At 38.3% G+C, this 100,997-nt stretch overlaps 1 protein-coding gene across 8 annotated transcripts; it reads left to right on the top strand.

Annotated features, from left to right (window-relative positions):
- Positions 1-18,649: 18,649 nt before the first annotated feature.
- Positions 18,650-87,357, top strand: OMA1 (OMA1 zinc metallopeptidase). 8 transcript variants are annotated; one of them, XM_023187615.2, is made up of 9 exons: positions 18,650-18,738; positions 26,123-26,639; positions 28,696-28,924; positions 32,496-32,669; positions 32,768-32,875; positions 36,078-36,206; positions 39,167-39,241; positions 68,040-68,189; positions 86,901-87,357. In XM_023187615.2, the coding sequence occupies exons 2-9, from the start codon at positions 26,140-26,142 to the stop codon at positions 87,108-87,110; spliced, it is 1,575 nt and encodes a 524-aa protein (XP_023043383.1). In that variant the 5' UTR covers positions 18,650-18,738; positions 26,123-26,139; the 3' UTR covers positions 87,111-87,357. The 8 variants fall into 8 exon arrangements, 7 of the variants coding, with proteins under 7 accessions (XP_023043383.1, XP_023043378.1, XP_023043410.1 ...); XM_023187610.1 differs by having other exon boundaries at positions 18,693-18,777; XM_023187642.3 differs by lacking the exon at positions 18,650-18,738 and adding an exon at positions 18,913-19,306.
- Positions 87,358-100,997: the final 13,640 nt, after the last annotated feature.

Consider the following 100,997-nt stretch of genomic DNA (forward strand, 5'->3'; position numbering starts at 1 on the left):
GTTCATTGTTGCGTGCCAGAAAAATTTAGGACATGGACACACATGAGGCATTTAGGAGTAAAGGTTTAATAGGTAGAAAAGAAGAGAAAGAGAAACAGCTTCCTGTATGGAGGAAGGGGTCTCCCAGAGGAAAGGACCAGTTGGTGGTGAATCCCCCAAGTTTTATAGTCCAGTTTGAGGAGGCGGTGTCTGATTTACATAGGGCTCATAGATTGGTTCGATCAGGTATGAGGTTTACATAGTGCGCGGGGAAGGCTGGTCACCCCACCCTAATCTTCTTATGCAAAGGAGATTTCCACTTAACCAGAACCATCTTTTCTCCTCCTTTATAGTACATGTGGCTGGCAGACAAGGGAAGATGGAGCTGCCATCTTGAAAATGTCTAGTTTTTAGTTCCTGTCAGCATTCATCCATGCAAGTTCCCGGCTTGCTCTTTGTTAGAAAACGATTTGGGACTGCTTTTCATTAAAAAGAAAAGCCTCGCCGTGGACTCCCATGCCCTTACTTTCTGACTAAGTGATTTCTTCTTAACTCCCGTATCAATCAGACCCCTAGTTTGTGACTTGACTAAGAAAAAGGAATTCTAATATTCCATTTATTTTAAAGATTATGACTGCTGAATGAATAAATGAATGAGTGATGTATGTGGAACTGTGATATACACACCTCCTTGGTTTTTCCCCTAAATTTTCAGTTTAAGCTGGCTAAGCAAGTGTACTATATGGGTATTGTTTATACTGAAATTAAACAAAAGGAATATTTTTTTTTTTTTTTTTTTTTTTTTTTGAGACGGAGTCTTGCTCTGCCGCGCAGGCTGGAGTGCAGTGGCCGGATCTCAGCTCACTGCAAGCTCCACCTCCCGGGTTCACGCCATTCTCCTGTCTCAGCCTCCCGAGTAGCTGGGACTACAGGCGCCCGCCTCGTCGCCCGGCTAGTTTTTTGTATTTTCTATTAGAGACGGGGTTTCACCATATTAGCCAGGATGGTCTCGATCTCCTGACCTCGTGATCCGCCCGTCTCGGCCTCCCAAAGTGCTGGGATTACAGGCTTGAGCCACCGCGCCCGGCCACAAAAGGAATATTTTTGTGTGAGTGTAGTTTTTATTTTATTCGATATGCTTTAAGTTCTGGGATACATGTGCAGAACGTGCAGGTTTGTTACATAGGTATACATGTGTCATGGTGGTTTGCTGCATCCGTTGACCCGTCATCTACATTAGGTATTTCTCCTAATGCTATCCCTCCCCCAGTCTCCCAACTCCTGACAGACCCCAAAGTGTGATGTTCCCCTCCCTGTGTCCATGTGTTCTCATTGTTCAACTCCCACTTATGAGTGAGAACATGCAGTGTTTGGTTTTCTGTTCCTGTGTTAGTTTGCTGAGAATGATGGTCTCCAACTTCATCCATGTCCCTGCAAAGGACATAAACTCATCCTTTTTTATGGCTGCATAGTATTTCATGATGTATATGTACTGCATTCTCTTTATCTAGTCTATCACTGATGGGCATTTGGGTTGGTTTCAAGTCTTTGCTATTGTGAATAGTGCTGCAGTGAACATACATGTGCATATGTCTTTATAGTGGAATGATTTATAATCCTTTTTGTATATACCCAATAATGAGATTGCTGGGTCAAATGGTATTTCTGGTTCTAGGTCCTTGAGGAATCGCCACATTGTGTTTCACAATGGTTGAACTAATTTATACTCCCACCAACAATGTAAAAGCATTCCTATTTCTCCATATCCTCTCCAGCATCTGTTCTTTTCTACTTTTTAATGATTGTCATTCTAACTGGCATGAGATGGTATCTCATTGTGGTTTGGATTTGCATTTCTCTAATGACCAGTGATGATGAGCTTTTTTCCATATGTCTGTTGGCCACATAATTGTCTTCTTTTGAGAAGTGTCTGTTCATATCCTTTGCCCACTTTTTGATGGGATTGTTTTTCATCTTTTAAATTTGTTTAAGTTCCTTGTAGATTCTGTATATTAGCCCTTTATCAGATGGATAGATTGCAAAGTTTTTCTCCCATCTGTCAGTTGCCTGTTCACTCTGATGATAGTTTACTTTGCTGTGCAGAAGCTCTTTAGTTTAATTAGACCCCATTTGTCAATTTTGGCTTTTGTTGCCATTGCTTTTGGTGTTTTAGTCATGAAGTCTTTGCCCATGCCTATTGGGTATTGTATAGGTTTTCTTCTAGGGTTTTTATGGTTTTAGGTCTTACATTTAAGTCTTTAATCCATAATGAGTCAATTTTTGTATAAGGTGTAAGAAAGGGGTCTAGTTTCAGTTTTCCACATATGCTAGCCAGTTTTCCCAACACCATTTATTAAATAAGGAATCCTTTCCCCATTGCTTGTTTTTGTCAGGTTTGTCAAAGATCAGATGGTTGTAGATGTGTAGCATTATTTCTGAGGCCTCTGCTCTGTTCCATTGGTCTATATATCTGTTTTGGTACCAGTACCATGCTGTTTTGGTTACTGTAGCTTTCTAGTATAGTTTGAAGTCAGGGAGCGTGATGCCTCCAGCTTTATTCTTTTTGCTTAGTGGGCTATGCGGGCTCTTTTTTGGTTCCATATGAAATTTAAAGTATGTTTTTCTAATTTTGTGAAGAAAGTCAATGGTAGCTTGATGGGGATGGCATTGAATCTATAAATTACTTTGAGCAGTATGGCTATTTTTCACAATATTGATTCTTCCTATCCATGAGCATGGAATGTTCATCCATTTGTTTGTGTCCTCTCTTATTTCCTTGAGCAGTGGTTTGTAGTTCTCATCGAAGAGGTCCTTCACATTCCTTGTAAGTTGAATTCCTAGGTATTTTATTTTCTTTGTAACAATTGTGAATGGTAGTTCACTCATGATTTGTCTATTATTGGTGTATGGAAATGCTTGTGATTTTTATGCATGGATTGGGAATCTCTTTAGATTTCAATCCAGATCTTCAGAAAATGCTCAAAGAACTGGCAGACTGGGTTCTCTCTTTCTTTAATCAGACTGTTAAATACTGTTGAAGTAATAATCTTCATCCTCCATGTGCATAATTATCTTCTTCAAATTTTTCCCTTTGATCAGTCTGGGGAGTTTTAAAAAAAATTATTACAGTTTCATTTAGAACTCCCTAAGTAAAAGCAATTACTAGCTTTTATGCTAAAAATTAATCAGAACATATTACAATTGTCTAGTAACCATACAAAAACACTTACACTCGCTCATAATTTATTTTACTATAATTTTGAAAATCAAATGAAGATTTAAATCTATGAATGAACAGACACTGGCTACTCACTTCATTCCATCACAATAGAAATGGGAATATAGCAATGAACAGAATATTTTGTTTCTGCTCTCAAAGATCTTAATATTTCAGTGTGGTAGTGGTGGTGGAACAGGGAGAATAAATGGAACAAGTAATTACAATAGTCTGAGATGAGTGTTACGAGGAAATACAGGGCCTTATGAGAACATCCACCAAGGAGAACTGATGTAAGCTGGAGTGGAAATAGGAATCAGTTTAGGGAAGATGTGCTAGAGAAAGTTCTGCTTAAGCTGAGACCTGAGGACAAACAGGAGCTTGTCATGTATAAGAAGAGGAAAGGCAAATGCATTGCAGAGGAAACTAGACGTGCAATAACTGACTGTATTAGCAAGGACTATTCAGCTATGAATGTTAGCAATTCAACTCAAGTAAGTTTATGCAAAAAGAAAATATGGTGATCTGTGTAACTGAAAAGTGAAGGGGCGGTATTAGCTTTAGTCATGGCTGGATTCAAGGGTTCAATTAACGTTGTCAGGACTCTCTTTCCTTCTTAATATCTTTATATATATATACACATTTTTTTTTGAGACGGAGTCTTGCTCTGTCGCCTGGGCTGGAGTGCAGTGGCCGGATCTCAGCTCACTGCAAGCTCCGCCTCCCGGGTTTACGCCATTCTCCTGCCTCAGCCTCCCGAGTAGCTGGAACTACAGGCGCCCGCCACCTCGCTCGGCTAGTTTTTTGTATTTTTTTTTTAGTAGAGACGGGGTTTCACGTGTTAGCCAGGATGGTCTGGATCTCCTGACCTCGTGATCCGCCCGTCTCAGGCCTCCCAAAGTGCTGGGATTACAGGCTTGAGCCACCGCGCCCGGCCTATATTTTTTAAACAGATGTATTAGTTAGGCTTATTCAGAGAAACAGAAGCAATAGGATAGTGAGTGAGTGAGAGAGAGAGAGAGAGAAATTTATTCTGAGGGATTGGCTCACGTGATTATGAAGGCTAAGAAGTCCCACCACCTGCCATCTGCAAGTTGGAGGCCCAGGAAAGCCAATGGTGAGTTTTAGATCAAGCCTGAAAGCCTGAGAACCAGAAGAACTAGGGGTGTAAATCCTAGTCCAAGTCTGAAGGCCCAAGAAGCAGGAGTGCCAATGAGTGAGGGCAGGAGAAGATGGATGTCACAGCTGAAATAGGGAGAGTGAATTCATCCTTCTTCCACTTTCTTCTTTATTGGGTCCCTCGACAGACTAAATAAGGCTCACCCACACTGGTGAGGATTATTTCTTTACTGTCTACCAATTCAAATGCTAATCTCTTCCAGACGCACCCCAGAGGCACACCCAGAAACAATGTTTTACCAGCTATCTGGACATCCCTTAGCCCAGTCAAATCAACCATCATATTAACCATAAAATTAACCATCACAATAAACTATATTTTAGAACAGTTACAGGTTCACAACAAAGTTTCACAAAAGGTACAGAGATTTCCCATATATCCCCTGCCCCTCCACACACAGCCTCCCCCGTTATCAACAGCCTTCACCAGAGTGGTAGACTTTTTACAATTGATAAACCTAAAATGACACATTATTATCATCTAGAGTACATAGTTTACATTAGGGCTCAATCTTGGTGGTGTACATTTAATGGGTTTGGACAAATGTATGACATGTATCTACCACTGCAGTATCATACAGAGTGGTTTCCCAGCCCTAAAATAATTCCTCTGGGCTCTGCCTATTCATTCCTCACTTTCCCCTAACTTGTGGCAACAATTGATCTTTTTATTGTCTCTATAATTTTACCTTTTCTGGAATGTTATATAGTTGGAATTATACAGTATGTCACCTTTTCAGATTGGCTCCTTGATTTTAGTAATATGCATTTATGTTTCTCCCATGCCTTTTTCTTTCAAAACTTTATTTCTTTATTATTTTATTTAGTGATGAGGTCTCATTAGGTTGCCCAGGCTGGACTTGAACTCATGGGCTCAAGTCATCCTCCCACCTCAGCCTCTGAAGCAGCTGGGACTACAGGCATGTGCCACCACATCCAGCCTTTCACATCTTTTCATGGCTTAATAGCTTATTTCTTTTTATTGCTGCATAATATTCCATTGTCTTGATGTAGTGCAGCTTTTTTTATCCACTTACCTACTGAAGGACATCTTTATTGCTTCCAAATTTTGGCATTATGAATAAAACTGCTATAAACACCTGTGTGTAGGTTTTTGTGTGGGCATAAGTTTTGAACTTCTTTGGGTAAGTATCAGGGAGTGCAATTGCTGGATCATTGATAAAAGTAATATGTTTAGTTTGGTAAGAAGCTGTTCTTTCAAAGTGGCTGTACCATGTTTACATTCTTACCAGCAGTGAATGAAAATTCCAGTTGCTTCACAGCCTCACCAGCATTTGATGTTATCAGTGTGCTGCATTTTGGCCATTCTAATAGGTGTGTAGTGGTATCTCGTTGTTGTTTTAATTTGCATTTTCCTGGTGATATATGATGTAGGACATCTTTTTATATGCTTATTTATCATCTGTATTTCTTCTTTGGTGAGATATTTTTCAAGGTATTTGATCCATTTTTAATCATTTTTTTGTGTGTTTATATTGTTGAGTTTTAAGAATTCTTTGTATATTTTGAATGACATTTTAAAAATAGGTATATCTTTTGCAAATACTTTCCCCAGTCTGTCACTTTTCTTTTAACTCTCCTGACAGTATCTTTTTCAGGGCAGAAAATTTTAATTTCAATAAGGTCCATTTTATTAATTGTTTTTTACATGGATCATGCCTTTGGTGTTGCACTTAAAAAGTCATTGCCCGCTGGGTGCAGTGGCTCAGGCCTGTAATCCCAGCACTTTGGGAGGCTGAGGCAGGTGGATCATGAGGTCAGGAGATTGAGACCATCCTAGCTAACATGGTGAAACCCCATCTCTACTAAAAATACAAAAAATTAGCTGTGCGTGGTGGCGGGTGCCTGTAGTCCCAGTTACTCGGGAGGCTGAGGCAGGAGAATGGTGTGAACCCGGGAGGCGGAGTTTGCAGTGAGCTGAGATCGTGCCACTGCACTCCAGCCTGGGTGACAGAGTGAGACTACGTCTAAAAAAAAAAGAAACATTGCCAAACGCAAGATCATCTAGATTTTCTCCGAGGCTGGAGCAACACAGTGAGAAAATCTATTTTTATACTTTTGCATTTTACAATGCAAAATGGAGTTTTATGGTTTTGCATTTTACATTCACATCTGTAATCCATTTTTAGTTATTTTTTGTGAAGAGTGTATAAGGTCTGTGTCTAGATTCATTTTTAAAAAAAATTTTACTTGAAGTTCTAGGGTACATGTGCACAATGTGCAGGTTTGTTACATATGTATACATGTGCCATGTTGGTGTGCTGCACCCATTAACTCGTCATTTAAATAGGTATATCTCCTAATGCTATCCCTTTTTTTTTTGGTATGTGGATATCTAGTTGTTCCACTATGTAGATATGTAGTTGTTCCAGCAGCATTTTTTGAAAAGACTATCTTTTCTCCATTGTATTACCTTTGCTTCTTTGTCAAAGATCAGCTGACTATATTTATGTGGGTCTAATTCTGGACTCCCTTTTCTTTCCCTTTGGTCTATTTGTCTATTCTTTTGCCAATACACGACTGTCTTGATTACTATAGTTTCATAGTAAGTCTGGAAGTCTGGTAGTGTCAGTTCTCTAATTTTGTTCACTTTTAATATTGTCTTGGCTACTCAGGCATTTTGCCTTTAGAATCAGTTTGGCAATATCTACAGAAGAACTTGATGGAGTTTCATTGAAATTACATTGAATCTGTAGGTCAAGTTGGGAAGAACTGACTGACAATATTAAGTCTTCCCATCCATGAATACGGAATCTCTCTTATTTAGTTCTCCTTGATTTCTTTCATTAAAATTGTGTACTTTTTCTCATATAAATCTTATACTTAAAAAGAAAAATTTATATGTAAGTATTTCATTTTGAGTGGTGCTAATATAAATGGCATTGTGTTTTTAATTTCGAATTTCACTTGTTTATTGCTGGCACGTAGGAAAGTAGTTGACTTGCATATTAATCTCGTATCCTGCAACCTTGCTTTAATTGCTTATTAGTTTTGGGAGGGTTGTTTCTTTGTTTTTCTTTTTTTGGTTAATTCTTTTGGATTCTGTCTTTAGATGAACATGTCATCCACAACAAAGACAGTTTTATTTCTTCCTTCCCAATCTATATACCTTACATCTCTTGTTCTCATTGTATTGCATTAGTTTTGTCTTCGAGTACAATGTTGAAAAGCAGTGGTGAGAGGGGACATCCTTGTCTTGTTCCTGATTTTAGTGGGAAAGCATCTAGTTTTTCACCATTAAGTATGATGTTAGCTGTAGGCTTTTTGTAGAGATTCTTTATCAAGTTTAGGAAGTTTCCCTCTGCTCCTAGTTTACTGAGAGGTTTTTGTTTTTATGAATAGATATAGGATTTTGTCAAATGCTTTTTCTGCATGTATTAATATGATCATGTGACTTTCCTTCTTTAGCCTGCTGATGTGATACATTACATTAATTGATTTTTAAGTGTTGACCCATTAATATCTAGAATAATTCCTATTTGATTGTGCTATAAGATTCCTTTTATACATTGTTGTATTAAATATGGTGGCATTTTATTGAGGAATTTTGCATTCATATCTTTTATTTTCCCTTTGTCTGGTTTTGGTATTAAGGTAATGCTGGCTTTATAGAATGAGTTTGGAAGTATTCCTTTGTTTCTATCTTCTGAAGTAGATTGTAGAGAATTAGTATAATTTCTTTCTTAAATGTTTGGTAGAATTCACCATTAAATTCACCTGGGCCTGGGTTTTCTGTTATGGAAGATTATTAATTATTGGATCAGTTTCCTTAATAGATATAAGCTTATTCTGATTATCTGTTTCTTAATATCTTCATCTGCTCTTGGCTTTATTTTATTTTTTCTAAGCCAGCTTTTTCCTCATCACGGCCAAAATGCACATCAGTAGTACTATTATCATATTTGCCTAATTTAAGAGTCACACAGTAGAATTTTTATCTCCTTCAATGATAAAATATGATATTAGTCTAATCGGTCTGTTTTGTCCATGTAGTGGTTTGAAGAGAGTCCCAAAATTTATGTGCATCTGGAAAATCAGAATGGTGATCTTACTTGTTGGGAGGCAGAGGCAGAAGAATCGCTTGACCCCGGGAGGCGGAGGCTGCAGTGGGCTGAGATCGTGCCATTGCATTCCAGCCTGAGAGATAAAGAGAGACTTCATCTCAATAATAATAATAATAATAATAAAATGGTGATCTTATTTGGAAATAGAGCTTTTGCAGATGTTAATTAAGTTAATGATCTTGTGGGCTAAAATCCAAAGACTACTGTCTTTGTAAGAGGAAGAGAGACAGTAAGAAACACAGAGAATAGGGCAATGTGAAGATGGAGGCAGAGATTAGAGTAATGCATCTATGGGCTAAGGGGGCTCACTTATTGTTTTAGTGGTTTCAGCTTGGGATGTGGAGTCAGGCCAACCTGGACTCAGCACAACCACTTACAACTTTTTAGTAGGAGTGACATAAGCACAAAGTGCCCCAGGTATACAGAAGTAGGATAGCTCCCCAGGCCTGGTGCAGATACATCCAAGACTTGCCAGAGTGGATGATTTTGCCCTGTGTTTTGAAGACTGAATTAGCCAGGTGTTGATAGAAAAAGGCATTTGTAGCAGATGCCACCAGTGTCCACTCACATTTCCCTTTATGTTGGTGCCTGGCCTATACTTCTGCACAAACTGGTTCAATTTGCCACTGTCAGAACCTGAAGCTCCTTGCTTGAGTCTTTCTGTGGCCTGTAGGAGCCCACTCTGTGTGCACATGCAGGAGGCCAGAAGTGTCACAGAATTAATTATTACTAGGACAGCCCTCAACAAATGCTATTGGCAGGAATGGTGGGTAAATAGCCCAGCTTCCTCATCCTCACTTGGTAAAACTCTGTGGCCTGTTTTACACGTTCTCCTAGCATTCCTCAGAGGGAAGACACTTCATTGGCCCCTTTTGTAACTAGTTTGTTAATGTATTCTTTATTAGCTTCCTTTCCTTCCCTGTCTCACTTCTCTACTCACCAATGGGTGCTTCCTAGGATCACCTCCCAAATAAGTTACCGTATTGGAATCTTTGTGCGTGTCACATTTGTATCCATGTCTTATACATGCTTCTCTTTTTGTGTGGGATGCTGTCTAATAGGGAGGTCTCCTTGGGAGACACACAGAAAGAGTAGCATGTACAAGAACATGGAAATTTGTGCATGGACAAATTCCAGAGGTTATCCAAATTATTTGGAAATCTGCTACCTGATCTAGTGATCTGACAGATGAAGAGTTACCTGTGCTTATAAATAAATAGATACCATGATGTGATGATCGATGTTTTATTTTGGGAATTGTTTAGGTTGAGAGGAGGAGTAGGGGATTGCCTGTTTTCCCTGGAGCACCAGGTTCTGTAGAGTATCTGGCATATAGTATAGCCTCCATAGTATTATTGAACTTACGGATTTGTTTATTGTATCAAAATTAGTGAATTCAAAATGCCTATAATATAAATTATGGACTTAGGGTGATAATGGCGTGTTAATTTTAACAAATGTACCTCTCTTGGTGGTGGGAGAGGCTGTGCCCATGTAGGGACAGGGAGTAGATGAAAACCCTCTTTCTGCTCAATTTTGCTGTGATCCTAAAATTTCCCTAAAAAATAAATCTTAGTGATTTTGAAACAAAAAGCCCAGTACTTACTAAATAATTCATGCTCAATAGATGTTTGTTGAACAGAATTGAGACTCCATGGAAAGGTAAAGGAATGCCTTTCTTTGAACAGGCATTGCATCACCTGATAGTGATATATGAGGAGGGGAACTGTGCCCCATTGGTGTGTGCTTTAGGAATTTGGAGACTTACTTTAGTTAGAGCTCAAGGTTGTGAGCTGAGTTGTTTGTGAGAGCAAAACGATAGAAATGGTTTAAATGTCCATCAACAGTAATAAATGACGCAAAATCTTTTCCAGAGGACATCTTGTGGTGCTTAAAATGGATTAAATTGATCTACAAGTATTGATAAAGACATTTCTCCAAGGCATGTTGTGCAAGTGATAACCTGGAAGTTACAGAAAATATTCATAGTGTGATACCATTATGTTAAAAAAAAAAGCACTAAAAATATGCCGCATATCTTTGGCTGAGATGAGGACTCAGCAGCAGATGGGGTGAGGTGATTTTTGTTTGTTTGTTTGTTTGTTTGAGACGGAGTCTCGCTCTGTCGCCCAGACTCCTGGAGTGCAGTGGCGCGATCTGGGCTCACTGCAAGCTCCGCCTCCCGGGTTCACGCCATTCTCCTGCCTCAGCCTCCCAAGTAGCTGGGGCTACAGGCACCCGCCACCATGCCTGGCTAAATTTTTTGTATTTTTAGTAGAGGCGGGGTTTCACCATGTTAGCCAGGATGGTCTCAATCTCCTGACCTCGTGATCCACCCGCCTCGGCCTCCCAAAGTGCTGGGATTACAGGGGTGAGCCACTGCACCCGGCTGGTAGGATGATTTTTAAGTCCTTTCCAGCTCTGAGATTCTCTAATCCTAAGAAGTAAAGTTTATAGTTCCATTTAAAAATATACTGCTTTGACCCATATAAGAAAACTGTAAGACTTTACGGAGAGACATAAAAGAAGACCTGGATAAATGGAGATGCACATATTTCCTTGATTGATAGTCAACGTTGCAAAGATATACATCTCACACAAATTAATCCAAGATAAAAAACAACAACAATAGCAGAATTAAAAATCCCAATTCCTTTTCTTTTTTAGGAAGGGAGCCAAAAAAAATTGTTCAAAAATTCATCTTGGAGGTCAAATGTGTAAGAGCCACACAATATTCGAAAATAAAATGTATATTACAAAGTCACAATAAATAGAAAGAATCATGCACTAGCTCCAGAACAGTCAGACCAAGGAAAAAAAAGGAAACTGCAGAAACATATGTAGATATTTACAGGAATTTAGCATATTGTAACAGTGATGCTTTAAGTCAGTCAGGACACATTAAATTAATGGTTGGGATAGCAGTTACTTTGGTGGTCCTATCCATGGAGAGGGCACATGCATGCATCCTTTGTAAAAGCTCCACTGGCCTAATTATTCCAAAAATATTTTAGGTTATTTTTTTTTCCTCCTATTTTATGCTGAAAGAAATTCCTGGTAGATCAAATATTTTAAAAGATTTAAGAAAGAACAAAGTCATTAAAGTACTAGAAGAAAATAATGATAAATATTTAATCTTAATTTTGAGACAGGCAGTAGATACGATCTTGAAGGCAGAAGCCATAATGAAAAGATGGATATTTTTTACTGTATCAAAATTTTAGCAATTAAGTATATTTTTCCCCTGAATCAACAAAGTTGAAAGACAAACTTCAAATGGGGAAAATGTTCGCTACATAAATGACAGACAATTCTTAAATGTATAAAAAAAATTTTAAGTTTATATAATACAAATGAATATATTACAGAAAAATGGGTTAAGGGCATGAACAGGCATTTGCTAAAGAAGAAATCCAAACAGCATATAAGCATGAAAAAGCATTTACATTATTATAAATCAAAGGAATGCACATCAAAACAACAAGAAAGCTTTGATCTCATCAATGTTTTAAATATTTAAAGTAATTTAAATCTTGCTTTTCAAGTGGGTTACATATCCAAATGCCAACAGTGGTTATTTTGGGATAGTGAGATAAAGGGTGATTTTTCTCTTTTTTGTTTTGCTTTTCTATGGTATTAGTATTTCACTTGTGCAATAAAGAAATAATAGTTTGCACTGACACTAAGGCAAGTGCTCACCTGGCATCTTTGAATAATTGATCTCTGGGGAGTGAGCAAGGGCATGCCCATGGTGAGACCTTCCCCCATGGCCCTGCGTGGAGCTTACTGAGCCATATTGAATTGTCCCACCCCCAATTTCAGGAGCTGGGTCCTGGTGGCTGCAGTATAGACAAGAGGGACGAGGCTGGAGACAGGGAGACCAGTCAGGATACTAGATGATAATTTGTAAAAATAACACACTGGAACTTGGTGTGACCATTCTCTTCAAGCAAAAATTAACTTTAAAATAGCAGATTTATTCATGTTACGTGGGAAGAAGGGCTGGGATGACAAGAAAGAAAAAGAAGTGTGGTTGAAGAAAGCGCTGAGCTGATTTTCGTTGGAGTAGAACGTTTCAATGAAGATGCTGAAATTCTCTGTGTTGGAGTGATTTCAAATTCACAATCGGTCATTTCCACACTTTTGGACAGTCATGCCTGGCACATATTCAAGAAAAATGAAGGGCCACTTCAGTCAAGGTGCCACCCATAAATTGCAGCCTTCCAAGTACGTGACCCTCATCAAATCCTGTGGCTATTTCACCAGGTTCTCATCCTGAATCTAGATCATCAGAGGCCTGATTGTTGTCTGTTGAACTTCTGTTTAAACCTGTTATATAAGACAAGCGATGCCTCATAATTCTTCAGAGTCATTCTCTTCTTTAACTCAGTATTCAGCATCCAGCACTTTCTATAGGAGGTGTGAATGAATGTCTTTCTGTGTCATGGCATTTAATATAGTTTTCCACTGGAGAAGACTGAATTGTTTTAGGCTGGGTTCCCTGGAAACAGATTCTGAGATAAATCTTTGTGTGCAGGCTTATAGGGGAGAGATCTCAGGAACAATACTTATTTATTTATTTATTTAGAGACAGAGTCTTGCTCTGTCACCCAGGCTGGAGTGCAGTTGTGTGATCTCGGCTCACTGCAACTTTAGCCTCTCAGCTTCAAGCAATTCTTCTGCTTCAGCTGCCTGAGTAGCTAGGACTATAGGCACAAGCCAGCACACCCATCTAATTGTGTGTGTGTGTGTGTGTGTGTGTGTGTGTGTATTTTTAGTAGAGAAGGGGGCTTCACCATGTTGGGCAGGCTGATCTCGAACTCCTGACCTCAAGTGATCTGCCTGCCTCGGCGTCCCAAGTTGCTGGGATTACAGGTGTGAGCCACTGTGCCTGGCCAAGGAACAACATGTAAAGCGAGTAAGGGAAAGAGGACTGGGTAGAGGGAGAAGTGGAGCTTCCAGTCCCATGGAGGTCTCTGCAGCTTGGATGGCCTTGCAGTGTTATCCTCAATTGAAGCATAGGAGTCAGGACTGTATCCTCCCAAAGTTTGTGGAGTAAGTGCTGTCGCTGGGCAGAGGGCCGATCCCTGGATGAAGCAGGTGTCTCCAGCCGAGGGAGATCTCTAGGGAGGCAGGCAGCTGCCAGAATGAGAACCTCAGTGAATGGCGATCTGCTGGTGCAGCACAGCACCTACTTTCAGTGTTCTATCCAAAGTCGAACTTCAGTGATGCTGTCACAGGACATAGTCTTCAGTGTAACACTTCAAGCAACACTCTTACCATGAATGCTCAGTAAAGAACACCTTCAAAAGCTTCTCACACCTCATTAAGCTGTGCTTAAAATGAAGCCCTTTTCCCAAGGGCATATCCAAAGGAAATTATTCATGTCAATTATTCATCTCAATTCAGATGGGGTAAATAGCTTGGGAAACTGACAAAAGCAAAACTTTAAAGCATAGCAAATCAATATTTGGTTGCTATCAGAAAAAGCAAATCAGAACAATATGGTTCTGAGAATGGAATCTGATCATGTGTCTCAGTCAGTTCAGGTTGCTACTACAAAGTACCATAGACTGACTGGCTTCAGCAACAAACTATTTTTTCTTACAGTTTGGGAGGCTGGAAGTCTGAAATGAAGATGCCAGCATGGTTGGATTTGGTGAGGACCCTCTTCCTGGTGTACGGACAGCTGTCTTGTTATATCCTCACGTGCAGAGACGGAGCTCTCTGATCTCTTTATCTCCTTATAGACTCTAATTTCATTCATGAGAGCTCCACCCCCATGACCTAATTACCTCCTAAAGGCCCCCATTTCCAAATACTGTAATACTGGGAATTTAGGAGTCAACATAAGAGTTTCAGAGGGATACAAACATTCAGTCCATAGCACATTGATTAAAAAATTGCTTAAAGGGCAGCAGTAAGAAGACGTACAGCCAGATCAGAAGACTTATTCAAACTCTAAATCCTCTAGCAGCTGTGATTGTGAAAATGTGCTGCTCAGATCTGCTCTGGGGAGCATGGTTGACTGCCAGGTCCTGCCCCTGACCTTCTGGCTCCCCAACTCCATTTGTAACAAGTGCAAGCTCCCCCTATACTGCTCTTAGCCAATGATCACGCATGGTGTGAACACTAGTGGATGCCCATCTCTGTGAAATATGGAACTCCTCTAGCAGGCAATTTTGGCCCAAGGACTCCTCATTTTCAAAACCTTCTTAGAACTGTGCTACAACCTGAGGTGCTTCTTATCCAGTCTTTCTTCTTTCCCTTTCTCCTTTAACCAGTGTCATTATCTGAGGGCCCTTCATGTCTATTCCTGCTCCTGCTCCATTATCCTTCCCAGGATTTTCCACCCAGTAAATAAGTCTTGCACATCTGATTCCACCTTGGCATCTGCTTTTTAGAGGGCCTGTTGATACAGGTGGATTAGAAGTGGGGTGATTTGAGAAGATGGCAAGATCGGCTTTGAGAGTGGCTCACTAATTGCCCAACTGGCTACAAGAAACTCCATCTTGCGTGGACTGTGGGGTTGTGGATAGTGTCTGGCACAAGATAGTGGCCCACATGTGGATTTCAGTGATGGCGACTTGGTAAACTGACCCAGTGGAGGGCAATGCCATTTGTGTGGGATAGTTAAGGCACTTGAAAGATGGAGGGAGCAATGTCTGAAAGAACAGTGCAGTGGGCTTGTTATTGCTATGTTGTGTTGATGGCCTGCATGAGATAATGAGAAAGAGAGGGTCATTAGTAAACAGTTAAGGCTGAGTGGGAGTCAGAGGTCTCCTTGGTAGGTAACTGACAGGCTCTTATCTCCTGCAGTGGAGGAGTGTGGACAGCAGAGAAACAAAAGAGATTTTCATGATAAGAGTTGCAGAGCCCCAGAGATGTTTAAATGCTTAGCCAAGGCAGGTCTGGGCCCTGGTTGGGAAAATCTGGAACCTTGAAGCACAAAATGGGACATCCTGATAGAATCCCTGAGGATACTGACTCTGCAGCCACCTCTGCAGACCCTGACAGCTTGCAGAGGTGGCTGATCCTTCCCTAGTCAAAGCTAACACTTCCCTCATGTGGGAAGGCAGTGTTAAGCCTCTAGCATAAGGAATAAACAGGTGCCCTCTCAGGAGCTGCCCCATCTCCTCTTAGATATCTGCCAGGGTGATAACTCAGGTTAAATTCCAGCATCACCCAGCTGGGGATGTGTTGGGCCTGGTAAGGTGGGAGGAGGAAGATCGCATAATGTAGGAGCCAAAAGAACTACTTAGCATGTACCAGCAGGAGCCAGGAGAGGACCCCTGGAATTGGATTTCTGAAGGTGCTTGATCAAAGTGGGCAGGAACTGTGGTGGGATTGATAAGGAATCAGAGAGACTGAGGGGTTGAGGAGGATTTATTATTGAGGCTCACTGGCCCAGTTGGATTAACATCCAAAGAACTGAGCCCTGAACAAAGAGTCAAGTTACCTTTTAAGCATTTCATGGGGCTGGGGGAGATCTGTGCAGGGAGAAGCATGTTACAGAAGCAAGAAACAAAGACAGTTATTTAATTAATTGAGACATGCATTACATCATTTCTAACTTTTCAAGGAAAAGCATGTTTTATGGCTTGAGTTTATCTGTCTAGTGACCTTGCAGCTGCACAGCTAGAGAAACAGTGTCTTCACAATGCCTGGGAAAGGGAGAGATAAGGCTCACTAGCCACGGAAAAACAGACAGTTAATTTTTAAAGGACTCCAGCTCTTTCTCTTTCTCAGGGTGAACTGGGTTTTCTTACATAGAACTGAGTTTCTGCTTACACATTCTTTAATTTCTTTTAATTCCTGTTCCACAATAAGCCTGGCTAAATACAAATTCATTGTCTTGGGGCACTTTCTCGGGACTTGGGACTCTAGAAGATGGGGTAAACTCACTGCTAGGTGACTATTAGAAGCTGAGAGAAAGCCATGGTCCATGCAGAGTAAAGCAGGAATGCCCGAATTGCCCTTGGAAATGGTAGAGGAAGGACAGAGGAGCTGAGGGACGTGGACTTGCCTGAATGATTTTTTTTTGTGTAGAGCCCGAAGGCAGACAGAGGGGAATGCTTCATGGGAGGCCCAGAGGACGCATCATCTACTATGGCCATGGGGAATGCACTGGCGTGAGGGGCACTAGAATCACTAAGAAGTTCCTCTGAAGGGAAGGGATGAAGGTAGGAGAGGCTGGGCTTGATAATATCCACTGGGATAACAGGATCTTGAAGTAGTAGAAGCCAGGTGGTGGCTTTAACCATGAGGACCCCAGAGGATGAGATTACTGCAACACCTGGCAAGGGCAGAGGCGCAGCCAAGAGGGCTTGATCCACAGGAGGTTGTGGAGGGCTTTAATAGCATAAGGTCTCCCTAGGGGAAAAACAGATGGGCTGCCAACAATAGTGTTGCTAACATCTACAACTGGAGGAAGACAAGAAGCTATTTACCCTATGCAGGGAGCAGTTGTTTAATAAAAAGCACTGCTCATTGCTCAAGTCTCAGACCTGAGCCTATCTTCACACTGAGACCACCGAATCTGTTGACTTAAGAGGTTGTTGGGTCCCTGAAAAGAAGAATCCTGCAATACTGAAACAAATATTTACTGTAATTAATGATTGCTCTTTGGTCTGTGTCCCGTGGCCATTTTCTTAACTGAATCTATGTTGAGGGAAGAGGAATACTCAGACATTTCACAGGTGTTACCCAGACACCCAAAGTGTGTAACACACATGGCTCCTCTCTAAGTGTGGGGGCTTATGGGGATCAGGTAATAAGCAGAGTCCTGGATCATGTCCAGCTTACAGTGGGTCCAGAAATACATGGACCCATCCAGTGGTCATTTCCTTAGTTCCTGAGTGCATAATTGGGAGTACATATTGGGCAGCTGGAGCAATCTCCACATTGATAAGAAGCTCAAGGTCCTTGGTCTTGAGTTATCATGGTGCGGAAAGCCAATGGGAAGCCTCTGAAGCTGTCCTTCTTTCCAAGTCAAGATAACAAATCAAAACCGGTATTTCATCGGAGGGGATAGTGAGATGATGGTGGAGATTAATGCCATAATTAAAGACCTAAAGTATACAAGGGTGGTTGGTCATCCCTGTCGTATCTCTATTTAACTTGCCAGTCTGGCCCCTTTGGAAATCAGGTGGATCCAGGAGAATGACATAATGGCTCTGCACAGTCCAAAAGGAGCTGGATCACTTGGAAATTCCAGAGCACATCACATCCATCTATTTCACCAATGACATTATGCTAATCAGGTAGGATGAGCAAGAGGTGGCTAGCACGTTGGAAACTTTGGTAAGACACATGCACTCCAAAGGCTGGGAGATAAACCGTACGGAGACTGAAGAACCTCCTACTTGGGGTTTTAGGGATCCAGTGGTCAGGGGTTTTCCAGGATATCCCTTTCAAAGTAAAAGGCAAATCATAAAGTACACATAAGATAAAAGAAACAGTAACTTACAAAATTTCCAAAAGAGATACCTAGAATTGTTCATAGTGTGTATGTCCTTTGAGATGTTTTCATTGTGCACAGAGTATAAACATAATAAACTAATATGGGATCTCACTACTCATCCATCACAATCCAGTATTTTGCTTATTTGTACACTCTTTTTTAAATAGCCTGTCTTTCCTCACTGTGATATAAACTTCACGAAAGACAGGTCTGTCTTGTTCACTGCTACATCCCTGGCACTTAAAATGTAGCTGATGCTCAATAAATATGTCTTGGTGAAATGAATGAAACATACTATACACATAATTTTGGAGCCAGCTACTTTAACTTCCAGACATTTAAGATTATATTTCATCATTCTTAAAATGCATCCCTCCAAAAATCATATGAAAGCACTGTTCCCACACTCCAAAGACTATTTCTATGAATGCAGATTCAGAACCAGGAAGCCTTAGTCTGTTGGCAGCCTTCGAGTCTCTTCCCTTCTGGCCGGTACTGCCCTAGAGACTACAACGGACACATTCTTGGGTGGATCATTCTTTAGAGGACCCAACTCACCAAGGACAGGAGAAAGTTGTCCCCAGGCAAGCAGCCCAGCCCAGGGCCATGTCCCTCCTTAAGCCACACGGGGGCGCCAGAGCGCCGCAGTCCGCGCGGGGCCCGGGGCCGCTGGGAGAAAGACTCTGGGCGGCTGTATTGACTGCCCGGTGTGGGCGGAGCGAAGGGCGCCCAGGCCGGTGTGGCGGGCAGGAAGTGCGGGTGCGCGCCTGCGCATAGGTCGGGTCGGAGGTGTCACAGCTTTCGCTTCTGCTTGAGTCAGTCCTCACGGTGACGCCTTTCCCCAGCTTTTCCGAGTAGGCTCGTGACCAGGGCAGGAGGCAGAGTGCGGGAGTGGGGAGGGGATGGAGCGCAGAGCGCCTGCGGGGGCGCCAGGGCACGGAGTGGGGATCCGTGGGGAAGGGGATACGGGAGAAGGCGTGGGTGGGCGACTAGGCTGCGTGGAGGGGAGGGGCGCGGCGCGGGGGCGGGAGACGGAGGGGATCTGTCTTGGGAGAGCCTGGTTTTCCCTTCGCCTGGCCCGGGGCACGCCGGCTACCGCGTGTGTCTGCCTTGTGGCAGTACTTTCGGGGGCCGCCTGCCCTCCCCCTCAGCCTGCTCTCATTGGAGGCCCCGGTTTCAGAGCGGCGTTTCTCACCCGCGTGGCTTCGGGCGGCTCACCGGGCACCTCCGCCAGAGGGGACCGCCTCCCGCCGCGTCGGGCATCCGTCTCTTTCTCCCCTTCACTCTCCAGGAGAAATTGAACACGTTTTCCAGCCTAACTCGGCAGGGCAAACCAGAACTTTCCCCGTCTAAGCAGTTCCGGGGAGTTATAACAACTTCCTGGTAAACTCGTCTAGAGAACTCACTGTATACTTTGTAAATGTCATCTGTGTGTGGAGCAACAGTTTTATTGTGCCGTGCAATCATCAACAAGAAATTGTAGTCCAGGGAGATGAAAATCCCTTATTTGGCATTCAGGCGTTGATCAAGGCCGTGCAACCCTCGCTAAAAGGATTTAGGTTCATCTCCGTCATTCTCAGCCGGGGTGAAGGGGTGTAGTCTGACATTTGGAAGCTTCAGAACCAAGTCTGCTGCCGTCCAATTCTTTTTTAAAGCCTTCCATCATGTGTGTACTTTGCTTGAATGATTATTTTAAAGTACATGTCCTATTTTTGCCAATCTGACAGCTGTTTCCATAGAAACTAGAGAAGAAATAGTCATTTTCAGCAGGAGTTGTTAAAACTGTCTTCCAGGCTTCAGCAATAAGTGCCAGTGAGTGCTGCACTTGCTCATTCTGAGATGGTACTTAAAGAATTAAGGATCTGAAATGTTCTTAGAGGCTAACAATCCAAATTGTTTAATTTTCCCACATCATTAATTTTGTAATCCTAGAAGTCTGCCAGCTATGTTTGTTGACCCGCCACAGCTCTTTGAAGAGAATGTGTCAGCCCTGATTTTTTTTTTTTCTTATGTGCTCCGTAGTCTAGTGATTGGCTCGTTGAAAATGCATGAATAGATTTCTTCCCTCATTCTTTACCCTTTCTTCAGGATAACCCGGGGATTGCAAAATATCAGGCACTGTTTCTATTCAAAATGACACTTGCTTGTCAGTGATAGAAATGATAATGGTTTTAATTATATACGTGTAGTGTTGGGGCTTTTGCTTATACCTTCTGTGTCAGTAGGATTCTTTTTTAAAATTTTTACACAAGTCATGAGAAATGAGAAGGAGTTTGCTTGTCATGAGCAGAGCTAAGCAGTGTAAGTAGATGTGCATAGACATAGAGATGAGAGCTTTCTTTTTCTGGGGGGTGTAAGTAAATCAGGGAGGTTGGAATTTAGGAATGGGTGAAGGAGGGTTGGGGAAGGTGCCTGGAGAAGTAGTAGAAGGGCCCGGTTCACCATATGAAGGAGTTTATGAAAGCCATGGAAAACCAATGGAAGTCCAGGCTTGGTGGCTCATGACTGTAATCCCAGAACTTCGCAATGCAGTAGGATCAGTTGAGCCCAGGAGTTAAAAATCAGCCTGGGCAACATAGTGACACGCCGTGTCTACCGAAAAACTTTTGAAAATTAACTGGGTTGGCTGGGTGCGGTGGCTCAGGCCTATAATCCCAACACCTTGGGAGACTGAGGTGAGCAGATCACTTGAGGCCAGGAGTTCGAAACCAGCCTGGGCAACTTGGCGAAACCCTATCTCTACTAAAAATACAAAAATTAATCAGGCGTGGTGGCGCACACTTGTAATCCTAGCTCCTGAGGAGACTGAGGCACGAGAATTGCTTGAACCCAAGAGGCGAGGTTGCAGTGAGCCGAGGTGGCACTGCTGCACTCCAGCCTGGACGAAGACAAAGTGAGATCCTGTCGCAAAAAGGAAAGAAAAGAAAAACAATGGAAATTACAGAAATAGTTGCCTGAGTGGAGCCTTAAAAAAGTAATAATACATTCTGTAGAAATTTGAACTGCACAGAAATATATGAAGTGAAAATACTAATAATTCCTCTTAACCACCATCCTGCCATTCAAAGTAATTGTGAATAGTTTGGTGTATCTTTTTTCAGATTTATTTTTGTATATACTATCGCATATTCTCATTACTATTTTTGCAAACTGGGGAGGGATTTTTAAATCTATTTTGTTCTCTGCAGTATCTCTAGCATTCATAATGGTGCCTAGCATTTAGTGGGCACTCATTAAACATTTTCAGAATGAATGAATAATAATACAGTTCAGAGGTCAAAAATACAAAATCTGAATGTTTGGTTAAGGTCGTTAAAATTTTTTAAGTTCATTGCCAACATTTAAAAATTGATAAATTTCACATAAAATCTGAAATTCTGGCTTTCCTTGAAAGTTTTGAATCATTTGGCCACAGCAAGTTCAAATTCCATCATACTGTTTGCACTTCCTTTAGATGGGCATGAATCTGCATTCACATCAATATTGCTTTACCGATATTCACTTGCCTCGACCCTACAAACCTGTGCTGTGCGATACAGTAGACACTAGCCACGTATGGCCATTTAACTTAGTTAAAAATTTCATTCCTCAGGTGCACCAGTCACATTTCAAATGCTCAGTAGCCACATGTAGGGGCTACCTTATTGGACAGTGCAGACATGAACATTTTTATCATTGCAGTAAGGTCTGTTGTGTGGTGCTTCTTTAAACGTTTGAGTTTGCCACCTCTGCTATACAGAAGTTTTTAGGTTGCATTTATTATTGTTTTTAAACTTGTGTATCCCTTTGCCAGAGATTGCTATCTTTTAAATATTTACAGATCACCATGTCATTTTTTAAATGATTACGTGGTATTTACCAGGGTAGGACTGTATGTAAATTGTGGGGGTAGGATTCTGTTGCTGGGGTTTGCATTTTAGAAATAGTGCTTTAGCTGCAGTTCGGGGTCAGACTGGAGTGGGAGGGGTTGGTGGTGAAATAAGGCAGGGAGATTAGGTGTGTAGTGATCAACACCGTAAGACCACAGAGCCCAGGAAAGGCTAGAATGAGATAAGGAGGAGGTGGAATTGACATGACTGATTTAATGTGGGCTGAGATATTTTGGATGCTAAAGTTGCTGTAGAGATAATCCAGTATTTCTGGAACTGATTAAATGTTGAAAAGTAGTAAATTTGGCTTTGCAAAGTGTAGGAGGAACCCTCAGCTAGTTCCAGTAAACAACATGTATAATATTAAAATGCTGTCGATTTACAAAAACAAATGTGCAACTGTTTTATACCATGAAAACGTCTTAGAGATCATTTATTTGTAGAATACAGAAACTTATTGAAGAAAGGGAATTATTTTGGGGATAAAGTCAAAGCTCATGAAGCTCAATTAAGTGTAGGAAGTACAATGTGGTTTCATGGGAAACGGGGAGGTCTTATTCTCTCGTGTTCACTCTGGCTTCGTGGTCTCTCACTTATCTTCTGTCTGCACTTGTATTCCATTGTCTCTTCTGTGGATCCTTTTTTTTTTTTTTTTTTTAAAGCTTTTTGTTTGTAGTTCTTGCTTACATATTGCTTTGTTTGGCCATAGCACCTGCTGTAGACCCAACTTACACATGCCCTTATATTCCTGTGCGGGATACTGTTTTATGTAAAGTCTTTTTAGTGTCAAATGCCTACTCCTAGTTCTGTAGAAAATGGTAGGGGTTGCTAGGGATGAATGTGGCCAACTAGGCCCATCCGCTAAACTGAGGCTGTGAGAGCACATTTGGAAAAGAATTTGTGCTTGGGCAAGTGTCTGAAGCTTATCTACTACAGTAAATCATCAGATATGAGGTCGAGGAAAGAAAGTGGGCTTGTGTTGTTTTTGCAGTTTGACTTCTAGAAGACTTTACATTTAAACCTTAATACACTTTCCCATTGAAAACAGTTCTTTCCATTGTTTTTTCTCTTTCTGATCTGTCTAAATGGCGTGGAAAATAATTGCTGCCTTCCTGAGCTCTTCAGCTACTCATGGATGTCTGTTTAAAAATGCATACAGTATGTATTTTTAATAACTGAATTTTATTATCCCCTTATAGTCTTACTTAGGTTCAATTTTGTCTCCTCAACTAGATTATAACCTCCGTGAGAGCAGGACTATATTCTGTGCTGCATAACTCACATGCCCCCTAGCCACTGAAAACCTTACTAGCTACTCCAATATGAATTTTGAAATGATTTCTAGGCTTAAATTATTTTACCACTTTTCAGCTTGGTTCAAAAAAGTAAAAACAAAGTATCTTGTTAATAATGTCAAACTATTATATATCAGCCTAGACTTTACGAATTTAAAATTGGTAGTATTTCAAAAAGGGTTAACTCAAAGTTAATGTTTTACTTAGCATGCCCTTTATTAACATTATACATTAACAGTGCAAGGGCAGGGTGTATGAATTACATAAAAAATAAATTTGAGTAATTTTCAAATAGTTTGATATAGATATAATACTATTTATTAAAACTGGTAGTCCTGAAGGATCTTTCTAGATAGTATCGTATTAGCTTAGGTTGAGTTTTACATGTTTTTTCCCCCCAACTTTTATATGAAGGTGTTGAAACATGCAGAAAAATTGAGGAAAAATTTAAGGAACACGTATGTAACTATTACTGAGATACAATGATTGCTGATATTTTATGTATTAACTTTATGTCCTTTGTGTGTGTACATTTGCTGTACAATTTGAAAGTGAGTTTTATTTATCATGAACAGATCCTTCAGCAAGTATCTCAGGAATAAAATAGCCACATAACCACAATATTATCACCTAAGAAAATAATAATTACCTAAAACAACTTGAAATTCAATTCATATTTAGATTCCCTCAATCTGGGTTTTTTGTTTGTTTTTGGTTGTTGATTTTTTTTTTTTTAAAGACAGGTTCTCATTGTGTTGCCCAGGCTGGAGTGTAGTGGCACAATTTTGGCTCACTGCAGTCTCCACCTCCCAGGTTCAAGTGATTCTCCTTCCTCAGCCTCCCAATTATAGCTGGGTTTACAGGCAAGCGCTACTCTTTGTAATCCCTTCCCCTGGCCCTTTTTCCTACCACTCTTCAAGCGGTCACTGATCTCTCTGTCATTATGGATTAGTTTGCATTTTTTGCAGTTTATGTTATAGAGATGGAATCAGAGTATGTACTTTTTTGTGTGTTTTTCGTTTTTTTTTTTTTTTTTTTTGAGACAGAGTCTCTCACTCTGTTGCCCAGGCTGGAGTGCAGTGGCGACATCTCAGCTCACTGCAACCTCCGCCTCCCAGGTTCAAGCAGTTCTCATGCTTCAGCCTCCCAAGTAGCTGGGATGATAGGCAAGTGCCACCACACCTGGCTAATTTTTGTATTTTTATTAGATAGGGGTTTCACATTTTTGGCCACGCAGGTCTCGAACTCCTGACCTCAAGTGATCCGCCTGCCTTGGCCTCCCTAAGTGCTGGGATTACACGTCGTGAGCCACCATGCCCAGCCTTTTTTGTGTTTTTTAATGAATTTATACAGTTCATCTAAGATGTCCAGTTTAAGATTTTATCTTTCATTGATTTTAAGAAGTTATGTGCCTTGCAGTTTTTTTCCTTTGTGTAGGGTTTGTTAAACTTTTTGAATTTGTGGTTTTATAGTTTTCATCAAGTTTGGAAAACTTTTGGCCATTATTTCAAGTATTCTTTTTTCTGTCTGCACCTCCCCCGCCACTTTCTGGGGACTTCAGTTAGATGAATATTAGGTCGCTTGAAGTTATTACATACCTCATTGATGCCCTGTGCCTTTTTTTATTATTGTATTTTCTCTCTGCGTTTCATTTTAGATGGTTTCTATTGATACATCTTCAACGTCACAAATCTTTATTTCTATTATGTTAATCTGCTATTGTCTTATTTAGTATGTTTTTCATCTTTTATAGTTTTCCTATGTAAAAATTTAGTGTAAGTCTTTTAAAGAAATATATTATGTATCCCTATGTAACATGCTCATATTTTCCTTTAGCTTCTTAAACTTGTGCATTATAGTTACAATAACTAATATCCTTGTTTATTAATGCTGTTATTTGTTTATTTAGGAGTTAGTTTCCACTGATTGATATTTCTTCTAATTATGGATCACATATCTTGCTTCTTGCATACTTGGTGATTTTTAATGTAAATTGCACCTTGTTAAGTGCTAAATAGTTTTGTGTCCTAATACCTGTTCTTGAGATTTTTGTTTTGTTTTTTGTTTTTGCTGGGATGCAGTTGTTGCTTGGAAGCATTTAATCTTTTTGGGTGTTGCTTTTAATATTTGTTAGGTGGGGTCACAGCAGCTTTCAGCCTAGGACTAATCTTTCTCTAATGTCGAGGCAAAACCCTTCTGAGTGCTTGACGAATGATAAGGTTTTCCACTTTGGTCGGGGGGTGGGGACAGGCACTATACCATGCCATGTGTGAGCCCTGTATATTGTTCTCTCCAGTCTTTTCAGGTGGTCCTTTCCCAGCTCCAGGGGGTTTTCTTACACATATGCCCAGGCAGGATTCAGCTGAATATGGGAGGGGGATTCTCTGCAGAACTCTAGAGTTCTCTGTGCAGCTCTTTTCTTCTCTTGTCCTCTGTCCTGTGAGCTCTAGCAACCTTGGTTTGCTTGACCTCGCAGCCTTATCTCTTTGATTTAGGGGAACCACTGGGCTCCACCTAGGTTTACCCTGTCTGCATTGTGGCCTGGAAGCACTCTTCAGGCAATAAGCTAGGACAGTTGCAGGGCTGTTTCCCATATCTCAGGGATCACTTTTCTTCATTGCCTAATGTCCAGTGCATTTTATATAAGTTAGATTTTACTCTTCCGTATTACATGCTTCCTTCCAGTTATTGCAAACTGATAAAAGTTTTACTATTGTTTTTATCTAATCCACTTTATTGCCCAAATAATTTGCCATTAAAATAAAAATGGCTCTCCCCTAACTAAAAATTAAAAATGAAATGAAAAAAATTCAAGCTTCTAAAGTACACATTGCATAGTAAATGTCATGTTATGTATACTCTGGTTTATCTTGCTGAAAGGCGTTGCTGTAGGAGTGATGAGTTGAAACCCAAGGTAATTTAGCCTGAGATGTGTTAGATGAACAGCTGACACGTCTATTTAATAAGTGTTATATTCCCACTTTGGTAAGTAAATATTTTCCACAGATATTTATAGTTTATTTTTTGTGTTTCAGGTAATCAAGTGAAAAAGATGAGCTTCATCTGTGGATTGCAGTCTGCTGCTAGAAACCATGTTTTCTTCCGATTTAATTCACTGTCTAACTGGAGAAAATGTAACACATTAGCATCAACCTCACAGGGCTGTCATCAAGTACAAGTTAACCATATAGTAAATAAGTATCAGGGACTGGGAGTGAATCAGTGTGATAGATGGACTTTTCTGGCTGGAAACTTTCATTTTTGTAGGACTTTTAACAACAAAAGAACAGGATGCCTCTCAAGTACCAAAAATAAGGAAATTTGGATGATTACCAGCAAATGTACTGCATGGAATGACTCTTTTTCAAGACAGCTACTAATAAAAGAAGTTACAGCAGTTCCTAGTCTGTCAGTATTGCATCCTCTAAGCCCTTCTCCTGTAAGAGCTATTAGGAATTTCCACACTTCTCCACGGTTTCAAGCTGCTCCGGTTCCTCTCTTGTTGATGATTCTTAAACCAGTGCAGAAGTTATTTGCAATCATTGTAGGCAGGTAAAATGCTTTTTTAGAAAAATAAACTTTTGTATTAACTTTTTGCATTAGTATTTTGTGTTAACTTTTAGAAATGAAATTTTTTTATTTATAAAACTGTACTTTTAAAGAAACCTTGTTAGATCCCGTCTCCCCTCATTTAGCTCAAAGTGAAGTTTCTGAACAGTAGGTCCTGCCCAATTTTGTTATGTATGATTTAATAATCCTGAAACAATTTCCTGCTTATTAATTTATGGTATAGAAATATGGTCTCTTTAAAAAGTTATTCTTACATTTTGTATAGGCATTTTTTAAAAAGTCTTATATTTATGATTACAAGATCTTAGGATATATGGATCAGAAGTGTTGGTTATCGCTCACATATGAGAAGAGTACTTACAAACATTTCTTTTCAATTTGTGGAATTTAAAGGCAGCAAATCGTAAAACTGAGGAACTTTACTTATATAAGGGTGGGCCCACTCCTAGTTAACTCTTAAATCATTAATGCTGCTTTTTTTTCTCTTCTGTTCCCAACAAATCTTTGTTTTTTTTCTTGGAGATCCTTTATAATAAACTTTCACAGCTTGATAGTACTTTAACCCTTTTTCTCTTATTTGTTTTATGAAGACTGAAGAAAGCGAATCGCTGTTTCTTCATAAAGCTTTCTTGTGTTTGATGACTGTGAAGTCCCTTCTAGCCTTACTTCCACATGAACCAAACCAGTTTGCTTTTTATAAAAAACCAAGAACTTCTATTTGTAATTTATTGTGTTCTTCATGATTTGGTGTTGGCACCCAGAGGAGATACAGCTGTACTGACTCTTGCTTGAAGTAATATGCTCATCCTAGGTTCTTGGGATGCTCTTTCTGATTTCTAATGTGTTCTCATCCTTTTAAATTATTTATTTTTAACTTTCTTGTTTTCGTTACTATTGTTGATCACCTAAAACTTTTCATTTAGAGTATGTCTTTCATACATTTTAAATAAGTGATAATGTCATGTAAATTTTAAATAGGAAATAGGTGTACTCGATAGTTTGGTTTATGTCCCTTTAAATTGAGACACTTTGTGTAAAGGCATTGGGGTGTGTCACGTCACAAAGAGAACTTTAAGAAGTTATTTTGTAAAATAAATTTTTGTCGAGAATCATGTATATATGGTAAATTTTTGTTGTGGTTTTACAGATCAACTCACAAGGAAAATGTTTGTCCCAGTATTGAAAACATTGCCTGTTGTCAGAAAAGTTTCTGAACACTGCTAAGCAGCAGACAGTATTGTTGCCTGGTAGAAATTGGACCTTCTCAGATGTTATCTACAAAATCTCCCACTTTCTTATGAGTACCTGTGATATTATTATCTCTCCTTTTTCATGTTCTAAAGAGGATAGTGGAGTTTCTGCTACTGAGCACTATTTATTTCCAAAATGAATGCTGAGGCAGTTTTCCTTGTACCTTGTTGAATCACTGGCAAGTTGTGTTGGAGGTCTGAGGAGCAGTGGGAAGAATAGTAGTTCCAGGTATAGATTTATTGTACTGTAACCTCTTACATAATTAATTAGACAGTTATCCCTATTAAGTGGCTAAGTGGTCAGACTCTGGAATGTCATTGACTTCATTGCTTGGTTTTACTCTTATTACCTCGGTGGCCATGGACAAGTTACCTAACAGTTTTCTCTTTTGTGACAGGGTTATTATGAAGATTAAATGAGATGGCATATATATATATATATATATATAGAGAGAGAGAGAGAGAGAGAGAGAGAATTTTGCATATACTAGATAGTAATAAATGTTAACCAGTGGTAGTTATAGTAAACTAGCATCTCATTTAGTATTTATCCTTAAAATAGCTGAAGAAGAAAATTTCGATGAGTATTAGAATTTTTCAGCTGTAACTTTACATCATTGATGATTTCTTTATCATTTAGCTAAGAATTTTATTAATTGGAAACGTGATGTATTCAGCAAAATATACAAATTCAGGTATTTGAGGACATAAAATTCTAGTGTATGCATTTGAGCTTTAGTGATATGTGCTGTAATGATCAGAACTTTGAATTTTTCTTTTTGCTTTAGGGGCATAAGGAAATGGTGGCAGGCACTTCCTCCTAACAAGAAGGAACTATTTAAACAAAGTATAAGGAAGAATAAATGGAAGCTATTCCTTGGTTTGAGTAGTTGTGGATTGCTCTTTGTGGTGTTTTATTTTACTCACCTGGAAGTAAGTCCAATCACAGGAAGGAGCAAGCTACTATTATTGGGGAAAGAGCAGTTCAGACTTTTATCAGAACTGGAATATGAAGCAGTAAGTAGTAAGAATTGTTTTTAATTAGACTGCTTAGTATAACACTCGAAGTAGGAAAGTATCTTAAATATGAAAGATACGTTGTTTTTAAATTTTAGTCTTTGATATGAAATTAGCATTTTTTTTTCCAGAAGGCCTCAGACTTTTCACACTTAGTATTCCTACTGCCTACATTGCTTTTCTTAGCATTCACCCAGCCAACTCCCGCTCAGCACATTTCTCCTTAAATGCCACTTTTCTCTGGAAAACCTTCCGAGATAACCAGACTGGGTTACGCAGGTGACTAGATGAGACCCTAGGAGGTATCCTTCATACCGACTGAATTAGGAACCAGCTCATTTGTACTTGTGCCCATTGCTTGGCTTTACTGGTGTTAGGTCTCCTAGGCTTTTTTTCTCTGCATACCGTACTTTTCCTTCAAAGCACTCATGAGAGTAACATAATTATTTGCATAATTATTTATTCGATAGTCCGTGTCCCTTGTTAGACTAAGCTTCATGGGGTCAGGGATCTTGCCTGTTTTTGTTTATGGTTTTATTTTAAATACACAGTGTGTAAGAGTAGTGCTTAGTATATATCTATTGGATAAATAGATTTATTGTCAGAATTTTTATACTTTGAAAATCAAGTAATATGAGATCATTTTTCTCCAAACATCAGTTTTAGCAATTTATTATATTTTTTGAATCCAAACTGAAGTTGTAATTTAGAAGTCTTACCTCTCTGGAAAGTATAATAACTCGGGTAGTTAAACATTTTATACCCTAGTGAGTTTCTTCGGGACAGAGGCCATCATTTTCTCTCCAGTTCATAGCACATATACATGTTATGTGCCCTGTGGCTTAATTAATATTTGTTGAATTCATGTCCAGTGACCTCACTCGCAGCTTTGGCATGGCTAAATCTTTTTTTTTTTTTGAGACAGAGACACTCTGTCGCCCAGACTGGACTGCAGTGGCGCAATCTCGGCTCACTGCAACCTCCGCCTTCCGGGTTCAAGTTATTCTCAGGCCTCAGCCTCCGGAGTAGCTGGGACTACAGATGTGCACCACCACGCCTGGCTAATTTTTTTGTATTTTTAGTAGAGACGGGGTTTCATCGTGTTGGCCAGGATGGTCTCGAACTCCTGACCTCAGGTGATCCACCTGTCTCAGCCTCCCACAATGCTGAGTTTACAGGTGTGAGCCACTGCACCTGGCATGGTCAAATCTTTTTATTCCAAATGAACTTCTGAGTTTGTCAATGGAAAGTTACTAAGAAAAAAAGAAATAATGTTTTCTTAGTTATAAAAATTTTTCTTAATCCAGGCAAGACCAATCTCTTTTAGTAGAGTATATACAGAGATTTGAGATGTTTCTTAGGCTTTAGTCAGAGGCAGGTTTAAGGAAAGTGTTCTGGAAAGATTGAGACAGGCCTAGTATTAGTGCATCTTTTACCATTCATATTGCTAAGAAATTTTTTAAAATTTATGTATATCTGTGTACATGTATATACATATAGACATAGATGCATTTTTCTTTTTTCTTATTTTAGCTACAAATGTAATATCTGAGTGATAGGGAAATTTAAACGCATGTTCTTACAGGGATATTATAAAGTGCTATAATTACGTTTATTGTTTTATCTACTTCAGAACAGTTAATAAATAGTGGGGGTTTTTGTCTGCTTTAGGCAGTTCACATTGGTGAATTATGCTTTTTAGAAGTCTTTAAAATAAAAACTACTTGTAAGTTCATATTCTATAAAATAATGTCTTTGTAATGCATCTCAAGGAGAAAAGTTACTAACTTGTTGATTCTTTTTTTGTTGTTTTTGTTTTGAGAGTCTCACCTCTGTCACCCAGGCTGGAGTGCATGGAGTAAAGTGGGGCTATCTCGGCTCACTACAGCCTCCACCTCATGGGTTCCAGTGATTCTCCTGCCTTAGCCTCCTGAATAGCTGGGACTACAGGGCCTGCCACCACGCCCGGCTAATTTTTGTATTTTTAGTAGAGAGAGAGTTTCACCATGTTGGCCAGGATGGTCTCAATATCCTGACCTTGTGATCTGCCCACCTCGGCCGCCCAAAGTGCTGGGATTACAGGCGTGAGCCACCACGCCCAGCTACTTTATGAAAGTTAAAGTAATATTTCAGAACATTTTTAATTTTCTCAGTACACTTGAAAGAGCTCTCATGAATATAACTTCAGAAAAAGTGTCTTCTATGATGGCTAGTCTTTTTTTTTTTTTTTTTTTTTTTGTTTTGTAGATTTATTTGGTTTTGTTTATCTTGATTTTTTTTTTCAAAATATATGACTTCTTACATACATCTCTCCTTTCTTGGCTTCGTGGTGTCATACTTTAATTGATTTCCTCTCACTTCTCTGTCTTTATCAGCATGTTTTACTGGTAAGAATATTCAGCTGGTCTGGGTCCCCAAGACTCCAACAGACACTCTTAGAGAAGGATTGCTGATGGATTGATAGTGAAACCATTAGATCATTGAATTCCTCTTATAGAGTTTCTGAGGGTCAGGATCCGGGACTGGCTTAGTGGAGTTGTTCTGAATCAGGGCCTTTGTAAAGTTGTAGTTAACTTGTCCCCAGGGCTGCCATCATCTCAAGGCTCGGGTAGGGCTGGAGAAAATCTGTTTCTCAGCTCACTCACGGTTGTTGCCAGGCCTCCATTCTGTAGGATGCTAGAAAAACTTTCATAAAATGTCATCTGGCTTCTTAATCAGCATCATGTAGAGACAGTGATATGCTCATTAGTTCTGAGATTTCAGTAATTTCCTTTCAATTTGTAAATAAAACACCTTAAAATTAATGAAATATCTATTTTGGTAGTTTAACTTTCTTATTAAGTATAGGGTGTTTTTCTGTTCAATGCTTTGTGAATGTAATTTTCTTTTGTTTTTTACTTAGATGAAACCTTAAGTTCTGTAGGCTTTCTTTCCTTCTTTTCCTTTCTTTTCTTTTTGAGATGGAGTCTCATTCTTTTACCCAGGTTGGAGTTGGAGTGTAGTGGTGAGATCTCAGCTCACTGCAACGTCTGCCTCCCAGGCTCAAGCGGTCCTCCCATTTCAGCCTCCCATGTAGCTGGGAACACAGGTGCATGCCACCACCCCTGGCTAATTTTTTGTGTTTTTGGTAGAGATGGGGCTTCACCATGTTGTCCAGGCTGGTCTTGAACTTCTGAGCTCAGGTGATCCTCCTGCCTTGGCCTCCCCTAGTTCTGGGGTTACAGGTGTGAGCCATCTTGCCTGGCCTAGGCAGTGTTTTCTAAAATGCTTAGGAAAGTAGAAATGATACTTAAGTATTCATTTGTAGTTTAATCGAAAAGAGTGAAATTTTGATGTCAATCTATTCAATCCATAAAAAATCTTAGTATTAGCATTTATTCCTTTGCGAGAAACCACATTGTCTTAGCATGAATAATTCAGATTTGAGAAATTTGAGTGGTTAATATATGCAGATTTTTATATAATTAAAACTTAAAATGTTCAACAATAAATAGCCATATAACTTTCCATGAAGCAGAGTAAGCATTTCGTAGTGCTCTTTTAAAATAAGAAGTAATTTTTAATCTTTCAGTACATGGAAGAATTTAAAAATGATATGCTAACTGAGAAAGATGCCCGATACCTGGCTGTTAAAGAAGTGCTTTGTCGTCTAATTGAATGCAATAAAGATGTTCCAGGGATTTCTCAGATCAATTGGATTATTCATGTGGTTGATTCCCCAATTATTAATGCCTTTGTGCTTCCAGTAAGTAAATGTTCTCAAATGCATTATAGTTGTTAAATTTATTCTCCTTGTTTTTTTATGATGTTCTAATTGCTTATATTATTTTCTTTGTGGTGCAGAATGGACAAATGTTTGTTTTCAGTGGATTGTTAAATAGTGTAACCGATATTGATCAACTTTCTTTCCTTCTGGGCCATGAAATAGCACATGCAGTACTTGGACATGCTGTAAGTACCTAACATGAATGTTCAGGTTTGGAAAAACTGCTTTGAAGTTAACAAGTTAAATCTTTTAAAGAACTGATTTTCTTCAGCTTTTTTTTAAAATGATGGACTTTTAGTTTTGAGTAATTGCCTTGATCTGCTACCTGAAAAAATGTGATTGGCTAATTTTGAGAATTTTTATGGTCTTTAGTATTTGATACTGAATAAGATTTTGTTTAAATACTATTTTTATCACCTGTCTCTTTTGCTAAAAAGTAATTATTCTTAACCCCTAATTATTTCAAATTAAATTTTAAACTTTATTAATATACTTGTAATCTAGTCAGAAAAGTAATTGTAGGAAAGTAATATTACTATTTAAGTGGGTAAATCATCTTTCTTTTTTATTCATTCTCAGAAGATAGCTTGGAGCATCTTTGAAAATTTCTAGAATGATGTGTCATGTATAATTAATGCAGAGTAATGATACCTTGCCATTTTACAGTTTACTGAGCTTTTTAGTATATGTAGCTTCTCATTCATAATTTTAATACCTAATGAGGTATGTATTTATTATTACCATTTTATATAAGAGAAAACTAATGTTTAGATAAACAGTAACATGACTAACCTGACAAAGTAACCGAATTGGGACTTTAACCTGGGTCTTTTGTATGTTAGTACAGTGTTTCTTCCTTTCACCATAGTTACCTGGTTTTTAGCAGCACTTTTCTTATAGGTCATAGAATTAAAGTTGACATATGCTCCTGTAAATACCTGTCTGTTCATCTTGATATGAGTCCAGGAAAAGAACACATCTGTTTCACAGATTTTTAAAAATTGTTATTCATTTAAAAATATGAATGGCTGTTTTGTCTACATTAGAGATAAGTATTTTTTTAATTGTAAACACAAAGGTACATAGTGAAGTGACTGAAATGCTAAATCAGAAATACGAGTTACATTAACTTCAAATGGAAATGATAATGAGTCTAATCCTTCTAAGAGTCATCTCAAATTCTACCTATTCCTTAGAGTATTAATAAAATAGGATGGGCCAAAGTGTTTTTCTGAAGCACCAAAAGTAATTATCTCCTTGATTTCTTCTGAGTTACAGGAAGATTTTAAAAACATTTTTCTTGACGGGTGCAGTGGCTTACACCTGTAATCCCAGCACTTTGGGAGGCTGAGGCAGGAGGATTGCTTGAGCCCAGGAGTTTGAGACTGGCCTGGGCAACATAGACTCTGTCTGTACAGAAAAATTTAAAAACTTAACTGAGCATGGTGGTTCACACTTGTAGTTCCAGCTGCTCTGGAGCCTGAGGCAGAAGGATTGCTTGAGCCTGGGACATCAAGGCTACAGTGAGTCATGATCGCACCACTGCACTCCAGCGTGGGTGGCAGAGTGAGACACTGTCTCAAAGAAAAAAGCTTTTTTTCTTAAATATACGCAAGAGTACATCTAAGCAATGTTACTGTATGCACTCTAATAATCTTTCAAGTAATGGCTTCATAACTTGAAATCATAAAATCATAAAATCAGTTTTGGCCATTTTAGCATTTGAAAGGTGTTACTATTCAGTACATTTGTTTTTCAGGCATCTAGTTCAGTGCCTCATATTCAGTATATTGTCATCTCTATCAGTGCAAGAACAGTAGTAGGTGAGATGTAAAAAGCAAACAGCAGCCTTAAAAATAGAGCATAGTTAGTATGTTTTTGCAGATATCTTAAATATTGTCAGCACGATATTTTCTCTTTGGGGAGTCTCAATTTTGATTTTATCTAGGTTTTTATGTTTTCTTTATTTTACAAATACAGGCGTTTGTGTGTGTATTTCCAGTTTTCTAAGACTGTATAATAGCAATTATATTCTTTAATAATAAGGGCTTTCTCTTCTAGAACGACTTCCTGATTTTGAGTTTCATGTTTTCATGTTAAAATAATTCTATAATTGGGCTGGATGTGGTGGCTCATGCCTGTAATCCCAGAAACTTTGGGAGGCCGAGGTGGGCTGATCACGAGGTCAGGAGTTCAAGACCAGCCTGGTCAACGTGGTGAAACTCCGTCTCTACTAAAAATACAAAAAATAGCTGAGCATGGTGGCAGGCCCCTGTAATCCCAGCTACTCAGGAGACTGAGGCAGGAGAATCATTTGAACCCAGAGGCGGAGGTTGTCATGAGCCGAGACCTCGCCACTGCACTCCAGCTTGGGCGACAGGACAAGACTGTCTCAAAAAAAAAAAAAAAAAAAAAAATCCGTAATTGTTTTTCAAAATACACAGTTGTGTTTTGAGGCAAAGTAATGAGGCAAATATAAGGAGGTAAAGTATGTTTTATGAGGGTACAATATTTGTTAAGGGACAGTATTCTAAGTCATTGTTTTTAGTTTTCAGTCATTTTTCATACATTCAAGTAATGACTGCTATTTTTTCAGTTTCAGCATTACAACATTAATATTTACTAATCAATTTTACTGGCAAACCATGAACAATCTAGTTCATTAAACTTATATTTAGATATTACTACTCAAAACAACTATTTTATGAAAAATCTTTTTTGGTAACTGATATAGGTAAATACAAAAATTCATAGAACCCGATTCTCTCATGATAAATACTAGACTTACAAATTTACAAACTTGTATAAAGGAATAATGTTTCATATATTAGGTCTTGAAGACCAGAATACATTTATTTAAAATAAACTTCCAGTCTTTTTCTGAGTTTTTTCTTGTTTTAAGTGCTTCATATGTTAGTGTTTAGTCCTCATCCAAAAATATTAGTAAAATGAAACATTTATTTGATTTTTTAAAATGATGCAACTGTATTAAAAACGAAAACTGACCAGGTTTGATTTCTGGTCCTTTTAGTAATAGCTGTGCAAATTTGGGCAACTGTTTTAACCTCTATCTCAGTTTCATTATCTATAAATGTAGGGATAATTGTACGTATTTCACAAGATTGTTATGCTTGTTAATGCAAGAAACTGTAGATTAATATCCTGTAATAATAAGTGCCTCAGTAGATACTAGTTAAACGAATGAATAGGTATATAAGTAGATAAAAAAAAGGAAGGGAAAAGCAGACCAGGAAAGAAAAAGCAAAAGAAGAAAAAGAGAACTCTCAGTCTTAGGTGGAGAAGGTCGGGTAATTGTAACACCTGATGAACTAGAAAATGTAAGCATATACTGTCTTGATGTATGAAATGTAATTTTTATTATTACAGGCAGAAAAGGCTGGCATGGTTCACTTTTTGGATTTCCTAGGTATGATTTTCCTCACAATGATTTGGGCCATTTGTCCTCGAGATAGTTTGGCACTTTTGGGCCAGTGGATACAGTCTAAATTGCAGGAGGTAAGTCTGAGACAATAACTTGAATTATCATAGCCTGTGATGAGGATATTTTAATACTACTGTAAAGCAGCAAATTCAGAGATGTTTTCACATTTTACTATGAAATATGGGTACAAATTTTTAGTGTCTTATGTTTTCTCATTTTTAGGGGATATTCTTATATATGAATGTTTAAGTTAAGGAATACTACATCTCTCAAATGATGGGTATGGATAGGTTAGAAGGGCTTGGCAACTTTTGGCTAATATGATTTTTAAAAATACATTTATTGGTTTTACAGAGAGAAAACCCAGCCACTGACCCTTCCTTTCATAGTAACTGAATGACTCCCCCATTCCCCAATTTCAGCCGTCCCTTGGTATACAGGACTTCTTATGGATACCAAAATCTGAGTATGCTCCAATCCTTGATAAAAAATGGCATGGTATTTGCCTGTCACTATGCACATCGTCTCATATACTTTAAATCATCTCTAGATTATTTGGAATTCAATGGAAATGCTATGTAAATTGTTATTTTACTATATATTTTTAATTTTGTTGTAGTTTTTTTAAATTGTTTTTCATAAATATTTTCTGTCCAAATTGGTTGAATCCACCAGATGCATAATCCACAGATACAGATAGCCAACTGTATTTGCATTTTAATGGGGTGGTATTAAAACCTGTGAACTTTAATGGGCACAGAATTGGCTAAAGCTGCTTTACTGCCCTTCCTTCCTTCTCTCTCTGTTAAACTATCATTGCTTTGAAATTATTGAAAGGAAAGTCTTACTAGGTGTTTGTTAACTTTTGATTTTAGTGCTTACGTATAATAATCTCAAAAATGTATTGAGTGCCTCGTTTTGTTCAAAATACTGTACTACTGAAAGTAGGTCTTGCAATCTTTATAACTACTTTGTTAACCATGATTATTTTATTTGACATCTTTCTTTGAATATTTCCTCTTGTCCCGGGAGGTTTGGTTATTTAGGAACAATCTGTTATTTGTTTATTTAATGATTTGTGGAATACCCATCACAGTGCCATCTGGGTGCTGTTTAAATCTAATGTGCGAAATTCTATGAGACAAATTGTTTTTGAGATTGGATAACTAAGTCTGTTATTCAGTATTACCATATCATTTGGCTTCGTTTATATTGAAGTAAAGGTTCTTAAAGAGAGAACAAAAGAATGGTTATTCCTTAGGTTATAGGATCTCATATTTTGAATTTTGTTTCTGTCACTGACCTGCCAGGAAATTAAAAGAATTAATTTAGTTATTTTCTCTATCTATCTGTAGATTGCTTTTTTTGTAATGGAATCAGCAGAGTTGGTCATAAGAAAGATAACATGTAGCTATTTCTTTCTTTAAATATTTGATAAATTCTGCCACTTCACCGTAATTCTTCAATGAAAATAAAGTAGGAACGATTCTATTTGAATTCTTTTTCCCTAAATCAAGGCCCCTCAATAATTCTGGTGACAAGGAGATGTTTTTCTCTAGAAAGTTGCTCACTGTGATTGGAGAACAGAGAGGAATGTTGATAGTGAAGTCATAAGGGTGTGGGAATTGCTGACGTTCATTTGTTGTGAGGACGGAATGATACATTTAAAGCAGGATTTCTCAATCACAGCACTACTGATGCTTTGGACTGGATAATTCTTTGTTGTGGGGGAGTTTTGTCCTGGGCACTGTAGGATGTTTAGTAACATTTCTCACCCCCATCCCCTAGATGTCAGTAGCTCTCCCTTCTCTCAGTTATGACAGTCATAAATATTTCCAAACATTTGTAAATGTCCCTGGAGGACAAAATCACACTCGGTTTAGAATCATTAATTTAAAACACTTAGCACAATACCTGGCACAAATAAGGACTCAATAAATATAAGCTATTATTTTTGTTCAATGAATCCCCTCTGCAGCTCTGTGAGCTTGGCACTGTTACTCATTTCATTTTACATATGATACTCCTGGGTTTAGTGGGGTTAAACAATTAGCTCAGGGTTAACAATAAGTTAATAGTATTTGGACTGGAACTTAAGTTTCTGTCTTTTTAAAGTCAACGTTTTAAATCCTTATGCTATCAAGTAGACTTGAGGGAGGCACATGCAGCCTGCTCATGGAGAGTGAAGGCACTATATGATATACATCATGACCTAAAACTGACTGATTGAAAAGGAAGGAAGTCATTTCTAATGGTCACATACTGTATATCAGATTTATTGTATTATTTCAGGCCATCACAGACATGTGGCTACCTTTGAAAGATTGCTTCCCCAATTAATAGCTCTTTTCTCTAAAGTCCTGCCTATTGATTCATCTCCTACAAAGTTTTAGTACTTACTGAAAATTAGAATTTAACTGGAAAGCATTCACATAAATACAAGTAATTAGGAAAATTAAAGTTACTGTATCTATGTGTGTTTTTTATTGAAGTCAGAAGAAAATTTCATTTTCCCAACTAATCAATACTTAGAAAAGAAAAAGGAAATTAAGATAATTTATCAAAGAAAGAACATTCTGCTATATGGTTAATTTTCTTACTGAAATAAATTGTCTAGTAGTGTCATTGGATATTATATACCTACGTTTTCTTGATTTTCTTTTAAAACTCAAGGTCATAATGTTCCTTGGCCATATTAAAAGCCTTCATCAATAAGCTTTCTTAGTGAATCCTGTACTCAGTAGGTGGAGACTATAATTGGAAAAATAGAATTAAATTCCTCATACTACAGACTGTCAAGAAATTTATAGGCATGACTTCTATTTTTACCATGTTTTTAAAGTATTAATTTCTAATCAGGGAAATAAAGGCTGTGTTTATATTTTATATCATGAAGTTATTTTAATGTTAGTAGGCAGTATAGGAATTTTATCCTAGATACTCCATGAAACTTTAAAAAAAACCTCTCTTTGTTACTCCTTTTGTCATGAAATAAATTGTCTTAATGGAGTTTTTGTGTCCTGTTTCTTCTTAGTATATGTTTAATAGACCATACAGCAGAAAATTGGAGGCTGAAGCTGACAAAATTGGACTACTGCTTGCTGCAAAGGTAAAGTGTTTAGTAGTTGAGAATACATAATGCCCTTCCCAGACTGAAAGATAAATGTGTGTTATTTTAATGAGGCTTGGCATAAGCAGAGAATGAGAGTTGGACTATATTAGCCCTTTACGCAATTTCTGTTAATCTAGAAATTTGAAGATTATGGACCTTGAAAGAATGTATAACTGAAGATACTCAATTCCCTTCTATATTTAAAGCTGTATTTTGCCTTAGACAGAATCCATAAGATTATAGTAATTATCAGGTTCTATTAAAAGAAAGTTCTTGATTAGGAATAATTTTTTGCATGTGTAAATTTTTTTATTATAGACATGAAACATATAAATTGAAATTTTGAAACATTTGGGTATGTAATGTGTCATCCCCTCTGGCCTTTTAACATTTGTCGCCTCTGGAAAGCTAATGCTATCTTTATTTTACTCCAGTACTCCAAAATTTTACCCCTTGCTTCTCTGATCTAAGGAGGCTTTTTGAGTAAACAGGATGATAGGTAGTTGTTTCCTCCACTTGAAGACAGGTTAATCCTGTTGTAGCTATGATCTTGGCTAAGCAAACTGATTTTCCACCATTTAAATAAACAGTAGACGAACAGATATTTAGGTTATTTTTGTTGCAGCAGATGGCTTTTTTTTTTTTTTTTTTTTTTTTTTTGCTAGCCATAGAGAGCAGCTCTGGGCCTTTACTTTTATTTAAGTTGACTTTGTTCCTGTCTACTTAACAGGGCACCTGGCAACTATTTTCAATCACTTGTGATAACTGAGTGTTATTAGTAGCATTTAAGATTAGAAGTAAAACTGCATTTTAAAAAATGAGTGAAAACAATGCCACTTCACATATTAAATTCAAATTGTATTTGATCCTTTGTTATGTTTCTGGTAGTTATTAAAACTATTAATCATCTTATTTGAACCTCATAAGTTTTATGGATTTAATTTTGTAAATCAAAGTATTACTCCTTCACAAAAGCAAAATCAGTTCTTTGAATGTTAAATAAATATGGTTAAGTGAATTATCAGACTGCATACACTAATAAGTTCCCAAATAAGGGGGCTACAGATTGGCTATATCAAGAATTTCCTAATTTTAATGTACTACAGTCTGTCAAATTTTCCCTGTATGTTAAGTGTGTTCTGTGTTCTGGTTAGGAGGTCTTTGTTTATCTCAGTAAGTTATTCCTGCTTTATTTCTAAGGAACTTCACTATTTTTTAAATATATATTATGCGGAAGAGGGCAACATCTTTTCTTTTTCCATATGGATAACTGATAGACTCAGCACTGTTTATTGAAAAAAGTCATCTTTTTTTCACCAGACTTCTGTGTCTCTTTGTCATAAAGGTGGGTGTATATATGAGGTCTCTTTCTAGACACACTATTCTGTTCCATTGGCCTGTTTATGTTTCAGCCAATACCATATTATCACTATAACTTTGTAGTAAGTGTTGATACCTGAAGCTTCTGTCCTCCACTGTTTTTCTGCAGAATTGATTTGACTATCCTTGGACCTTTGCATTTCTATATACATTTTAGAAACAGCTTATTAAACTATACATACATAGAAAAACACATGGAGTTTTGACTGGAATTACATTGCATTTCTACTTAATTTGGGGACACTTGACTAGTGTCTATAGTATTGATTCTTCATGTCTATGAATATGATATATTTTCCCATTTGTTTCGATGTTTAATTTTTCTTGATGTTTTGAAATTTTTTTTATGTAGGAATTACACATCTTTTGTTAGATTTATTGCTAAGTGTTTGATGTCATGATAAATAGTGTTATTGTTAAAGTAAATTGCTTGTATATAAAAAAATACAGTTGATTTTTATAATTGGCCTTGTACCCAACAACCTTTATTTCTTCCCTTCCAATCTGTATACAGTTGACTCTTGAACAGCATGTTTTTGAACTGTGTAGATCCACTTATACACAGGATTTTTTTCAATAGATATATTGGAAAGTTTTTTGGAAATGTGCAGCAATTTGAAAAAACTCCGATGAACCACGTAGCCTAGAAATACTGAAGAAAATTAAGAAAAAGATATGTCATGAATGCATAAAATACATGTGGATATTAGTCTGTGTTATAATTTGCTACCATAAAATACAAATCTTTTATGAAAATTTATCAAAACGTGTGCCTACACAGACCATACATGGTGCCATTTGCAGTTGAGAGAGGTAAACAAATGTAAAAATGCAGTATTAAATCATAACTGCATAGAATTAACTGTGATACCTATTATACTACTCTTATAGTTTTGTATTCACTTCCTGTTGCTATTGCAGTGATCTCAAATGTTGTGAATATCTGCTTAAAACACCATTAGACACTAATCATCTCCATGTGAGCAGCTTTCTCTCCAGTAAATTGAGTATCTTAATAAATGGTCTCTTGCAGTTCTTGCATATTTTTCATTGTGTTTCATACAATACTATAAACACCTTGAATAATACCATGAAACCCGTATGAGTTGCTGCTAGTGATACTGGAAATGTTCCCAAGAAGTAAACTCATGATATTACAAGAAAAAGTTGAGTTGCTTGATATATACTGTAGATTGAGGTCTGTAGCTGTGGTTGCCTGCCATTTCAAAATAAATGAATCCAGAATAAGGACCATTGAAAAAAGGAAAAGAAAATTTGTGAAGCCATAGCTGCAACTATACCAGCAAGCATGAAAACCTTGCACTTTTTGCAAAAGACTTTTATCTTGTATAGAAGACGCACCCTTTATGTGGGTGCAGGATTGCCATAAGAAAGGCATATTTATAGACTCTAATATGATTCAAGAAAAAGCACAAAGTCATTATATTACAACTTAAAAGGAAGATGAAAGATTTAAAGCTGGATAATTTAATGCCAGCAAAGGACGGTTTGATAGTTTCAGAGATTTGGCTTAAAAATGTCAAGATAACAGGAGAAGCAGCTTCTGCTGACCAAGAGACAGCAGATGCATTCCCAAATGCTTAAGAAAATCATTGAGGAGAAAGAACAACTGTCGGGACAGGTTTTTAATGCAGGTGAAACTATGCTATTCTGGAAAAAAGATAATGCCGTAAAGGACACTTACTAGTAAGGAAGAGAAGTGAGCATCAAGATTTAAGGCAGAAGGGATATGCTAACTCTACTATTTTGTGGAAATGGAGTTGGATTTCTGAGTACCTTCCTTATCTATAAAGCTGGTAACCCCTGAGCCTCTAAGGAAAAAGATAATACCAACTGCCACTCTTTTGGTTGTATAGCAAAAAGACCTGCTACACAATGAGAACGCTTTTTCTGGATTGGTTCCATCCATGTTTTGTTCCTAAAGTTAAGAAGTATCTTGCCGATAAGGACTGCCAGTTCTTTTTACATTCTCAATTCCTCTGGCCACCTAGAACCCCATGAGTTCAACACTGAAGGCATCCAGGTGGTCTACTTGCCCCCAAACACAGCATTTCTAGTTGAGTCTCAGATCAGAGGGCCATAAGGACGTTTAAGCCTCATTACAGCAGGGTACTTTAGGGAAAGGTTGTTACTGCTATGGAAGAGGACCCCCATAGAACATCATGAAAGTCTGTAAGGATTATACCACTGAAGGTTCCATCATTGTTATAGAAAAAGCCATCAAGCCTGAAATAGTAAGTTGTTGATGAAGCAGAAGGTCCAGATGTGCGTGACCACACAGAGTCAGTCAAGGAAATGATGAAAAGATTGGTGGATATGGCAAAAAAGGTGGGGAGTGAAGGGTTTCAAGATACGGATCTTAGAGAAATTCCAAGAGCTAAAAGAAACACCTTATCAGAGGAATTAACAGAGGATGACTTGATGGAAATGAGTGCTTCCAAAATGGTGCCAGGTAGAAAAGACATAGTAGTGCCAGAAAACAAATTGACATTAGACAATCTAGCAGAAGGATTCTGATTATTCAAGACTACTTTTGACTTATTTTATGACAGAAATTACAAAGTATTTCCATTAAGTTACACTGATTGTGCCTGCCTCTCCTGTCTCCCGTTCTGCCGCTGCCACCCCTGGAACTGCAAGACCAACTCTCCTCTTCCTTCTCAGTCTATTCAGTGTGAAGACAAGGATGGAGACATTTATGATGATCCACTTCCACTTAATTAATAGTAAATATATTTTCTCTTCCTTATGGTTTTCTTAATAACATTTTCCTTTCTCTAGCTTACTTTATTGTAAGAATACAGTGTATAATACATACAACATACAAAACATGTTCATTTACTGTGTTACTGGCAAGGTCAACAGTAGGCTATTAGTAGTTAGGTTTTGGGGGAGTCAAATGTTATATGTGGATATTTGACTGCACAGAGGGGTCAGTGCCCTTAACCTCCATGGTGTTCAAGGGTCAAATGTACTTTTTAATTTTTGCTTTATTGCAATAGCCAAAAACTTTAGTACGAAGTTGGTGATGGGCAACTTTGTATCTTCCTGATCTTGGGGGCAAGAAAGCATTCAGTATTTCACCATTGTGATATTTGTAGTAAGCTTTTTATCAAATGAAAGAGTTTCTCTTCCATTTCTAGTATCCTAAGATTTAAAAAAATTATGTATGTATATTAAATTTTATCAAATGCATTTTCTGCATTTTTTCTTCAACTTTTAAGTTCTGGGGTACATGTGCAGATGTGCAGGTTTGTAGCATTGATAAACATGTATCACAGTGGTTTGCTGCACAGATCAACTCATCACATAGGTGTTAAGCCCAGGATCCATTAGCTGTTCTTCCTGATGCTCTTCCTCCCCTTGCATTTTCTGCCTGTATTGAGATGATTATATGATTTTTCTCCTTTAATCTGTTAATGCTAGAATTGGTTTAATGCTTAGTTTAGAATGTTTATCTCTATGTTCAAAGGAGATAGTCGCCTAGAATTTTCTTTTCTTGTAATGTCCTATCAGGTTTTAGAATCAAAGTTATGCTGGCCTCATAAAATTGGTCAGGGAAGTGTTCTTCATTTTCTCTTCTCCAGAAGAGTTTTTGTAAGATTAGCTATGTTTAGTTTTTAAACATTTGGAGAATTCCTGGGTAAAGCCATATAGGCCTAAAGATTTATTTGTGAGTTTGTCTTTAATTATGGATTCGGTCTCTTTAATAGATACAGAACTATTCAGATTTTTCTGTTGTTTCAGTTTTTGTAGTTTTTGTAGGAATTTTTGTTTAAATTTTCAAAATGATTGACATAAAGTTGAAAAATACACTCTTATTATATTTTAATGTCTGAAGGATACCTGTATTTTACAGGCATCTTTTAAATGTCCCCTTTGTTAATATTGGTAATCTGTGTCTTGTCTTTTTTTGCTAGATTTTATCACTTTCATCAATCTTTTCAAAACCATCTTTAGGGTTTGCTTATTTTCTCTATTATATTTGTTTTCTGTTATGTAGGTTACCATGTTGTTTTTTTTTCATTATTTTATTCTGCATTCATTTTTTGGGTTTCATATGCAGTTCTTTCCCTAACTTAAGATGAATACTACCATCATTTATTTTAAACTCTTTTTTTTCCTATTACATACATTTAAGGCCGTACATTTTCCTCTGAGAGCATCTTTACTTGTTATGTTGCAAGAGTTGATATGTTATTTTTTCTTCAGTTTAAAATGTATTCCTGTTTTCACTGTGGTTTCTTCTTTGACTCATGGGTTAATTACAAGTATATTGCTTAGTTTTTGAACATTTGATGATTTTAACGTTACCTTTTGTATTCAATTTCTAGCTTAGTTACACTCTGATTGAATAATATACTGAATGATTGGAATCCTTTGAAAATTGTTGGGTCTTGCTTTGTGGCTCAGGGTGTGATCAATTTTGTTAAAATGATGTGCACTTAAAAGTGGATCCTGCCATTGTGGGTGCAGTGTTCTGTGAATGTCAGTTTTGTCAAGTTTGTTAATTTTGTTGTTTCAGATCTTCTATATTCTTGCTGTTTTTTTTTTTTCCTTTTTATTTTGTAGTTATCAAGAGACATTTGGTAATATTTCATTATGATTGTAGATTTTTCTTTTTTTCCTTTTAGTGCTATTAATTTTTGCCTTGTACATCTTAAAAATATCTTTAGTATACATACTTGTTAGATTGTTAGATTTTCCTAGTGGATTGATCCTTTTCTCAGAATAAAATCACTCTGTCTCTAGTAATACTTCTTGCCTGATGTCCACTTTTTCCTTTTACTATTGTTATTTCAGCTTTCTTTCAGTTAGTGCTTGCATGGTAAATCTTTAATATTCTCTTTTTTTTTTTTTGAGACGGAGTCTCGCTCTGTGGCCCAGGCTGGAGTGCAGTGGCGGGATCTCAGCTCACTGCAAGCTCCGCCTCCCGGGTTCACGCCATTCTCCTGCCTCAGCCTCCCGAGTAGCTGGGACTACAGGCGCCCGCCAACACGCCCGGCTAATTTTTTGTATTTTAGTAGAGACGGGGTTTCACCGTGTTAGCCAGGATGGTCTCGATCTCCTGACCTCGTGATCCGCCCGTCTCGGCCTCCCAAAGTGCTGGGATTACAGGCTTGAGCCACCGCGCCCGGCAATATTCTCTTATTTTCAAACTTCCTATGTTCTTACATGTGTAGCTCTTGTAAACAGAACATTGCTGTTGGTTTTATCTTTGCCCTTTTTGGGGAAAAGTTAGTCTATTTGTTTAATTTGCATTTCTTATTTATAATTATTTATATAATGTGGAACATTTTTATGTGTCTATTGGCGCTTCATTTATATTTCTTTGTGAATTCTCTTCTCAGATATTTTTTCCCATTTTCAAATTGAACAAAGAAGTTTATGTTCTTACTCTCGAGTTGTAGGAATTTTTCATATATGAGCTAGGTACAAGTTCTTTGTCAGATATGTGTCTTGCAAATATTTTCTTTCATTCTGTGGCTTGCTCTTTTTTTATTTTTTTCAACTTTTAGGTTCCAGGGTACATGTGCAGGTCTGTTACATGGGTAAATTGTACGTTGCTAAGGTTTGGTGTACAAATGATCCTGTCCCTGAGGTAGTGAGCATAGTACCCAAAAGGTGGTTTTTCAACCCTTGCTCCCCTCCTACCCTCCTCCCTCTAGTAGTCCCCAGTATCTGTTGTTCCCATTTTTGTGTCCATGTGTAGTCAATGTTTAGTTCCCAGTTATGAGTGAGAACATGCAATAGGCTAATCACTTAACCTCTGACTGTCCATGTATCAGAATGTATGTTTTCCACTACCTATCTTGAAGTTCATTAATCTTGTTTCTAGCCGTATTTGTTCTGCATTAAACTCGTATCGAGTTTTAAATTTCAGTTACTTTGTCTTTTCATTCAGAATATCCCTTTAATTCTCTTTTATACATTTCAATTCTCTGGTGAAATTCTCCATTTTGTCATATGTTTCTTTGTTTATATTTTCTTGAATATGTTAATCATATTTTTTAAAAAAATTCATGTTAACTCTAATATCTGTATTATCTCTGGATCCATTTCTGTTGTCTGTTTTTGCCTTTGGTCTTATTTCTTGGCATGGTTGCTTATTTTTGATTGAATGCTGGATATTTCATATAAACAGTTCTGCTGGCTTTGAATGATATGTTTTTTTTTCCATCAGAGGGATTCTCTGTGCTAAGTGGTCACTTAGAGCACAGCAGATCTCTTCACTCATTCAGAGCCTGAGCTGAGTTTGCATAGGCTGGGATGATGAGCTCTACTGTAAGATGATAGTATCGCTATACTATCATCTAGCGATCTAGCTCTTTTCTTTGGGGAACCTTCCCATAGAGTATATATCGGCCTTTTCTCTGTGGTCATTCAAGTGTCTGCAGATGAATCCTGTAAAAACTGGCTGTTGGATATACCCCATTTACCCTGATGTGATTACTATACATTTCATGCCTGTATCAGAATATCTCATGTAACCCATAAATATATAACCTACCAAGTGCCCACAAAAATAAAAAATAAAAAACAAGCAAAAAAACTACTTTGTCATTGATTGAGGATTGGCAGTGGAAAAGGGAGTAGGGTTTTCCCATTAATTGTGGAGACTTTTAAAAATTCTCTTTTATGACCCTTATACCTCAACCTTCCTTTCTTGGATGTCAGATACTAAATCTGGGATCTCTGTAGTGTGGGATAATCAACCAGTTGCCAAAGAAGCGAGCATTAAGTATAGAGATAATGCATGAACTCTGAAACTATACTGCCTGAGTTTGAGAATCTGCTTTGCCAGAGAGAGTACTAGCTGTGTGATTATGATCAAGTTATTTATTATTTTTGCGCCTCAACTTTTCTCATCTGTAGGATAGGAACAGTACTTGGACCTATCTCATACACTTAATACAATTAAAATTCTTAGAGCTTCTGTCTTTTAATCATTCATCTTTTTAAAAAAATTTTCTTATTTTTTTAAATTATTATTATACTTTAAGGTCTAGGGTGCATGTGCACAATGTGCATGTTTGTTACATATGTATACATGTGCCATGTTGGTGCACTGCACCCATTAACTCATCATTTACATTAGGTGTATCTCCTAAGGCTATCCCTCCCCCTCCGGCACCCCACAACAGGCCCCGATGTGTGACGTTCCCCTTCGTGTGTCCATGTGGTCTCATTGTTCAATTCCTATCTATGAGTGAGAACATGTGGTGTTTGGTTTTCTGTCCTTGTGATAGTTTGCTGAGAATGATAGTTTCCAGCTTCATCCATGTCCCTACAAAGGACATTAACTTACCCTTTTTTATGGCTGCATAGTATTCCATGGTGTATATGTGCCACATTTTCTTAATCCAGTCTATCATTGATGGACATTTGGGTTGGTACCAAGTCTTTGCTATTGTGAATAGTGCCACTATAAACATAAGTGTGCATGTGTTTATAATCCTGTTTATAGCAGCAAGATTTATAATCCTTTGGGTATATACCCAGTAATGGGATGGCTGGGTCAAATGGTATTTCTAGTTCTAGATCCTTGAGGAATTGCCACACTGTCTTCCACATGGTTGAACTAGTTTACAGTCCCACCAAAAGTGTAAAAGCGTTCCTATACACCAATAACAGACAAATAGGGCCAAATCATGAGTGAACTCCCATTGACAATTGCTACAAAGAGAATAAAATACCTAGGAATCCAGCTTACAAGGGATGCGAAGTACCTCTTCAAGGAGAACTACAAACCACTGCTCAATGAAATAAAAGAGGCAACCTACAGAATGGGAGAAAATTTTTATAATCTACCCATCCCATAAAGGGCTAATATCCAGAATCTACAAAGAACTTAAATTTACAAGAAAAAAATCAAACAACCCCATCAAAAAGTGGGCAAAGGATATGAACAGACTCTTCTCAAAAGAAGACATTTATGCAGCCAACAGACACATGAAAAAATGCTCATCATCACTGGCCTTCAGAGAAATGCAAATCAAAACCACAATGAGATACCATCTCACACCAGTTAGAATGGTGATCATTAAAAAGTCAGGAAACAGGCTGGGCGTGGTGGCTTACGCCTGTAATTCCAGCACTTTGGGAGGCCAAGACGGGTGGATCACGAGGTCAGGAGATCAAGACCATCCTGGCCAACACAGTGAAACCCCGTCTCTACTAAAAATACAAAAAAAAATTAGCCGGGTATAGTGGCGAGCGCCTTTAGTCCCAGCTACTCGGGAGGCTGAGGCAGGAGAATGGCATGAACCCAGGAGGCAGAGCTTGCAGTGAGCCGAGATCGTGCCACTGCACTCCAGCCCAGGCGACTGAGCGAGACTCTCTTTCAAAAAAAAAGAAAAGAAAAAGTCAGGAAACAACAGGTGCTGGAGAGGATGTGGATAAATCATTTATCTTAAAATGACTGTCTGCTGTCTCCTCTTTATTTCACAAATACATTGTCTCAAACCCAGTATGTTCAATATTAAATTCTTAATTTCTCCCTACATGTGTTTTTCTTCTGGTCTCCCTTCTCCCAATAAATATATATATATATGCATTTCTTATTTATAATTATTTATATAATGTGGAACATTTTTATGTGTCTATTGGTGCTTCATTTATATTCCTTTGTGAATTGTCTTCTCAGATATTTTTCCCATTTTCAAATTGGGCAAAGAAGTTTGTGTTCTTATTCTTGAGTTATAAGAGTTTTTCATATACGTGCTAGTGCAAGTTCTTTGTCAGACAGGGGTGTTGCAAATATTTTCTTTCATTCTGTGGCTGCGTCAGCCTCCTGAGTACCTGGGATTACAGGCATGCGCCACCACGCCTGGCTAATTTTGTATTTTTAGTTGAGATGGGGTTTCTGCATGTTCGTCAGGCTGGTCTCGAACTCCTGACCTCAGATGATCCACCCGCTTTGGCCTCCCAAAGTGCTGGGATTACAGGCATGAGCCACTGCACCTGTCCTGATACTCGCTTTCTTCAGATAAGACTTTAAGAAGACATTGACCAGAATTTTCCTCCAGACTTTTCCCTTTCTCACCTGACCAATCCCCCACTTCGGATTGACATTTAACGTTAATACAATCAAAAGACAGTTTGATCTTACAGACCTAGGTGCTAACTCTTCTCTGATCCATTATGATGATTTTCATTTATTAATTGAATGTAATTAATTTCCAGATTATGGAGACACATAATATCTTCATGCACATTAGAATTCAAGAGACAGTAATTTAATAATTTTAACAAAGTTTGAAGTATTATGAATTGGAGATACAGGAAACATTCATTCTGTGGGAGAATATAGCAGAGATATAACTTGAGGGATCAGGAAAACTTAGTCTTGGGATTAGACTGAGAAAGAAATAGTTAAAATGGAGATCCAAAAGATAAATAGTAATTATCCTGAAGATATTGATAGGTGTAGTGTTTGGCATGGTGTGTTCAAAGGCAAGAGAAACAATGGCTTATTCCAGGAATTGAAAATTTATTATGGTTAAAATGTCAGCAGAGTTCAGGAGCACCAATGGCAACAGATAAAACTGAAGGGTAGGCAGAAACTTCTTTATTAGCAATTTTAAGGATTTTACACCTTGTGTAGCATAGGGGTCAGGACTTTGGGTTCAGTAGTCCAGATGTGTGTTTGAGCTCTTGTCTCCTCCACATGACTGGAGCAAATCACTTAACCTATTCAAATCTGTTTTATAGTCTGAATAGTGAGAATAATAAGTGCACTTCCATCAAAGGGTTATTTTGGGTATCCTGGACTTGATTCTTTTTTTTTTTTTTTTTTTTAATACTGTTATACTTTAAGTTCTAGGGTACATGTGCACAACGTGCAGGTTTCTTACATATGTATACATGTGCCATGTTGGTGTGCTGCACCCATCAACTCATCATTTACATTAGGTATATCTCCTAATGCTATTGCTCCCCCCTCCCCCAACCCCACAACAGGCCCCGTTTTGTGATGTTCCCCTTCCTGTATCCAAGTATTCTCACTGTTTAATTCCCACCTATGAGAGAGAACATGCGGTGTTTGGTTTTTTGTCATTGCGATAGTTTGCTGACAATGATGGTTTCCAGCTTTATCCATGTTCCTACAAAGGACATTAACTCATCCTTTTTAATGGCTGTGTAGTATTCCATGGTGTATATGTGCCACATTTTCTTAATCTAGTCTATCATTGATGGACTTTTGGGTTGGTTCCAAGTCTTTACTGTTGTGAATAGTGCCACTGTAAACATAAGTGTGCTTGTGTTTATAATCCTGTTTATAGCAGCATGATTTATAATCCTTTGGGTATTATAATGGGAGTAATGGGATGGCTGGGTCAAATGGTATTTCTAGTTCTAGATCGTTGAGGAATTGCCACACTGTCTTCCACAATGATTGAACTAGTTTACAGTCCCACCAACAGTGTAAAAGTGTTCCTATTTCTCCACATCTTCTCCAGCACCTGTTGTTTCCTGACTTTTTAATGATCGCCATTCTAACTGGTGTGAGATGGTATCTCATTGTGGTTTTGATTTGCATTTCTCTGATGGCCAGTGATGATGAGCATTTTTTCATGTGTCTGTTGGCTGCATAAATGTCTTCTTTTGAGAAGTGTCTGTTCATATCCTTCATCCACTTTTTGATGGGGTTGTTCTTTTCATGTAAATTTGTTTAAGTTCTTTGTAGAGTCTGGATATTAACCCTTTGTCAGATGCGTAGATTGCAAAATTTTTTTCCCATTCTGTAGGTTGCCTGTTCACTCTGATGGTAGTTTCTTTTGCTATGCAGAAGCTCTTTAGTTTAATTAGATCCCATTTGTCAATTTTGGCTTTTGTTGCCATTGCTTTTGGTGTTTTAGACATGAAGTCCTTGCCCATGCCTATGTCCTGAATGGTATTGCCTAGGTTTTCTTCTAGGGTTTGTATGGCTTTAGGTCTAACATTTAAGTATTTAATCCCTCTTGAATTAATTTTTGTATAAGGTGTAAGGAAGGGATCCAGTTTCAGCTTTCTACTTATGGCTAGCCAGTTTTCCCAGCACCATTTATTAAATAGGGAATCCTTTCCCCATTTCTTGTTTTTGTCAGGTTTGTCAAAGATCAGGTGGTTGTAGATGTGTGGTATTATTTCTGAGGGCTCTGTTCTGTTCCATTGGTCTATATCTCTGTTTTGGTACCAGTGCCATGCTGTTTTGGTTACTGTAGCCTTGTAGTACAGTTTGAAGTCAGGTAGCGTGATGCCTCCAGTTTTGTTCTTTTGGCTTGGGATTAACTTGGCAATGCGGGCTCTTTTTTGGTTCCATGTAAACTTTAAAATACTTTTTTCCAATTCTGTGAAGAAAGTTATTGGTAGCTTAATGGGGCTGGCATTGAATCTATAAATTACCTTGGACAGTATGGCCATTTTCACAATATTGATTCTTCCTATCCATGAGCATGGAGTGTTCTTCCATTTGTTTGTGTCCTCTTTTATTTCATTGAACAGTGGTTTGTAGTTCTCCTTGAGGTCCTTCACATCCCTTGTAAGTTGAATTCCCAGGTGTTTTATTCTCTTTGAAGCAATTGTGAATGGGAGTTCACTCATGATTTGGCCCTCTGTTTGTCTGTTATTGGTGTATAAGAATGCTTGTGATTTTTGCACATTGATTTTATATCCTGAGACTTTGCTGTAGTTGCTTATCAGCTTAAGGAGATTTTGGGTTGAGACAATGGGGTTTTCTAGATATACAGTCATGTCATCTGCAAACAGGGACAATTTCACATCCTCTTTTCCTAATTGAATACCCTTTATTTCTTTCTCCTGCCTGATTGCCCTGGCCAGAACTTCCAACACTGTGTTGAATAGGAGTGGTGAGAGAGGGCATCCCTGTCTTGTGCCAGTTTTCAAAGAGAATGCTTCTAGTTTTTGCCCATTCAGTATGATTTTATCTGTGAGTTTGTCATAAATAGCTCTTATTATTTTGAGGTATGTCCCATCAATACCTAATTTATTGTGAGTTTTTAGCATGAAGGGCTGTTGAATTTTGTCAAAGGCCTTTTCTGCATCTATTGAGATAATCATGTGGTTTTTGTCTTTGGTCCTGTTTATATGCTGGATTATGTTTATTGATTTGCGTATGTTGAACCATCCCAGGGATGAAACCCACTTGATCATGGTGGATAAGCTTTTTGATGTGCTGCCGGATTTGGTTTGCCCATATTTTATTGAGGATTTTTGCATCGATGTTCATCAGGGATATTGGTCTAAAATTCTCTTTTTTTGTTGTGTCTCTGCCAGGCTTTGGTATCAGGATGATGTTGGCCTCGTAAAATGAGTTAGGGAAGATTCCCTCTTTTTCTATTGATTGGAATAGTTTCAGAAGGAATGGTACCAGCTCCTCCTTGTACCTCTGGTTGAATTTGGCTGTGAATCCATCTGATCCTGGACTTTTTTTGGTTGGTGAGCTATTAATTGTTGCCTCAATTTCAGAGCCTGGTATTGGTCTATTCAGAGATTCAGCTTCTTCCTGGTTTAGTCTTGGGAGGGTGTATGTGTCCAGGAATTTATCCATTTTTTTCTAGATTTTCTAGTTTATTTGTGTAGAGGTGTTTATAGTATTATCTGATGGCAGTTTGTATTTCTGTGGGATCGGTGGTGATATCCCCTTTATCATTTTTTTGTTACATCTATTTGATTCTTCTCTCTTTTCTTCTTCATTAGTCTTGCTAGTGGTCTATCAGTTTTGTTGATCTTTTTAAAAAACCAGCTCCTGGATTCATTGATTTTTTTTGAAGGGTTTTTTGTGTCTCTATTTCCTTCAGTTCTGCTCTGATCTTAGTTATTTCTTGCCTTCTCTTAGCTTTTGAATGTGTTTGCTCTTGCTTCTCCAGTGCTTTCCATTGTGATGTTAGGGTGTCAATTTTAGATCTTTCCTCCTTTCTCTTGTGGGTATTTAATGCTATAAATTTCCCTCTACATACTGCCTTAAATGTGTCCCAGAGATTCTGGTATGTTGTGTCTTTGTTCTCATTGGTTTCAAAGAACATCTTTATTTCTGCCTTCATTTCGTTATGTATCCATTAGTCATTCAGGAGCAGGTTGTTCAGTTTCCATGTAGTTGAGTGGTTTTGATTGAGTTTCTTAATCCTGAGTTCTACTTGATTGCACTGTGGTCTGAGAGACAGTTTGTTATAATTTCTATTCTTTTCCATTTGCTGAGGAGTGGTTTGCTTCCAACTCTGTGGTCAATTTTGGAATAAGTGTGATGTGGTGTTTAGAAGAATGTATATTCTGTTGATTTGGGGTGGAGAGTTCCGTAGATGTCTGTTAGGTCTGCTTGGTGCAGAGCTGAGTTCAATTCCTGGGTATCCTTATTAACTTTCTGTCTCATTGAGCTATATCTAATGTTGACAGTGGGGTGTTAAAGTCTCCCGTTATTATTGTGTGGGAGTCTGAGTCTCTTTGTAGGTCTCTTAAGGATTTGCTTCAGGAATCTGGGTGTTCCTGTATTGGGTGCATATATATTTAGCATAGTTAGCTCTTCTTGTTGAAATGATCCCTTTACCATTATGTAATGGCCTTCTTTGTCTCTGTTGATCTTTGTTGGTTTAAAGTCTATTTTATCAGAGACTAGGATTGCAACCCCTGCCTTTTTTTGTTGTCCATTTGCTTGGTAGATCTTCCTCCATCCCTTTATTTGAGCCTATGTGTGTCTCTGCACATGAGCTGGGTCTCCTGAATACAGCAAACTGATGGGTCTTGACTCTTTATCCAATTTCCCAGTCTGTGTCTTTTAATTGGAGCATTTAGCCCATTTATATTTAAGGTTAATATTGTTATGTGTGAATTTGATCCTGTCATTATGATGTTAGCTGGTTATTTTGCTTGTTAGTTGATGCAGTTTCTTCCTAGCATCAATGGTCTTTACAGTTTGGCATGCTTTTGCAGTGACTGGTACCAGTTGTTCGTTTCCATGTTTAGTGCTTCCTTCAGGAGCTCTTACAGGGCAGGCCTTATGGTGACAAAAATCTCTCAACATTTGCTTGTCTGTAAAGGATTTTATTTCTCCTTCACTTATGAAGCTTAGTTTGGCTGGACATGATAATTCTGCCTTGAAATTCTTTTCTTTAAGAATGTTGAATATTGGCCCCCACTCTCTTCTGGCTGGTAGAGTTTCGCTGAGAGATCTGCTGTTAGTCTGATGGGCTTCCCTTTGTGGGTAATCCGACCTTTCTCTCTGGCTGCCCTTAACATTTTTTCCTTCATTTCAACTTTGGTGAATCTACAATTATGTGTCTTGGAATTGCTCTTCTCGAGGAGTATCTTTGTGGTGTTCTCTGTATTTCCCGAATTTGAATGTTGGCCTGCCTTGCTAGCTTGGGGAAGTTCTCCTGGATAATATCCTGCAGAGTGTTTTCCTACTTGGTTCCAGTTTCCCCGTCACTTTCAGGTACACCAATCAGACGTAGATTTGGTCTTTTCACGTAGTCCCATATTTCTTGGAGGCTTTGTTCGTTTCTTTTTACTCTTTTTTCTCTAAACTTCTCTTCTCACTTCATTTCATTCATTTCATCTTCAATCACTGATACCCTTTCTTCCCATTGATCAAATCGGCTACTGAAGCTTGTGCATTCGTCACGTAGTTCTCGTGCCATGGTTTTCAGCTCCATCAGGTCATTTAAGGACTTCTCTACATTGGTTATTCTAGTTAGCCATTCGTCTAATCTTTTTTCAAGGTTTTTAGCTTCTTTGCAATGGGTTTGAACTTCATCCTTTAGTTTGAAGAAGTTTGATCATCTGAAGCCTTCTTCTCTCAACTTGTCAAAGTCATTCTCCATTCAGCTTTGTTCTGTTGCTGGCGAGGAGCTGCGTTCCTTTGGAGGGGGAGAGGCGCTCTGATTTTTAGAATTTTCAGCTTTTCTGCTCTGTTTTTTCCCCATCTTTGTGGTTTTATCTACCTTTGGTCTTTGATGATGGTGACATACAGATGGGGTTTTGGTGTGGATGTCCTTTCTGTTTGTTAGATTTCCTTCGAACAGTCAGGACCCTCAGCTGCAGGTCTGTTGGAGTTTGTTGGAGGTCCACTCCAGACCCTGTTTGCCTGGGTAGCAGCAGCAGAGGCTGCAGAACAGCCAACATTGCTGAACAGCAAATGTTGCTGCCTGATTATTCCTCTGGAAGTTTCATCTCAGAGGGGTACCTGCCCGTGTGAGGTGTCAGTCTGCCCCTACTGGTGGGTACCTCCCAGTTAGGCTACTTGGGGGTCAGGGACCCACTTGAGGAGGCAGTGTGTCCGTTCTCAGATCTCAAACTCTGTTCTGGGAGAACCACTACTCTCTTGAAAGCTGTCAAACAGAGACATTTAAGTCTGCAGAGGTTTCTGCTGTCTTTTGTTTGGCTATGCCCTGCCCCCAGAGGTGGAGTCTACAGAGGCAGGCAGGCCTCCTTGAGCTGTGGTGGGCTCCACCCAGTTGGAGCTTCCCAGCCACTTTGTTTACCTACTCAAGCCTCAGCAATGGTGAGCGCCCCTCCCCCAGCCTGGCTGCTGCCTTGCAGTTTGATGTCAGACTACTGTGCTAGCAATGAGCCAGGCTCTGTGGGTGTGGGATCCTCTGAGCCAGACGCAGGATATAATCTCGTGGTATGCCCTTTGCTAAGATCCTTGCAAAAACGCAGTATTAGGGTGGGAATGATCTGAGTTTCCAGGTGCAGTCTGTCACAGTTTCGCTTGGCTAGGAAAGGGAATTCCCTGACCCCTTGCACTTCCTGGGTGAGGCGATGCCTCGCCTGCTTTGGCTCATGCTCAGTGCGCTGCACCCACTGTCCTGCACCCACTGTCCAACAAACCCCAGTGAGATGAACTTGGTACCTCAGTTGGAAATGCAGAAATCACCTATCTTCTGCTTAGCTTGCCCTGGGAGCTGTAGACTGGAGCTGTTCCTATTCGGCCATCTTGGAACCGCCTCCTGGACTTGATTCTTAGTTGTGGTTTGTATCCTTTTTTTGGACCCTGATGCATCAGGCTCCCTTGACTTCTTGCCATTGTAGCATTCAAATCATGTCAACATAATCCTCCTTTTCCTCATTCTCTCCTTCCTAGGCAACCTTGTGATTATAGCCTGGCTTCCTGTGTAGCATGCCTAAAAGGGAGAGAAAATGCTGACCCAAGGACATAGATGCATGTGCTCTTGCTGGTTTGGGCAGCTGTAGTTATCTCTGTAAATTAAGAAGTTTGCATTCTGATTTTATGTCAATCTTGTGAGCTTGGTTAATGGGAACTATTTCTGAGAGATGGTTTTATTGGTCATGTGCAGTCCCATTGGATTTATGAGATTTCAATATGCAAAATTCACAAAAATGATGTTACTCATGAAGCCTCTTTCAAAGTAGGCAGCCTACTTTCCCCGGGGTTCTCTGCTGCTCCTCTGCTATTGGCTATGGGTGATTTTATTGTGCATATTTATGTTTTTATAGGAGTTCTTTTAATTTTTCATTTGGAAGGCATTTAATTTATCATTATATAAATTATCAGAATGATTAATATAGAATTAGTAATGACTGGTAGGACCAACATGTGAATTAAGCATAGAACAGCAAGCTGTTCAGTCATCAGCTGACAAAAGATGTCCTGTTAAGTATTTGATTTTTTGGGATATGAATACTCATTTGTCACTGTAAAGAACTTTTGACACTTTACAGTCATTATGGAAATGACTTTTTAAAACTTTGACAAGCAGCTAAACTGTCAGTTTTAATTTTTTCATAACAATTTCTTAAGTTTGGAAAGCAGTTTCTTTTGATGGTTCTGAACTGGGATGGGGTAGCTTTCTTGGATGACATTGTGTATGATTGTTTTTGATTGTCACAGTTATTGGGGAAGTGGGGGGAATTATTGATGTTTAATGGGAGGGGAGTGGGGATAATAAATATCCTATGGTGGCTTGGAAAGCAGTCACTGGGAGTAATCCCCAAAGCCTGTTAAGTGGCCCGTTTGGGAAACACGGCCTACTAGTTTCTTCAAGTAACCTGAGATAACTGTGCCAATAGCACCATCTAGTGAGGGCATTAGGTAATAAGCAAAATCTATTTTTCATCACAGAAATGAGAAAATTTCAAATTCTAAACTTTATTTAAAATAGTACCTTGTAGAATCATAGACTTTTAGAGCAGGAAGGAAAATTGGAGCTAATTTAATCTACCTTCTCATTTTACAGATAAGAAAACCAGAGTCCAAAGATGTGAAGTGATTTATCTAATAACCTATACCTAGTTAGTAGGAAGACCCTTAGTTCTTGTTTTTCAGTTTAGTATTCTGAGCTTTCATCACAGCAGACTATCTTTGTGTTTTATTTGGGTTACTGTTTTAGGTTCTTTGCTTAATGATTCTTTTAAGAAAGAAAAGAATCAGTAAGTAAGGAGACCATCTTATTTAATAGGTATGTTGTAAAGTGAGTTTCATAATGCATACATTATTTTGAACTTAATTTTATCACCTAGATAAATGAGATAGGCTTGTGTGTATTCATCGGATTTTTCATTGCTATGATTTGAGCTGTTAAGTCTTATGATAAAACTTTACCTAAGATAGAGGGGAAAAAGTAGCATGAAAATTTATTAAAATTTAATTTATTGATTGGTGAACTGACATGCTGGCAATCAAAAGATGCAGAAACTTGGGCAAAAAATCAAGATTAAATGACCAACATATGTCTTTCATTTCTATGTTGGAGCACATGAAGTATTTTTGATAAATTTTCTCTTAGTGTGAGGGATTGGCAAATACTGCGAATGGCTTAGCTGAAATTACCTCAAGATTATGTTGCATTTAGTTGGAAAAGAGCAATTTTAAATTATTGACTAGAAAAATGTTGTTTAGAGAATAAGTGGGTTACAAAATAAAATGAGCTTTAAGAAGTGCTGCCATCAGCAATATTGGAAAATGATGAACCTATGGAAGTATGTGAGACTGAAATGAACTAGTTTCTGGTAGATGATGACAATAATGATGGTAGTGTATAATAATCAATAACATTTTATTTTATTTTATTTATTTTTTTGAGACGGAGTCTTGCTGTGTAGCCCAGGCTGGAGTGCAGTGGCGCGATGTGCAGTGGCGCGATCTGGGCTCACTGCAAGCTCCGCCTCCCGGGTTTAGGCTATTCTCCTGCCTCAGCCTCCCGAGTAGCTGAGACTACAGGCGCCCGCCACCATGCGTGGCTAATTTTTTGTGTTTTTAGTAGAGACAGCGTTTCACCATGTTAGCCAGGATGGTCTCGATTTTCTGACCTCGTGATCCGCCCGCCTCGGCCTCCCAAAGTGCTGGGATTACAGGCGTGAGGCACCACGCCCGGCTTCAATAACATTCTTAATGTATTGGGCACTGTCCTGAGTGTATTACATGTGTTCATTCTTTTGATCTTCATAACAATCCTGTGAGGTATGGGTAAACCTGAGGGATGGCGGAGTTAAGTAACTTGGCAAAGCTCTCACAGACAGTAAGGTTTCCGCCTCCCGAAGTGGAGATAGATTAGTTTCTGAAAGGGAGCTTTCCATCTTATATTTGCCTGCTGGAAACAGTTTTGGTTTTCTGCAGTATTGCCTCTAAAATAATGATCATTTTTATATCTGTTTTGGTCCCTTTAAATCTTATAACAGCCTCAGTGTATTTTGCTAGCTGTAGGAGCCCAACTCCCCTGGCCACAATCCTTTGTAGTGTTGTCTCAGATGATTATTTTACCTATCACATGTCTATGTGGAATACAGGAGAGGATGCTACAATGACTGGGACAAGTGTAGGGTGTCAATGACTGGGACAAGTGTAGGGTGTTAATGGTTTCCTAAAAAAAGGTTCAGATTCATTCAGTGTCAGGATTTACCTTTGGAAGGGGGTGATGGCTAAGAGGAGCTTTGTTGGAGCGCTTAGTGAATACAGACAGCAAAATTCAGAGATACTTTTCATCTTTGCATTTCTAGTGAAAACGTTGGCTACAGGTAACGGTACAGAGGCTTTTACTTGGGCTAGATCTATTTATACATATTTCTCTAGTATTGTTTTGGCATTGGGAAATGGTGAAATTATAAGAATAATTTTTATACTACTGTATTCTTTATGAATATATCCCACTGAGTTTATAATTTAATAGTAGCAAATTCTTTTTCAATATGTTCATTAATGCATATTCATATACATTTATATTCTCTGGATTGTACTAGAACCTTCTTGTAAATTCATGACATCATCACTTAGGACCAAACATAGCATCTTGCAATTACCATAGGCCTCTGGTTGCTCACCAGGGGAAAGGAAGGGTAAAAATAGTGTCCACTATGTTCTGAGCCTTAGACGGGCTGCTTTGCAAGAATTATCACATTTTAACTTGATACTTCACTGCTTTAATTTAGTTTTACAGATGAATCTGAGACTCCTAGAGACTAAATTATTGACCTAGGGACAAAAACTCTGTCACCAGACTACTTGGTTTCAAATTATGGCTCTGTCACTTACTAGCTGTTTGAGCTTTGTCAAATTATGTAGTCACCATGGATCTTGGTTTCTTCATCTAATGTGTAAAGTGAGGGTCCTACCAGTATTTACCTCATGAGGTTATTATGAGGATTATGTGAGTTAATATAATGTGTTAATATTTGTAATACACTTAAAACAGTGCCTGGTATGTGGTGTCATATAAATGACTGTTAATAAATAATTAGTATTTTGAACCCAGATATTTCTGGTTCTAAAACCTGTAGTCTTTCCATTATCATAGTTTACTGTCTCAAAAAATGTTCTAGGACCAAAGTATTTCACTGAGACATACTTTCTTACATTTCTCTGGCCAGTGGTAGCCATTATTAGTTGTGTTTTAAGAGGGAAAGGTTACCTAGAGTCTAATTCTTTGTGTACTTCCAGTTGCTTAATAAGTTACTTAGTTAAGTTCAATAATATTATTGAAGCGATGAGTTAGACCGAATTAGTTGCTGTATTAGTCCATTTTCACAGTGCTGTAAAGAAATATCCCAAACTGGGTAATTTATAAAGGAAAGAGGTTTAATTGACTCACAGTTCTGCATGGCTGGGGAGGCCTCAGGAAACTTACAATCATAGTGGAAGGGGAAGCAGGTACGTCTTACATGGTGGCAGGAGAGAGAGAGTATGTAAGAGCAGGGAAAACTGCCTTATAAAATCATCAGATCCCATGAGAACTCACTCAGTATCACGAGAACAGCACGGGGAAACTGCTCTCATGATCCAGTCACCTCCTACCAGGTCCCTCCCTCGACACATGGGAATTAAAATTTGGATTACAGTTGTTGATGAGATTTGGGTGGGGACACAGCCAAACTGTATCAGTTGCTTAATAAGTTGTTAGTTATCTTCAATAATTTTCTTGAAGCAGATGAGTTAGACTTGTGATAAACTATTTATTATTAAAATATCTTTATTTTGGTCTATCCTTGTTACATTTTTTCTCTTTTTTAGTAAGTACATTTAACATGAGACCTACCCTCTTAACTTTTTAATTGTACAATACATACTTAACTATAGGCACATGTTGTATATCAGATCTCTAGATCTTATTCATTTTGCATAACTGAGACTTTATATCCATTGAATAGCAACTCCTCATTTCCTCCTAATTCCATTCCCTGACAAACACTATTCTTTTCTCTACTTCTACAAGCTTGCTACTTTAGATACATACCACATCTAAGTGGAATCATATAGTATTTGTCCATTTGTGACTGGCTTATTTCACTTAGCTTAATGTCCTCAAGGTTTATCCATATTGTTGCATATGACAGGATTTCCTTTTTTAAGGCCACATAATATTTTGATGTATGTTTATACCACATTTTCTTAATCTGTTCATTCGTTGAGGAACATTCAGGTTGTTTCCACTTCTTGGCTATTGCAAATAATGCTGCAATGAATGTGGAGTGCAAATCCCTTTGAGATCCTTATTTCAACTCTTGGATAAATATCCAGAAGTGGGATTGCTGAATCATAATGTTAGTTCTTTTTAAAAATGTTTTGAGTAATCTTCATACTGTTTTTCATAAAGGCCACACCATTTTATATTCTCACTGACAGTGTACAAGAGTTCCAGTTTCTTCACATCCTTGCCAACACTTATCTCTCTTGTTTTTTTAATAATAGATATCCTAACAGGTGTAAGGTGATATTTCATTGTGATTTCGGTTTGCGTTTCCCTGGTGATTAGTGATATTGAACATTTTTTCTAATACCTGTTACCTACTTTTGAATGTCTTTTTTGAAGAAATGTCTGTTGAGGTCCTTTGCCCATTTTTTTGAATTGGGTTTTTTGTTTTTTCGATACTGAGTTGTAGAAATTCCTTATATATTTTAGAAATTAACTGTTTATCAGATATTTGGTATACAAATGGTTTTTCCCATTCCATAGATTGCCTTTCACTCTGTTTCCTTTGCTGTGCAGAGCTTTTTGGTAGTTCCACTTGTCTATTTTTGCCTTTCATTTCCTGTACTTTTGGTATCATATTCACAAAATCATTGCCAACATCAAAGTCATGAAACTTTTCCCTTATATTTTCTTCTAGGAGTTTTATAGTTTTAGGTCTTACATTTAAATCTTTAATCCAGTTTTAGTTGGATTTTGTGTGTAGTGTAAGATAAGGGTCCAGTTTAATTCTTTTGCATGTGGATATTCAGTTTTTCTAGCACCATTTGTTGAAGAGATTGCTCTTTCCTCATTGTGGGGTTTGTGTGTGTGTGTGTGTGTGTGTGTGTGTGTGTGTGTGTGTGTGTTTGCTTTTGAGACAGGATCTTGCTCTGTCACCCAGGCTAGAGTGCAGTGACGTGATCACAGCTTACTCTAGCCTTGACTCTCCAGGCTCAGGTGATCCTCCCATCTAAGCCTCTTGGTCCACAGGCGTGTACCATCACACCTGCCTAATTTTTTGTAGAGATGGTTTCACCATGTTGCCCAGGTTGGTCTTGGACTCCTGGTCTCAAGCAATCCATGTGCCTCAGCCTCCCAAACTGCTGGGATCACAGATATGAGCCACCATGCCTGGCCTCCCATTGTATATTTTTGGTACCCTCATCAAAGATCTGTATTTGTGTGGGCTTAATTTTGGGCTCTCTATTCTGTTCCATTCATTGAATGATTATCTTTATGCTAATACTATACTGTTTTAATTACTGTAGCTTTGTAATATATTTTGAAATCAGGAAGCATGATGCCTCTAGTCTTACTCTTTTTCAAGATTGCTTTGGTGATTTGGGGTTAGTTGTGGTTCCATATGAATTTTAGGATTTTTTTTTCCTGTTTCTATAAGAAAGTGCCAATGGGATTTCCATAGAGATCTCATTGAATCTGTAGACCACCTTGGGTGGTATGGATATTTTAACAATATTAAGTCTTACAATCCATGAACATGGGATGTCTTTCCATTTATTTGAGTTGTCTTTAATTTCTTTCATCAGTTTTTTAAAAATACTTTTTAGTGTACAAGGCTTGCACCTCCTTAGTTTGGTTTAATAAGTATTTTATTCTTTTTAATGTTCCTGTAAGTGGAATTGTTTCTTAATTTCCTGGTTAGATAGTTTGTTGTTAGTGCATAGAACATAACTGATTTTTGTATGCTGATTTTTCTATCCTAATTTTACTGAATTTATTTATTAGTTCTAACGAGTTGTTTTTTGTGTGTGTGTGTGTGGAGTCTTTAGTTTTCTACTTATAAGATCATATTATCCAGAAATCGTTTTACTTCTTTCTTTCTGATTTAAATGCCTTTTATTTCTTTCTCTTGCCTAATTGCCCTGGCTAGGACTTCCAGTGCTATATTGAACAGAAGTGGCAAGATTGGGCATTCTTGCCTTGTTCCTGGACTTAGAGGAAAAAATTTTTGTTTTTCACTATGAAGTGTGATGCTAGCTGTGGACTTTTCATATATAGCTATAATTATGTTGAGATAATTTTTTTCAATCTCTAGTGTTTGAGAGTTTTTATCATGAAAGGATGTTTAATTTTGTCAAGTGCTTTTTCTGCATCTGTTGAGATGATCACGTGTTTTTTAATTCTGTTAATGTGGTATATCACATTAATTGATTTTTGTATGTTGAACCATTCTTGATTACCAGGAGTAAATCCTCCTTGGTCATGAGGTGTGATCCTTTTAATATGCTTTTGAATTTGGTTTGCTAGTATTTTGTTCAGAATTTTTGCATTTATGTTCATCAGGGATATTGGCCTGTAATTTTTTTTTTTTTTTTTTTTTTTTTTTGTAGTGTCTTTGGCATAAGTATCAGGGTAATGCTGGCCTCATAAAATGAGTTTGGAAGTGTTCCCTCCTCAATTTTTTTGAAGACTTTGAGAGTTATTGACATTAATTCTTTAAATGTTTTTGGTAGCATTCACCAGTGAGGTCATCTGGTTCTGGTTCTGGGGTTTTCTTTGTTGGGAAGTTTTTTATTATTGATTCAATCTCATTAGTTATAGATTTGTTCATATTTCCTATTTCTTTTTTATTCAATCTTAGTGGGTTATATATTTCTTGGAGTTTATCCATTTCTTCTAGCTTATCCAATTTGTGGGCATATAATTGTTCAGAGTAGTCTCTTATGATCCTTTGTATAGTATAAGTTACAATGGTATGTTGTAATGTGTCCTCTTTCATTTCTGATTTTGTTCATTTAAGTCTTTTTTTTCTTAATTACTCTAAAGACTTGTCAATTTTGTAAATCTTTCCCCCAAAAGCTCTTAGTTTTAGTTTTTTTCTATTTTTTTTAATTCTCTGTTTTCTTTATTTATGCTCTAATCTTTATTATTTCCTTCCTTCTGCAAACCTTGGGGTTTAGTTCTTCTTTTTTTTTTTTTTTTTTTTTTTTAGATCTACAGGTATAAAGTTAGTTTGTTTATTTGCTTGCTTTCTTCTTTTTTTTTTGAGACGGAGTCTTGCTCTGTCGCCAGGGCTGGAGTGCAGTGGCCCGATCTCAGCTCACTGCAAGCTCCGCCTCCCGGGTTTACGCCATTCTTCTGCCTCAGCCTCCCGAGTAGCTGGGACTACAGGCGCCCGCCACCTCGCCCGGCTAGTTTTTTGTATTTTTTTAGTAGAGACGGGGTTTCACCGTGTTAGCCAGGATGGTCTCGATCTCCTGACCTCGTGATCCGCCCGTCTCGGCCTCCCAAAGTGCTGGGATTACAGGCTTGAGCCACCGCACCCGGCCCCTCTTCTTTTTTTTTAAATGTAGGTGTTTATCACTATAAACTATACTCTTAGAACTGCTTTTGCTGTATCCCATCAGGTTTGTTATATTGTATTTTCATTTTCAATCTCAAAATCATTTTCTTTTTGTTTTTTTTCCTTGACCCATAGGCTGTTCAGGAGTGTGTAGTTTGGGAGTGTGCTTCAGAATTTCTGTTTAGTACTTTTTTACATTTTCTGAGTCTTTGTTGAAATTCTCACTTTGTTCATGCATTGTTCTGACCTCATTGAGTGTCTTTATGATGGTTATTTTGAATTATCTTGTTAGATAAATAATATATTTCCCTTTCATTAGGGTCGGTTTCTGAAGATTTATCTGGATCCTTTGGTACATATTTCTCTGTTTATTTTGTTCACTCTTATTGTTGATATCTACACATTAGGAAAAAGCAGCAACCTCTTAGCCTTTACCGACTGTCGTTGTACAGGAGAAGATCTTCATCAGTCAGCACAGCAGAGATTCCGAGAACCTCTCAAACCTTCATGCTAATCCAAACTGCTGTCTTTGTTCTTAGTGGTGCCTAGGCGTCTAGGGTCCTATCTGGTTCATCTGGTCCATATGCTGGGTTCTAGCAGTGCTACAAGACAGATGAGACAGAAGTCAGTCCCTTGGACAGCCCTCAGAAATGTTAGAATGTTGGACACATGATCTACCTCTTCCCCCAAGCCCTGCCCCAGGAGAAACTGGGCTCTGGAGTTTTTTTCAACTCATTTCGTGCTGAGCTTCAGGTAGTGGTCATGGCAACTGCCTATATGCTTGCTCAAACTTCTGTTGCATTATCACTGGCCCCTAGACATCTAGAGTGTTCTAGATTCCATCAGTGCTACAAGGCTGGCAAGACAGAAGCCAGTTCCTAGGGCAGCTCTTAAAAAAGTTGGAATGTTAGATACACAAGCCAACTTTTTCCTTCCCCAAGGAGTGGTGGGGAGCTGCAGGTGTTCTTATGATCATATGGTGCGCTGTATTGGGGGTACGTAATTGCTCTTGCAGATTATGGCAAGAAGGTGTCTCCGGTTTTCTACCAGGTTTGATATGGTTCATTTCGTATTTGTGCTGGTGCAGAAGCATTGCACCTTTAGTTTCAGGATTTCTCACGAAGGCAATTTGTATGTTATTGTTGAATCAGTGTGTTCATGTAGGGAAGGAGGGTTGAGGGCATCCTATTCTTCTGTCTTGCTGATGTCACCCTGTTACTTATTTTTCCTAAATTGGAAAAATGTGAATAAAATACTAATTTTGGAAACAAAATTATCTGACTTTAGTGGGTCTTTGAACTGGGTTTGAGAAGTACAGATAAACTCAACACTCTTATCTTAACATTAAAGTAGATATCTCAAGTCCCTTTTTAATACTTTTAGTTTGGAATACTTTCTAGTCTGTTGGGATAATTAATTTCTTTTTCTATTTCTGCATATCAAATATTGCTTTAAAGATTCCCTTCAGCTGTGTTACTTAGAGATTGAATAGGGAAATATTTTGTCTTTTGATTAACAGTTTTAGGCTAAAAATATTAGGTAAGTATGCTTTTGGTTTGTATATCAGACAAACTTCATGTTAGATAATTCACGAATTTATAGTCCATTCAAATGTTTATCTTCCAGTTTTCAGAGGGGTTTTTTGTTTGTTAGAATTCTTTCAAGTCATTTTATGTTTTTATGAATTATTTTAGAAGAATACTTGTTAATCTCAGCTTTTATTTTTATTGTGAATGTGATTACCTATTGAGGGGCATATTCCTGTGGGTGTTTCTAATTCAGCATCAAATAATTATTTCTGCAGAGATATATATGTTACATATGTATTTTACACATAAGCACACACACATCTTGCATATATAGATAAGTATATGTGTATAAACATGAATCATGTTTATGTTTGTTATATACATTTATCTTGTATATTCCTGTTTATATACATATAAACATGTATATCCATATCTGTGCAGTAGTGTGTAAAGTACCTTGAATTCTTTTCAACTTAAAATACTCGGAGATCTTAAGGAATTATATTTCTTTAAATATTAAGATTTACTTGAATTTAAAATTTTTTATTTTGCTAACATTTGGAAATGTTTTAATGGTATTTGTTAAGAAATGATGTAGCATGGATATTGACTAGCATGCTGTGTTCTATTAATATATTTGCCTTTTGGGGTTTCACAATTACACTATTATAAACCTTTTTGAAAGTACATTTTAGTCAGTATAGTATATATCTTTTTTCTTAGTTTTAATCAAAAGTAAAATGGTTGGGAAATATAATCACTTCTTTTCCAGTTACTTATTATAGAAAGAATGAGTTAAGAAATGTGAATAAATTGAACAAATTAATAAAATATTTATTAATAATCCACCTTATGGAGGATTTAAAAATAATTTTAATTATAAAGTAATGTATTATAATATAGTTCAGAAATAAAAGTCCTGCTCCCTCTCCATTATCGGATACCTCAGATACATTCTTAGGGTAGCTACTGTTAACAATTTCTTAAATAGCTTTTCAGAGATGTTCTGTGCATATACAGGTATATATGTATAAGTATGTATATGAGTGTATGATGGAATTGTGCATACACATACACAATATCTATATATATTCTTTTAAAAAGCACTAATGTACTTTTATATTATACTTTTATAAGGTACTGTGTTTTATAAGGTATAATATGAATTAAATATATCCTCCATATACATTGAGAAAAGTGGGTAAATTGATGTGCACAATAAAAATGTCTTCTCTTTATGTTTATTTGAAGTTTTTTTCTGATTGTTCTAGTGGCATAGAAGTAAAGTTCCTTTAATGCAGTTTAATAACACATTATATTTTAAAACTTTATTTTTATGAAAACAAAATTTTTAATTTGTGTAAAAGATTTTACCCTTAATACATGTTCTTAATATTCATCATACTGAAAATAGTGAGCTATCTTTGGTTAGTGGGGTTATTGTGAATGTTGTATATGGGAAGGGCAGGCATTCTGTTACTTCAGTACTGTGATACCATGTTGTTTGAGGTGGGTCTTTTTCTAAGCAATGGGCATGTTTTACTTTTATTAAAATAATCATAGAAAATGACTTTAAAGCATGTAGTGACATAAAGTTGTATTTTTTAAAAAAAATCCTCAAAACTGAGCTCATTGTGTGGTTTTACTAATTTTGGTTTTAGGCTTGTGTAGACATAAGAGCCAGTTCAGTGTTTTGGCAGCAAATGGAGTTTGTCGATAGCCTGCATGGCCTACCCAAGATGCCAGAATGGTCATCTACACACCCTTCTCATGGCAATCGAGTTGAACATCTGGATAGACTTATACCTCAGGTGAGCTGACACTGTAGCAGGCGGGACATTGTTTTTACTGTATCATTTATTTTTAATGCTGTCCCTTCTGCCTGGTAAAAGAGAGTTCTAGCCTATTAACTATTTTTATTACTATAGTTATGGATTATCAGTTGTCAAAGAATTTGACTGAAAAGCAAAATTCTACTTGTCCACAAGTCTTGGAGAATAAATTGCTGTGTATGGTTCACTTTTCTTAATAATGAAGATTTAACTCCTTTAGTATGAGACTTGAATTTTAACTGAGTTGATGAAAGTTTAAAACTCAAGGCATATTAAGTTTTTTAAACATGTTGATGATAATTTAATCTTTCCTTGGTGATTTAAGTTTTTTGTTAAAAATATCCAGTTAATGAGCTGTACAAAAGTTTTGGGTCAAATGGATATTAATTGTAGTAGTGATGCTGGAATTTGTTTTTTTAGGAAAAAAAATCTTCATGTTAGTTTGTTTCTGGTTATTTATTTCTTTATGAAGAGTGAAGCATTTGTTCTCTGGCTTTTCTTTTTGTAGAATTCATAAGTGGGTCAAGCTGAGGTGGCTTTCTGCCAAGTAGTTTTCAGTATCCTCTGAAAATCTTTTGACTTGTTGACATCATTCAAAATGTTTTTATGGTTTCCATATCAGGACAAAATGGATGTTAGGCATCTCTGAGGCAGGTTACACGCTCTCTTCTATCTCACTTGTGTTAAATTTGGTGGCTTGTTATGAAAGCAGAACATTTTTTAGCAATTTAAGAATTGGTACTGGGCCACGCACTAAAGCATAGCACAATAGATCCAGGTGTATTATAGAAGTATCTTTCTCATACCTGTAATCCCAGCACTTTGGGAGGCTGAGGTGGGTGGATCACCTGAGGTCAGGAGTTCGAGACCAGCCTGGCCAACAGGGTGAAACTCCATCTCTACTAAAAATACAAAAATTAGCCCGGTGTGGTGGCATGTGCTTGTAGTCCCAGCTACTTGGGAGACTGAGGCAGGAGAATCGCTTGAACCCCGGAGGCGGAGGTTGCAGTGAGCCGAGATTGCTCCACTGTGCTCCAGTCTGGGCGATAGAGTGAGATTCTGTCTCAAAAAAAAAAAAAAAAAAAAAGTTATCTTTCAGTATTACTTCAAACTCAGCCCAACAAATACTGAGTACCTCTTAAAAGAAAGAAATGATGCTAGATGTGGGGGATACAAAGAGGAATAAGATATGGTTCTTGATATTTACAGGATGCTAAGATACATAATGATTATTAATACAAGGATATGATTTATCATAAGAAAAATAAAAAAAGAGTGGTATGCAGTTTGAAGGCAGATGAATCTGCATCTGGTTTGGGATAAGAAACTAGTGCAAGATTTATTCATTCATTCATTTGATCAATATTTATTGATACTTATTGATAATCTATTCTGTATTCTATTGCTGGGGAATGAGCAAGGAACAAAACAGTCTGTTCTCTTGGAGTTAACATTCTAGTTAGGTAATGCAAATAAGAAACAAACATGTAGTATACCTAGCAATAATAAGCACTTTGGGAAAAAATAAAGCAGGTTAAAGGTATTAGAGAGGGGCGGGCAGCAGAGAAGGGGTACTAGTCTATGTTCTGTTGTCAAGGAAGGCCTCACTAATCAGAATCTGGAAGGAAGCACGGGAGCAAGTCCTCTAGCTGTCTGGAGGGAGAGAGAGCCTTTCAGGCTGAGGAAGCAGCTGATGCAGAGAACCTAAAGTGAACGTGTGTTTGATGTGTTCAGGGGATAGCAAGGAAGACATTGGGGCTGAATGGAGTAAGGGAGGGGAAGAACAGTTCAAGATGAGGTGAAGGGGGACCAGACCATGAAGGATCTTCTAAGCCATTTTAAGGACTTGTCTTTCACTTTAAGTGATAGGTGAAGCTAGTTGAGGATATTGAGCAGAGGAATGACTTGATTTGACTCATGTTTTATTGTGATCACTGGCATTATTATGTAGAGAGTAGACTAGTAGGCAGGGAGATTATTTAGGAGACTTGTAATCCTGGTAGGAGATGATGGTGGCTTGGACCAAGGTATCTGGTAGCAGAAAATGGGGGAGAGAATCAGTCAGATTCTAGATATATTTTGAAAGGAGTAATGACAGGATTTGTTGGTAGTTTAGGCATACTTTGTGCCTTTTGTGAGCATTGAGGACAGCCAAGCATGACTTCTTAACACCTATTTTAGTTTGTTCAGGTTGCTATAACAAAATATCATAGATTGGGTGGCTTATAAACAACAGAAACTTACTTCTCACAGTTTGGAAGGCTGTGAAGTCTTAGATCCAATTTCCAGCAGATTTGGTGTCTGGTGAGGGCCCACTTCCCAGCTCATAAACAGCCATCTTCTTGTAACCTCACATGGTAGAAGGGGCAAAGGAGTTCTCAATAGCTTCTTTTATAAGGGTGCGAACCCATTCATGAGGGCTCCACCCTTATGACAATCACCTCCCAAAGGCCCTTACCTCCTGATACCATTACACTGGGAGTTGGAATTCCAACATACAAATTTTGGTGGGACACAAACATTCAGTCTATATCAGCACCTATCTTAACTAGATGTCATTTATATCCTTAATTTGAATAAAAAATATTTGAGAAAGAAGTAGCAGTGAAATTTACCTGATATAATATGTAGAAATTATTCCTCTTAAAAAGGCACTTAAAGGCATGGGACATTATGTATTTCATCAGTAACTGACTTGTACTGAGGATCACTGACTATAAGGTCCTTCATGCTATCCAAGGCCCCCGGGACTTGATTGCACCTGGGAGGCCTGGGCCTGGCTCTAAAGCAATAATAACAGTATGATTTTCTCTTGGATTTTTTCTTTGTATTTTTGCTCAATGAAATTCTAAAAATATGTGGTTTGTTTAATTAGATAATAAATTCTGTTAGCCAACTTTTCATGTGAAGACTTTCCTAAATTTTGAGTTGTCATTTCATCATCAAATTACTGAGCATCTTCAGAGAGGTGAAAACTGTGCTTTAGAGAAGTCTTTAAAATAATAATGAATTGATTAATGAGTAGGAAGAAAAATGGCTAGAGAAACAAATGTTATTTGGGAGCCAATGATGAAGACAAAGACATGACACATTTTTCTTCTAAAAATAAACTATCGTAGTTCAGAAACTTAATTTGAAAACCTCATATAATTTCTTATATTCCCCACCCCAAGTGATTAAATTCAATTTGAAAGTAATAAAACTCTATTGCAATATTGGGAATGACTCAGTGGTTGAAGTGAAACTGATAGTACAAGGGTATATTGTTAATTAGAATACACAGTCATAACTCAAAGATTGGAATTCCCTATTATCGTAGTCTAATTTCTGTAATGAAAGAAGGCAGTTTCTCAGGCAGTGTATAGAATTATGTGAGTCTATATACTACTACTACATTTTATTTATTTATTTATTTGTTTGTTTATTTATTTATTTTTGAGACGGAGTCTTGCTCTGTCGCCCAGGCTGGAGTGCAGTGGCACGATCTCAGCTCACTGCAAGCTCTGCCTCCCACGTTCACACGTTCACGCCATTCTCCTGCCTCAGCCTCCGGAGTAGCTGGGACTACAGGCGCCTGCCACCTCGCCCAGCTAGTTTTTTGTATTTTTTTAGTAGAGACGGGGTTTCACCGTGTTAGCCAGGATGGTCTTGATCTCCTGACCTCGTGATCCGCCCGCCTCGGCCTCCCAAAGTGCTGGGATTACAGGCTTGAGCCACCGCCCCCGGCCTTACTACTATGTTTTAAAATTATATTTTATGTAGCATGCTCTAGTGAGTATGTTATGTTCTACCTAAGGCTCCTGTCCTTTGACATCTCTAGCAGTATGGTGAAGTGATGATCCCCTCAAAGGCAGTTGAGAATACAGCACTAGAGAGCACAGACAAGTCCAGGCCAGAGATGAAGATTTCAGAGTTTCAGAGTCATCTAAACAGAAGCGATAGTTGAAGCAATGAGAATGGATGAGTTCATGTAGGAAGTGATTAGAGAAAAAGATCAAAGTAACAGTATTACATATTTTCCACATTTAATGGATGGGAGGAAGACAGAGCCTGTGTTGGATCAGATTCATAGGAGGAGAACCAAGAAAGCAGGATTCTGTGGTTCTGTGATTAGAACACAAATTTTGACCATTGTGATTTTTAAACTTTAGCTTATTTAAGATTGCATATTTTTATTTCTTATTGGATCCCTTGCATATCGTCACAAAAATGTATTGTTTCTTACTATAAATGTATTGTTTCTTATAAAACTACTAATCCTATTGGATCAGGGCCCCACCCTTCAGACCTCTTTAAACCTTAGTTACCTCCTTTTAGGCTTTATTTCCAAATATAGTTACACTGGAGGTTAGGACTTCAAAATATGAATTTAGAGGAACACATAAGTCCTTAGCAGACAGTTATGTTTGAGCAGAGATGGGAGGGGTGCAGGAATAGCAGTGTAAAATGGGGTCATTCAGCAATCAAAGAAGGTTTCATTGAGAAGCTGATACTTGAACACAGTCTTGAAATAAGTGAAAGAGCCAGGCTTGTGGCTGTCTTGGGGAAGGGTACAAGGCCGTGGGGCAGGAGCAACAACAAGAAAACCAGTGTGGGTGGAATGGGGTGAGCAAGGGAAGGAGGAGGGCGTGGGCCTTTGGCTTTTGTTCACAGAGATGGGACACTAGTGGAGGGATTTGAGCAGAGGACTGGAGGAGTGACAAGGTCACTTATGTTTGAAAACAATGTGATCTACAACTCCTGCAAAGCAGTACCGTAATATAATTTTGGATCATTTTACCATAGTATATTGTTCAGAAAATAGATTAGTTCCTTTCTTGCTTTGTTTTTAAGTCAAGATAACACATCACATTAGAAAAAAAAGCAAATCTTTGCTTTTTTAAATGTGAATTTCAAGATAAATCATGTATAAATTGCCTAGTTAAATATGATCTTGTGATCCATTAGCATTTAAAAAGGATAAATACAGGTTTATAGCAATTATTACTTGTAGTTAATAAGCTGATGTGTTATAATTTTATTTACTTGAAATAATCAGTTAAACACATATTACACATATTTTGGTTATCATAACAACTTGGGTGAAAAAATGAAGAGAGATGTTTCAATTTGTTGATGTTTAATAGTATGACAGTTTTAAAATTATAGTTAGACTGTTCAGACTTTATGTATATTATAATTTGTCCTTGAAAGAGACACCTTATTTAACTTTTTTCTATAAAGATTGTTATAAAATATGAATAGATGTGAATATGAGAAATCTGCTTCAAAGATTTATTTTAAAACTGAAAATATTTAGACTGAATTTCTTATTCTCCACTTCACTTATGAACCCTGTTTCTCTCCGCCATCCCCTCTTTGTTGGGTGAAGGGTATAGAGAATGATAGAACGTATAGGAAAAATATTTAATTTGAACTTACTCATTGTTTATGGTTATGTTTATAATCATAATTTGAATAGGATATATATTTGAATGTTTTTAGAGCTTTCAATTCTGGCTTTATTCAGAAACTTTAAAAAATCTTTATCAAATTGACTTCATTCAATTTTTAGATACCAGAATCACTTGATGGCTGCATTCATATTAATCTCCTTTTATTCTGAATCCTTTACACTTTCAGGAAGCCAGGGATTTGAACTCATGTAAATCACTCTTATACATTTATAATTGGACAAAGTAAATGAATAAATCATTAATATTATACATCTCATGAGCAGAAAATATGAGAGTGTTTAACATTGAAGTGAAATGTCGTTGGCCAGTGTGTACAAACATACACTGTTCACCTTACAGAATTTCATTTTGTCTGACATAAAGAGTGTTGAGGAAAAGGCAAATATCATAGCAGCTGCTGTAATTGAATTGGCCTGTGAATCATATAAAGCCAGGAAGCCTGACAGTAACATTGTCTAAACCCTTAAAAAAAAACATTATGGTGCATGCGATGTGTATCTACTTGAGGCTGAAATGAATGGGCTATTAGAAAAAATTGCTTTTGAGGGGAAAGGGGAAAGGATTGATATTTTTAGAAAAACATGCTAAAAAATAAAGATGATTTTTTTTCCCCCTTGAAATGTCTTGCTTTCTGTTTTCAAAGGAAGCTTTTAATCCAGTCATAAAGACACTCTGGTATTAATTTTTTTCCATTTTTTTCTTTTTTTTTAAACTTACTTTTATTTTTTGTGAATAAGTATTTGATGTTTTACTTGATATGTAATACCCGTCAGAATACTGATATGTATTAGCAGTTGTTTCGTAAATACTTTAGTTGTTACTGGGAATAAGTATAGCCAGTTTTTTTTTTTAATACGAGTGTTTATTTTTTATTTACTTTAATTTTTTAAATTGTATATGTTTATGGAGTCCAGCGTGATGTTTCAATATCTGTATGCATTGTGTAATGGTTAAATTAAACCAACTAATATATTCATCACCTCACATATTTATTTTTTGTGGCAAGAATGTTTAAAATCTATTCTCTTAGCAATTTTCAAATATACAGTACATTTTTATTAACTATAGTAACAGCGCTGTATAGCAGATCTCCAGAAACTACTTTTCCTAACTGAAACTGTACTTTTTAGTATCTATCTATCTTATCTGTCTGTCTATCTAGCTAGCTAGCTAGCTATCTATCTGGAGTCTGGCTTTGTTCCCTGGGCTGGAGTGCAGTGGTGCGATTGTAGCTCACTGCAGCTTTGAACTCTTGGGCTAAAGCAGTTCTCCCACTTCAACTCTCCAGAGTAGCTAGGACTACAGTAATGTGCCACAATGCCTGGCCTTTTTTTTTTTTGTAGAGATGTGGCCTTGCTGTGTTGCCCAGGCTGGCAAAGCTTCATACTTTTTGACCAACACCTCCCCATTCCTACTCTCCAATCCCCAGCCTGTGGTAATCATTATTCTACTTACAATTTCTCTGAGTTGGACTTTTTTAGATTCCACATGTAATTGAGACCATATAGTATTTTTCTTTCTGTACCTGGCTCATTTCACTTAGCATAATGTCCTCCAGATTTATCCATACTGTTGCAAATGATAGGATTTTAATCATGTTCATATTTAGGAGTAGTTGATTATCAAATGTTTTTATAGGTTTGTTTGAAAACCTTTCCTAATTATTTTATCATTCCAGAGGATAATTGCCCTATGTCAAGGTGGCCTTAATTTTTAATTTTTTATGTTTATTTACTTTAAATTATTTACTTCAGTTATTTATACCTATTTACTTTAGAACACTTCAAAAACTAGTCAGATTCCAATTTCCATTGCAGTGTTTGTGAAAGGAAATTAAATGAATTAAACAATAATTTTTTTAAAAGGTGAAATCATGAATCATTCAAATATAAAATGAACACATCTCTGAGATTTTATTTAACTCATTAATGAGGGAAACTGTAATATGTTACAACTAGTTCAAAAGAGAATTCAAGAAACATACATATATAGACAATAAGGAATGCCGAAATGACTTAGAGATTTCCTTTGTAGAGTTTTTGTTCTGTTAATAAGTAGCCATGTAGGCATTATCCTTGTTGTATTTCTTTTCTGTCTTTTAAAGTAGTTACCTATTCTTCTCACTATTTTCTGTTAAATCTATTGCATAGTGAATCTTTGGATTAGAGTCATTGACACCTAACTCCTTAGGCCTTCTGAAAAGTATATGTTTGCTTTTAGAAATTAAGGGAGAGAGTTGGAAATAGAGGTAGTAATAAAGTGATTAGTTTCATTTTCCAGGAGAAATATTTAAGATTTAAACCTCTCATGAGCCATTTAGAACTAAAACATAGTTGTAAAATCAAGAGTGAAGTTATAGGAATGCAAAACTGGTAGAGAAGAATGAAAGACAATGGAAAAGGTTTTTTTTTTTGTTTTTTTTTTTTAAGTTTTAGTTTTACTATTATTATAAATGTTTAAAACACATGTCAAGATAGAGAATAATTTGAATAGCTTAATGAGCCCCTATTTTTCACTCACTGATATTGAACAGTATAATCCTTTTGTACACTTGCTTCATCTGTCCCATCTCTCTGTTTTTCCCAGAAGTATTTTGATATAAAGCCCAGATATCAGGGCTTTATAGGGGAGGAAAAAATCATTTTCTGTCTATGCTTCATAGTTCTTAGTTGAGATGAACCCCTGTATTAAAAGACAGATTAACAAGAGGTAAATGGAAGTTTATTAACGGGTATACTTCCTGTATACCTGGGAGATACCCACGGAATGAATAATTCTCCAAGAGGTGGCTTTGAGTTCAGGCATAAATACCATCTTCAACTGAAACAAAGACAGAAGGGTGTAGGGAAAGCCAGGTTGTAGAGAGGTGTTCAGGAAAAGCACAGTGAGCAAGGGTAAGGTTTGTTATGTAGATTGTACCTTCTTTGTTGATAAGAGTTTCCAGTGATTTAGAGTCATCCTTCTCTTCCTGGTACAGAGAGGGAGACACACTTAGAGATTTCCTGTATAGATACATATTTTTCTGAGAAAAGGGTAACTTCTTCCTGTTTTCAGAACTTCCCCTATGTCTGCTATTTCCCAAAATAATTAGTAGAAAATAACTCTAACGCTCAAGAGGCATATTTGGGGTGGCATAGTCTGGTCTCCTGGAGTCATACTTCGGAGTGATATGTCCTGCACTCCATCAACTTTAGTATGCATTTCAGAAAGTAGTATCATTTTCTTCCACAATCATAACATTATCATGCCTGAGGAAACTCATAGTGATTTCTTAAAATTCAATATTCTGTCTACATCAGATTTCTCTATCTCAACAGTTTTACAGTTGATCTGTTTAAATTAGGATACTTCATGATCCACACATTGCATTTGGTCCTTATGTCCCTAAAGTCCTTTTGACTTTAGAACAGTGCCCCCCTCCCTTTTGTTTTGTTTGTCATTGAATTGTTGAGTACATATAATCCCACATTGTAGATTCTGGGTTTACTTGATTGCTTCTTCATGGTATTTCTAACTTGTTTCTATGTATACCTGTAAATAGAAGTTAAATTTTGGGAACGGTATTTTATAGGTGATGCAACTATGCTTCAAAGTGCTTTGTGTTGGAAGTCTCTTAATACCTGGCTGCCCCACATTTGATGATGCTGAAGACCATCAGGGAGTTGGATGGTGATGGCCTGGTTCTTTGTTTGTAAAGGTGGTTTTCTTCCTTGTGGCCAGCAAGTGATTGTAGGGTGATAATTTAGCACACCCCTGCAAATAATCAGTTTTCAAACAACCTGAGAAGTGTGCCTTCAGGAGAAATCTATGTAGAATCTATGTAGAACTCAGACCAGCCAAATTATGAATAAAAGATGTTGCAGACACTTTTCTCTTATTTAAGAATAGATTTAAGAGGTAGGTAAGAGAGACTTTTAAAAAATCAGAACGGTAAATGTACAAGAGTTGGAAAAACAGAGTTGAAAGGAAAAACGAGGGTAATCTTATTTAAAAGAGTATTGAATATCTAAGTATCTTTAACAACTCTATAAGGACCCTCATGTAAACTAAATTCAGCAATAGCAACACAAAACAAAGCCTCTGAAATATTCATTGTTCCCCAGTGAGATAAGTTTTAAAGAGCAGAAATATGAAAAACAAAATCAAATCTCAGGTCAAACTTAAAAATGTTACTTTATGGGAGAGGACGGGCAAGGTGGCAAGAACATAGAAGCAGTGCCACTTGAAGCTGGCATGATAAGGTTGATTTAGCTGCACTGAAAGTGACAGAAGCTGAAAGAACATCTTTACAAATGTAAGATAAATCCATTTCAGAAAATTGTTAAACTTGTGAATTCAGCAGAGAAGCTGTAAAACTTTCGGTGGAGGCTGTAAAGAGCAGAATTGATACCCCAGAGCAAAGACTCATTGATGCGGAAGATAGAGGAACATAGCACAACCAAATTAAAAAGCCCAAAGCAAAAAAAAAAAAAATGTCTAAAAAAATGAAATATTGAAAAGGCACCAGGAAATCCAAGCTGCATTTAACAGTGGGAAAGATACATTCGTTCGTTTGTACATGTCTTCATTTCTTTGATTGTGGTTTCTGTATCACATTTTTTTATTTAGGTAACATTTCTTAAGATGGATTTTTAGGAGATTCCCAGAGTATCATCCATGAGAAGCCCTGAAATGACAATGCTTAGATATTTAAACTTATAAAGTGTTTAATCTTCATTGCAAAGACAGGCTCTTACAAGCTACCTAGGTAAAAAGACAAAACTTAAAGACATACAAGAGTAAGAATGACTTTGGACCTTGCTTTTCGTAAGTATAAGGAAGATGTTTCTTTCCTTCTAAGTTCTTATACTTCTTGCTGTTGGAGGAAGTGTAAGAGTTTAGGAGAAAAGAAACAAAACAAACAAAAAACAGTGGAACTAATACACTTTGGTATGATATCTAGAAAAACTAACTTTTTTTTTTTTTTTAATGATGGAAGATCCTTAGTAAATGAAACACATAGAACAATATGTCAGTGAAGTGCTCGGTTGCAACAGTGCTGTTTCCAGAATCTACTAACCATCAGGAGTTAGATAAAATACACAGTTTTGTTTGTTTAAATATAATTGTAACTAGCTTGCACCCTGCCATTCTTAGAAAACCATGGATCAAGTAAGGCACTACCAAATGATTCAGCTGAACATTATGAAAAATAAATTTTAAGTGGCATAAGAATTTTAAATCCTAAAAAAAGGAATGTATTTTCAAATACACATCTTCCATGAAAATATTGATTATAAAACTTGGGCAAAAATATCTGTACATAATATAAAAATGTTATGTTCTCACTCATAAGTGGGAGCTAAGCTATGAGGATGCAAAGGCATAAGAATTATACAGTGGACTTTGGGGACTCAGGGGACACAGTGAGAAGGGGGTGAGGGATAAAAGACTACACACTGGGGCTGGGCATGGTGGCTCATGCCGGTAATCCCAGCACTTTGGGAGGCCGAGGCAGGAGATCACCTGAGGTCTGGAGTTCAAGACCAGCCTGACCAACATGGAGAAACCCTGTCTCTACTAAAAATACAAAAATTAGCCAGGCGTGGCGGCGCATGACTGTAATCTCAGCTACTCGGGAGGCTGACGCGGGAGAATTGCTTGAACCCAGGAGGCAGAGGTTGCAGTGAGCTGATGTCGCGCCATTGCACTCTAGCGTGGGCTACAAGAGCGAAACTCTGTCTCAAAAAAAAAGACTACACACTGGGTACAATGTACACTGCTTGAGTGATGGGTGCACCAGAATCTCAGAAGTCGCTATTTAAGAACTTACTCATGTAACCAAACACCACCTGTTCCCCAAAAACCTATTGAAATAATAAATAAGTAAATAAATAAAAAGTTATGGTTCCAATCATCAGAACATAGTATAGTAAAATTAATATAACAAAAATTAAAAGATGGATGACCGCATGAAAATTAAAATTCTGCACATGTAAAGCAAGAGAGAAATCTATAGATGATAAGAGGATGCCTTAAAATCAATGAACTTTATAATGATGTAGTTATATTTTCATGAGTGTTTACTAAATCTGTATTTAAAGAAAATTTTATCAGTTTAAATGTCCATATTAGGAAAAGAGAAAAGAAATATAGAACTATAAGTGTTTCAAATATAATTAATAAAATTAAGCAGAAATAAGCAAAATGACAGTTCTTTGGGAAATTTAGTCAAAGTCATAATCATTAGATTAGTTAGACGAAGAGTAAAATGTAAATAGGATCAGAAGAGGTATGGTAACATGCAAGAAAACCAAAATATTTGAGAGAATGTTATTTTTAGTTAGATGATGTTAATTATTAGCTCGGGTCAAAATCAGAAGTAATTAAAGTGTATGTGTGTTGAGGGGGGAGGGAATTGCCAGAGTGGTTGCAACTAGGAGTAGAAATTATAGCTAGAATGAAGCTTCTCAAATTAATTTTAGAAAGAAGTAAGGTATAAATAAATCAAATTTTAAAAACTGTATTAGAACCCATAGAGTCATAATAAATTAGCAAAGAAAAGGATGCCTAGCCCTGATGGGATTTAATTTGGAGAATTTTTTCAAAAATTCAGAGAACAATTGCCTAGTTACTAATTAGTTTTACCTTCAAAGTATAGAAGGGTATGCTATTAAGTTTCTGATTCATTTACGAGCATAAACAATTTTGTTTTGACAATTTGATAAAAACAATAACTTTAAAAGAATTTATGGGCTGGGATCATTAATTGACAATATGATATTACATTATAGTAATTATTTACTATGAGCAAGTTAATTATCCTCAGATGCATGAGCAGCATCATAAAAGAAAAGCTATTAAAACAGAAGAGGAAATTTAAGACTCATCTTCAATTCCTCTTTCCTTCACTTCTGTATCCTATTCATGAAAAAATCTTCTTGACTGCCTCAACAAGTGCATTAAGAATCCATGCCCTTCTCAACTTCACCACTGCTCCTTTCCCAGTAAAAGTCACCATCATCTCCACGTTACCCAGTCATTTCCTGTTGCCACTTTTCACCTCATGATGTCACATTTCACCTCAACTCCTAACAACCTATTTTCAGTATGTAGCCAGAGTGATCACTGTAATGTCCTTTCCTTGGTTAAAACCCTCTAGTGACCTCTCATCTTATTCCATAACTTAGAATAAAAATCCATACTCTTCCTAGGTCTTCCAGTCATGTAATTTGGCCACTGCCTACCTCACCAACTTCACCAAATGCCCCTTTCCTTAGGCTTTCCTTGGTCTAGGAAACATACAAGACCAATGTATGTTCCCCATCAAGCTAGTGTCCTCCTTACAGCTCCTCTACTTGCTGATTTCTCTGTCTGAAACATTCTTCCCTCAGTTCTTTAGGCAAATGTCACTGTCCTGGGGAGGCTTTCTCTGATCTCACAATCTCAATTGCCTCCCTTCCATGTACTCATTGTCTGTCCAACACACTTCACTCTTTAGTTTCTTCATGTACTTAATTAAAATTACCTTATTTGTTTATTGTCTTTTACCCTAGAATGTAAGGCCTTTGTACACTGCTGTATCCATAGTACCTATGACAAGTTGAGATGCTTAGTGAATATTTGTTTTTTTTTTTGAGATGGAGTCTTGCTCTGTCGCCCAGGCTGGAGTGCAGTGGTACGATCTCCACTCACTGCAAGCTCTGCCTCCCGGGTTCATGCCATTCTCCTGCCTCAGCCTCCCAAGTAGCTGGGACTACAGGCGCCCGCCATCACACCCAGCTAATTTTTTGTATTTTTAGTAGAGACAGGGTTTCACCGTGTTAGCCAGGATGGTCTCGATCTCCTGACCTCGTGATCCACCCACCTCGGCCTCCCAAAGTGCTGGGATTACAGGCGTGAGCCACCGTGCCTGGCCGTGAATATTTGTTAAATTATTGCATGATGTGTGATAATAGGCAAGATAAGCAATATAATAGCGGGTGAAAAATAGAAAAATTGGCAGTAGAATTGAACAGTACTTCCACTCCCTTATAGAAATTTAACATGTAGGAAATTAATAGTTGGTAACGGGAGAAAGATGGTCACAGGAAATAGTAATATAAAGATAACAGTGGTCTTAGGGGTCTTGGGTTTTAATTCTGACTCAGCCATCTAACTTGGAGAAAGTTACCTAATCCAACCTTTAGTTTTCTTCATATGTGAAATCAGGATAGCAATATCTCCTGGATGTTGGATGTACATACTTGTGCATTTCTGTAGGTAAGGTCCTGCTGCCTTCTCTCCCTTGTCCCCCTTTCTTTGGCATAGACACTTTAATGATAAGTGTTTTATGCCAGGCCCAAGATTTCAAAAGTGGTTCAAATTCCAATGTCAATTTAGATGTGTAAAATACCTCACACAGTGAAAGGTACATAGAAAGTGGACAGTAGATGTTAGTTTCTTTCACTTGTAGTCTTTAGGCTGGCTAATTCTATACTTAACTTCAAATCTTCCTCAGGATTCTCAGAACCATATATTCTTGCTATTAGAATACATTCCTGCTTTTTCTTAAACCATAAACTCCTTAGAGTATTTTCTCTATGACATTTATCATAATGATTTATTCATAGCTGGTGTTCTATAAATGTTTGTTTAAAATTTAGCATGCATTTGTTAAGTGCCTATTATGTGCAGTGCATGGAGTTAAACACAGAAAACAAAGTAAAGGAAGTGGAAAGACATATTCTAGCTATATGGTAGGAAAATTTTGCTCACTTTTGAAGAGATGAAGGTATATTTAATAAGATAGATTAGAATTTATAAAAATAAAAAGACATTGGCACCCTGAAATGTATAAAATGAATGTGGAAAGGAAAGGAAAAAAGAAAAAATAAGTTACCAAGACATCCAATAAAATCTTACTATGCAAAAATAGATGAAGATTTGATAGAAATATGTATGGTCATAACACGATTCTGCTTGATAGATAATTGGAGAGGAGAAGCAGTTCACACATGAAGGAGTGGTGAGAGAAAACCTGTATGAAGAATATATAGTATTTCTAGCAATTAAAGAAACCTAGCTCAGACATCTCCAAAGTACGTTTATTCAGTAAAAAATTTACTCAAGAAACACCATGTGGTGCCAAAAAGCATGAGCACAAAAAGCATGTAGGGCAAAAGCAGTAAAAACAAATCAGGTTCTAAACCCAGCTGTTTTACTTCCAGGCCAACTTTTTTTTTTTTTTTTTTTTAAATAATAGACTCTGTTTTACAATTTTTAGACTCTAAAGCCTCAACTTTTAGGTTGAGTAGAAGGTATAGAGATTTCCCTTATATATCGGCCCCCGCATACTCACAGCCTCCCATACCATCAAAATCCCACGCCAGACTGATAGTATTAGTTACAATTGATGAACCTATGTTGACCCATCATTATCACCCAAAGTCCATTAGGATTCACTCTTAGTGCTGTACATTCAGTGCATTTTGATGAATGTATAATGACATGTATCCACCATTATAGCATCATGCAGAGTAGTTTCACTCTCATAAAAATACACTCTGTGCCTACTCATTCCTCCCTCTCCCTAGCCCCTGGCAACCACTAATCTTTTTACTGTCTCCATAGTTGTGCCTTTTCCAGAATATCATATAGTTGGAATCATGTAGCCTTTTCAGATTAGCTTTTTTTCTCTCAGCAAAATGTATTTAAGGTTCCTCATATCTTTTCATGGCTTGATAGCTCTTTTCTTCTTAGATCTGAATAATACTCTTTTGTCTGGATATCCCACAGTTTATCCATTCACCTGTCGAAGGACATCTTGGTTATTTCGAAGTTTTAGCGAATAAAGCTCTTAAAAACATTGATCAAGCCAGCTTTTTGTTCCTTGCCTGGCATTTAACTTCTCTGAGACTCAGTTTCCTCATCTGTAAAATTGAACTGATATTTTCTAAAGATTCTGAGGTTTGAAATTCTGTCATTATCTACATAAAAATCATGAAATCTTATGTGAATAACTGTGAATAACTCAAATATGCCTGTATTGCTGGTGACATTAAAGGTTGATAAAGCCTTTCTGGTAGAACACAGTTTGGTCCTATATAACAAAAATTATAATCTACCTGCACTTACTCTTTGATCAGATCATTCTGTTTTGGGTGTTAGACTTCACCTAACTCCAAATGGAGGTCAGAAAATAAGATTTTTTTAAACCAAGATTTTTATAGCAGGGTAATTTATAAAAGCCAAATAGACACAACCATGGGGACAATTCTAATGCCCAGTAATGGAGAAATACAAAGTAAATTACATCAGGGCAGGGACCATGACTTTTCTGACCGATGTGTACCTAACACTTTACTCACTGTGGTGTTCTAAATATTTGTTGTATTAAAAAGACTGAATAAGAGGATTTAAGAAAAATAGAAGAGTTTTTACTGAATACACATAGATCATAGGGGATGGCATCCTTTTCCTCTCTTTGTTGCTTTGCATCTCTCATTGCTGCACTCAGCTGTGCCAGCTGTTACCTGCTGGAGTCTGTACTCTTCCCCCTTTACTGATCCCAGTGCAGTGCTTAGACATAGGCACTACACTGATATAGCAGCCATGACAGGTAAACATCTCACTTGGGAAAGAAAATTAACATGGTTGTAAAGGAGCTAATGCAAGAGTGACCGTACGTCCCAGTTTTGCGGAGACAGTCTTGGCTCATGCCTGATGTCTCAGTGCAAACTCACTAGCATCTCCTTTCATTCTCAAAGGTATCCCAGTTTGGACAGTAGGTCACCATTTAGCTGAGGGTCTAATTTTCTGTTTACTTAAGTGCTGTATGTGCTATAGTTGGGAAACATTTTTATGTCAATTCAGTTTACTTAAACATTTCCTTAACACTCATTAGATATAAGGGCCATCTTAAATCTGCTGTGAAATACAAAGAAAAATAAGACAAGGCCATTGCCACTGAAGAATTTCATATTAAGTAATGCTTTTTCAAACTCTCTAGCTTACCTTACTGGTAACTCATAGCCTCATGAGAGCTAGAAGTGCTCCTAGACCCAAGCTTCTGCCCTGACCCCATTCACTTAGAGGACGTCTATCTGGCTCATCTCTGACTAAAAGTCCCCCTCTCCTGTGGGACTCAATAAAATGTTTGCATACAAGAACCTGTGCCCCTACCACACCCAACTCAGGGTATCTGGGATAATGGAATTCCTTGCCCAAACATGTTTGAGCTTGCTTTCAGGGCCCATGTGGACCTCTTCCTTGAACACATGCACACAAGGCCCTTTACAGTGCCAGATAAGCTAGGACTGGGAGAGGGGCAGGCTAGTGTCAACAGCTGCACAGTAAGCTCCCTACAGTCTTACATGTTCTGAAATTCAAGAATTCTAATTTTGTACCTGGACTTCCAGGTAATTTCGAATGTGTATTTCTCAAAGTAGAAGAATAGAACAGATTTTATGTAGTAATGTATTAGCTTGACTTACTGCTTTTAGGTGTTTAGAGACATGGTATCTGGGCCTCCATTTTCATTCTTGCCATGGACCCCACAAATATTAGAGGCAGGCTGTTTAGAGTAAAACTTAAAATCCTTAGCATGACCTTAGCGTGAGGTCCTACATAATCTGCTCCTGCCCTCCACCCTGCTCCACTTAGCTGTACCTGCTTCTTCACTGTTCCAAAACACCGCAGGCACACTCCCATCTCCATTGTACTCGCAGCTCCCTCTTAGAATGGTTTTTCCCTAGGTTGCCACATGGTCTCTTTTCTCATGTCCTTCAGGTCTGTCCCCCTCTTGACCCCCCAAATCATTATCTTATCAGTGAGGCCTTGCCTAGATGGTCTTTGTAAGATTTTACCAGTCCCCCAAACATTGTCTCCTTTACCACCTTATTTACTTCCCTTAAGACACATCAGTATTAGAAAGCCAGAAGTAGTAAAAAACTAAATTAACTTTTTCTCCTAAATGTCTTTCTTTTAAAACTCCTTAAATTTTGAGACCATTTTTCCTTAAAAATTATTTTACTTCTTATATCTTAAAATTATCTATATACCCACTTTGAAGAGTTAAATAGTTCTAAGGCTAGTTACTTAAATCGGCAGCCAATCCTCCGACCCTGCCATCCATTTCAGGCATAACTATTTTCAGTTCTATTGGATGATTTGTTTAGTATTTCCCATTGTGTCTAAATAACATGCTTATCTTGCTACGTTCTAACTTCAATTTTGGGCCTTACTTATTTTCCACTGTACAGGATGAGACGTAAGCCCTCTCCTTCCAGTGTCACACCCTGTGCATGCACACACCTATGCGGCTCTCCCCTTCTCAGTATGATGAAATTGTACTTTTTGGTTTCATCAAGATTTGGTATTTTCAGCTGTAAGCACTAGTCCTAGCTGAGCCCCATAGTACACCGTGATTACTTTTCCTTCCTTTGCAATGTTTTATTCTCATGCTGCTACTAAAACATACCTGAGACTGGGGAATTTATAAAGGAAAGAGGTTTAATTGATTCACAGTTCCACATGGCCGGGGGTGGGGGAGGGAGGGTTGCTCACAATCATGGTGGAAGGCAAATGAGGAGAAGAGTCATATCTTATATGGCAGCAGGCAAGAAGACGTGTGCAGGAGAACTGCCCTTTATAAAACCATCAGATCTTGTGAGACTTAATCACTGTCATGAAAACAGCATGGGAAAGACCTGCTCCCGTGATTCAGTTACCTCCCGTGACGTGGGAATCATGGGAACTGCAATTCAAGATGAGATTTGGGTGGAGACATATCCAAACTGTATCACTAGGTTATTATTGTCAATTTTACCCAAGACTGTATCAGTTGTATATATCTTTTTTCAGTATATTCAGTCATCTATATTCTGCAGTTTTCTTTTTCTTGAAAGAAACCTCTCATAGAGTCTTTTAAAATCTGAACGATTGTTCTCAGGTCGGTTAGAGTTTAACTGAAACCATAGAGGTATCTCTAAGATTTGTTTACCCTCAAAACAGCATTTGGGCAGTGGTTACAGATTATTAATACTATTGTTGTTGTTTTTAAAATAATACTCTTTGACCAAATCATGAAAACAACTGTTCACTGTGGATTTATCAGTGGTTCCCTTTTGTGTGTCATAATCAAGATACCTGTTATTTAAAAAATATAGAATGCATCCTTTATTTGTCTTACATGGAACATATTACGGATTACTGAAACAATCTGAATACACTGATGTATGTATAGTATTTTTTTTATCTTATTATGTCTTTATAGGCTCTCAAAATTAGAGAGATGTGTAATTGCCCACCACTGTCTAAACCAGACCCTCGATTACTATTCAAACTCAGCATGGAGCATTTTCTTGAAGAATCAGAGAAAGAAGACCTAAATATCACAAAGAAACAGAAAATGGATACTCTTCCCATTCAAAAACAGGAGCAAATACCATTAACATACGTAGTTGAGAAAAGAACTGGCAGTTGAATTAAAATTTATGAGACACAAGATATATGAAGAATGTTGCAGTCCTTATCATTTTATGTTACCTTAAAAAAAAATGATGTTTGAAGTGAAAAAAAAAAGGATATTCAGGGTCAAATCATGTATATTACAGATACTATCTAAATTCTTATAGAATTTATTTTTCATGAAATATTGATATATTTTAATCTATGTTAAAATATCTTGAATGAGGAAAATGTCACAGAATAAATTTATATTACACATTTTACTCTGTCTTCTCCTTGCTTTTGATTTAGAAGGCAGACCCCTAGTGGATGAGAAATGAGCACATACAGTAGTTTTTATTGTAGAGGTTTCAACTGAGCCTAAACTGGATTTCTAAGTCTGGGTGGTTATGATGAAGTAGGAAACGGTCTGAAGCTATCTTTTTGCAGGAAATAGTTTGCACTGGGGTGGGATTATGTGGAAAAGGGGGCCTCAGGATAGAGAATGTCCTTGTCTTCACCTGTGGATGACTGGAGAAAATGCTACTGGCAGAAGCCATTTTCATAGGGAGGCAAAAGAAGTACAGTTTGCGGTTCAGATGACAAAGCAAGAAGCAGAACTGGGAAGAGGGCATTTCCACAGAGACACAGCATGTTCCTGGTGCACTGAAGTCTTAACAAGGTTGTGTCATTTGATTGCTCCATGACATTACCATTTGGGAATCTCTGGGGTTCCCAGAGAAGAAAAAGAGGCAAAGGCAAGGCACTGTCCCATCAAAAGAGGCTGAGGCAAGGCGCCGTCCCCAAGTTGACCTTCCTGAGCCGCGGATATCAACAAAGGGGACTGGAGGAAAACCACAAGAGAAGCAGCACAAGACACACCCCCCAGTGGCGCCCAGAAATTGCTGCATTATATAAATGTGGAAATACGAGTTATTTAATATTTGTATTCCCAAACTAGTGAAGTCTAGTTATGCTTAGGTTATATTTCTAAGAAGGACATTTTTCTTGAAATACATTATATTAAATAAATATTTTCTTAGAGAATTAAAGAGGAAAGGGTCTGCTTTGTATTGTGTACCTACTATGAACGGGGCCCTGTATTTATCTTTGTTCCATAACCCTACTAGTTTTTATTATTCTCACTTTACAATGACAAATAGGCTTGGAGAAGTTACGTAATATACCCAATGTCTCTCACCTAGATAGAACAAAGCTGAATCTATCCGACTACAAATCTGTCCATTTTTTCACAACTCTCAGATATCTAAGACTAAGCTATCAAGACAAGGAACAAACGATTCTCAGTTGTTCATTAGCTTCCCCACATATGGCTTCAATATAAGTAAAAATCTCATAATTATGAAATCAGGGACCACTTGTGTTTTCTGCAGGTTGATTTTATAGGTTCTCCTCTCAGACCCTTCTATCAAAATTGACATGAAAAGCTGAAGATGAGGCAGTGTAGGAGAGTAGAACCTCTTCCCCTGCCTGTGAAAGCCTGTGAAATCTCATTTAGGATGTGTCCTGACACTATTAAATCTTCTTAGACAAAATATCTAGTTGTTAAGAAGACAAGTTCAGTGGCTGTTTATGTTTCTCAGGGCGGCTTATACATTACTTGTAAGGAATTTCCTGATCTGCACATAAGACAACATTGGTCATGAAGAGATTCACATTAACTATTCTCCATATAATCATTTTTTACATGCCTTGTGATTGGAGTATTGTAAAAGGCACTCGGTAACATATAAAGACACTTGGAGAATGTCACCTAAAGGTAAACAGTAAAACACAGCATTAGATTTTCCTGCAGATTTCCTAAGAAAACAATGTAGCAAAGACCTATGCTTTCTTCCATCCCATTGTCACTTCTAATAGTGTTGTTCAGACTTGCTAGAAACATATATAAGTTGACACCATGTCAGAAAGAGCAGAGATAATATCTTTATAGTATATGAAAAAGACTTTTAACCAGTGGAATCAAATGTGGAAGGAATGTTACAGTTCAGCTCAATGTTTTAGAAGAAATTAAATAGCAGTTGAAATACAAGATGTGTGTGTGTGTATATATATATATATTTATTTAATTTTATATGGAAATAAGCTCTATGTTCTACACTTAGTTGCAGAACTACTTTGTTCCTGTCAATACTTTTCATGTGCCTATAGGATTTAGATGATAGGCTGGTTAACTTAGTTTTTAGGAGCATGATGCTAATAAATCCAGGATACAAACTCAACCTGATCTTTTCCATAATTTAGATAGTATGAGACTATCCTCTAAAACTGAAGGACAGCATATATATTTACTGCTATATACTTATAATGCTTTGCACATTATAGGCATTCAACTAACATTTTATTGACACTGTACAATAATCATCTTCAAAGGATTGAAAAAAAGGAGAAACAATCATACTCTGTAAAATCTCTGCTTCTGTAGTTGTGGAACCCTGTATAAGTCACATAAACTCTCCAACCTTCATTTCTTAATTGTAAAATGGGGACAAAAAAAGTCCTCCTAGCTTGACCAATGACCAAGTGAAATGATATACTTAAAGCATTTAACACAAAGTTTAGAGCTGCAAATGTAATAAAAATTGTTACCATATACTGAATGCATACTTTGTACTATTAATCCATTTTCACACTGCTATAAAGACATACCGGAGACTGGGTAATTTATAAAGAAAAGGGATTTAATTGACTCACAGTTCCACATGGCTGGGGAGGCCTCAGGAATCTCACAATCATGGCAGAAGGGGAAAAGGCATGTCTCACATGGTGGCAGGTAAGGAAGAGCAAGCAAGAGCAGGGAAAACTGCCCCATAAAACCATCAGATAGGGTGAGAACTCACCATCAGGAGAACAGCATGGAGGAAACTGCCCCCATGATTCAATCACTTACCTTTCTTGACACATGGGGATTACAATTTGAAATGACATTTGGGTGGGGACACAGAGTCAAACCATATCAACTATGCATGGTGCTAAGCATTTTTCAAGCACTGTCGAACCCCACAGTGACCCTATTTATGGTAGGCATTCTATTCTACTATGCCCTGTTATCATGAAACTGAAGTTTAGAGGGGTAAGGGAAGTTGCTCAAGGTTACATGGTGTATTTCTTAAGGTTTTTTACTTGCAAGAACAGAGAAACCACACAAACCCAACCAAGAAAATTTGTTGCCTCAACCTAACAGAAAAGCCCAGAAGTATGCTGCTTCAGGCACAGTTTAATCCAGGGGATCATGATAATTGTCAGAGCAAGGGCTCCTTTTCTTTGCAATCTTTCTCAGCTGTTCTCTGGTAATATCAAGATGGCTGCCAGCGGCTCCCAGGGTTGCATGCTTTCACATCCAGCTGGATGTGTGACTGACTCACACCCCAACTATTGAAGCAAAGCCTTTAACACTCTAACTGCACCCCTGAAGCAATCGCCTGGCAGGGGATGGCATTATCTTGATTGGCTTGGACTTATCAGGATCCACCATTGGAGCTGAGGATGGGTACGAGTCAACACCACTCAAACAGAATGGCTACTGCGTGGTGGGAGAGGTACAACCACAGGGCTTACGAAGTAAGTGCCAGAACTAGAATTAAAACCTAATGTTTATCCTTTCAGTAGGCAAAGAAACACGATAGATCCCTGACAATTTTATCTGAAATGACATTTAATCTGATAAAAAAGTAGCTTCAATTTTATATTGCTATGATAGCAGATTTTTATTAGCATATTTGCTTTACTATTTACAAGGTTTTTTTGTTTGTTTTATCTTGTTTTGTACTGAATTATATCCTCAAAACCAGCCTATGAGATTGAAAGGACAAATGGCATTATTTACCCATAGGGGAGAAAACTAAAGCTTGGAGGAATTAGGCAAGTGATCCAAGTATGCATTCAAGTAAATGGCTGAAATGGGATTGGAACTAAGGAATTCACTGATTTGTAATCCAGTGTTCTTTCTGCAATACTGCATTCTTTGGAAAGGGAGCTGTTACCTCCACTTACCTGGAAACTGAAGCTCAAAAATATTAGTCAATGTGTGTCCAGCACTACTCACCTCTCAATGGCAGAACTGGTTCAAACCCTATCATCTTCTGACTCCAAAGTCTGTCCTCTTCCTCCATGTACTGCCACTTCCATGAACAAATCTCATAGGAAGTGAGGATGAAAAATGTGCATTTCCTTCCACCCTTCACTTGTGAACAGCAGGGCCAACACCTCTTTTCCGTTATTTAAAAGCACCCATTTTAATAGTCTATGACAGATGGTAAAAATATCCATTTTAAGCATATGTATACATATGAAGGATGAAATTCCTGTTAATCACCTCGTAACATGGCATATTTTGTTTTAGTTTGATTGTGTGTGGGGTGGGGGGAGGATGTGTGTGTGTGTGTATGTGTGTGTTTAACCTAACTCAACCAAGCACAGTGGCTCATGCCTGTTATCCCAACACTTCGGGAGGCCGATCACTTGAGGTCAGGAGTTTGAGACCAGCCTGGCTAACATGGTGAAACCTTATCTCTATTAAACATACGAAAATTAGCCAGGTGTGGTTGTGATGGCAGGTCCCTGTAATCCCAGTTACTCGGGAGGCTGAGATAGGAGAATCACTTGAGCCCAGGAGAGGCAGAGGTTACAGTGAGCCGAGATCACGCCACTATACTCTAGCCTGAGTGACAGAGCAAGACTCAGTCTCAATACTACTACTACTAATAATAATTAACCTAACTCTATTAATCCATTACGGCTCCTGTCTGGAGATTGTTCCTGATTTCCATAAATTTCTACATTCTAATGTTTAAATCTGGTGAAATAAGGCCAGTCTTTTCCTGGAATCACCAATCTATTTGCCAGATGATGGACTAGGAAAATGGGAATTAGTATTTGTTGAGCCCTACTGGGGCAAGATTCTACAACTTTTCCTTCCTTTTAATCTTCACAGCAACCCTGTGAGGCATGTTTTATTCTCCTAATTTACAGATAAGAGAATGGGGGTTCACAGGACTGTGTAACTTTACCAAGGTCACACAGTACTCCAGGACTTTAGCTAGGTCTGTGAGACTCAAAGGCTTTCACTGTCTTTAATATGCCTCCCGTCACACACAAGAAATGAGAGCAATTGGCTGGGCAACGTGGGAAACATTTTTTTGGGATCTTTGCTTTGTTCGTATGCCTAGAGCATTTATGCTGTTCCATAGTCCCTGAAACTTTCCATGATCTCATCTCTCAACACCAGCCCCCTTTGCAATAAGCCAATCAACTAACTAAAAGGTATTCATGAAAAAGGCCCAGCAGCCTCAGGAACATACAGTTGACCCTTGGCGACACAGGGGTTAGGATACTTTTTGGACCTTAATAGCTACCTAAAGTCACATGGGCCACCAGCTTTGACTTGAGCTCATCACAACGAACCATCTCCTTCTCCCAGGGGGAACTATTAGGTTGGTGTGAAAGTAATTGCTTTTTTTTTTTTTTTTTGTCATTACCTTTAAATGGCACTTTTTAAAAGGCAGTTACTTTTGCATGAACCTATAGTTTAGGAAACCACTGAGGATTCAAGGTCAGAAGCTCTGAGTTCACATCCTGCCTTCCTTACCAGCTGTGAGATCCACCAAGTCACTAAGCCTCTTGAAAGCTCAGTTTATCGTCACCTGTATGTTGTGGCAATGGAAAGAGCTGTATTACTGCAGCTACCCCATTGTGCTGCAAGCTGGCTGTTGTCCTGAAAGCTCCTTGAGGGCAGGAGCTCTTTCATCCTCATCTTTTTCATCCACACTCCACAGGAAAGCTTGATACTTCATTGGTGATTCCTAGGCTCTGGATTGGGAATGACCCTAAAAGCCACCATGAAGTAGAAGTTTGACTCAGAAATCAAAGTCCAGGCATAAAGTGATATTTACATGCGTGTGACAGCTTGTCCAGGAAGAGAAGTTTATTGAACAGCCAGAACAGATCGCAAAGTTAGCGCTCAACAGCTTCATCCAGAACACAGGAATCTGTCGGAGCTGAAATGTGAAGGAAACGCAGGCTGGGAAGACACACCAGTCTTAGGAAGCATGCTTGGCGGTGCTCAGACTTCTCTGCAGAGCGTCCTTGGGTCAGACTGTTCTGGAGATGGGGTCATTAGGGCTTGGTAAGATCAAGTCCCCAACAGTAAGAACAGTAACAAAAGCAATAATAATGGCCACCATTCATTACTGAGACCTCTTACAAACCAAGCTCTGAAAGCACTTGACATGCAGTAGCTCGCTTGACTCCCGCAACAATTCTATGAGGCAGATAAAATTGTCCCATGTTATTTATGAATGAAGAAATCGAGCCCAGAGAGTCTGAGTGACTTGACTCAGGCCTCCCAGGTAAGACTTACCTTGGCCTTACAAGCTCTTGGGTCTCAGATGAAATGCCATTCGGGAGCATTAAGCATTGGGAGGTTGGCTCTGGCTGGTTGGATGGTTTGTAAAGCATGGCAATACAGTGCGGTGCGGGGAAATGTCATTTAAATTACTTTGTTTTCCTGGGACTACTTCCACTCTTAAAAAATATTCGATAGCACCTGCCCATAGAGCACCCTGAGAAGGCAGTGGGTTTATGCCTGTAGGGGCCTGGCACATGGTGAGTGGCCACTGCTAGCTGCTCCTCTTTGCTTCCTGCTTTGTGGTATATGCTCCACCTACTTCCACATGTGATTTACAAAGGAAAATTTTGGGGCCAAAGCCTGAGAGCATATTCACTTCTTGCCAGGACTGCATTTATTTAAGAGATTCTTTTGTAAGAATCTCTCCCTCAATGGTCCAGGAGCAGCACTGTCAAACCCATTCCTGGAGCACAGATGTCTGAAGCACTGTCTCATCACCAAACTGGAAGTCTGGTTAGCCAAGACTGCAGTTTCTTTTTTGCCTATTCTTTATGCCCATGTGGTTCTATTCCAGAACACATTTATGATACATTTGCGTCTCACACGCGGTCCGTCTTCCTGACTCCTGTCTACTTAGAGCCTGGCTCTCCTTCCAGTGACCTTCATGAATGGCTGTCTTATCTTTGCTTGAGCTTCTCCTATGACTGAGAGCTCCCTACTCAGCTGCCCAATGTCAAGAGCTCTTCTTACTTGATTGAACCAACCTACTGCCCCTGGAATGTAATTCCCCTGGACTGTATAGACTTGGATACAGGCAGAATCGTAGCAGCAAAAGCTTATTAGGCCTTCCCACTTATGAGCTGTGTGACAGAGGGGAAGGGATTTCATTTTTTTAAGTCCTGGTTTTCTCAATTATAAAACGGAACCAATACTATTTTATCAGTAGGAAAACTTGTAGGTGCAAGTAAGAGAATACCAAATTAATAGTGGCATAAATAATAAAGACATTTAATATCTCACTTGACAAGAAGTTTTGAGGCAGGCAGTGCCAGCACTACCCCAGCAACCCAGTGCCACTGGGGTTCTGAGGTTCTAGGTTGGTATCCCTGGGATTTCCTAGGCCATGATACCTTCACACAACACTTAGAAGGCAAGGATAAAAGACATAGGTAAAAACAAACAAGCAAAACAGACTTTTCTGTGACCTCTCTCTTCTCAGGGAGGAAAATATTCGCTATTCTTGGGAAGTACTTGACTTTGCTTTCTTTCTTATTCACCAGATATAGCTACACACCTGTTCCTAGACCTGGTCCTGGCTTAAGTGAATAGCATTACATAATTGACTTAGACATTCATGATGTCTCGGGCAGGGCATACCGCCACCTAAACAAAATGACAGTTTGCAGATAAAGAAGAGGAAGAGTGGCTGTTGGTTGGTGATATGGTTTGGATCTGTGTCCCCATCCAAATCTCATGTCGAATTGTATGTAATCCCCAATCCCCTTTTTGGAGGTGGGGCCCAGTGGGAGGTGACCGGATCATGGGGCAGGTTCTGATGAGTGGTTTAGCACTATCCCCTCTGTGCTGTTCATGTGATAGAGAGTGAGGGAGTTATCACAAGATCTGGTTGTTTAAAAAGTGTGTAGCACCTCCCCCCCGCCCTGCTGCCGCCATCTGAGGTGCCTTGCTCCCCTTTGCACTTGTGCCATGATTTTAAGTTCCCCAAGGCCTTCCCAGAAGCTGATGCCACCATGCTTCCTGTACAGCCTGGGGAACCATGAGCCAATTAAATATAGTTTCTTCAGAAACTAGTCCAGGTATTTCTTTTAGCAATTCGAAAACAGACTAATACAGCTGGGCAACAACAGCATTATTGGAAAATATATGCAAAGTGTGTTTAGCAGAGTTCCCAACACCTTCTGCTTCATAAATGTTGACTATTACTATTGCCTACTATTATCATAAACTTTCATAAAAAGTAACCAGGGTCCCTCTGATCATCTCTTCTCCACCTAGGACTTCTGTTCACCTTCAATTATGCCCTACCTTGATAGTCATGCTCCTTGGAAGAAAAAAAACACCCTGGGTAGGGCTATCTTATTGCCTAAGCCCATGGAGTGTTACTCACGTGTTACTCCAGGGGAATGTACCCTCTGGAGGGTAGCCTCAATCCTGAATAGGAGTAAAATAGTTCTTCCTCATCTGTCTTCACTATTTCATCTTATCTGAGATGTGGTCTCCCCTTGCCCTTGGTATATTTGGTCCTGATATAACTTTACAGTTTTTATTTTGTTGTATTTTTGTCATTGGCACTTTTCATAAGTCTTGCTTAGAAACTTAGCCTGAATCAACCTCTTTTCAACATCATGAGTAAAAGAGGGAGAGACGGTTCCCTTCAAGTGAGTCAGTGACCAATTGTGGCCCCTGAGCTTGACCATGGGTGCACTATCTGTCCTTCTTAGGTCAGTGGTGATGTGGGGAGGGGGCCTCCCCAGCTCTGCTGGAACATTTGAAATAGTTAAAAGAAAGAGACCTCACCAGTAGAGGACAGAAAATCCAAGGTGGGTAATGGCTGGTTATTACTTAAAGCTATCTTGAGTAGAAAACAAAAGACTGATGAAAACCCTTTCTTATACTTGTCTCTTGAAGTTCTCTGCCTTACAAAAGAATCTCTTAAATAAATGCAGTCCTGGCAAGAAGTGAATATGCTCTCAGGCTTTGGCCCCAAAATTTTCCTTTGTAAATCACATGTGGAAGTAGGTGGAGCATATACCACAAAGCAAGAAGCAAAGAGGAGCAGCTAGCAGTGGCCACTCACCATGTGCCAGGCCCCTACAGGCATAAACCCACTGCCTTCTCAGGGTGCTCTATGGGCAGGTGCTATCGAATATTTTTTAAGAGTGGAAGTAGTCCCAGGAAAACAAAGTAATTTAAATGACATTTCCCCGCACTGCACTGTATTGCCATGCTTTACAAACCATCCAACCAGCCAGAGCCAACCTCCCAATGCTTAATGCTCCTGAATGGCATTTCCCAATGCTTAATGCTCCCGATGGCATGGTGAAGGGTAAGGATCAGGCCTGGATCTGCATGAAAGTCCCAGCTCTGGCCAGGTGCATTGGCTCATGCCTATAATTTCAGCACTTTGGGAGGCCGAGGCAGGTGGATCACTTGAGGTCAGGAGTTCAAGACCAGCTTGGGCAACATGGCAAAACCCTAGCTGGGTGTGGTGCTGCACACCTGTAATCCCACCTGCTTGGGAGGCTGAGGCACAAGAATCACTTGAACCTGGGAGGCAGAGGTTGCAGTGAGCCACCATTGCACCACTGCACTCCAATGCAGTGACAGAGTGGGTGCATTGTGTGATGGGTGCACCCTGGGTGACAGAGTGAGACTCCATCTCAAAAATAAATAAATGCTTAAAATTAAAAATAAATAAACAAAGAGAAAGTCCCAGCTTTGCTATTTCGTACCTGCCAACCTCAAATTCCCTCTTTGTCAAATGGGAATAATGGCCTCAGTGTACTTCCTGGGGCTGCTGTGAAGAGTAAATGAGATGATTGTACACTTCTACAAACGTTTATGGAAGGCCTACTATATGCCTAGCCTTCTATCAAGTCCTGATGTCTGTGTAAGCTGAAAGAATTTCACAAATTTAAAATATTAAGTATTATAATTTATTTTTTAAAATTGTCTAAGTCCTCTCTTCCTCCTACCTCACCAAGGAGCTCCATCCATCTATTTTGAAATAAATTGAGCTCTTACCCAGGAAAATAGAAGAAATGGCTCCAACAGAGAGAGTTTCCAGCAAGACAAATCCCCGGTGGCTTCTCCCTGCCACCGCTCAATAATGGTGTTTGCTATAAATCAGAGAGCTTCTTTATCAAGTGCCTTGGAAGCGCTTGGGACTGATTTAGCCCTAGAGTGAGATTAATCACAAATTGCTGCTTTAGAAAGAGTGATGGGTGTGAATTAGAAGGTTCAGTGGAGATCATTCTGATTCACCCCGATGGCTACAGATAACTGGAGTTTACAGAACTAAGGCCCTAAGTTTTTTAACATTTCTCAGTTTGAAAAAAGTTACTATATATAAGAATAGATCTCTTTTCCCCTAATAATGTCATAGTGGGATGGGGAAGGAACTAACTTTTTTTAAAAGCACCTACTGTGGGTGCCAGACTCTATGCTTACATCATGTTTTTTAATCCCCATAACAACTGCATGAGATAGGTCTGGCTATCCTCATTTTTCAGATAACAAAAGTGAGACCTACATCAGTGAAAAGACTTATACAATGTTATGCAATGCCCAAATGGCTGAGATGAGAATAAAATTCAGGTCTGTGTGATTCCAAAGCCTTACCATGGAGCCTCTTGGATCATTGATGGCAAATTCCTGGCAGCAGAGCTCAACATAGATACAAAAAATAAATGAAAATGACTTGCTGTGACTGCTAGCCAGCAATGATGCCTGCGACAGTCCCTTAAGACCCAACTTTAATGACACCGTCCTGTGATAACCTTCTCTAACATCTCACTTTTCTTTTCATAAGATAGAGGATAAATATAGAGTGTAGCAGCCAGGGTGGGGTACCACTCAGATCACTCTTCAAGTGAGTCCTCTGTGGACTGCATGATTGACAAATGCTCCAGCTGCCACACCTTCAGACCCATAGTAACTGAATATAGCAGGGGCACTAGAGCTGGGCCATTCCTGCTGCACATGAGATGGTGTCATGGATGAATATTGCTTGAGGACTCCCTGTTGACCTGACCAAAACTTTCTTACAACTGCACTGTAGTCACAGCTCTTTCTACTTCCTTCTCCTTCTTTCCCACTCTCCTTTCTTGCATGTCAGACCCACATCATGGTCTGAAGGCTGTCCCTGCCTGCTCCTGATCCTCTCCTTTGTCATGCACAAGAGCTTCTCCATTACATCTCATGCACAGCTAATCCCATCTTGGTGTCTACTTCCCGAAGAACGCTAATGGAAAGACACAGTGACTCTGTTTCTCTAACCCACATGTCTGTCACGTGGGAAACAGATCAATTCTATGATATCATCATGCAGTGGAATACTATACAGCAGTCAAAAATGAATGAATTAGAGTTATAGACATCAACATACATACATCTCAAAAACATAATGTTGAGCAAAAACAAAAATGTTGCAGAGTGATACATACAGTATGTAACATTTATACAAAGTTTTAAAACTTGTGAAATAATGTCATATATAATTTGTAGATGAATACATATGTGACAAAAGCATAAAAACACACTAAGGGCCAGGTGCGGTGGCTCATGCCTGTAATCCCAGCACTTTGGGAGGCCGAAGAGGGCAGATCTTGAGGTCAGGAGATTGAGACCATCCTGGCCAACATGGTGAAACCCCATCTCTACTAAAAATACAAAAATCAGCTGGATGTGGTGGCACACGCCTGCAGTACCAGCTACTTGGCTAAGGCAGGAGAATCACTTGAACCCGGGAGGTGGAGGTTGCAGTGAGCCGAGATTGCACCACTGCACTCCACCCTGGGCACAGAGAGAGACTCCGTCTCAAAACAAACAAACAAACAAACAAAACCAAAACAAAACAAAACCCAAAAACACACTAATGAAAGATAAACCCAAATTCAGGAGAGAGGTTACCACTGAGGAGAAAAAGAAAAATGCAAGCAGATTTTGTATTTTAAGCTGCGTGGTTGGTACACAGTTGTTCATAATACCTCTGCTTTTTATATGCCTGAAGTATTTCATAATAAAAAATTAAAACATATTAAATCACACCCAACAAATTGCCTCGAGTGAAAAATAATAAAATAATTTGAAATTGGCTATGTTCTGGGAAATTTCGGATATATGTTGTCACATGCCAGCAGTTGAGTCTTAGTGTATTGTGGCTTTTACTGCACCGAATAGCAATTATTTATTTTTATGTTTGTTTCTATTCTCTTTCTCTCCCCAACCCTCACTGGACCACAGGCTCTAAGAAAAAAGACTCTCATCTCCTTATTTCTTAATCCCCAGTGGCTATGACAGTAGCCAGGGAGCAATATGTGTTTATTATGTTTTTAATAATCAGGAGAAGAGAAAACGGGGACTGGGGAGAGAGATGGCAGGTAGTGCAGACGGCAAAGCCTAAGTAATTATTTTTTCAATATAATCAAAAAAGCAGATATTGTGCTTTCGTTTGAGCGCTGCTACGTACGGGCAATAGGTCTGCAGTGGGGCAGCTGGGGGCCAGGCCAGAGGGCCTGACGTGTTTGAGTTCCTGTTACAGTGGCAGCCACTTTGTTATATGTTTCAGGCAAAAAGTTTGGCATTATCCTCACAACTTGGAGAGTTCAGCATTATCATTGCTTTTCACAGATAAGGAAACTAATGCTCAGCGAATTTGAGAATGGCCAGAGCCACCCACCTGCTCATTAGCAGGGTCAGGTTCATATCAGACTCTCTGGTCCCACTTGTCCCCTGGGAGGCACTGCGTCCATGCACTGTATCTGCGACACACAAGGCAAGCCGCGGATCTGCTGTGGGGCCACTCACTCACACATTCATGTATTCATTCATTCAACAACACCTGCATTCCAGGCACTACCGCGCCAGGCACTAGGATACAGTGATGAATGGCTCAGACTGACACCCACCACAAGGAGCCCCCCAACTAGTGGGGGCTTAGATGCACAAACATGGCTCCCCCTGCAGTCACAGACCAGTTATGGGACAGGCGCTGGTCAACCGGACTGTGATGGTAAAAGGAGGCGAAACATCACCCGTGTAGAATGTCAAGGCTTCCTGGAAGAATGACCTCCAGGTGAGACCCAGGTGAGGTTAGGTGGAGGGAAGACAGGGGGGTGTTTGGCAGGGGAGGAGGATTGTTCCTTTCAAGAAAGAGCAGCCTCTCTGAGGCCTGAAGATGAAAGAGCAGAGTGTCAGGGCTTCCTGTGACAGCCGCTTGTACATTCTTCCCAAGTATCCCATTCATCTGCCTTCCAGGCTCTGAGTCCTTGGCTTCAGGGACCTCCCCTGGGCCCCCACATTGCTTCCACACAGACTTACCCACCCACATCTGTGTTAATCCACGCCCTCCGACCGAGACAGGATTAAACACGCAAGAAATCTGTTAGAGGAAATGCCTGTGGGGAAAAATGTGGAGACCAGGGGAGGCTGGAAAAGCCACAAGTACACGATGCAGACCTGACTCCTGGCGAAGGAGCAAGGGAGGGGAGGGAGGGATGGGGGAAGTGTTTAAGACAATCCTAGGCCGGGCGCGGTGGCTCAAGCCTGTAATCCCAGCACTTTGGGAGGCCGAGACGGGCGGATCACGAGGTCAGGAGATCCAGACCATCCTGGCTAACACGGTGAAACCCCGTCTCTACTAAAAAATACAAAAAACTAGCCGGGCGAGGTCGCGGGCGCCTGTAGTCCCAGCTACTGGGGAGGCTGAGGCAGGAGAATGGCGGGAACCCAGGAGGCGGAGCTTGCAGTGAGCTGAGATCAGGCCACTGCACTCCAGCCCCGGTGACAGAGGGAGACTCCGTCTCAAAAAAAAAA

This window comes from Piliocolobus tephrosceles, chromosome 1 (assembly GCF_002776525.5).
Source record: "Piliocolobus tephrosceles isolate RC106 chromosome 1, ASM277652v3, whole genome shotgun sequence".
Taxonomy (NCBI): domain Eukaryota; kingdom Metazoa; phylum Chordata; class Mammalia; order Primates; family Cercopithecidae; genus Piliocolobus; species Piliocolobus tephrosceles.

Bases quoted from the DNA above. Each gene is read 5' to 3' on its own strand.
- OMA1 (XM_023187607.1), top strand. From the start codon at position 22,878: ATGGCGTGGAAAATAATTGCTGCCTTCCTGAGCTCTTCAGCTACTCAT. The intron at 26,640-28,695 runs GTAAAATGCTTT...TTTTTGCTTTAG, and splicing joins TTTGCAATCATTGTAGGCAG to GGGCATAAGGAAATGGTGGC. The intron at 36,207-39,166 runs GTAAGTCTGAGA...GTTTCTTCTTAG, and splicing joins TACAGTCTAAATTGCAGGAG to TATATGTTTAATAGACCATA.